General features: G+C 44.5%; 6 protein-coding genes across 14 annotated transcripts; 2 read left to right on the top strand and 4 right to left on the bottom strand.

Annotated features, from left to right (window-relative positions):
- Positions 1-3,970: 3,970 nt before the first annotated feature.
- On the bottom strand, positions 3,971-19,587 carry LOC310706967 (polyglutamylase complex subunit TTLL1-like). Of its 3 annotated transcripts, none has more exons than XM_083503435.1 (10): positions 19,286-19,587; positions 15,771-15,887; positions 14,758-14,966; positions 12,647-12,827; positions 11,826-11,960; positions 10,324-10,432; positions 9,635-9,778; positions 8,069-8,155; positions 6,354-6,517; positions 3,971-4,469 (listed from the first exon to the last, which is right to left on the bottom strand). In XM_083503435.1, exons 1-10 carry the CDS (start codon positions 19,573-19,575, stop codon positions 4,340-4,342), a joined length of 1,566 nt encoding a protein of 521 aa, XP_083359561.1. In that variant the 5' UTR covers positions 19,576-19,587; the 3' UTR covers positions 3,971-4,339. The 3 variants fall into 3 exon arrangements, with proteins under 3 accessions (XP_083359561.1, XP_083359562.1, XP_083359563.1); XM_083503436.1 differs by having other exon boundaries at positions 12,647-12,773; XM_083503437.1 differs by lacking the exon at positions 19,286-19,587 and adding an exon at positions 16,713-16,741.
- Positions 19,588-25,512: 5,925 nt separating this feature from the next.
- LOC310707012 (uncharacterized protein) lies at positions 25,513-49,297 on the top strand. 3 transcript variants are annotated; one of them, XM_083503569.1, is made up of 6 exons: positions 25,513-25,755; positions 25,856-25,903; positions 38,633-38,766; positions 43,614-43,715; positions 46,546-46,660; positions 48,781-49,297. In XM_083503569.1, the coding sequence occupies exons 1-6, from the start codon at positions 25,528-25,530 to the stop codon at positions 48,880-48,882; spliced, it is 729 nt and encodes a 242-aa protein (XP_083359695.1). In that variant the 5' UTR covers positions 25,513-25,527; the 3' UTR covers positions 48,883-49,297. The 3 variants fall into 3 exon arrangements, with proteins under 3 accessions (XP_083359695.1, XP_083359694.1, XP_083359693.1); XM_083503568.1 differs by having other exon boundaries at positions 38,624-38,766; XM_083503567.1 differs by having other exon boundaries at positions 25,856-25,999; positions 38,624-38,766.
- Positions 49,298-52,368: 3,071 nt separating this feature from the next.
- Positions 52,369-60,054, bottom strand: LOC310707768 (malonyl-CoA-acyl carrier protein transacylase, mitochondrial-like). Of its 2 annotated transcripts, none has more exons than XM_083505128.1 (4): positions 59,581-60,054; positions 58,638-58,725; positions 54,509-54,726; positions 52,369-53,158 (listed from the first exon to the last, which is right to left on the bottom strand). In XM_083505128.1, the coding sequence occupies exons 1-4, from the start codon at positions 60,037-60,039 to the stop codon at positions 52,745-52,747; spliced, it is 1,179 nt and encodes a 392-aa protein (XP_083361254.1). In that variant the 5' UTR covers positions 60,040-60,054; the 3' UTR covers positions 52,369-52,744. The 2 variants fall into 2 exon arrangements, with proteins under 2 accessions (XP_083361254.1, XP_083361255.1); XM_083505129.1 differs by having other exon boundaries at positions 59,746-60,054.
- Positions 60,055-62,284: 2,230 nt separating this feature from the next.
- Positions 62,285-71,530, top strand: LOC310707032 (translocator protein-like). The gene is made up of 4 exons (XM_083503625.1): positions 62,285-62,383; positions 67,838-68,027; positions 70,427-70,565; positions 71,222-71,530. Exons 2-4 carry the CDS (start codon positions 67,840-67,842, stop codon positions 71,393-71,395), a joined length of 501 nt encoding a protein of 166 aa, XP_083359751.1. The 5' UTR covers positions 62,285-62,383; positions 67,838-67,839; the 3' UTR covers positions 71,396-71,530.
- Positions 71,531-72,975: 1,445 nt separating this feature from the next.
- LOC310706954 (tubulin--tyrosine ligase-like protein 12) lies at positions 72,976-94,148 on the bottom strand. 2 transcript variants are annotated; one of them, XM_083503379.1, is made up of 14 exons: positions 93,731-94,148; positions 88,064-88,239; positions 86,893-87,091; positions 86,336-86,495; positions 85,551-85,684; positions 82,897-82,973; positions 80,751-80,867; positions 80,451-80,645; positions 78,004-78,115; positions 76,169-76,320; positions 75,984-76,065; positions 74,877-74,945; positions 74,251-74,389; positions 72,976-73,680 (listed from the first exon to the last, which is right to left on the bottom strand). In XM_083503379.1, the coding sequence occupies exons 1-14, from the start codon at positions 93,848-93,850 to the stop codon at positions 73,529-73,531; spliced, it is 1,884 nt and encodes a 627-aa protein (XP_083359505.1). In that variant the 5' UTR covers positions 93,851-94,148; the 3' UTR covers positions 72,976-73,528. The 2 variants fall into 2 exon arrangements, with proteins under 2 accessions (XP_083359505.1, XP_083359506.1); XM_083503380.1 differs by lacking the exon at positions 93,731-94,148 and adding an exon at positions 93,037-93,171.
- Positions 94,149-98,760: 4,612 nt separating this feature from the next.
- Positions 98,761-131,617, bottom strand: LOC310706951 (signal peptide, CUB and EGF-like domain-containing protein 1). Of its 3 annotated transcripts, XM_083503375.1 has the most exons (16): positions 131,437-131,617; positions 128,344-128,466; positions 126,847-126,966; positions 126,440-126,532; positions 123,904-124,023; positions 122,867-123,025; positions 120,993-121,199; positions 120,429-120,590; positions 116,978-117,145; positions 115,705-115,866; positions 114,717-114,914; positions 112,898-113,050; positions 110,478-110,557; positions 100,736-110,230; positions 99,898-100,682; positions 98,761-99,577 (listed from the first exon to the last, which is right to left on the bottom strand). In XM_083503375.1, exons 1-14 carry the CDS (start codon positions 131,603-131,605, stop codon positions 110,078-110,080), a joined length of 2,067 nt encoding a protein of 688 aa, XP_083359501.1. In that variant the 5' UTR covers positions 131,606-131,617; the 3' UTR covers positions 98,761-99,577; positions 99,898-100,682; positions 100,736-110,077. The 3 variants fall into 3 exon arrangements, with proteins under 3 accessions (XP_083359501.1, XP_083359500.1, XP_083359502.1); XM_083503374.1 differs by having other exon boundaries at positions 99,898-110,230; XM_083503376.1 differs by having other exon boundaries at positions 99,898-110,230; positions 120,429-120,527.
- Between the last annotated feature and the right edge of the window lie 10,436 nt (positions 131,618-142,053).

The following is a 142,053-nucleotide window of genomic DNA, read 5'->3' as shown; positions in this document are numbered from 1 at the left end:
TGGAGAAATCTCTGTGTCGTCTGCTTTGTCAACCCACTACTTAATACTGGTGACGAGGATGGGATCGGATGGACGTCAGAGCACAGCCAGATTTGGACACTTACTGAGCTGAAACACTGAGCGAAATCACTGAACAGAACCAATTCAGAGCTGACCGTTCTGGCTAGAGCACTGTGTTCCATCCATCGCCTCCACATCGGCATTGGAAACATGGCTTCACTTGTGCCTCTACCGCCGTTTGCCCCAGCCTCTGAATCATGGGACTCCTACCTCGCTCGGTTCGATTGCTACCTCCAAGCCAACGAGCTGACGGAAGTGTCAGAGGAGCGTACGCGGGGCCTATTCCTCAGCCTCTGTGGGCCCGAGGTGTTCGAGACGGCCCGAGCATTGGTTGTGCCTCTAACAGTCCAGACAGTGCCATGGGACACGATTCAAGAGAAGCTCCGCAACCACTATGCACCAAAGCCATCCAAGATTGCTGCCCGCCATGCGTTGTACCATCGGACCAGGCAGAGGGGGAGTCAATTAACAACTACACTGCCGCCCTCTGACAGGCTGCAATGCACTGTGAGTTCCGAGACTTAGACGATGCCCCGATGGATCGAATCGTCTGTGGGATCCAGGACATCCGTCTGCATCGGTGTCTCCTCGCCAAGCCAGACCTCACGCTGCAGAAAGCCATTGAGGAGGCCATGGCCTCAGAAGCTGCTGAAGAGAGATCTGCCCAGGAGATCTGCAAGGCCAGCAGCCCACGTCTTGCTAGGAAGCCAGTTCCAGTGCATCGCAAAGAGGCCAGCAGTGATGAGGCATCCTCCAGTGAAGACGATGACGTGCACCAGACAAAGCGGGAGCGCAGGAAGTTCAAACAGAAGTCCAAGGGCCAATCGGAATCTGCCGGCTTTGTCAACCCACTACTTAATACTAGCCATCTGCTCTTTGCTCGCTGAATGATGTGTCCCAGCCGGTACCAGTCTTCACAATATGCCAGGGCTCAGCTATAGCCAATATAATATCACATAAGACACGCTGCATATTACAGCTCTGCTAGGTATAACAACACCTTCCCCACAAAGCAGTTAAACTTTGGAGGAATGGGAACCTTTTACAAAGTACTTAAAAAAACAACAGAATGAGTTGGACTCCTTGGCAGGTTTTGAATAAACATGCACAAATTTATTTGTTGACATAATAGATGGATAACTTAAAGATTTTTACATTCTCGTAACATGCAGAGAACAATATATGCAAATAAATCAGAAAGAAGAACTGAGGGAAGGGAGGAAAATACAATTGTTGAAATAATTTGTTATGTGAAAATAATAAAAACTTTTTTTATCTAAAAAAAGAATAATGCACTGTGCCGTGGGCGAGGGTGTGAACTGGGCAGCCCCCTGCTTTTCTGCCCAGTTGTACATATGGGGTAACTTTGCTAGTATTTACAGCATCCATCTTGCGATTCCTCAGGAGGTTAAGTATCTGCTACAATGATAAAATGCTTCCGTTTACAACGGCATAATTCTTTCCAATATCTGGGCACACGAACATTTCCTAACAATGTGTGTTTGGGGAGATGGAGGAGGAAACACCTGCCTTTATGCATGACATCACGACCATGACATTCACAATTGGACTGCAAATGTAGTTAACAGCAGCTTTCTCCCAGCCAAGAAGTGGCTCAGAGAAATCCAGGAGGGATTTCAAAGCAGACTGCACAAGATAAACATTCTTAACCTTAAAGCTATTAATAGGCCTTTTTAAAATTAAAGCCACAACACAAAGGCGTTCCTCATTAATCCCATCTTCCCCTTTCACACAAGTTATCTCCCATGCTGTTCAATGTCCCCAACATTACACAGCAGATTCTTAGGTTTTCTTTGGTGCTTTGAATTGATCTTAAAGCAAGCCACTTTGAGTTACCTTATAAGAAACGACTAACAAATACAATAAATAATAGTAAAAAAAACTGATGATAATATAAGCTCAATTGTCTGGAAGCTTGAAGTACCATTTGGCTTCTTAACTAGTTTGGTGCTCAAAAATCATGATTTGGTTCGATGTCTGTATTGAGCCAGTCTCACATCGGCTAACGCCGCAGGAGATGTCTTTATTGTGTGTACTTGGGGTGCAAAAATTCACTACTTTGCTGCATCTCTTCCCATACATGATGTCCTTTTTCCTGTCTCTCTCGGAGACCACCTTCGTAGGAAAATAGAAGAATCACTAAGGAGAGGTAACCAACTGGCCAAAGTCAAAAGGTAGCATCGAATAGTAGTGACAGCAGCATGTTTGTGACTTAAAAGAAGTGGCTACTATAGTTTCATACAGTTGTGGTTTAGTGCACTGAAGCAGAGACATGTTTAAGTAGCAAAAATGGAAAGACTATTAAGAGTAGAACACAGCACCTCAGAGTAAAAATAAATGTTGATGTAGCAGTTTGTGATGCTATCTGACAAACCCACTGCAATGCACCAGTTTCTTAGTGTGCTTGCCAGATTAACAATTGGCAAATGATACTTGAAACTCAACACTGACGTCGTTTCTACCAATAACAGCCGTTACATCAAATTGTGCAGAAACGCATTGCTGTATCAGCACACAGCTTATAGATCGGTCTTTGCTATATATAGTCATGACAGCAGGCCTGTCACAATATCCCCAGTACACAAAGGCTTTATTAGGTTCCCCCACTCATTCTACAAGCAGATTTTAGAAGTGGAAACATGTAGTTTGAAAACAGGCATTTCGAACATGAACCATACTGATTTGGTCTTTTGGTGTATTGTGCAAAAAAATTTAAAAAATAAAAGTACCTTATTTTTTGCCCTCTAGGACGCACTTTTTCCCCTCCAAAAATGAAGGGGAAACGTGTGTGCATCCTATGGGGCAAATGCAGGCTTTTGCTGAAGCCTGGAGAGCGAGGGGGGTCGGTGCGCACCAACCCCTCTAGCTCTCCAGGCTTCAGGAAGCTTAGCAGAGAGCTTGCCTGCACCCAGAAGCTTGGGGCGCGCTGAGCTCAGCACGCCCCAGGCTTCGGGCTTCGCGCAGCTCTCCGCTAGCCGTGGCTTGCGGATAGCAGCCTGTTCTGGGGGCTGGGGTCGGGGGAAGCTCAGGCTTCCCCTGACCCAGCCCCGCACCTGGGGGGGAAATAAATTTTTTTTCTTTATTTCCCCCCAAAAAACCTAGGTGCGCCCTATGGGCCGGTGCGCCCTATGGGGCGAAAAATACGGTACAGTGGTGCCTCGCAATACGAAAATAATCCGTTCTGTGATTCTCTTCATCTAGCGGTTTTTTCGTCTTGCGAAGCAACCCTATTAGCAGCTTAGCGGATTAGCGCTATTAGTGGTTTAGCGGCTATTAAAGGCTTAGCGGCTATTAAAGGCTTAGCGGATTAGCGGCTGAAAGGCTATTAGCGGCTTAGAAAAAGGTGGGGGAAGCGGGGGGAAATCGGAACACTTGCAAGATGTTTTCGTCTTGCAAAGCAAGCCCATAGGGAAAATTGTCTTGCGAAGCAGCTCAAAAACGGAAAACCCTTTCGTCTAGCGGGTTTTCCGTCTTGCGAGGCATTCGTCTTGCGGGGCACCACTGTATGTGTTTTCAGTAGTATACTCTTACAATTCTAGTAAAATATTAAGAAAAAAAGACAGCTTTTCTCCCTACAAAATACGAATTTCAAGATGCATATTTTGTCTAATGTGGCACCTGGGGGCCTGTTGGCCCCACTGAGGTTTCCAGCCCCTGCTGATTTATTGAAATGTCAGTTTGGGAGGGCTGGGGGGGGTTGTTGGGGGAGTGTTACCTGCCTTGATTTCTGTATTTATTTGTTGGCGTTTCCCTCATTTAGGAATTCTGAGCATCATCAGGCTTAGTTCTATAAAACGGGCATTTTGTAGTCCAAAACAAAACAAGTGCCTCTGAACTGAAAAGTACTGGGGACTCCTATGGAAGCAATGCGTGAGAAAGCAACCACTTCTTTGCAAGACACAATAATTTATTTACCGGTAAAAAGCTCATTTCCAATTATATTAACTCATAATATATATTAATACAACTATTTCATACAACATGCAACACAACAGTCCTGCAGTAAAACTGCAATGAACTGATTAATAACTGTTTATATACATGCTAATAAACCAATTTTGTCCAGTCCTTCAATGTACTTGTCACTGCCGGACAGAAAACTATTCTGTCCTCTTTGCGCAACATTACTTCCCCCATTAGAGCATTTTGCAAACAGGAAGGAGGTCATCCAAAATCTGAGCATCCATTTCAAGCAAACTTCCTACAAAAACCACAGCCCTGAATCTCAGGAAGCGTCAGTCTACACTTCATTCTGCAGCTACTTCCATGTAAGGGGCCCTGATTTTCCAGTGTCTCTGGCTCGAGGTCCCTTCAATCCAATGGACTGCCCAGAGCGACTTCTCAAATCACGATCTGACACTTCACTTTGTGCCATCTCTTCATCGTATCTAAGGGGAAAAGAGAAAGTCAGTATTGTCCCATGGGATTCACAGGTGGGCTAAGCAATGATCAGAACAAAGTGGTACCGCTCTTCCTAGACTTTGCTACTACAGGTTGTAGATGGAGGAATTGAATGCTTGCCAATTATCTGCCTATTATTATTATTATTTTATCCACAATATCAGGATGGTTCACAACACAAAAATACATGAAAAAATGAGAACAAAAAACCAACCAACCAATAACCCCCTTCCCCCAACCCCATGCATATTGGAAGCATGTGAAGGAGAATACTTCTGGTTCTTCTGCATGCAGAAAACCTGTGTGGGGAAGATATTTTATAGGTAAAGGTAAAGGTACTCCTGACAGTTGGGTCCAGTCACGGATGACTCTGGGGTTGCAGTGCTGATCTCGCTCTATAGGCCAAGGAAGCTGGCATTTGTCCACAGACAGCTTCCAGGTCATGTGGCCAGCATGACTAACACCGTTTACCTTCCCACTGGAGCGGTACCTATTTATCTACTTGCACTTTGACGTGCTTTCAAACTGCTAGGTTGGCAGGAGCAGGGACCGAGCAACGGAAGCTTGCCCTGTTGCGGGGATTCGAACTGCTGACCTGATCAGCAAGCCAAGAGGCTCAGTGGTTTAACCCACAGCGCCACCCGCATCCCTATTTCATATACACACACACACACACAATCTCCACTTCTTGTGTGTAGTCTACAGTGATACAAACCACTGAAGTTTAGGAAGAACTATACCACCATTATACTGCTGATTATGTACTTCGGCTCTATCACAGGACAGAAGATAAGAATAAGAACCTGTTATTTTAAACTGAAAGCTTCATGTTAATGTTTACTTCTGTGTATGTCCTGTCAATACAGACAACTGCACTATTTCTTCCAGGGATGTGCATCACTACCGTCTAAAGCCTCAGCTGCCATTTACTATGTAAGTACTTTCCATTTTGCTTCAAGATTAATGGCATAAATGACAGACGGTGACGTCACTCAAGTGAAACAAATGGCTCATCTAGAAGAACCTTAAAACTTTTAACAGCAACAAACCTCAGAGCTACTGCACATTTATAACTTGCCACAGCAATCTGCAACATTCTGAAATACAGTGGTACCTCGGGTTAAGTACTTAATTCGTTCCGGAGGTCCGTTCTTAACCTGAAACTGTTCTTGACCTGAAGCACCACTTTAGCTAATGGGGCCTCGTGCTGCCAGAACCCGATTTCTGTTCTCATCCTAAAGCACTATTTCTGGGTTAGCGGAGTCTGTAACCTGAAGCGTATGTAACCTGAAGCGTATGTAACCTGAGGTACCACTGTACTTAAGAATGTGATTATCTGGTGAATAATGGCTGTTATTTCAACAGCTATTCACAGAAGGATGCAACTGTAACAGACATATTTAACCAGATATAATGAAGAAAAATTGTGTGGTACAGTACAGAAGTCAAGGGCGCAAGGCTGGAATCAGGAATGGCTAAGTCACCTGGCGCCCTAAGTAAGACTCAATTCAGGCGATCTTAGTGTTTGAGGCATAAGTATTTCACGGGGCTATTTTTTCCACCATAAAATGGGTCTTTCTGCAGTGGAGATCCCTGTGGCTTGCTTTGGGAAGTATTTAATAAAAATACTAAGTCTACAGACCTTGTGAACCATTATGCTTTTATGCATTATGGATTTGTCATGGTCTGAAATTGCTCAGAAATGTTTTCTAAGAAGTCATTCATAAAAGAAATAAGTAATAATGTGCCATCTGAGTTTTTGCTGAGTTAACACCAAGACTAGGTTACACTCAGATACTAGTCAAAAGGCAGCCCTAAAGTATCTACTTGCAGAGGTTCAGACAATTGCTTTATCTATGATTAATACTTACAAAATCTCATAATGTCCAAGGGCTTCTTTGGGGGGAGATTTATTCCATTTACAGTCTGGAATTTCCCCGTTAGGGACAGCAATGTTAAGGGTGTCATTAATAAGATTGTATTTGAGGATACGATCATTGGCAGTACTGGAAGTTAGAGATGGAGAAGCGTTGACCTACAAAGTGTACACAGGAGGGAGAAAAATAGATAGTTCACATCCACCAATTCTTCCACAAACAGAAATACGATAAATCATCAACAGCTCCTCAGGGTCATTTCATAACAAGTTGCCCAATTTTTGATGACTTTTTTACCTCATATTGGCCCGTTTTCTTAAAATTTTGAACACTTGTTGAATGATCAGAACTAAGTTTAAATCTAAAAGTTTACTTTTTTATCTCATCCCGTTTTTGAGTTGTGGGGGTTTGAAATTTTAAAAAACTGACAACTGTGGCCTTGCCAGACTAAACAAAAATCTTAAAAGCTCAGCTCAGAATTGAGATATCTCCAACCTAAAAATATCAATCTCTTCAGAACTTCATGGGCTTTAATTTGATATGGCACATGATGGATTTACTTTAAATTTTAAAGTTACATAATTTAAAAAATGGTTGAAGTGACAAAAAATTATTAGGAATTAAAAATTCCAAAAATGTATTATTTCATATTTCTAAGAGCGTCCTGCAAAATTGGGATCTGACTAGGATCGCATTTAAAAATATATATTTTGTACATATTTGTTGGCCCTATTGGGTTCTATTTAGGATAAATGGGTTTTCCTGGAGTAAAATGTAACTGAATAAACAAGACTTCAAACGATAGGATCAGTTACTTCGGGCATTTCTTCCACAAGTTATTCAATTAAAGGGTATCTGAAAGGCTAGTCAGGCTTTTCTTTTTAAACAGTGCTCCAAGGCAGTTTCAAAATGAGAACACAAAATACGGAATAAAACAAGAACAAAACCAAAAGGCCACCAACCAGAAGGTCCAAATAGCCAAAGGCCTGGTTACAGAGCAAGGTTTTTGCCTGGTGCCTAAAGACAGGGAAAGAAATGCCAGGCAAGGGCCTTCCACAAACTCCCATTTCCATCAGACTCAGCGCCCGCATGGCCAATGGACAAAGAACGATGGGAGTTCTAGCTCAGCAACAACGGGAGGGCCAAAGGTTCCCTTCCCATCATCTAACAAGGTTTCTCTGCAGAGTTGTAGATCTTGAAATGTGCCCCTGATTTTCATGAATCAAGACTGCCAAGTTTGCGAAGTCCTACCAGGTGCTATGATGCCGTAGTTTGGTCACCATAGTTGCCCTGGCTTCATTTCCCACTTCCCCTATGGCAGGAGCTAGCAGAGCCCGAGTCCCAGCTCAGGGGCTCAGCATCCACTATGCCCCATACAAGGAGGCAGCAAGGCTTCTCTGTGAGGAGAGGCATAGCTGAGTGGCCGATTCCTGGGATCTCTGATGAGAAGTGATCTCCAGAAACAGCGCTGGGAAATATCGACGTTGAAGGCCTTGGAGAGCAACAGCTACGGCAGACAGTACTAGACTAGATGGACCAGTGGCCAGGATTCACTATAAGACACCTTTTTATGAGTAGTATTCCTCAAAAGCAAAGACTTTCCCATTCAGAGTTTCCAGAAGGGGAATCCTTTAGGAGCCAATGAGCAGGACCCTTTTTCCACACTGCTTTTCAAAAGAAACCTGCAGCGCCAAGATAACTCCGCTTACCTCAATAAGCCATGGCTTTAGCTTGTCATCAATGATGATGTCATATCCGTAACATTCAAAGCAGTGTTTATCATTGTTCATTACAGGCTGAAAGAGTTGAAAACGTACATGAGAGCAGAAATGAACATCGGTACAATTTTACTAGCTACGGAGTCTGACTAAGACTCCTGAAATAAATAGGCAAGGCATTTCAGTTACATGCTCCCTATTTTGCTAGGCTGCTGTCAGCTGTGGGACGCCCTCAATAAATGGTACAAACAATCATATTGTGGGCTAGAAAAGGGGGTCCAAAAAGTATGATGGGCTACTGCTTGTTATTGCCACCAACCCAGCTGCTCTCCACCCATAAAGGACTCAAGGGAAGGTGTTGGGCATCATCCTGCTTTTAAGAACCGCCAAAACTCAAGAGATCCTGTCCCAAGTCTTGCTTTGCATTGAAGCGGGTGGTTGCCAGGCTCAAGGATGCAGCTGCCACGTGATCGTATTCCTCAGCCTGGTGATGAGAACCAAGTAATACTTCTTTAAAAAGTATTTTTCAATCATACAAAAATTATGTAGTTCTGAGGGCATGCTATTGTCCCCTGATCAAATACTCATGCATTAACGGGTGACACAACTACCCTCACACACATACGCATGCCAGCCTTGGCAAAAAGGTAACATTTATAGAAACCCTAAATGACTGTGACCTTGTTCCGACCAGAGGGATGGCAACCCTGGACTTAATCTTAAGTGGCACCCAAGCCCAAGTATGAGATGTAAAGTGTTGCTGGACTGAAAGGAAGGAGTGACCATAGGACTATTACATTAAATAAACGTGTAAGTGGCCACTTGCCAAGAAAATCCAACATAGGAACATTTGAGTTCAAAAGAGGAAACTTCCCCCAAAAAGAGGGAATGGAGAAACTTCCCAAGAGGAAAAGTTTCCACATATAGAGCCTTTTAGTTTAGAAAAAAAGGCAAATAAGAGGTGACAGGATAGAAATGTCACTGCATGCAGAAAGGGGATAAATTAAAGTCTTTCTCCCTCGTAACACGAGGAACTCATGGAGATCCAGTGAAGCTGAATGTCGGAAGATTCATGAGAGAAAACAGAAAGGATTTCACACAGCACATGGGATTTGCTCCTACAATGGAAAATGATGGCCACCAACTTTGGTGGCATTAAAAGAGGTGTAGCCAAATTCACAGAAGACAAGGCTGTCGGTGTCCCCTAGCCAATGATCAGAGGCACCATGGTTCAGAAAACCAGTTTCTGGAAAGTGGAGAATATGGTTGCAATCAGGTCCTACCTGCAGGCTTGCCATGGGCATCTGGTCGGCTACTGTGAGAACAGGATACTGGACTAGACGGGCCACTGGCCTGGCCCAGCAGAGATACGTTTATGTTCTTATATAGTCCTTATTTGTACACAATGTGCGTACTGCCTGCTTAATAAACTCTGTGGCCTTTTTTTAAAAAGGACACCGAAAAGATAAGCACACATATTTACAGCCTCAATAGTCAAACCAGGAAGAGCAGAAGGAAGCATTATAAAACGTATTTTTCTTTTGTTTCTCTACTCACTGCAACGGCTTTCAGTGACTGCACAATTATCCAGTGAATTTCATCAAACAGCTTGTTGGTGACCTCTTTCCCACGAGTGCTTTCTAAATACAAGCGCAGATTGCTCACCGTCCATTTCCCACCATGGATGTGATTGTAATCATCCTGCAGAGGCAAGGCGTCAAATCAAAAAGTATAGATTTGATATCAGCTGTAAACACACTCGCAACATTTTCCAAACAGTTCTTTGTTGATTTAATAGAGCAGGAGGTTCACGAGCCAGACTCTGAAGTAAGGACAGCAATACTGTTGTGAAAGAATAAAGGGAGCTGTCACAATGGTCTTCAGTCAGGTTTTGTATGCAGGATAGCTAGTTGGAGAAGCAGAGACATTGGTCCCATCAGCACTGTGCAATTTAAACAGAATTGTACCACTTTAAACAGATCATTACCCTCCCCACCCCACCCCGCCAAAAAAAGCCTGGGAAATGTAGTTTGCTAAGGGTTTGAGAGTTGCTAGGAGAACCCTGTTCCCCTCAGAGGTAGAACTCCCAGGAATTAACAGCACTTACTGTAAGTCCACTAAAGCAACAATGGGAAAGAGGTTGTAATCAAGGGACTGAGGTACTGTATTTTTATTACATATGTTCCGTTTATAAATTTATTTAAAGTAATTTAAATATACATTATACAAAAATGTTCCAACTTTACCCCATGCTTCTGAATGGCAACATTGGTAAGATGCACAAACATGTTGTCTAATTCACTTGTACTTGGTGTGTATTTTACTGTGCAAAAGCGACAAAACCCAAGTTTATACCTGAAATGCAAAAAAGGGAGGGGGCAGGTTTTATTGTTCACCAATTTATTTATTTATTTTAACTTATAAACTGTCCTGGAAATATTGATATCAAAAGCTGGCATATGCATTCTCAAAAATAAATGAATAAACTTCTTTTAATCCAATAAATGGATGTATTACAGCAACAAATGGACACATTACAGTAATAGTTATTATGGAGACAACAACTAAAGGTAACTCAAATACATCATAATGTCCTGAATACATTCTGGAAACAGCAGCTGCAGTCCTCACTGCATACTGGACAATCCCCTTGATTAGGATTTTACTGCTCAATTTCATAATGATGAATATCAGTGTTATTAAGGAGGTATTAAATTTTTCTCAATGCTTTTTGCAATCCTGTTTATTTTTCTATTAGCGCATCAAAATATTATGGCCACTAAAGGGAAAGATTTAGAAGTTAACATGGTGCCAGGGCTGGATGATATTCATCCAAAAGTTCTTAAAGAATGCAGAATTCTGACTGCTGGCTTATTACAGGCTTCCTCAACCTTGGCCCTCCAGATGTTTTGAGACTACAATTCCCATCATCCTGCTAGCTAGGGATCATGGGAGTTATAGGCCAAAAACATCTGGAAGGCCGAGGTTGAGGAAGCCTGGTCTATTACTTCCTGGATTCTCTCCCCCCCCAACCCCCCCCCCCAACAACCTGGTGTTATGACTCAACTGATTAGGAGACTGATTTTTAAAATACATATTAAGCAATCTAACTCCTACCCTGTATACATATCCAAACCTGATAGAGAATAAGAATGGTTTCTTCAAACTATGATTTCAGAAGTCTTTGAGATTCTCAACAAAATACAGAGATAATATTAAAAGCTAGATATTAGAAGATTAATTCCAAAAGGTTTAGACTAAAGCACTTCAAAAGTTTCTAAAGACATCTTGGCCAATATGGAACAAAGAAACAGACTTCAGTGAAGGAAAGTGAAAAGTTTCAGGGCAATGCCAAATTGTACAAAAGTGAATTCCAGCAAAACCACCTTCAAGCTGGGAGAAGGAGACACAGAGGTTGCATCCAGACTTTCAAGGAGAAGATAACTGCAAATTCTCCATACCGAAGAAATAACAAACAAATGTTTGTTTTCTTTATGATTTGCCCTGCTGGGATACATAAGACAATTTCTAGATGGGGTTATTTTGGAGAATGTCATCTGACAAACTTAGCAGGGTTACTCAAAATCTCCCTTCCCCTCCAGCTTGCCAATATGCATAGGGAAATATAACAAGTTAAAATACAACTTCCTCACAACTCTGGATGAAAATTACCCTCCGTCACTTTTTATTTCCAGAATGCCACTTCTCACCCTGAAACAGGGACATCGTCAGAATATGGACAACTTACATGTAGCATCTCAGAGGACGGTAAGTAGACACTAAAACATACAGGCGAAGGTCAAATTTCTTCCCACCTATCAGTAGAGGATTGTTGATATACAGAGAAATCACATAGGCTTCTTTAGAGGACTGAGATATAAACCTAGGGAAATGTATATTTTATTATTTAAAATGTGCTAGTTGCATTCAACTGCTTGCTTTTATTTGTAAAACTAGCTCTAGAACAATAACAAAGGCAGTTTCATTTTAGTGCTATATGCAGAACTGTTGAACAAGAAGAGCTGACAGATAGGACTGATTCAATCTTTCCGAGAAAAGAAAGAACTTCCCTAGACCGCAAGAATTTAAAAGCAAGGACGACCAATGTGCTGCTCACAGAGTGCTTCTTGCAGCTAAGGGACACTTTATAGGAAGAAGTTCCAAGGACTCATTAATGTAAATAAAAGATTTTAAATATAATAGCTTTTGTCTTAATCTGACTGGCAAAAAGTTTTGAGAATATTCTTAAAACTCTATCCACCACAGTTAATAGTCATTTGGAGCTTCCCAAAACAACTTCCACTTCCTTTAAAAAGGGCACTAAAATCATTTCATGCAATTATACCAAAGCAATCAGTGCCACAACTTACAATTTTATAGGCCCCATCTTATTTCTAGAATAGATTCATTTTTATCTTACACACGTAAAGTGCCCTGTATTCTGTAATAACTGTTTGAAGCACTTATGAAGGACCTTCCAGCAAAATAAGAAAGTCACAAATTCAGATAAACGTGCTGGACTGCAACAAGGAGTTAAACAAGACCCCACCCCTTTTTGAAGAAACATACGTGGATGTTTTGCTGTCTCGAGACCATTTCTTAATTTGGGAAAGTTTGTTGATAAGGAATATTCCTTTCCCTTGAGCTTTTCCACAGGGTTTCATAATCCAAGTACTGGAAGGGTTTTTCCGGAATTCTTCAACAAATAAATTGTAATCAGCTGGGAGCATAAAGGTGACAGGCACAAAGTCTAAAACGCACCAAGGAAAACCAAGAATTAATATAGCATAGTTATACAGAGTGCCATTTAATTACACAGGGCTTTGCAAAGAACCGGTACCAAAGGAATTTATCATCTAAAAATATTTAATACAGTATATACATCAACACATAAAACTAAAGGGGAAAACGCAGCCCTGTTCACATTCTCTCCTAGTCTACATTGTTTGTTAGTTAAGGTGATGGCAGTGACAGGGCTCATCCTCTCTCCAACACCTGCACTCCATGTTTAATACTAGAGTAGAAAGAAGCTTGGATAGTTTCGACCAGGCTTCCTCAACCTTGGCCCTCCAGATGTTTGAGACTACAATTCCCATCATCCCTGACCACTGGTCCTGCTAGCTAGGGATCATGGAAGTTGTAGGCCAAAAACATCTGGAGGGCCAAGGTTGAGGAAGCCTGGTTTAGACCAATTAACAGGTGACAGAGAAATAACTTTTTTTGTTGTTCACCATCTTAAGAGGATTACCATGAGTCGAAGAGTATCTGCAGAACTTCACTATCAAGAGTTACTGAAAGTCTATTTAAACCTTAACTGATAGTAAGTATATTAAGAATGGAGTTGCATTCTCTCAACTCATAGTATAGTAATGCTAAAAGCATTATGGGAAAAGTCTGATTCTAAACAGCCAAATAAGGCTGTAAACCCAAACATACATAATGGGAAGTCAATCCTATTGAAATCAACTGGGCTTATACCCAAGTCAACTTGGTTAGGATCAGACTGCTAGCTCTACAACTGATGGCCTCAACAAGGTCATGTCTGTTTTTCATACTCTTGGAAAGACCAAACATGATTTTAAACACCTGCTCCATTACCAGCCTCTCATAATCTTGGACAAATTACATCTTTTCTCACACCATTGGAAAACTGTAGTAAGACTTGCAATAAGGCTGTGTTCAATATGTCTGCTCTTTTAAATCTGCAAAAATATGCTTCAGAAACCTTGTCCATGTGACGTTTTCAGAAATCTGTCTCAGCTGATTCACGACTGACATGTGGCCTATTGAGCTAAGTACCGGCCTCAAAGCAACGTTATCTGAGCCCTCATGTCTCAGTTGTATTTTAACTGAGATGTGGTTCAAAAAAACCACTGATGTTTTTATCTTAATGCTCTCTCATACACAGTCTGGACAGGCAAAAAACCACTCTCAACTTGCCTTTAGGGGATCTTTCATGAAATAAATTTGTTCCTCAGACCCTCACACTGAAGCTATCCTACTACCTACTACCTGAGAAGATGTGTTCTACACAATTAAGAGCTTTTGAAGTGCTTACATTTCCCCTGAACTGTTGTGTATGTGGTCACTGACCTTGAGCAGAGCAAGACACACGGAGAGATGAGTAAGCTGCAGAATTCCCTGGAAAACCACAGGCCTGGTTCAGACACCACTTTAAGTCACAGTATAAGATTCAGTATGGCTTAAAGGAAATGCACACTTTGTTCGTCCCTTCAGTCCACCAGCGAGAAATCAAACCAGAGGTTGGCTTGCCGTTATACAAACAGCATGTGCCGGTTCACACACGTTTCCCAACAAACTATTATGGTAAGCCAAGAGCAAACCTTGTCGCCTACCAAACCACAATGGTAAGCCAAGAACTAACCCCATCATGATTTGTTAGGAGACAAACAAACCACAAGGACTGCTTTCCACAAAACAGCTAGCCGGCCTCTGATTTGTTTCCTCACCATCAGAAAGGAGGGAAGGAGAAGGAACCATGGTCTTTTTGAGCAGCTGCACCAGACACCCTGCTCCACAGTAAGTTAAACAATGATTTAATGTGATGTGTGAACCGGATGGCAAAGATCCAAATTTCTGAATATCTATTATATGCTACTGAGGGAAGTCTTGTGTTTAAAATGCACATACAAATAGTAGAATTGGCCAAGACAACTCACCTAAGTAAAGGTATTTTCCATTTTCATCTTTCTCTGCGAGAGGGCTACCTTCTTTTTCTAATTCCTTCCTGTACCTCTTAATATTTTTGACCATTAAGTCCTTTCGGGTGAGCTCATAGTGATTTGGGAAATGGTTGACAATCTGGTCATCAGAGAGGCGGTAACCAGTCTCCACGCTGAAAACATTTCGAATAGTTTGCACACTCATCCTGTGAAGAGAAAATTGTCACTGGGCTTCCCCCAAAATATGCAACTCACAACCTGATAGGAATCAGGCTGACCTTTGCATTGAATATGATCAGAAGAAAAAATCATCAGACAACTTGAAGACATCTAATAAGAAATCTGCTTCACTCTTCTTACCACCTCTTCTCCAGAGAATTTCCAAAAGGCAGTCATTCTTGAAGGTGGAGCAGGCATTCTATAAATTGTTGTTGTACCCTACAAATTATCTTGTTATTCTGCATTCCAAGCTCTGCTTTTCCCCAGGAATCATTACAACAGGAGGGGCTTCGCACGTACCTGCTGCCTCTCCAAATTATGGTATAAGTGGAGTGAGCAGAGAAAACTGCATGAATATAAACCACTGATGAGCTGAACCATAACAAGATGCTCTTCTCATACACAGGAATTAGATGACCATATATTTTAAAACACAAAAATATATACCATGATAACAAACAAAAATATATTAAACCCCCCCCCCCAGGTTTGAAAGGCCAAAGATTGTTGAATTAGCCCAAGGCCTAGGAGAAGAGGAGTGTTTTGCCTAGTGCCTAAATATATGTAATGAAGGCACTAGGTGAGAGCATCCCACAAGGAGGGAGCCACCACAGAAAAGGCCCGCTCTCGTGTTGCTACCCTCCAGCCCTCTCATGGAGGGGGCACATGAAGAAGGGCCTCAGGGTCCAGGTTAATTTGTATTGGGAGGTACTGAGTTCAATGGGGCTTACTCCCAAATAAGTGCAATTATGTATGCTACATGTTCCACAACACACACACACACTGCTTACCAGTAAAAATTCCAGTCTTCATTTTCTGACACTTGGACCCATCCCCTCTTCTCAAAGTTGTTTATAAGCACAGATTTCTCTATGTCAGTAACCCATTTGACTTTTCCTGCCATTATCCTAAAAGTAAAAAAAAAATGCATCTTAATTTAAATGGGGAAAACTGATACAGGTGAATACAGGCAGTCCCTCATTTACGTGGGGGTTACGTTCCGAAGCACCACGTGCATCAATGAAATAATGTATAACTGAAACCCATTAGAAAAGCCTGCAACAACCGCCCCCCCCTTTTCAGTGACATTTCAGTAACATCTTTATGACATTTCCGGGTCACTTCCTGTTCAGAACGATGCACATATACATGGTCACATACATATTGAACACGCCTAAATGGGGGGCTGCCAGTATATGAAATAATTTCCACAAATAAATAGCATTTAATGGGAAGAAAAGGAATAAAATCTTAGAACATTTTAATCCTGCTATATTTAGCCCAGCAGGGATAGAACATGGCACTCTGGGCATAGAAGGTACAACTCACCAACACAGCCTTTTAAAAAAAGATATTTAATTTGCACTATAGCGCTTATTTATTAAAGTATGACTGCCCAATTTCTCTCATGGCTTTTAAGGCATGTTTTGAGATTGAAAGTTTATTTGGGGAGGGGGAATTAGTAAAATGCTAGCGGCTGGAAAAGAAGAGGTGTTTTAATAATTTATTTTAAGGAGTGCTATAATCCTTTTTCATTTTTTAAAGTTTCACTCTACCAGTGTTATAATAATAATAATAATAATAATAATAATAATAAATAGCCAACATGCATTTCTGCACTAACTGAAAAAAATTACAAAATTTAATGACAATGTGTGCCAAGTCAAAAAATATTCACCTACTCATGTCAAAACTATACCCCTTGGAAGGAAGGAAGAATAACAGTTCCATACCTTCAGGGATTGTACTCCTCCTCCATTTCCCCCCCTTCTAAATATGCCAGATTTCTGCAGCCTGAAAGAATAAGCTCCAGAAGTCATAAAAGAAGACTACTTCGATAATATGATGTGGATAGCCCCACAAAGTCAATGAGGCATGGCAATTCTATATAAAACCTATTGTGGGGAGCACCCTACATCAAATTGAATTTATCGAGGGACTTAATAATAATAATAATAATAATAATTTATTATTTGTACCCCGCCCATCTGGCTGGGTTTCCCCAGCCACTCTGGGCGGCTTCCACAGAAACCAAAAAACACTAAAATATCATACATTAAAAGCTTCCCTGAATAGGGCCGCCTTAAGATGTTTTCTGAATGTCAGGTAGTTGTCCATCACCTTGACATCCGATGGGAGGGCATTCCACAGGGCGGGCGCCACCACCGAAAAGGCCCTCTGCCTGGTTCCCTGTAGCTTCGCTTCTCGCAATGAGGGAACCGCCAGAAGGCCCTCGGCGCTGGACCTCAGTGTCCGGGCAGAACGATGGGGGTGGAGACGCTCCTTCAGGTATACTGGGCCGAAGCCGTTTAGGGCTTTAAAGGTCAACACCAACACTTTGAATTGTGCTCGGAAACGTACTGGGAGCCAATGTAGGTCTTTCAAGACCGGTGTTATGTGGTCTCGGCGGCCGCCCCCAGTCACCAGTCTAGCTGCCGCATTCTGGATTAGCTGTAGTTTCCGAGTCACCTTCAAAGGTAGCCCCACGTAGAGCACATTGCAGTAGTCCAAGCGGGAGATAACTAGAGCATGCAGGATAATGAAATATTCCAAGTTACCCATAATACAAATGTAAGAATCACAACATTAGTTTGGTGAGCGGGAAAGGATATTGAGAAATCTCTCAGCAGGTCCCTGAAGCTGGGTTTTCCCCACATGGCCCTATGGAATTTATTCCCTATGGAACAAATACTGGTAATGCAGATTTCATTATTTTTATTTTATTTTAAGTATTTATATCCCGCCTTGTACGCTGGTCCACCGTCCCTCAGACCATGTGGTGGGCCAGACTATATTTTGGGGGAAAATATTTTAATGAATTTCTATGCTCCACAAACAACCCAGAGATGCATTTTCAATAAACACACACATTCTACTCATGTAAAAACACGCTGAATCCCGGACCGTCCACGGGCCGGATTGAGAAGGCGATTGGGCTGCATCCGGCCCCCGTGCCTTAGGTTGCCTACCCCTGATCTTAGGAAATAGTTATGAAAAGGAGAAAAATAAGGATGGGACTAAAAGGAAAGCGGGAACTCTGAATACAAGGATGCAGCAGCCACATGCATTAAATGACAACTGTGCATCTGCAAACAAAAAAATTCCTTCCAGTAGCACCTTAAAGACCAACTAAGTTAGTTCTTGGTATGAGCTTTCGTGTGCATGCACACTTCTTCAGATACACAGTAGAAGGAAGGAATTTTTTTATTTTGACTATGGCAGACCAACACGGCTACCTATCTGCATCAGCAAACAGATACTAAGAGTCCTCTCACCAATATAATCCTTTTAATTAATAATAATAATAATTTTGCCACACACATTAAGCTGGCTGTGCAAAAGTTAGAAGCGTGTACCTTATGGGCTTAGTATAATAGTTTTTTAACAGTTCATGTTTAATTGACATTTTGACTGCCTACCCAGGGGGATTGGACTAGAGCAGGGGTCTGCAACCTTTAAGACAAAAAGAGCCACTTGGACCCATTTCCGAAGAAAAAACAACAACTGGGAGCCGCAAAACCATTGCGACATTTAAAACAAATATATCTCCGGAGCCACGATCTGACAGCGGGCGGGAAGGTGACGTCGGGACGGTGCGTGACTAACGCACACACCGCCCCCATGCGACGTCACAGCCAGTACAGCGCCCGCCACAGTGGGGAGTGTCGGGGTGCACAATGCGCCTCCTCCCCTCGCTAGTATCCGCCCCGGAGCCGCGGCAAAGGTGTAAAAGAGCCACATGCGGCTCCGGAGCCGCGGGTTGCAGACCCCTGGACTAGAGGACGCTTTGTGCCTCTTCCACCTTGGGCATTTCGGAAGGGGCAGCTTTTCTTCCCTTTGCACGGCCACCTGCTCCTGCCAAATCACCCCCTGAAGGCCCTGTCCCTCCTTTGGCATCTGGCTGGGGGGGGGGGGCTTTTCTTTAGAAATGGCGCACAGGAGCTGCAGGGGACACCTGGGAAAGAAGCTGAGCCGGCTCCCTGCCTGAGGGCTAAGAAGAACTTATTTGTGTATTGTCGCGATTAAAATGATCCATGATGCTGTTGCTTGAGGAGTATGAGGAGATCCATTAAAGAGCAACTGCACCCAAATGAATTGCTGTGCAAGGAAGACTGCTTCCATGCGGCGCCGGCGGGGGGGGTGTCCCTCGGGGAAGCCCTGCTGGGAGGGGGCCGCCTGGCTTCCTCGGGTCTTTCTTTCCGCCCCAGGCCCCTCTCGGGGTGGTGGGCTCGACTAGATGCCCCCCTGGAGCCCTGCTCCGCTCTGCGCTCGAGACGGGGAGGGGGCAGGGAGGGAAGCTCTTTACCTGCCCCAGAAGCGGAGGCGGCGGCGGCGCCGGAGGCCTTTCCCGCCGCCACGGGCCCGCCCAGGATCCTCCTCGCCCGGCGCCTCGGCCTTCTCTCCCCCCGAGAAGCCGGCAGAGGAGGAGGCCGGCGGGCCGCTCCCCTCAGAGCGCTTCGCCAGCCGCTGCCTGGTAACCGAGGGACGCCAGGGAAGGGAGGAGGAGGAGGAGGAGGCGGCGGCCGAGAGGCGTCTTTCTCTCCCCTCAGAGCGGAGGAGGAGGCGGAGGTCTGCCCCCCTCCCCATCCCCATCATTGGAGGATGGCTAGATAAAGGCGTAGCGACTGCGCCTCAGGGGCCTCTTAAGCGCCTTTCTCCTATATATACAGTATTATATCTTTCGTAGATTTTCACGGGTACAAAACCTGCAGTATTATATCTATATCTATATCTATATCTATATCTATATATATATGACGGTTCTAGATCTATTTATCCACCTCCCCCCCCCCCAGAGCAGCCCAATGTCTTCTGCATCTAACCAGTGGCGTAGCGTGGGTTGTCAGCACCCGGGGCAAGGCAAGTAATTTGCGCCCCCTAACCCATGGATTTGCGCCCCCTAACCCTAACCCCCAGATGTTGCGCCCGGTGCGGCCGGCCCCCCTGCACCCCCCCCCACGCTACGCCACTGCATCTAACGTTTGTCACCATCATCATCGTCTATTTATTTATTCCCTGCCTTCCCCCGCCCCCTAAACACGTCTTGAAGATATGCAAGGAACCTCCCGGCCCAAGTCCACTGCAGGGTCTCTCGTGTGCAATGTCTCTGCTCCACACTATTCTTGCATTCAGTTGTAGCACAACCCCAAAGTAGCACAGGTGTAAGGTAAAGGTAAAGGACTCCTGGACTGGTGGGAAGGGCCTACGATGCTGACACATGCTAAACTTTCAGATTTATGTAACTGATTAAAAAAAAATACACTTGCTTCAACATTGCAAAGTATACTACCCCCCCCCCCCGCAATACGGAAATTAATTTATGTAAGGAAAGTAAGGCATGGTGCTGTGTTAATTTAAATATAGGTAAGACACTTGGGACTTCATACTTTCCTCCACCGTATATGATTATGCGTTGGAAAAGCAAACATAATGACACAAGGTCATTACACATTTCATACTTCCATGTCAGAACAGAGTAAAATCAGCATGCAATTATGTCACACGTATGCACAATGTGGGACGTGGGTGGCGCTGTGGGTTAAACCACAGAGCCTAGGTCTTGCTGATCAGAAGGTCGGCGATTCGAATCCCCGCGACGTTGCTCGGTCCCTGCTCCTGCCAACCTAGCAGTTCAAAAGCACGTCAAAGTGCACGTAGATAAATAAGTACCACTCCGGCAGGAAGGTAAACGGCGTTTCTGTGCGCTGCTCTGGTTCGCCAGAAGCGGCTTAGTCCTGCTGGCCACATGACCCAGAAGCTGTACGCCGGCTCCCTCGGCCAATAAAGCGAGATGAGCGCCGCAACCCCAGAGTCAGTCACGACTAGACCTAATGGTCAGGGGTCCCTTTACCTTTCTATGCACAATGTAGTGTGTACATGTCAAAAATACAGCACTTTCAGTAAAGAGAGAGAGAAGTGCTTTCACAGCAAATTTGTGTTCAGCATATTTAAGATTTTATTATTTTTTAAAATAGTGTACTATACAGAAAAATACTCCAGACTTATTTTTCACCACTTGTGGCAAATCTATTGTTCATGAACAATTATGCTGGAATATTATGATGGCAGCAATCCAATACTCAACCTTATACAATTGAACTTCATATGTTAATAATAATAAAAAAACATTAATCTATTTTACAGTCTTTTGGGACACAGGTGGCTTCATGAGGAAGAGGATATCGGAAACTGTCCTTCCACAAACCTCTCTAAATTAGTTTACGTTAGGAGGAAAGCCTCTATCCAGAAAGTCCACCACCACACAATTATCATACCGCTTTTCACAAGATCTGAAATGGAAACAAGTATTAAGTACTCAGAACATAAATAAAAATATAAAGTGTCATGACCTAGGTTTTTACTGCCAGAGATAATTCCCACTATAAAATATAAGACTTAAATCTACTGATTACAGGAACACGCTAAACTAACGTAGGTTGTAACAGGTAACTTATTCAAGTATAACTTATTCAACTAAGGCTTCTCTTAAATGACAAGGGCCAGGATCTTGAGAATGCTGAGAAACTAGATTTCATTTTAATGAGAGCAAATTGGCTTCACAAAAGGGCCTCGAGGCTACACTAGGCCAGTTTGCAGCAAATAGCTCCAGGCTAGAAAATTTAAAGCACAAAGAGCTAGGAAATGTAGCATATTTAATGAACAACTCTGATCCCAAAAACCTTCAAAAGACATATAGCAAAGTTCATATATATATATATATAGAGAGAGAGAGAATATTGAGACTACACTCAACCTTGCATTTCTATATTGAAATAAAGCTTTTGGGATAGTGGCAGCCTTTATAGTATTCCTAAGAAATCTATGAGGGACGCAGGTGGCGCTGTGGGTAAAAGCCTCAGCGCCTAGGGCTTGCCGATCGAAAGGTCGGCGGTTCGAATCCCTGCGGCGGGGCCCGCTCCCGCTGCTCGGTCCCAGTGCCTGCCAACCTAGCAGTTTGAAAGCACCTCCGGGTGCAAGTAGATAAATAGGGACCGCTTACCAGCGGGAAGGTAAACGGCGTTTCCGTGTGCGGCTCTGGTTCGCCAGAGCAGCGATGTCACGCTGGCCACGTGACCCGGAAGTGTCTGCGGACAGCGCTGGGCCCGGCCTCTTAAGTGAGATGGGCGCACAACCCTAGAGTCTGGCAAGACTGGCCCGTACGGGCAAGGTCATTACACATTTCATACTTCCATGTCAGAACAGAGTAAAATCAGCATGTAGCTCCTCCCATGCAATTATGTCACACGTATGCACAATGTAGTGTGTACATATCAAAAGAACATGTATCGAATATCAAATGCTACAACATACACATTGGTTGCATGTTATTTTGTACATATACATATACAGGAGTAGTTTTTTATGTAAAAACAACAGCACATGAAGCATCGAATTTGCGGTTCAGGTGTATGACACAATTATCAGACTTGTTCCCTAAAAATAACATATAAAATGCTCAAATTTTTATACTCTATAACAACACTTACTGGCAGGTAGGGGGGTCATCGTCAGCTTCCTTATTTCTTCCCCCTCCTTCCCAAGTCTCAGTGTTAATGATGCTGTTGTGCAAACCCAGACCGTCTGCCAGAAGAAGGGTACTGGAACACTGGTAACAAAGGGTGCATTGCCTATATCCTGATTAAACAGGCAGTGGATGCAAATTCTAGGACATAGTTTCTAATGCATCCGTCAGGGATTTCTTATTCTGCAACTTTGTCCCTTGTCCCTTACGTGCCAACAAAGCACCGTGAAACAAGTCACGGTGTGTGAACTTGCAGTCTACTCTTCCTACTTCAGTGATGTCATTTAACATTCCTACTCCAATTTATTTATTTTTTACTAAAACCTCTGAAGCTGTATGGAGCTCATTTTATTCCTCACCTATGCCCAGTTTTTAAAATTAAGAAACAGGATTTTTCTCCAGAGTAGATGGCAGGCCTGAGATACACCATCTCTCTCTAGAAATGAAGCACTGCTTTAGGACAAAATTAGACACAAGAGTACTTTTTGGCACCTGAGGCAAATGACGTCCAAGAAAAAAGGGGTGAGTGAAGATCTACTGTATTTTTCGCCCCTTAGGACGACCTTTTTTCCCTCCAAAAATGAAGGGGAAATGTGTGTGCGTCCTATGGGGCGAATGCAGACTTTCGCTGAAGCCTGGAGAGCGAGAGGGGTCGGTGCGCACCGAGCCCTCTCGCTCTCCAGGCTTCGCGCAGCTCTCCACAAGGCACTGGGCTCCCGCGGCTTGCGGAGAGTTGCCTGTTCTGGCCTCCTCTCACCAGCCTCAGCCCCTGGGAGCCCCTCCCCGCCAGGACTGGCAGGAAGATGAAGAAGAAGAGTTTGGATTTGATATCCCAGAAGTACTGTTTTTGGGGGACAGGAGGCGGGCAGGTGTGGAGGATTCCCTGGTCCTGAATGGGGTAACTGTGCCCCTGAAGGACCAGGTGTGCAGCCTGGGAGTCATTTTGGACTCACAGCTGTCCATGGAGGCACAGGTCAAATCTGTGTCCAGGGCAGCTGTTTACCAGCTCCATCTGGTACGTAGGCTGAGACCCTACCTGCCTGCGGACTGTCTCGCCAGAGTGGTGCATGCTCTGGTTATCTCCCGCTTGGACTACTGCAATGCACTCTACGTGGGGCTACCTTTGAAGGTGACTCGGAAACTACAACTAATCCAGAATGCGGCAGCTAGACTGGTGACTGGGGGCGGCTGCCAAGACCATATAACACCGGTCTTGAAAGACCTACACTGGCTCCCAGTACGTTTCCGAGCACAATTCAAAGTGTTGGTGCTGACCTTTAAAGCCCTAAACGGCCTCGGTCCAGTATACCTGAAGGAGCGTCTCCACCCCCATCATTCTGCCCAGACGCTGAGGTCCAGCGCCGAGGGCCTTCTGGCGGTTCCCTCACTGTGAGAAGCAAAGCTACAGGGAACCAGGCAGAGGGCCTTCTCGGTGGTGGCACCCACCCTGTGGAACGCCCTTCCAGCAGATGTCAAAGCGATAAACAACTACCTGACATTCAGAAGACATCTTAAGGCAGCCCTGTTCAGGGAAGTTTTTAACGTGTGATATTTTACTGTATTTTTGGTTTCTATGGAAGCCGCCCAGAGTGGCTGGGGAGGCCCAGCCAGATGGGCGGGGTATAAATAATAAATTATTATTATTATTATCCCGCCTTTCACTCCCTTTAAGGAGTCTCAAAGCGGCTAACATTCTCCTTTCCCTTCCTCCCCCACAACAAACACTCTGTGAGGTGAGTGGGGCTGAGAGACTTCAGAGAAGTGTGACTGGCCCAAGGTCACCCAGCAGCTGCATGTGGAGGAGCGGAGACGCGAACCCGGTTCCCCAGATTACGAGACTACCGCTCTTAACCACTACACCACACTGGCCTTGGGCCCTTCCGCAGCCATCCTCCTCGCGGCTGCCGAACTGGGCGTCTCTGCCTGGGGCCTCCCCTCTGCCCTACACCACCACTCTCGCTAGGCCGTACTGCGGCTGTGCCGCCAAAGGACCCGAATGAGATGAGCAGCCTGGCATGGTGTATGAATTGATGAGGAGCCTTGAAAGGAGAGTGAGGGCAACCATAGAGAAAGCAGTTCAGAGAGAGGAGGAAGAGGCGGAGGCGCGGGCAGGTGTTCCAAGGGCTACAAGGGAAGGACCACAAGTGCTTCTCTCATAGATTTGTAGTGATAGACTAGCATAGATGGTCTGATCTGTGGGTTTACTTCGGGTGCTATTTCCCCCCCATTCCTCCCGCCCCGCCTGATGGAATTGAGAGCTGCAGATGGAGCACGAGAGAAAAGATACAGAACTGCAGCAGCATCTTCGTAGCCTGGACTTCGTTTTGCACGCAAAGTGGTTTTCTAAAAGTTATCTAATTGCAGTGTTTCATCGGCTGGTGTCTTGAGCAGCAACCTCTGGAAACGAAGGGCTAAAAACTGGCGCTGCTCTCCAAAATTATCTGGTCCCTTTTAACTGGTTGACTAAAATCCCTTATTTTGGCTGCTGGTCCCTTATTTGCAAGGCTGCTCGTCCCTTATTTTCAAATCTGTAAGTTGACAGCTATGTAAGAGAGCTTAAAACAATCCTGGGAACTGCAGTTAACAATAATTCTAATTCTGGGAATGGTAGTTCGTTAAGGCTACTTAACAAAAAAAACCAAGCTACTGGAATGAAGGGGTTGGAGAGAACCCTCCCCCCAACCCCAACGCCCCTATTTTCAACCATCTGACTCTGAATACTTCTTCTGCACTGTACACACGTCCCCCTTCTGTTCCTTTTCATTTTTCCAGCCTCACAAACTATGAACCCCGAGATTTGGGATCTACTCCCAGTGTTGGATTTCGGGGTGTTAACCGGGTTTGATGCATCAGCTACTCAGTTTGGGAGCGGCTGCTGCAAAACGTGGGGTTCACGCCGCAAGCGCCGGCAAAACTTTGGCACCCGTTTGGAGGCCCCCCCCATATTTCGGGGTTTGTAGTTAATGAGGGTCGTTTCCCGCTCCGTCCCTCCTTTGTGCGGCGTCCTCCGTTTTGGAGGGCAAGGCATGGCGCGTGGCAAGTTTCTTGCTCCGCTCCCGGGAGACCCAACTTCGGGGCACTTGGCGGCGGCGCCTCCTCCTCGCGTCCCACGAGCCTCCGCAGCCGAGGCTGGGCGGGACGGGAGAGCTTCCCTCCGCCCCCGGGAGGCCGGGCAGGGCGGCTCTCCGGGGCCGAGGAGGTGGGGAAGCGCCTGGGCTGGAGCGGAGGATCCAGTAAGCGCAAGTGACGCTGCGGTAAGTGAGCCCTTTGGGCGCTTTCTTCCTTTCCCCGCCGCTCCCGCCCGCCCGCCATGGCCTCGATCCTTTGCTCACGCCTCTTCTCGTCCGTCTGCAGGGCAGCTGTCGCTTCGGCTGGAGGAAAGGTGCGCGAGGGGAAAGCGAGGTAGGCTTTCGGGGGCGCCCATCGGGGCAGATCCCTCTTCTGCTTCGATCCCGGGGTCTTCTGCAGGAAATGGTCTGCAAAGGGGATCAGCGAGTGGTAATAGTTCAGATGGATTAACTGAACACCTAAACTGGATTAACCTGCTCAGTTTGGGCTCCAACTCAGAGCTTCCTCGGAGCGTAACTTTATTTAATGTTACACAGAAAGGTCACCACTGAATTAAACAAAAAGCAAATTCAGACTTCATCCCTAATATGAATTATTTCCTCTTTTTCAACTAAGAGGGCACCCTGATTAATTGGCCGGCAGAGTTTGTAAAAGATGGTGATTCTTTCCAAAACAACAACAACATTTCTGGCAGGTGCCATTTTAGAAGAGGAATTCTTCTTTCTGCCTCAGGAAAGGAGGGAATGCCTCTTGCACGCTCAGGTCTGCTGTGCCAGGTGCCATTAAAGCAAAATGCCTTTTCTTGGTTAATATTCAAATTGACGTACAGATAGATCAAAATGTATACAATTAACAATACAATTCAACCCCTAAGGCTTGTTTGTTAGTGTGATAGTTCTACAAATGTTACATGCTTCAGTGGCAAACAGTCTCTCCCTGGCTGTGGAGGAGCTTTGCTCCGCTCCAGTCTGACGCCATTTGGCCTAGAGAGAATAGCCAAACACGATAGTCTGCCCTGGAGGTAAATTGTGGCGTGCAGGCCCTGTTCTTATTTCCTGGATTGCACTTGCACTTGTTGGATGAAAAACAGGAAGAAGAACACTCTTGTGAGAAGGCTGTATGTCGACTCCCTCTAATAGTGAAACCTCCTGCAATTTCACCTGCTCTTCTTCTTATTTTGGTCTGCTTTTGTCTTAGAGTCTGACAACAACGTATTTGTTCATATTTCAGCTAGCAGTTTGTGTTTTGCTGTTGTGAAAAGAAAACCAGGGTAGCAGGTTTTCCAAAAGCGAACCCTTCTCTTTTAATGTAAAGAAGATTTGGAACTAAGCAAATCAGCATATTAAGATGAACGTTCAGTTTGCAGCATCTCTAAATTTTGAAAGCTTAAAAAACGCAGGCAAACTCTTCCATGGCCAGTGCAGCATTATCCTTATGCAGAATCAGAATAATATCAGATAGCATATTATTGCTATTAAAGGGTGGCAATTGCCAATTATAATAGTACTGTAATATTTTTACCATCATTGGGGCACTACTTGGATTTTATTCCTCAGGCACCAGAAAGTCTTGGGTCATCTGTATTTTCCTTGTCTCCAAAGATCAGTTGTAATTGCTTTATCAAGCCTCACCACTAGTCTAGTCCTCTCCCATCCTCCCACTTCTTTTCCTTATTTGTAGAATTAGAAAATGTAGATACAGGCTGTGTACACACTTGACCTTTAAAGTACATTCAAAGCACATTCTTTCCCCCAAATAATTTTGGGCACTGTAGTTTGTGAAACTGGTAACTCTGTGAGGGATAATTTACTGTGCCGAGAATTATTTGAGGGAAATGACGAGTGTGTTTTGAGGGTAGAGTGTGTACATCTTCAGGCCCTTTTCAGAATGCAAAAGGCAGATTGCAAACTCTCCTTCTCAAGATGAATTCTTAAAGCGGCAGTTCTTAAAGCACTTCCCTTCAGAATGCTCTCATCTTGGGACAGGGCAGTTAGCAAAATTGAGAGGCGGTCTCAAGCTTCTGCACTTCTGCCATCTTCTAGTCCATGTACAACACATGTACAAAACAATACCTAAAGTGGGAGATACTTCTACAGATGTGATTATGGCCACTAGCTTAAATGACATTTTAGAAGGATTAGACCAGGTATCTTCAACCTTTTCAGGCCCAGGACCCACTTTTAACCCAAACATGCATTTGGGGACCCATTTCTTAAATCTTCTTTGCATGATGGTCTTTTCCCTGTTGCAACCCATCTTGGATCAGGCCACAATGCACTAATGGGTCTTGATCCACCAATTGAAGACCAGTGGATTAGACAATACTAATGAAGGATGGATTTCTTAGCAGTGATTGGCAGGCCATGAATGAAACCTCCATAGGCTACCACCGGATACTGGAGACAATGACAAGGTTGCATGTTGTCTTCATGATTGGCTGCAAACATCCAACCTTCTCTCTGGTTACTTTCAGGATAAGCAAGGCTGGGCTACAGGGAACGTGATTTAGGGAGGCATTTCTTCTGTACGTTCTGTGTGCAGTGGAGGGAGGAGGTGCACAAGACTCCCCAGCAGGTTCCTAAGAGTTAAATTGCGACTGAAATGTGTGGCTCAATTCCAATTTTTCAGAACACTCCTAAGTAATTCCCCATTGCTGAATACTCCAGAGGAAGCCCCAGACCCAAAGTTCTATGTCACCTGAATCACCATGGTTGGTATTCTGGGGACAATCAATGCGGAAGGGATGTTGCCTTCATGTATAGTTTGAGGGAAGACTGTATTTGAAGATCACAGGTCTGAAATCCTGGAAAGCCCCTGTCACAGACCCTTTGGTGCCCATCAAGTTTCCCTGCCCTTCCTGATTTTTCAAAATTGAGAAGTTTTTGGAGGGGGGGGGCGAGGAGTAGTGAGCATTGCCAGTTTTTCTTGCGTGGAATGGGTATTTTGCTATGCCCCCAGACCCCAAAGGTTCAGAGGTTCCTGGTGTCAACAATACTGATCTCAATGGACCAATGACATAACCTGGTACATAGGAGCTAGCTAACCTGTGTTCCTGTGCCTATGAGTTTCTGCAGGGAGGGCATCTAGGTTGCCACTGTTAGCAATGCTATGCTTGCCTTAGATGGACTTTGGGGCTGAACCGACCGGGGCTTCTGTTTTCATTATAGCATGAGGCTTCATGCACAACCACCTGTTCCGTCTGATTAGGAACTGGAGTGAAACAGTGAAGCACATGTGCAGTTGGAATGAGAAAGAACGGAAGACGAGACACATTGAACAAGTTGAGATCGGAGATAACAGAAATAAAAAGAACAAACCCAACCTGTTAATTAGGGCATGGCATTTGATTATAAAGTATAATCAGTATTTGCGCCAGCATCAAAGCAGAAACATCAAGCTACTGAAAGAACAAATAGGAGTCAGACTTAAGCGTTTGTAAGGGAAATTATGCCTCCTTGAAATGGGGGGGGGGGGTGCTTAAAGGAGGCAGTGCTAAAACTACTCCTCAAGAAACCATCCCTGGATTCGGAAAATCTAACTCCCGGCCAGTTGCCAGGCTCCCCTTCTTGGACAATGTACTTGAGTGGGTGGTTGTGGACCAGATCCAGGGGCGTAAGAAGGGGGGGTGCAGTCTGCCCCGGGTGCCACCCTGACGGGGTGTGTGTGTGTGACAAAATGGTGGGTGGCACACTGCAGGGCCTGCAGCGTGCACGAGCCACGCGTCTCAGCACCCACAGGCTCTGTGCTGTCCGCCCGCTGCCCCCCCCAGCTGTAGGGCGGCTGAGGCCCCGCGCGTCCCATCCCTCCCTAAGGGCGCCCCATGCTCCATGCCGTCCCTGTGGGCACCCTGCCCCTGCCCCCCAGGTGCCTAAGAGGCTTCCTCCACTGCTGACCAGATCTATGCGCTCTTGGAGGAAACTGATTTTCTAGATCCATTTCAATCAGGGTTTAGGCTTCGTTCTGGCATAGAAACTGTTTTGTATGATTCCTCTGTGAGGAGAGAGACAGGGGAAATGGGTCCTTATTAATTCTCTTTAGTGGCTTTTGATACCATCAACCATGGTATCGTTCTGGAGTGGCTCTCTAAATTAGGGATCAGTAGCTCCACTTTGCAGTGGGATGGTCGTTCCCAGAAGGTGATGCTTAAGGGAGTGTTTTTCAGCCCCGTGGAGCCTTCAATGTGGAGGTCCTCAGGGTTCAGTTTTATCCCTCGTGCTGTTTAACATCTACATGAAATTACTGAGCGGGGTCATCTACAGTTTTGAAGTACATTTCCAGGAATATTGTGATGGCACTCAGCTCTATTTCTCCTCTACATCTGCAGGTGAGGCAGTGGAAGTGCTGGACCAGACTCTTGCCTCAGTAATGGAATGGATGAGAGCCAACAGACTGAAGCTCAATCCAGATAAGACCAAGGCGCTGTTAGTAGTGCTCTTTTAGTGAGACTAGGGTGGCGCTGTGGGTAAAACCTCAGTGCCTAGGACTTGCCAATCGCATGGTCGGCGGTTCGAATCCCCACGGCGGGGTGAGCTCCCGTCTTTCGGTCCCAGCTCCTGCCGACCTAGGAGTTCGAAAGCACCCCCAAGTGCAAGTAGATAAATAGGTACCGCTTTATAGCGGGAAGGTAAACGGCGTTTCCATGTGCTGCGCTGGCTCGCCAGAGCAGCTTCGTCACGCTGGCCACATGACCCGGACGTGTCTCCGGACAGCGCTGGCCCCCGGCCTCTTTAGTGAGATGGGCGCACAACCCTAGAGTCGGACACGACTGGCCCGAAAGGGCAGGGGTACCTTTACCTTTAGTGAGACTTAGTCATTGCATTTATGAATTAGGGGGGAGATCATGGAAATGAAAGTTATTGTCAAAAACTCTCTGTATAAGAGACCGCTTGCTCTGAAGTATTAGGTCTGTCTTAAGTGTTGTAGCACATCTTCTCAGAAGTCTGAAACTTCTAAGAAGAAGTAGAAGTTTATAAAGAGTTGTCTCACGCTGAGTTGGTCCATCTAGGCTGTGTACACACGGTACCTCTAAAGCACATTTAAAGGCCCTCAGAGAATTCTGATTGCTGTAGTTAACCCTTCCTAGATACAATTCCCAGCAGCTCTTGACAAACTACAGTGTCCAGCATTCTTTGAAGGGGGAAATGGGCTTCAAAGGTATAATTTGTAAGTTCTCAGGAAGAGATCCTTATCTGCTGCCAGAGATCTCGCCAGTTGGAATCTGGGACCTTCAGTAAGCAACACACTCTATCGCTGAGCTTGTCTTTGCCCCCCCCCCCCCTATAGAATAGAATAGTTCCAGAAAATACAGAAGTTAGTTGGTCCCAATCTGAAAATGTTTTCTGCTGAGGGAAATATGTTATATGTTTACTTGCTTCCAGTGTTAGTCAACCAGGAAATAAAAATGAATATATTCACGTGACTTAAGAGTAAATAGCACTTCACCATAGTTAGGTGGAAGTCACTCTTAGTGAAGCTCAGTAAATAGATTAGACCAGCCTTGCAAATAACAGGTGGTTTCATACTCCTTGTTTCACTGGCCTCCGTTTCTCCTCCCATGTCAGGTCATGCAACTTTCTTTCTGAATGCAAGAATTTGTGCATTTCAGCATGCGTGCCTGTTACACAGGCCAGTGTAACTGTTTATAAGAATATGCTTTACACTGTGTGTAAAACCAATGAGATATCTGGAAATACGGATGCTGCGTAGCATTCAGGATGGGAAATATTGGGGCAGGGTCCTCTCTCCCCTCTAAATAGTGCCTTGAGGCAGTGTAAGAACCCCCCTTGGGGTGTATGGGGTGTTAGACGAGGGGTAGTACCTCTGGTGGGGGGACACGCTCTGCTCCTTCGGGGGTAGTTTGTTCACCTTTGGTCCCTACCCTGCACTCAGCTCTCTCCCGCGGCTCCTAGAAGATGCCAGCAGGCGACAGCGGCCACAATCCCGGGAAACGGCTTGGAGTGGCCAGCTAAACCAAGTAAGGGGTAGCCATGCACAGCCGCATCCTATGCCCTTTTCAAATGGGTGTATGTGATGTGGGTTGTTTTTTTATTTTGATTCTGCATTTTGTGGTTTTATATTCTGATTTTATTCTGTGAACCACCCAGAGACCTGCGGGTATCAATTCAACAAATGCATAAGAGTAGTGGGTCTCAGACCCTCGGGGAGTCAGGGACTGCATCTGTATGCCAAGTCAGGCTCCGGTGGACCAAGCAGGTAAGACCGACAGTGGGGTCCAGAGGTCAAGAAGGCGGTTTCTGCCCAAGCTGTAGACCAGGGGTCGGCAAAGTTTTTGTGGCTTGGGCCGATTCCCGGTCCCGCAGACGGCGCGGTGGGCCAGAGTGCACGTGCATGCATGCACAAACGCTATTTTCGGCACCCCTTCCGGCGCAGGGGAGGCGTGTGCAGCTTCCCATTGGGCCGGTAAAACGACCCCCATGGGCCGCTTGTGGCCCGTTTGCCTTAAGTTGCTGGCCCCTGCTGTAGACAGAAGTGAGGGGCACTTCACATGTCCATTGCAACCCTCTGTTAGTGCAGTCTTGTGTCATCTATTCAGAGGTATGTCCTGCTGAGTTCAGTGGTGCTTATTTACTGGCAAGTGTTCACAGGATTGCAGCCTAAAGCTGCAGTCCCATGGAACTTCAAAATAGCACAGTGAAACGTCTGAATGAAATATGCATTGGAATGGACTACACGTAATAAGCAGGCAGGAACCAATTTCCGATGTCAGCCAGAGTAGTATTGCAGAGCAAGGATGAGATAAAAAAAATGAGGGAATGCATGAATGTTCATTGCAGAAGAAAATCTGCCTGAGAGTTATTCAAGCTGTGTTAGGAATTGTTTTAAATATAAACAGTGTTTCAAGGTCATTGAGGCTGATTTGTCACAGGAAATGGCACACGGAAGGGATGAGACGATTACTGTTTGTGACCCTTTAGGGAGCTAACTGGGGGTGGGGGAGACAATCATGTCCCCCCCCCATCTGAGATTTTATGGTTTTGCTGTTGTACAGAAAGTACCTAGAGAGTAATAATATTTGGAATGTTTAATTATGTTTAATCTCACAAGATTTATATAATGCTTCATTGTAATAAAGTCTCACAAAGTGGCATGCAAACAGAATAGAATAGAGTAGCATTAACAGTGAAAAACAATTAAAAGCAACTATTTAAAGCATTTAAAAATAATTAAAATCAATGACAAGCTGAAAACTAGGTTAAAGCCCATGTCAGCCTTCTATATGTCTGGGTAGACTTGCCTGGACAAACATGTTTTCAGCAGCCATGGAGTTTCAAGAGTGGTTGGCACTAACACAGCGATTGCTTAGAAATGTGGAGCAAGTGTTATGAGCTTTTAACATGAAGCTCCATACATTTCCCACCGCATTTATTCAAAAAAGGCATCCTTCTGAAATGAAATGGGGTTGTATTTGCTAAACTGGTGATGGTATCACGTTTTTGGAACTGCAGCATATGCCCTGGACCACATATGCAAACAGCCACTCAGTTTGTTCCCCATTAAAATTTGTGGTTTGTGAAGACACATGACCAAATAATACTCACTCGGTCAAAAGGGCAAAATGGAAATACCTTTCTGTCATTACTTAAAACTTGCTAAATGTCAGTTAATAGCTCAGGTATGTGTGGTTTTGCGGGGGGGGGGGGGAGCCAGTGAACTTAAGCACTGTTTGTATTTTTATTTGTTCTGGACAAACCTGGATGAGAGGTTGGATTATTAATTAACAATATAAAAAAACAGTTTAACACAACTGAAAACCACAAAAATAAGGTGGGTCCTAAAAATATACACCTGAAGTGTCAAAAGCCAGGGTGGGCAGGTGCACCTGCAGCTTTCTCCAAAAACTGACGCACCTTTGTGGGAAGGGTGGCAACATGAGAACAAACAGGCCTTTTCTGTGCTGGCTTCCTGCTTGTGTGTGTGTGAATGTTTCATTTGTTCTTGTGTATTTTTGTGATTTTAATACAGTCGTACCTCGGAAGTTGAACAGAATCCGTTCCGGAAGTCCATTCGACTTCCGAAACGCTCGACTTCCAAAGTGCGGCTTCTGATTGGCTGCAGGAAGCTCCTGCATCCAATCGGAAGCCCCCTCAGACTTTCAGCTTTGAAAAGAACATTCGAAAACCGGAACACTCGTCTCCGGTTTGGGAGCCAGAACGTTCGACTCCCAAGGCATTTGAGAGCCGAGGTACGACTGTACTGTAAACTGCCCTTGAATGAAGGGCGTCATCTAAATTTAATAAACAAATAAAATTTGGAGGAATTGAAATTGCTGAGTCGTCTTGCAGGGCAGCCCCATGTAAAGCGCATTGCAGTCCATCCCTTCTGGAAGTTAGCAGAGCATGGGGTGCAGTGGCCAAGCCATCGCTGCCCAACGGGGCCATAGCTGGCAAACCATCCAGAGCAGGGATTAGGCATTCCTAGCCTCTGAGGCTAAGTGAGCCTCCAGCAACAGTGATGAATCCAGGAGCAGTTGCAGACTGTGGACCTGCTCCTTCCAGGGGAGAGCAATCCCATCCAAAGCAGGCCATCTTCCCACCTCCAGGACATGAGGACACAAAGCACCCCAATCTCTGCAGGATTCAGAATCTGTTTTGGGATTCAGATGTACCTAGTTTTGGAGGAGTGAGTTGCCTTCTGCAATGACTCGCAAGCTATGCCTTTTTGGAAAAAAGAAATGACTCTGGGATGCTAGGAATCTTAAGTTGGTCTCTGACTGCCATCAAGTCACCTGTCTGGAGTGAAGGAATGTCCTTTGGATTGTATGTTGTCACCAGCTCTGCTCCTGGATCTGATGGATGTGGGTAGGGCTGGGGAGTGCTTCTAGGGAGGGGCTGCGCTTTATCAAGCACAAGGCAACCGGAACCTAACTAACTGTGCAATAAGAACTGTAAGTTGAGCTTGCTCTTTCCCTCCTCTTCCCTCCTCTTCCTCTTTCCTCTTATGTCATGCATTTCTACGTTGCAAATCTGGGAGCAGGGACCATTTTAGTACAAAAAGCATGCCCCATAAATAAGTCAGTCAATATCCAATGCAGCAGTCCTTCGATGATGTTTACACAAGGGGAATTTTCTCCTCCTCCTCTCCGCTGCAGAGGACTTTCAGGAAGAGGTCTGCCATGTGGCATGGGCAAGCTGCAGAAGGAGAGGTAATTGCATGGGGAAGGTTGGATGGAGACTGCATTGTGAGAGCAAAGCTACCTTCATCAGGTTCTCCCAACCCTCAGGAGAAGATTTTCGGTGTGTGTCTGGGTGTGTGTGGTGTAGGATCTGCAATGGGGAATCCCCTTCTGGGAGTTCCCTTTTTTGGGCAAGAGCATTGGAGGAAAGTTCTTAAATATAAACAGTTCAGGCTTCCAAGCTTGTATATGGAATATGCCTGTGGAATACAGTGGTGCCTCGCAAGACGAAAAGAATCCGTTCCGTGATTCTCTTCGTCTAGCGGTTTTTTCGTCTTGCGAAGCAAGCCCATCGACGGATTAGCGGATTAGTGCTATTAGCGCTATTAGCGGCTTTTAGCGGCTTATCAGCTTATCGGATCAGCTGATAAGCGGCTTAGTGGCTTAGAAAAAGGGGGGGAAAGGAAAAAAAACCCGCAGGAACTTGCAAGACATTTTCGTCTTGCAAAGCAAGCCCATAGGAGATTTGTTTTGCGAAGCACCTCCAAAACTGAAAACTCTTTCGTCTAGCAAGTTTTCCGTCTTGCGAGGCATTCGTCTTGCGGGGCACCACTGTATGCCTGTTAATTGATGCTTCTGAACCCATAGCTCCCTCCTCCAGAGCAGCTCTGAAGCCCCTTTGAAAACAATGCTAGTGATGACAATGTAAGTGGGTACACTTATCTGTGGCACTCCAAACAAAAAGAAAGGGAAAGTGCCCTGTCTTTGATTTTCTGGTGTATACATCCATCATGTTGTGCTGAATATTTTGATAGCATCCGCCAGATACAGAAGTGATCTCACCAGACAGTTATCTGAAAAGTAATGTAGACAAGTGGAATTCAGTTGTGCTCGATGAGCCTGGACTTAGGGCGCTCTCACTCTGAAGGGTGTTGTCAGGGAACTGCCATCAGAGGTAAGAGGAGAGGTAAGACGCTCCAATGATGCAGGGGAGGGAACTAGCAAGGAGAGAGAGAGAGCTTCCGCTGGGGAAGGAAATCCAGGGGACACCAGGGAGAAAGGGGAGGCTGAGAGTACTGCGGAGGGGAGGCTCCGAGACTCTTCCAGTGAAATCAGCGGAGAGAGCACAGGACCTCTGCTTGGCATGCCCACGCTGCGCAGAAGGCTTCCGCGCAGAGAATCTAGGAGGAGACTGGGCGTCAAAGAATTTCTATGTTGGAGGAAGTTTAGGAGACGCCCACTCACGGATTCTGCCAGTGACTAAGACAGTCGCGTTGTAAGGGCTGTCAAACCAGGGAAAGGTTTAGCTATACGACTAGCTTGGAGCAGTTGGCAGTTTACGCACAAGCAACCCCAATTCCCATTACAGGTGTCTTTAGTAAGAGAAGAATTAATCCATTTTCAAGCATGCGTCGTTTTTCCGACATGCCTGGCTTGGTTCCACGAGAGGCTGGGCCTGCAACATGGCCAATATTAGTTCTTGTTCTATAGCTTTACTGTTACCAAACCTAAGAATCATATACTTACTGATATGATATATGCATTTAAAGTGCTTGAAGCCCGTCACGTATATTATCTCCGTAGTTCTTACAGCCACCCAATATATTTGAGCAGCTTTATTAGCTGCTTCTTGCAGCTGAGAGAATAGTGGTGTTTCTAAGGTCCTCTTTTTCAGTCGCCAGCTGAGGTGAGATCAGAACTGGGGGCTGTCTCGATTACACCGAGCTGCGTCACTTCTCTGCATGCTAAACTGTTCCACCCTCATTGATCATGGGGCACCAGTTTAGGCCTCCTTCCAAAAATGCGGGGGGGACAGGACACAGTTTGACTTAATTCCAGAAGCAAATAAAGCATTTATCTTCCATGCTATCAGCATTCATTTAAACCAGGCCACCTGGCCACCTTGGAATCATAAATCTGCATCTTTGATCCTTGCTTTATCATTTTAAACAAGTTGGCTGGAAAAACAGCATGCTAACTTGCAGCTGAATTCTGGACTGCATAAGCAAATATCTGTGTTGGTTTATTAGCCAAAGGGAGGGTTATATTACCATAACAGGTGTGAGCTGGCATATGTTGCGCTTTGCAGTTTTGCCCTGATGTTGTATGACTTGTTTGCATGTCTAATTTCTTAGGCACGTGAGCTTATTCTCAGTCCTTTTCAGAAAACAGTTTTGGCTTTGTACAAATACAGGCATTTCTGCTCTTGTTTTAAACACGTTTTTAAAATGTTCCCACAAGAGTTTCAGAATATTCTCACCCGCACATCATAAATAAATAAATAACACACTTAAGGGAATTATAAAAAAATCACTATGAAAAAGAACGGCATGGGAGAATGGGTGAGTGAATTTGAACCCTGGTCTCTCAGATGCTAGGCCAACACTCTAACTGGCCCGTTTTGCAGAACATGTTAAACCATAGTTTGAAGTGATTTAATGTGAATGAGCAACGTAGAGCTGCCTGCTGCTTCCCCTTTCCTTTCTTTAGCGTGTCTGGGAGAAAACAAACCAAAAGTTGGTTTGCTGCTATAAGCAAACTAGTGTCTAACAAAGCTGGAGTGGAGTGGAGTGGAGTGGAGCTCATTGTTTTGAGCTGAGCTTTTTGACCACATTGCAAAGTAGGAGCCAATGTGCCATGGGAACAAGGCTGCAAAAATGGCTCTTTGCCTTGTAGAAAATTAGAGGCCTAAGTTAAAGTCTAACTTGATATCAGAAACGATAAAATATGCCACCGCTCTGTGACCCAGTGTCCCAGAGATTCGATGCGGGTGGCTTGTGAGGAGGCCTTAATGGTGATGGCAAGCATCTAGCTTCCATAGGTTGCTGATGATGCACCTTTTTACCCTGGCCTTCGAAAATAGAAGAATTTGATCACTGAGGCTGATCCCAAGAAGATTCGGACCTCCTCTCCCTTGGTCTGCTGCAACAGACAAGAAGCAATGGAGCCAAAGGACACAATTGTCATCAAGTCAAGCAGAGGTGAAGATCCCAGCTGGGCAGCGTCTTCAAACTAGAGCAGATTGCTCAGACTGAGGAACTAGCTAGACACAGATAAGCAGATGCTGTAGCACGGATGCACTCTTGAAGTCCAGAGCTCAGTTTACCAGTTTATTCTGGGTTGCCACTGGAATTTGGGTGGTTCTTTGGATATATTTAAGAGCAAGCTTGTTGCAGCAGATGTCTTCAAGCTGATTTCAGCTGCGTGATATGAACGACCTGTTGGTTTTGTGTTGCCAACAGCACAGATGCCTCTCAAATGGTTCCTCATATAGGGTGTTATTCAGGTCAGCCATTCTGTCAACAAAAAGCTTTAGCAACGAAAAGACAAAAGTGTCGAGAAGGGGGCTGAATTTAGCCTCTGGAAAAGAAGAGGTGTACGCCTGGCAAAACAGTTAAAGCGACAAGCAAACTGTCTTACCAGAGACCCACAGAACACTCACTCTGTCAATGGTAACTGCCAAGCAACAGCTAAGGATGCCTGAAAAGATTATTCATTAAGCAAAACTGAAATATGCAGTTAATGGGTGGAATTAACAATAGCGCTAAGGAGATCGCTCTGCAAGTGCAGGCATTTCTGCTTGGTCTGATGGAGCGACCGCCCCTATCCACTGTTTGTGGGGTTCTTCCAAGCCCCCCAGCCAACTTGGGGAAGGTGCAGGGGTAGGAAAGGGTAGGGGAGCACCATTCAGTAGTAGGACTCACTCTGGCTCCCATGAGCACAAGTAGTTAGTTGAATCCAGCCCAAAGAAACTAACCACTATCATTAACACATTCTTTGGGTTCTGCTGCAGAGTCTAACCTTAAATGCTAGATACCTGCCTTGTATTCAGTAAAAAAATGTTTGTTCGTTTTAGCTGTAGCTGTGTGCCGAAGGCATTGTTAACCAATATGAAAAGATTATGTTTCATTTTATTACAGCTTCTACAGCTAGAAGAAGCCATGGCCCGAATGGGACAAAACTCCAGACACTTCCTTCTCTCCAGCCACAACAATGTCAATGCAGAAGAGAACAGTCACAACAGATCTGTAGACATCGCAGAGCAAATGGAGATGAATATCAGGTATCACATGGTATTAACACTCTGCTTTTCCTTCTGGGTAACTGTTTGGTTTTTAAGCTTGTATGAGGTCAGTTCTTACAATACATGTTAGATGAGTAGAGTGAAAATCCAGTGTTATCATTTCTGATGATCTGCGTTATCTAGACCTCATCTAGCAGTCTTTCCCGTCTCCAGGTCACAAATAACAGTCATTCTTAAGAAGCTCAGCTGTTGCAAAGAGCAGCTGACAAAGTCATCTTCGCTGCGTTCTCTAGATACCTTGTCTTTTAAAGCTACTTAACCTACTGATCAGTGCATAAAAGTCTCTCTCTCTCATTAAAACCGTATTTTTGTTTGGAAGCTTGGAATAACTCAACAGCAAAACACACTTATTTCAAAGATGTGCCCCTTATTTTTCTAGTGACTGCCTGTTAAATTTTACCATACCTTGGCATAAGAATATAAAGACTACAAAACCCTGTGACACACCAAAGATGTAGCCTTGCAATTGAGTTCCCCAAAATGTTTTTAGTCCATCTGCCCACATGAAACAGAACAAAGAGGAAAGCAACACTGTTCTCCAATTTACAAAAAACTTGCATACTTCACATACTCATAGGCAATTCTTGCCATGGGCAAGTGGTCATTTACTAGCCTGTCTTAAAGACTAACGGTGGAATCCAGTGCATGTTACTTTGGGAGAATTTTGGCCCATTCTTCTTTACAGCATTGCACCTTCAGTTCATTGAAGTTTGCTGGCATTTGTTTATACATCGCTCTCTTAAGGTCCCGCGCAGCATTTCAATTGGGTTGAGGTCTGGACTTTGACTGGGCCATTGCAACCCCTTGATTCTTTTCTTTGTCAGCCATTCTGTTCTAGATTTGCTGGTGTGCTTGGGATCATTGTCCTGTTGCATGACCCAATTCCAGCCAAGCTTCAGCTGTTGAGCAGATAGTCACACATTTGGCTGTAGGATACTTTGGTATAAAGTGGTGCCCCGCAAGACGAACGCCTCGGAAGACGAAAAACTCGCTAGACGAAGGAGTTTTTCGTTTTCTTAGCCGCTTCGCAAGACGCATTTCCCTATGGGCTTGCTTCGCAAAACGAAGCTTGCCCCGCAAGCTCCGGGGATAGCGGGGAAGCGCAGCGCGTCTTCCCCGCTGTCCCCGGACCTCTTTTGAAGCAAGGGGCGGCGGGGAGAAGATCGCTTCTCCCCATTGCCAGTCCCGCAATCTCCAGGGACTTCTCTGGGCGATCTTCTCCCCTCCGCCCCTTGCTTCAAAAGAGGGGACAGAGGGGAAGGCGCTCTGAACCAAGGGGCGGCAACGGGGAGAAGTGATTCTCCCCGCTGCCCCTTCCCTTGCTTTAAAACAGGTCCGGGGACAGAGGACCTGTCCCCGGAGATTGCGGGGCAGGCAACGGGGAGAAGCAATCTTCTCCCCGCCGCCCCTTGCTTTAAACAGGTCCAGGGACAGAGGGGAAGGCGCGTGGCGCTTCCCCTCTGTCCCCGGACGGTCTGCATAGGAACGCATTGATTGATTTTCATTGCATTCCTATGGGAAACCGTGCTTCGCAAGACGAAAAACTCGCAAGAAGAAAAAACTTGCGGAACGAATTAATTTCGTCTTGCGAGGCACCACTGTACAGAGGAGTTCATGGTCGACTCAATGACTGCAAGGTTCCCAGGTCCTGTGGCTGCAAAACAAGGCCAAATCATCACCCTTCCGCCACCGTGCTTGACAGTTGGTATGAGGGGTTTGTGCTGATATGCTGTCTTTGGTTTTCACCAAACATGGCACTGTGCATTATGGCCAAACATCTCCACTTTGGTCTCATCTGTCCAAAGGACATTGCTGCAGAAGTCTCATGGTTTGTTCAGATACAACTTTGCAAACCAAAGCCATGCTGCCATGTTCTTTTTCGAGAGACGAGGCTTTCTCCTGGAAACCCTTCCAAACAAACCATACAGTGGTACCTTGGGTTAAGAACTTACGGTAATTCGTTCCACAGGTCTGTTCTTAACCTGAAACTGTTCTTAACATGAGGTACCACTTTAGATAATGGGGCCTCCTGCTGCCGCTGCACCACCAGAGCACAATTTCTGTTCTCATCCTGAAGCAAAATTCTTAACCCGAGATACTATTTCTGGGTTAGCGGAGTCTGTAACCTGAAGCATCTGTAACCTGAAGCGTCTGTAACCCGAGGTACCACTGTACTTGTTCAATCTTTTTCTAATTGTACTGTCATGAACTTTAACATTTAACTTGCTGTTAAATAAATGATGACACAGCGTAATATGTCATGTGTTGTTGTTCATCTGAGGTTGTATTGACTTAATTTTAAGACCTGCTAAGCGACAAATGATTGCCGTTATGCCCCAATATGTAAAACCACAGAATTCAAAGAGGGTGCACTTTCTTTTCCCCGTGACTGTAAATAGGGCTTATATTCAGTTTCGGATTGCAGTCTGACAAATGTTTTGTGGCATAAGCTTTGCTGGGCTCCTGTCCCCATTATCAGACAAATTCTGTGCAAATCCAAATGCTTATTGGGCACCTATCAAATACTTTGCTCTAATACAACAAAATACTGCAATAAATTCATTTAGTCTTTATGGTGAGGAAGACCCACCTCCAGTCCCAGATTCAACTCTTAGACTTCACAGTTGAAATGTTTTTTCTTGAGACCTTGGCGAATTGTTATCAGTCAGAGGAAGCAATTGTGAGCAAGATGTGCTGGTGATCTGACACAGGGTCAGGCCACATCATATGCCCGTCTGCCGTAGGACATGCATTAGCGGCAACAGACAGTCACATTGACTGCTCTGCAATAAGGACACAAAGGCACTGCTTCTATTAAGCTTTCCCTTTAGAAATAACAGCAAACCCTTAATAATTCACATTGTTATCTTCAGCAAGCATCAAAGAATCTTTTTAGGTTACATGATTGATAAGACCTAATTAAATTAGCACATTGCTTTCCCTCCCGCAAGAGAATTCTGATCTACAGCAGAATTGGATTTGTATGGGGGGGGGGTTGGGGTGGGGGGGGGATCAAATCCTGACCTGACAATCCAAACTCTGTATCCCTTAATTATCCCTTAGTTATGCAAATTAAGGCCGTATGCAGAATTTGTCATAAGGTCCTGCAGCCCTACCTCAGCCCTTGTCCCTCAGCCATCCCGGTGGCTATTTAGATTTTAGTGGCTGTTGCCTGCACATTTTCAAACCTAGCTTCACAGAGTAGAAAGTTTTTTTAAAACAAAAAATTCTCAGGAGGCTGGTTTCCACATTATGTGCCAGTTTTTCCACCACAGAATCAAAGCATAGACACATCCCTGCTGAAACCACCATGGTTTGGCCCTGCCAGCGTTTTGTGAAAGCCTTACATGGGGGCAATGTTGTAATGATGTTTCAAGGGGTCGGACAGTTAGAGGCGGTTGTTCTGTATTTAATTGTGATGTTGCTATATTTTATTGTATATGTTTTTATTTATCTTGGGGACCATGTAGCTGAAAGGGAGGATATGTAAACCTAAATAAATACAGGCACCCATCCACCCGTCCCGATAAATAAATCTATTCAAATCTGGAAATGGCAGCAGAGAGCTGGAGAGTCCTCGTGGCTTGTTCCCCAGAAGCCAAAGAAGATTTTTCCTGTAGTTTAGGACTCTGGCGTTGGCTTGCACACTGCCACCCCCCCACTGTGCGGCTTCTCCAGCCTCTCTGGGGTCACAGGGCTCTGAGGGGTAGCAGCTCCCCTGGGAAGGAGAATGTTCAAGGTAAAGAGAAGATTTAGAATGCATTAAAAGAGCTGTCGCTTCCAAAATGGCACGCGGGAGCTCTCTGCTCAACAGCGGATGGGTGGTAAGCCGCTCCTGGCTCTGCTGTGTGGCTCCCCTGCTCTCCCTGGCGAGATTGCGGGCAAGGAGGGAAGGAAGGGGGCCTCTCTTGCCCCTTAGATCACCCAAACAAAAGTGGGGAGGGGGACAGAAAACAGCACTCCCCAGTTACACACATTTCACGTCCCTGTGGAACGCCCTCCCACCAGATGTCAAAGAGAAAAACAACTACCAGACTTTTAGAAGACATCTGAAGGCAGCCCTGTTTAGGGAAGCTTTTAAAGTTTAATAGACTATTGTATTTTAATATTCTGTTGGAAGCCGTCCAGAGTGGCTGGGGATACCCAGCCAGATGGGCGGGGTAAAAATAATAAATTATTATTATTATAAATTATTATTATTATGCATGGGGGGGGGCCTGGAACATAACCCCTGCCTAAGTGGGGAGTTGCCTGTACGTAGAATAGCCTAATGGTGGCTTATTGGACTTCAGGGGGTGGAAGAATCACAGCCACCTAGAGATTTAAAAAACACATTTATTTATTTACTATTATTATTTTGAAAGATTGCTCCTTTGTAGATACTTAAGAATCTCAAGAACTGCCTTGCTTGATCAGGTCAAAAGTCCATTTGATCTAGCATTCAATTCCAAGCAGTAACCAGAGCATGTGAACATTTCATATAGTGAGTATAGCCACTTAAAGCCATCTAAGCTAGCGGGCATCACCCCATCAGATGGTAATGAGTTCCATCAGGTATATGTCTCCCATCGCTGTTCCTTTTTAAAAAAAACTATAAAGTCCCAACATTTAGCTGTTCCTCACAGGGAAGCTGCTCCAACCTCTCGACCATTTTAATTCTTTTTCAACTCCCTTATATCATTTTTGAGAGGGCAACCACAAGCTGCTTATGCATTATCTATGTTCAGTCATTTATCAGTTAAGTTGTCTGTTTGCCTGTTAATTTGTTCAGCATTGGGACAGATCTGTAATGAAGGATCATCTTCATGTGTGTTCAACATTTCCAGGGCTGCAACTCAAGTTGGACTCCAGCTTGCAATGATAGGGGACGAGTGTAACCGGATGTACACTGGGAAACGGGAGGATTCACTGCTTCATCTTGCAAAGGGGTAAGGTCTGCCTAGGGGGGGTTTCTGTATTCTATTTCTGAAAGGCCTCTTTCAATAGCAAGTGCTTTTAAAATGCTCACCAGTTCGTACAAACAAACAAAACCTCTCTGCAAGTAGAAAATGTGCATGGCAAGGTGTGGACAAGGCAATAAACTTTCTTTGTAAGTGTTGCTACTTTTTATTTGCATTGTGTGCTTCATCTTTAAATGTAGAGGAACATAAAAAATAAGCTACCCAGCCTGAAATTGCAAGTGTTATGTTCCATCCTACCACCTTTATTCCCTCAGAAGGGAATAAATTGCCTCTTTGCCTCAGTGCCTAGGAGAGTCCTCATGGTGCCCAGGTGCCCACTTGTTTGCAGGATTGCAGTTGGCCACTTGGCCAGGGTGCAGAACAAATCATTATTGTGCGAGTTCCTGTCATCCCCATTATGTAATGTGCTTTTAACTTGTTCATAAATGATCTGCAGTTTGCTTATAATACCCAGTTGTTTAGGGCTGTAAAAACTAAATGAATTGAGAGAAACTTCAGAGGGATCTCTGCAAACTAGGTATTAAAATGGCAAGTGTGATTCCGTGTAAGCAAGTGTAAATTAGTGCACATTGAGGCAAAAAATACTAACGGGGTTTGATGCTGGAGGTGACTGAGCAGGAAAGTGATCTTTGGATTCTGGTGGATCACAGTGAAAATGTTGATCCAGTGCAGGCATAGGCAAATTCAGCCCTCCAGATGTTTTGGGACTACAGTTCCCATCATCCCTGACCACTGGTCCTGTTAGCTAGGGATAATGGGGGTTATAGTCCCAAAACATCCGGAGGGCCGAGTTTGCCCATTCCTGATCCAGTGTGCATCTGCTGTGAAAAATGTGGATGCCATGTAAGGGATAATTAGAAAAGAGTTTGAAAATAAAACTGCCAATATCACAATGTTTTTATATAACCGTATGTGGCTTGAAAGCAGTTCTGGTTGCTGCACCTCAAAAAGGATGTTGTAGAACTGGAAAAGGTTCATAAAAGGGTTACCAAGCAGATGAAGGTACTGGAGCAATTCCCCTAGGAGCAGATGCTACAGTGGTGGGGCTTTTAAGCTTAAAAAAGGGCAAGGAGTAAAGGGAGGACATCAAAGAACATTATGCATCCCTGGTGTGGAGAAAGTGAGCATAGTTTTTATCCCTCCCTCATAATACTAGACCTGGGTTTGTCCAATAAAGCTGAAGGTTGAAAAATTAAGGGTACACAAAAAGGGAGTACTTCTTTGTGCAGAGCATTGTTAATCTATGGAATTTGTTACCAGAAGCTAGGTAAAGGGACCCCTGACCGTTAAGTCCAGTCGCGAACGACTCTGGGGTTACGTGTTCATCTCGCTTTATTGGCCGAAGGAGCCGGCGTTTGTCCACAGACAATGTGGCCAGCATGACTAAGCCGCTTCTGGTGAACCAGAGCAGCGCACAGAAACACCGTTTACCTTCCCACCGGAGCGGTACCTATTTATCTACTTGCACTTTGATGTGCTTTCAAACTGCTAGGTGGGCAGGAGCTGATCGGCAAGCCCTAGGCTCTGTGGTTTTAGACCACAGCGCCACCCTACCAGAAGCTAGGATGGCTTTAAAAAGTAGCTGTTACATTCACATTGAAGCCACCAGGTGGCTTATAGACATTGTAGACAACTATGCTGCCGATTTTTGTTTGATTGTCTGCAAAGCTGAATCATCCATGTGCTCACATTTGGCACAGGTTTGACTTGTAAGAAACTGTGAATTTAAATGTAGATATTTGTATTGTCTATGCTGCATATCTATGGCCAAACTATATGTGACATTAAATGTAACTTTGCATTTAATGTGCAATTCTGTTTTCAATGGCTAATTGTACCAACCTGGAAAAGATCATTATAAGGGATCATTATGGAGTCACAGAAGACAGGTTAAGCCTTTCTGCCCCTGCAGAAGTCCTGAGGAATATCCCTTCTCTTTGCACCGAGGGATATGTGTGTGTGTGTGTGTGTGTGTGTGTGTTCCTCACAATGCCAGTAGCACCTCCAGAGGAGGGATTTTGATTTTGCTCAAGATTGCAGAAGGGAAAAAGGATTAAATTCTTATTTGTACCTGCTGAGACCACCAAGGATGTATTTAATGTTATGTGACTTCTAGTCTGGCCAGCTCCCATCATTCCTTTGTAGTCTAGTTTACAATCAAGAAACAGAATCCAAGATTCACTCTGCAAAGTGAACTGAGAATGTCAATGGCAGCCTTCACAAATAAAACAGCTTCAAAAAGTCATTTGCTTCAGAGAGGGAAGAAATGGGAAGTCACACTTTCCAAAGTCAGTTTCCGATTTGCTTGTTTGATTAGGTAAAGGTAAAGGGACCCCTGACCGTTAAGTCCAGTTGTGGCCGACTCTGGGGTTACAGCGCTCATCTCGCTTTATTGGCCGAGGGAGCCAGTGTAAAGCTGGTCATGTGGCCAGCATGACTAAGCCACTTCTGGAGAACCAGAGCAGCGCACGGAAATGCCGTTTACCTTCCCGCCGGAACGGTACCTATTTATCTACTTGCACTTGATGTGCTTTCGAACTGCTAGGTTGGCAGGAGCAGGGACTGAGCAACGGGAGCTCACCCTGTCGTGGGGATTCGAACCGCCGACCTTCTGATTGGCAAGTCCTAGGCTCTGTGGTTTAACCCACAGCGCCACCCGCGTCCCTGCTTGTTGATTAGAAGCATTGTTTGATTAGAAGAATTTAATACTTGATTTGGAGCTCAGTATTCATTTCCATAATACCTGTTTAATTTTAAACTAAATTCTAATTCTCCCAACTATTTTGTTTCTCAATAGGATAGCAGCCAACGTTTTTCACACTTGTATCTGGAGTAATTTTAGAAGTATTATGAAAGCCTTTGGGAGTTTCTTGAACAGTGGCTGGAGAAAGAAGATTCTCGACTGTAACTGGGTAAATTGCATATTATTTTGCATTTGCAATTTTTCGACTGAGGGGCTGGAAAGAAGAAAAAAAGGTAGTAAAAGGGAATTTGGAATCTTGCAGTGCAGTCCTATGCTTGTCTCCAGGGACGCGGACTTATAAAAAATATTGGGGGGGGCCCGGGAAAGCTCATGAATAATAAATAAGCTCATGAATATGCAAATAAAGTGGCACCGCCTCCTCGTGAGCGAATAGGGGAGAGCGTGCTGCACCTATTAATCAGCTCCGAAGGGTGGAGCTTTTGCTCGGGAGGGAGGGCAGGAGGCATGCAGCCCGACCCTGTGCATTTTGGGCTGGGGGAGGGGCGGCGATGGCGTTCTGCTGGAGGGGCGCCGGAGATTATTGGGGGGGCGGAGCCCCCCCAAACGAATTTTTGAGGGGGCTCGGGCCCCCTCAAGCCCCATGGAGTCGGCGCCTATGCTTGTCTCCTTGTAAGCTGAACTCCATTTAGTTCAATGGAGCTCACTCCCAAGTTAAATAGAATTGCATTGTCAGCCTGCAGTTCCGCCCCCTTTTGTGCTTTGGCCTGATGGTTTTCATATAACTGAACTGTAAAGGTTTGTGGCTTATGCTGCTATTAGGTTCCTGCCCAATTTTGCTTGTGTTTCCTTGAAAACTATTACAGTAATAGCAAATCAGGATGACCTCTATATAAATGCATAGACCGTTGCCAGTGAATGCCAGAAAAAAGTGTGCTTCCCTGTAACCCCCAAATTAGTGCAAAACAGGATTTATGGGTTGGATCCAGAGAGGCAGTCTGTTCTGATATGCTTACTGAGAAGTAAGCCCCACTGAGTTCAATGAGATCTCCTGCCAGATAGGGGTACAATCTTGCGCTCAAATTCTCATTAAAATCAACAGGACTTAAGTCATGGCTGTCTTTTCACATCAGCTTCGATGGGTACAAAATCCAACCTAATGTGTTATGCTTTGTGCTGGCAGATTCTGCATTAACTAATTACTCTTTTCCTCCTCCGCTTTCCCTAAATTTCCAAGGCAGCAAAAAATAATGATGATTGTAGGCTTTCTATATTCACCTTTTTAGAAAATTTAAACTCTTATTTGTGAAGCTAGGAGTGGTTCTTGAAGGGGTTATGGGTGATGTCCATCGCAGCACTGCCTAAGACCATCATCATCATCATCATACCTTTCTTGTCAATGTACAACCTGTGTACAATGAAATTAACCGAGCCTCCCTCCCCCCCAACACTGAATCTCATTGCACTGTGTGTGCTTGTCGCACAACACACCAACCCCCGAAAGTCAGTTGCACTATATTATTTTCCATTCAGCAGCCTAACAGCCCACGGATAGAAACTGTTTTTTAGCCTGATTATACTTCTATATCTCCTGCCTGAGGGTAGAAGATTAAAGAGGTGCTGGCCGGGGTGTGAATTGTCCCTGAGAATTTCCTCACTCTTCACTTTGTGCCCTTGCCCCCAGCAGTGAAGAAGAGCAAAGGCTTTACCTTTCAGTTAAGCTTGGGAACGCTTCCATCAAAACTACACTTGGTAGATTGGTTGGTCCTAACAAAGGCATTTCCTATTATTATTATTATTATTATTATTATTATTATTATTATTTTAAGCAGCACTAGCATTGCGCAAACAGGGAGCTTTTCATGTGGGAGAGAATCCCAAGATGTGAAGAACAAACATTTTGCTGCTCCTGAATTCTGGACTGGTGCAGCTGACGAAGTACATGATGCCCACGTTGCTGGACTCCCAACTCCCATCATTTATTTTACAAATTGATAAACTACTCCACAGCCTGAGGGAATCAAAGCCGTGCACAGTGTTGAGAAGATAACGTGCAAAACAAGCAGATTCAAAAAAGCATTCAAAGCATTCCTGCAAGCCATAAAAGCATTCCTATAGTTGTGCAATTAATATTTTGTAAATGACTGGGACACACTTCTGGGGAAGCCTTCTTAAACAAAAATGCCTTTGTTATGAGGCTGAGGGGAATTGGAGTACAAAACCAGGGCTGCAGGTCAGCCCCCCTGGAACTACCGCAGGTGATTTTTTCCCTGCTCTCATTCTCTAATTCTTGTGGTATTTAATCAGTGTGCTTATTCTTTTCCTAAACAGATTCTTTGGGTCCCTCTGAACTGCGTGCGCCAGAAATGGTGGCCAGCCGCGCTGCTTGCTATTTTGATGTGGGGTCTGGTCACTTACGGACTGCAGGACTAGTCACAAGAGTTGCCAATTGAAGGTCACTGCTGGACTCTGACCAATCTTCAACTCACCCAGGAGGTGGCATTTGCTTTGGTTGTTTTTTAAGAAGTTGGCTGTGGATAACTTTTTTCTATTTAAAATGTAGGCTAGTGCTGGGTCACTACTGTTTTCATACTTTTAAAATAAATATTGATATGGGGTTGTTGCTGGATAACTACCTGAATTGCTTGTTTTGAAATATGTACGTTCAAGTGATCCAAGTCTGACTTTTATACTAAAAGAGAGGGTTTTTTTGTTTTGTAAAAGGGAATATGGAAAGTTGACAGAAGGGTATGCTGGCCATCCTTTTTAACACTTGCACTGTAAAATATCTAATGAAAATTGGAGATCTTAAAAGACTTGAAAAATAAAACTGATGTTCCAAATCTAATTACATTATTTCCTTTGACGTATGTTTGAGCGCGATCCATTCTGCACACATCCCATTTATGGATCCAGCCATCTCTCTCCTCTCATCCACGTACATCGGAGACTGCTTTGCCACAGACTGCTGATATTAGGATTACGCCCATTTACAGTGGGTTCTTTTCTCCCTAGTGTCATTCTTTCAAGCTTTATATGGCTATATGGTAGAATTGGCATCTGAAGTTGATAACACTCTTGAGCTCTTTTGGCTGGTAGCTTTTGACAATGTCTTAATGGCATACATACTGATTTCTTACCATTTCGTACCATTGCCTTTGGTTGCATGAAGCCTCTGAAGGTCCTCGTGAGGTTTGGTCCTCTGCTTGAAGAAGTACAGGCATAAATTAGTGGGGGTGGAGTGGGGTTTACTTTCTGATGCTGGTCATAAGATATAGTGGACTCTGAGAATGGAATGGGGGCAGGGTGGGCTTACGTGTGCTCGGCCAATGTGCGCAGGGGCTCTGGTCTCCACCTGTATTCAATAAAGTTTATCAGGACAAAACTTGAAAATGCTGGTGTTAACACAATAGTATGTTCCAGTGACCTATATTTACCAGTTTAGACTGCAGAGGGGGCTTGCATGTTTGACAAGAAAATCCCTAAAAATAAAATACCTAAAAACCTGTATGTTTTCCCTTAAGCTCCTTGGAGGAAGATAGGAAACACATAAATTAACATGGGTAGACAGAAAGCTTGTAGTTCGGAAAGATTATGTACTTAAGGAATTTGTGGATTATAAAGTGGCTTACTATGCTTTTTTAAAATATAAATTTGACTGATAAAAAACTTTAATATGTAATTAACTACAAGAAAATTAAGAAACATTAAGAAAACTTGGTCATAACTCAACAGCCTCTATTTATGACTTCACATTGAAAGCTATGGAAAAGAAACGAATCTCCAAGCCCCACTTAAAAGATGCAGGAGCTGGGGCTGGCATCCTTAGGCCATCTTAGGCTGCAGGGATCATCAGTCTTCCCTGAGCCTTTCCCCCCTAAAAGGGTTTTTTTTAATTTTGTGTTTTATATTTCTGCCACCTCACGGCTTCCCCAGCTCTGCAAATACCAATCTCTTATAAGTGGGTTTTGGCTACCTATGCACCAGCACTTGGATGATGGGAATTGAATGACAATAATGACAACACTGACAAAAGTTTGCCAGGAAAACGTTCAAAAAGACCAGTTTGCTGCTGCTGGGGCTCTTGCAAGGCCCTTTTTAGCAATCAGATTCTAAAAGCAAAGAATCAGTGTTTCTTTGTAGGACACACTCTTGCTTCAAAAACAAGAATTAGCTTCAAAACAGGAATTTGAACATTGAGCTGACATCATGCCACACCCTTATGCTAAAGTATACAGAGGCCTCCTCTGAGCTTTATTGTAGTTAATGTTTACACACATCAAGAGTGGAATTTGTCCTGACAGGCTAGAAGGAAATCAGTTTCATATTTACGATGAACAATTTCTTCATAGAAACTTTTTCTTCACAGAAACTGAACCTCTATTCCTTTCAGAAAGGTGCTGCTATTGTAGATAACACTGAACTCTGCAGTCCAATGCTGGTTATAGTCGTGTGCCAGCTTACCTAAGCCTTCTACTGCTGGCTCATATCCAGCAATAAGATCCTGCCCGAAATATACCATGTCTGCAAATCATGGCAGCAGAGCTCAGCTCTAAGAGTGGATTTTCATATCTAGAAGTGGTTTGTAGTTGTTGAATAACCAAGAATCAAGAAACTACATTGACATAATGCACTGGTTTTATTAGAACTGAAATCCGGATGTTTCAAAAAATATGTTACTCTGAAAGATGTAGTTTATCTTTCAGTTTGTAACACGCTGACTTGTGACTCGAGGAAGATCCAGGAACTATTTTTTTATTGCAGTTCAATGCTTTTGGACACCGAGATTTATTTCAACCCACAGGTGTCGCACAAACAAAAAGCATGCTTACATTTTGTATTTGCTACCAAAAAAAAGCCAGCATTTTTTTTACCTATCTCAGCTGTAAGAAATGATTTATACACTGCTGCCATCCTCTGGCAGAAGACTACCTGAGATGATTCTAGAAAGAATATCTAAAAGCCATCCACTGTTAGGAGTGCTTCCACAGCAAGTGTTCAGTGTGGGATGGTAACATTTTCTTCACTCGCTCTTTATGCAACATCCTCATGATATAACCATGGGACCAATATGCTGTGTTTTCCCTGAAGTCCTGTCTTTTCTCAGACTGGCAGAAGAGTGCACTGTAAGCTACTTAACACAACACAGTGCTGCACTACCCTTATGCTTTTGACTGAAAAGCAAACATATATTGGAAGGCTGTTAGCAAGAATAAAGGTAACTTGCAATTTTCACAAACTTAACTTTGCACAATCAGCTTTATGCGCTGGGGGGGGGGGGATTACAAATGGTGATGGGCATCGAGGGGGAAAACTTTGGCAATCCACCTGCTGTTGAACCTAATGTGCTTTGACTATATGTAATTTTGGCTATAGGTGTTCTCCGTGGAACACAATCCCTGTGTAAGTTGAGAGTGGCCTGGGATGCCATGTAACGTTTCCCAGCTTTTCTTTCTGGACATCTTCTGAACAGATGGAAGCGTCTCAAGAAAAACTCCTGACGCTTAAACACCAATGCTGTTACCAGCTACATAGAAGGAGCTCATGTTCCGACAAGATCCACTGATATTAAAAGGCACGGCTAACTTCAGCCCATTAATTTCAATGGGTCTATTCTGAGTACCACTCAGTTGTCTACAGCACATGGTCTTTAGCAGAGCCTTTTCTGCATCCAGTCAGTAAGACCCAACTCTCCAAAAACCTGTGGTGCCCGATTTATAATTTTACTCATGTCCAGAAGGAAAACTGATGAGGTGCTTTGCAAAATGGGGACCTTAATAGTGTGAGTATTCTAAAAAACTAATGGGACATTATGCATAGATAGCATACAATGGGTCACACAATCACTGCATCCAATATATTATCTCAGTGGGGCAAATGCAGATCTCTCACCCACAATAAATGATATGTAAAACAAAGAAAACATTTTAACTTTATTATTATTTCACTGATTCTTAAAAGTTAAAGCAAGACACTGAGCATAAGTCACCACGATTCTTTGGCCAGTGCAGGTACTATTGATCAGGCTTATATAAAACAATTCTTTAAAAAGTTTGTAGCAAAGTAATTGATGACTCATGGTCAAATCTGTTTGTCTGAAGAAGTGAGACCCAGAGTGGCCTCTGAGGTAACAAGCAATTCTTCTGTGCTAGTTGTGTAGGGAGATAGCAATGGCACAACGGTATACAGCTCCCTCTCCAAAAGACTATGTTGTGTCTTCCTCCAGGGCTTGCATGATTTCATTTTTACCTAACAATAAATCCATTTAAAATGAAAACTTTTCCTACAGATATCTCTATGCTTTTTCATCTTCTGAAACATCAATATGTTCATAGAACTTCCAGGCCTTCAAATTGCAGCCTTTTAGGATTGTTCCTAGCTGTTTCCCAGGCCCCACTTCATAAGTATAAGGAAATCCTACTCCTTTTTTCCTTTCGTAGATGGCATGCATCGTCTGCTCCCATTTCACTGGTGAAACCAACTGCTTCACTAACAAGCGCTGGATCTGTTTCGGTTCAGTGTATCTCCGGTTTTCCACATTTGAATAGACAGGGATGAGAGGCTTCTGAATATTAATTGAGTTGAGGGCTTCAGACAAAGGTCCCACTGCTGGTTCCATAAGTTGTGTATGAAAAGCACCACTGACTGGCAGCATTTTCACTCTCACAAATGAGTATTTTTTTGAATTTTGCTGCAAAAACTCCAAAGCCTGAAATAAAAACGAAACAGAACACTGAACCGCAAAAACAGAGTTACTGCCTTCAGTCTAGAACTGCTGTTAATGTCATTTGGCTCTTAGGAAAACCCTATAAATTCATTGTGGCCTACAAGTCAGAGGACGCATGCCTCCAAGAGGAAGAAAATAAAGGACATAATAATAATAATAATAATAATAATAATAATAATAATAATAATAATTTATTATTTGTACCCCGCCCATCTGGCTGGGCTTCCCCAGCCACTCTGGGTGGCTTCCAAAAAAAATATTAAAATACTCTAATACATCAAACAGTAAAAGCTTCCCTGAACAGGGCTGCCTTCAGATGTCTTCTAAAAGTCTGGTAGTTGTTGTTCAACAGAGACTTAAAACTTTATAGGGAAACGTAAAGTGCTGGCTTAGTCTTTGCTACCCAAATGTTGGCAGGTGGCTTTTATACCTGAATTGCATTTGTTGTGTTTCCATTTTTGTTTTATACCAAGGGTAGCCTATGTGGTGCTCTCCATATGTTGTTGGAATACATCTCTGATCATCCCTGACTATTGGCCATGCTGCCTGGGGCTGAGGAGAGCTTTGTTCAAAACATTTGGAGAGCACTAGGTTGCTACATGTGCTTTACATCATCACTGCATGTCAGTTAGATCCTGTTGCCAGGCTTCAATTCTAATCCCAATTACAAGCGGCTGCCTTTGAATATTGTTCAGAAACTTCAGAATGTAGCTGCACAGCTGTTGGCCAGGGTTAGCAGAACAGCATGCGTTGGGAATATTAAGGAGCTCCACTAGTCAGTGCCTATGTTCAATCCGAGGTACTGATGCTTAACTTTAAAGCTAGAAAAACTTACAGTCGGGGAAACCAGGGAGCCCCTTTCACTATGAGGTCATCTGGCCCTGATATCGCCTCTGTCTGAGGAGGGCAGCCCTTTTCCCACTGCAAATGTGCTTGTCTGTAAGACCTGTTTGGCTAAATCTATTGTACTCCCCCCCCCCTTTTAGAAATCAGCGAAAATCTTTTCATTGCTCCTTTGATTTCAAACATTAACTTATTTTTAATGCTGTTCTTCTGCTATTCTCATTACTATTGTTCTTATTATTATGAAATGGTTTTAAATGTGTTTATTATTATTTTTTAAAATTAAATATATCAATTGATGGCTATTAGTATAGGTACTTTGAATGTAAAAAAAGCAGGATAAAAATACAATTCATATAACAAGCAAGCAAACTTCTCCCCTCAAAATACAGAATATGTCTAAGTACTACTGTTCTCTTGGCTGTCAGCAGTGCTACTGAAAACCCCACAAATTTCAAGATATTCAGAACCATTATTTTGAAATAATACCTGCAAATGTCCTGCAATGACTCTGCTGCCTGGAAACAAGTAGTTTGAAACTTCACATACAGGATTTTCAATTCCCAATGACTTGCAATATTCACGAGCTTCCAAGCAAGCAGTGACATAATTTGAATTATGCCGGCCAATAACAGATAACATTCCACTTGGGACAGCTTCCGATGCCTCCTGCATGGCTTCAGCACGCACCTTCACCGCATATAAGGCTAAAGAAAAGAAAGAAACTCTAAGAGGACTTAACTTCAGCATAAGATAAATGGAAGCTACAAAGAAAAATAGCTGTGACTTTACAAACTCAAATGCATGTTTCCATGTAACTATTACACAGATAGAGAGGTAAAAACTCTGAAATGTTCAGTCACACAATATTGTATTCTGTGATGTAGAGTAGCAGCTTTCAAACTTTTTTTACTTCTGGGGAACCCTTTCCAAATCAAACTGACCACCACAGTACTTGCATGTGGTGCAGAAGATTCTGGGACCTGTTCCAGAGTGCACAGTCAGTTATAAAGAACACTGGCTAGGCTGCAGTCCGCCATGAACAGAAAGCACACTGCGGAACACACCCATGCAGCTGTGTGGTCCTTGTCCCCAACTGAAGAACATCTGATACACATCCACAGAGTTCAGGGGTTCCCTAAAACACCACTAATGTAGATTCAAGATGACCAGAACCTAAGTATCCAGGAAAATTAAGCATGAAAGGCTGGCAATCTGGATTCTTGCAACGGGGACCCAAATGTACTGGTATATTTTTTCATGCTTTCACTCTGGTTAACATAGATAGGCTGCATTCACGTAACATGCCAAGCCATGCCTAAGGAAAGTTAGTCATTTAGACATCACACCAAACTCTCATTTAGCATGGCATAAACAAGTCTAGCCTCCTAGGCTTGTACAGTCCCACAGCTGAGGAGAGTACTGAAGTGTTCACTTCTGCTTTTATTTACAGGTGAAACTCGAAAAATTAGAATATTGTGGAAAGGTTCATTTATTTCAGTAATTCAACTTAAAAGGTGAAACTAATATATGAGATAGACTCATGACATGCAAAGCGAGATATGTCAAACCTTTATTTGTTATAATTGTGATGATTATGGTCAGTCCCAGGGACTGACCTTGAAGCTTTTAAGTGTTATGGTTAATGGAAGAGGAAAAACAGACCAGTCAACGGCTGACAAAACATTAAGGTCTGGGAGGACTTGGCAACAATCCAGGAGAGGTCCACCATCAGGCCCCCCTGCTTTTTCTGAGCCTTTGTACCAGTATATGTAAAACCAAGAGAAATGTTGACAGAAGAGGCTCTAGTGGCGGCATTATTTAAGATAAATGATTCATTGGATCAGCTTCACAGGAAAATGGACACGACAAATGCCAAAGTGGATGTTTCAATCATTAAAACTAACTTAAATATAGAAAGTATAAATAATACTAATATAGAAACTACCCAGAAATTGACATAGGAACCTATTTCGATACAGCAAACTGTGGAGGAGGCCAGGGAAAGAGCTGTTGTTGCTGAATGTAAAGAAACACAACTGGAGAGAAAGAGCAAGAGAGCCCCAGCCCTACAGAAGCAACTTGATGAATATAAGTTGACGCTTGCTATGACTGAACTCAAAGAAAAACAGACGAATTTGAGGATTAGAGTTCACCTTTGGTGGACATGCGCAAGGATTAAGACACTTTGGGAGATGATTCATAATGAAATGAAAAAGGTATTTAAATATACCTTTTTGAAGAAACCAGAGGCCTTTCTCCTGGGCATGGTCGGCCAATTGGTGTTAAAGAAGGATAGAACTCTTTTCATGTATGCAACAATAGCAGCAAGAATACTCATTGTGAAGTACTGGAAGACACAAGATTTATCTAGCCGGGAAGAATGGCAGATGAAGTTGATGGACTATATGGAATTGGCGGAAACGACTGGCAGAAATCCGAGACCAGGGAGAAGAGACGGTGGAAGAAGACTGGAAAAAGTTTAAGACTATTTATAGAAATATTGTAAAAATAATGAATGTTAGAAAAATGTTGGAATGAAGTTATATGGCTTTAGTAGAAATGCTATAAGGAATTAAGTATAAATGGACTAATAGAGTATTAAAGGGAAAAATAAGATTAGAATATGTTAAGATAATTATAGGATAGAAAACAGAGGAAGATGGAAAGGAATTGCTGAAACAATTAATAGAAGTGGAATACAAAAAGGGAGGTGTGAGGAGGTCGTGGAAATAAGGGAATGAAAGTTAAGATATTGAAATTGTTTTGTGTTTTAAATTGTTTGCGTCTTGTTTTGTTAATCTTATGTTTTTTCTTTTTTTTCTTTGCTTTTCCTTTTCCTTTTTTGTTTTTTTCTGTTCTATTGTGTTTAAATGGTTGGAAAAGCAATAAATATTATTTTTAAAAAAAGAAAGAAAGAAAGAAAAAGAAATAATAATAATTGTGATGATTATGATGTACAGCTGATGAAAACCCCAAATTAACAATCTCAGAAAATTAGAATATTAAATAAAATCAGCAAAACAAGGATTGCAAATAGAGCAATATTGGACCTCTGAGAAGTAGAATCATGCATATGTGCTCAGTACTTGGTTTGGCGCCCTTTTGCATCAATTACTGCCTCAATGTGGCGTGGCATGGATGCTATCAGCCTGTGGCACTGCTGAGTTGTTATGGAAGACTAGGATGCTTCAATAGCAGCCTTCAGCTCTTCTGCATTGCTCGGTCTCATGTCTCTCATCTTTCTCTTGGCATGAGTCTATCTCATATATTAGTTTCACCTTTTAAGTTGAATTACTGAAATAAATGAACTTTCCACGATATTCTAATTTTTCGAGTTTCACCTGTAAATGTTGCTTCCCACGTCACCAGAGCTGGGAAAGGGGAGGCACACAAGCCAGAGAAGCAGGTCTCATGCACGCTATGCTAAAACATAGTTCAGTATGATGTCCAATGTAGTCTATGCTTTTCCACATCTGAATTAACAAACCAGCAAACAGAAACCACAGTTTGAAGTGAATTTGTCATCCATGGCTTAGCATGCCTTTTGGGTGTTTGGAAGCTCAAACCATGGTTTCAGTTAATAAAGTTCATACAAGTCATGATTTGGCATAATGCTCAACTAAGCTACTGTCTGCCCCAAACTGTATTTATGTCATTAGAAGCTAGACTTCAGACTAGTTGAAGCAACTTTCCTGCAAGCAATGATATTTAAATTCAGAATCTTACAACTTATTCCCAATATGTCTATGAAGATATTAATACAAGAAATCCTCACATTTTTATCTACTGCAAAGTTGGTTATACTTTTGTACACATTATATAGACTTGTTCTGGATTTTAATTTTACTTACTTATTACTTAAATAACACAAAGATGTAACACATAAAGTTGAGGAGGAAATAAAATAGCTGGACACTAAGATACCCTTCACTCAGTGGCGGAGGAAGAGGAGTGTGAGGAGAGCGCACCGCCCCCAGCAGCACAATCCCAGTGGGGTTCCATCGCGACTGCCTCCCCGCCCGCACTGGGCACCACGCCCCTGCAGGCGGCATGCCCCCCCCCACCGTCTGCTCTTCGTATCCTCGGTGCCAGAGCATGAAGCTCTGCCAGTGCCTTCACTAGCAGAGGACCACACAGAATTGTGTGCCAAGACTAATGCGCCAGAGTCAGCAACACTGAGTTGTCTGCTAGCACCTGGGGCGCATGTGCACATGGGCAGGGGTGGGGTGCAGAGGGTGAAGAAAATCCATTGCACCAGCCCAGCCATCACCACTGGAACCAAGCAGGGCTATGCTGCTCTGCCTCCCCACTTGCAAAAGGAGGAGCCCAGCCAAAGAGCCTTGGCATGTGAATCCCACTCCCCCAACGCTGGCCAGGCAGCCATTCAGCAAGGGGGCTGGAGATGCAGCAGTGAGGCTGGGCTCAGGGCCCAGAGACCCCCAGCAGCAGACAGGGCAGGATGGGGATCCCAGGGGGTGCCTGGTTTGTGCCCCACCCCCCAAATTGTGCACCTGGGGCTATGCCCCCTGCCTCCCTTGCTATGCCCCCGGCCAGAGCTACATGCTATCCGTGCATTGCAAATATTTTAGATAAACATTTAATACTTTCTTGATACCTTCTGCATAGTCTATGGCTCCTGCAAAAACAAGGGCTGCATATTCTCCAATGCTGAATCCAGCAGCTGCCACACAGCTCTCCACTACCTGTAGAAATTTAAAAAGTCTCCAGTAAGTAACAATTGGAAGTGATCCAGAAACACCCTACGCAGTTCACATAGTGTGAGAAACGCAGGAACGGCACCCCACCCCCTGGGCACTGTCCATTGTGGCGCAGCCTGCTTCTTTCTCCTTGGCACAGAGAAAGTGGGCAGAGGAAAGTCTCCCTCCCTCTCTCCTAACATAGAACTCTAGCGAAGCATCCCAGGAAGCTGAACGTTGGGAGACTTTGGGGCAGACAAAGCCCAAGTGCTTCACATAGTCAAACTACGGCACTCCCTCCTACAGGAGGTAGCGGCCTTTAAAAGAGGATTGGCATGTCCAAAGTCTGGCCCTGGGGCCTAATCCGGCCCACCGGTTGGTTTAATCCGGCCTCTGGCAGTTTATTTCCTGGCGGGAGGGAAATCCAAGAAAAAGCACAACTTCAATCCTTATAAAAGGTCAATAACTTTGGTCGGCCCATATTTTTGTTTTTTTCTTTTTGTTTGTAAAAAAATTGGAAACTTTAATAAATATCTTATTAAAAAAATAATAACTTTGGTCGGCCCTCAGGCATATTCACTTCATCAAATCTGGCCCTCTTGAAAAAAGTTTGGACACCCCTGGAATAGACAAATGGAGGTGAGGATGGGGCAACCCACGGCCACCCCAGTCAGAGGCAGGCAGTGCTTCTGAATGCCAGTTGCTGGAAGCCCTGGGGGTGGGAGATGCTCCTGCTCTGCGGGCGCCTGCCTGGCCCTCTCTCGGGGAGGCGGCTGCTCTGGCTGAGCCTCCTGCCTGGCCGGGGGCTGGACTAGATGCTCCCGGGGTGCACCCCTGTCTAAGGCCTTGCCAGCCCCTCACCCTGGGCTGCTCCTGGTGCAGCTTCTCCACGGCGGCCAGGGAGCTGACGAAGACGGCGGGCTGGCTGTGCACGGTGCGCTCCAGCTGGGCGCCGGGCCCTTGGCAGCAGAGGCCGAGCAGGTCGTAGCCCAGGACGCCCTCGGCCACGCGGTACAGCTCCCGCACGTTCGGGTAGCGCAGGAGCCCGCGGCCCATCCCCACGAACTGGCTGCCCTGGCCGGGGAAGAGCAGCACCGAAGCCTCCTCGGGAGCCCGGCGCGCCTTCCCGCCAGGCCCCGACCGCGGCGCCTCCTCCTCCGCCGCCGCCGCGTCCCGCAACAGCCCCGCCGCCTCCCCCGCGCCGGGGGGCCTCGGGGCTCCTCCGCCTCGGCTGAGCCATCGCCGCAGGGCCGGGAAGGCGAGAGCGCGGCCTGCGGAGAGGCCCGGCGGCAGCAGGCGCGGCGCGGCGGAGGTCGCCATGGCAACGGGAGCCTCCTTCCGCGTGCGGGGCTGGGAAGCGAGAAATGCAAGGCCCGGTCCGTTAGCGAAAAGCTTCCCCCGCCGCGGCCTGGAAACCCGAGCCGTAGAAAAGAGGGTTCCACCCCACCCAAGGTTCCCTCCTCTCTCTACACGTGCTCGTGGATGTTAGCAGCAAATACAGAGGCACAAATCCACAGACACGTATCTACCACAAAAACACAGAGGCACAAATCCACTGGCACGTATGGCTCTGAGGAGTAGATATGTGCCAGGTTGTTGCGTGTGTGTGCTGTGAGTCACAGAATTAAAGAGACACAGACTTTGCTAGATTCGTGTATGTTTAAAGTGTGAAGATGTTAGGGGAGATAGATCCACCTTAATCTAATCTTTGGTAGCTGAAGAAGTGTGCATGCACACAGAAGCTTATACCAAGAACAAACTCTAAGGTGCTAGTGGACATTTTTAATATTTTTATATATATATTTCGACCATGTCAGACCAACATGGCTACCTGAATCTTAATCCAATCTGATAGTCTTTAAAGTTCCACAAGTTTTTTTCTTTGTTGCAACATAGACATTTTTAATCCCCATAGACATTCTGGTGGTTAACTTTTGATGTGTGCATTTATTTACCTCTTAAGTTCTCTTAAATTTTGCATCTAAAAATGCAATTAGATATACATCTCTGCTTACAAGTTAAGGCCTGATGTGCTTAGTCTGTGTGTTGAAAATAAAAAAAATAAAGGGCAACCATAAAACAGGAAAGTTTGCGTTTTTCTTTCATGACCATAGTGTTCAAAATTAGTTTTAGCTTAAATGGTGGGATGAAGAGGGAGGAGTTATGGGTCCAGATAAACGATTTCCTCCAAACATGCCTGCAGCTGAATTGCCACCATCTTCTCGAGCACCTTGCCCCCCCCCCCCAGCTGTCACCCGAAGGTCTCCAAGCGACTTACAGCAAAGGAAAATATGCATTGCTTAAAGCCATAGGCTCTCACCTGGGAGCCTCTCTCTTTTCTGCTACCTCTGTCTCCCGCATTTGCCTTAAACCTTCAGAATTTCTTGGAGGGCTTTCTTGCAGTTCCTAAAATAAAATAAAAAGCACGCATTGGCTCAGCTGTGATGTGGCAGAGAGAGAAGGGAAAAGGCTGTTTCCGCCAAAGGACCAGGTTTTGAAGCAGCGGTTCTCCAAGGGTGTTGCAGGAGAGAATGGCAAGTGTGGCAGGACAAAGAAACATCTAGACATTTTAGCCTAGTCTTGTATAGGTAAAGGGACCCTGACCATTAGGTCCAGTCATGGCTGACTGGAGTTGCAGCACTCATCTCGCTTTATTGGCCGAGGGAGCCAGCGTACACTTTCCGGGTCATGTGGCCAGCATGACTAAGCCGCTTCTGGTGAACCAGAATAGCGCACAGAAATGCCGTTTACCTTCCTGCCGGAGCGGTACCTATTTATCTACTTGCACTTGATGTGCTTCCGAACTGCTAGGTTGGCAGGAGCAGCGACTGAGCAATGGGAGCTCACCCCGTCGTGGGTATTTGAACCGCCAACCTTCTGATGGGCAAGCCCTAGGCTCTGTGGTTTAACCCACAGCGCCACCCTTAGTCTTGTATACTATGCCATCAAAATAATTTTTTGGGACACACAACCAGAAACTGTATCCACGCCTCTTTTTAAGAGCATTGGCTATTGTACAGTTCACGACACATTGTTGCGAAAAGGGATTTTCAAATATGGAAGATCTGAAGAGAAAAAGGAAATGAGACTCTCTTTGTCTCAAAGTAGACCTAATGTCAATGAGATGACCCGGCAAAAGCAAGCTCAGGCCTCTCACTGAAGTTTTCAGCCCTACTGAAGGCACCTGTATCTGAAGAAGTATCTGAAGAAGTGTGCATGCACACGAAAGCTCATACCAATAACAAACTTAGCTGATCTCTAAGGTGCTACTGGAAAGAATTTTATTTTATTTTATGTCGATTATGGCACCTGTGTAAGAGGCTCGTGCATACAGTAACTGCATTCTGCTGCGGTTGATTCCTGTTCTCTTGCAGATGCATTGTGTTATACTTTCTGATGCCCCGTGATCCTAGGATGAAACGGTTGCGTTCTGTGTTATAAATCAGGCGCTGCTAGGAGTGGCTTTTTTCTGTTTCCCAAAGCATTTCCAAAGCGCCTCTTCCTTGCTCTCCGCGGCCTCGAGATGGGCGCGCCCCCTGCTCCCTTCTCCGCCTCCCGCCCGCCCCGTGGGCCGCTCCCTCGCTTCCTTTCCCACAACCCTTTCGCTTTCTCCAAGCAGCGAGGTCAGCGGAGGAAGCAGCAGCAGCAGCAGCAGCAGACGCAGGTACGGGATCGGACGCCTTTGAGAGCGCTTGCTCCAGCAGGTGCGCACTGAGGACTAGGAGCGTGGGCAGCTTCCTAGGACCTGTTGAGCTGGAAGGGATCCCCCGGTCATCTAGTCCAACCCCCCCTGCAATGCACGAGCCTGCCACGTGGGGTTCGAACCCGCGACCTTGAGATTTAAGAGTTTCAAGGTCTCCCGACTGAGCCGTCCTGAACCTCTGCTTTAAAACCTCCAGGAGCATAGGAAAGGAAAGGAAAGGAAAGGAAAGGAAAGGAAAGGGGGGGGGAGTCCATATAAAGGCAAAGGCACGAGGAGTTGTGCCTAACTTGGGAAGGGCGTTCCCCACAGCTTGCGAGGAAGGCAGGGGCTCCGCCGAGTCGGGCGCGTATCCCCGATGGTCCTCCTGTTGCCAGAGATATTGTTACCTGGCTGCCCTGAGCAGGTAACATAGTAACCGCTGAAAGGGCGGCGTGAAATCCTGGCAGCGCATCTCCCGCGGCCCATCTGGGCGATCCCCACCTCCGCGAGCGAGCAAGTTTGTAGAAGTCAGCGACTGAAAACGGAAGGCTGGAGAGATGCCGCCTGTTCTCCTCAGCTGCCAACATAGAAACTAAACAGGAGAAAGCAAACCCCACAACTTGCTGCAGAGGATGGGTTGGGGTGCTACTCCAGCTTCCCCCCCCTTCCAGGCTTCTCCTAAAGAGTAAGGGGTCCTCTAGCACCTCTGTATTGTCTAGATAAATCTCTTCCATCCCCTCCTGGAGACTTGGAACAATTTGCCCAATGCCTTGATAAACCACAGCAATTGAATAAAGAGCCGTATTTATAACTTGTTCAGAGTTTTTTTAGGTGGTGGGGGCAGTTACAGCAAAACAGCCCCCCATCACCCAAAACTAACTGCCTAGCACCCACGATTTAAATGGGCTATGGTCATTGGGGTTGAATCAATTGCGTATTAGGGCTGTTTGGTGAGGTGTGCCTTTTCTTGAAAAGTTAACCTTGCTTTGGGTTCTTCTGCAATTCCACACTGGCTCAGAGCATTCAGCAGGAGAGAAGCAACTTTATAAATCTGCCTCTGTTGCTGCCTTTTAAAGGCCAGGGCTCTAGAGGCCTTCATAGCTGTGTGTTAATTCACTGGATGATTTCTTTCAACACTTTGTTTCAGCAGCTGAATTTCTGCATGCCGTTCAGCTTTAAAGACACACGCTAGACAGCAGCTACCTTCACAACTGGGAGTCGGTACTTGGCTATAACAAAGCAAGTTTGCAAGCAGGAGTTGTAGGGGTTAAGTGTCTAAAGAAAGCAGAAACCTGACTGGTAGAGCAGGTCCTGATTCTGACATGCTTAACTCCCACACTAGCCTGAAGCAGTTTTAAAAAATTTGAATGGAGTAGCATGGATTTCAATGATGATTTGCACTGGAGACTGAAAGTTATGACTGCCTGAATTTAACTTACAGGAGATTAAATGTTTTGTGATTATCGTTCTGTAGCAACATGTTTTACAGTCCTTTGGCAAATCTCCATGAAGATTTTTAGGGATGTCACCCTCTTCGGCCGCCACGCCTGGCCCTGCTCTTCTCCCTTGGCCAGCACGGAATTCAGCAGATGAAGCTTTTCTTGGCCTGCAAGAAAGTGCTGAGAAAAATTCACATGTAAAATGTGGAGCTGCTATTAAAGGCCAGAAATAAAAGGAGGCAATCGGTTCACTTGCCACCTTTTGTTTCTGGTCTTGCCTTTGAGCCCTTAACAGTAGCCTAACTTTCTACTAGTTCAGTTTTTGGCATAGCCGTCAACTTTTCCCTTTTTTAAAGGGAAATTCCCTTATTCCGAATAGGATTCCTCGCAAGAAAAGTGAAAAGTTGAGAGCTATGGTTTTTGGTTGTTGAAGAAGTACTGGGGCTAAGGGATTAATAGGGCAAAGACCAAAATATCCGATGAACAGTTAGAACATAGAAATGAATAAAAACAAATGTGAGGACACAAGGGACCAGAAAATGAAGTAATTTATCCTAACTCAGCAGAGTAGAGCTAAGGGGAGAGCGTGCAGTTTTCACTTCCTCAGGTCAGTTGTTGTTGTTGTTAGAATTTATATACCGCCCTATACCTGGAGGTCTCAGGGCAGTTCACAGAATCTCAGTGACCTTCTTATCGCAGCATGCTGGCCGGGGTGGGGTGGGGTGGGGGTGGGGGCACTTCACTTGCTAATTTCTAGCCTGCCAAGCGGCTGTTAAAGGCACATTCTTTTTGGGTGGATTCTTAGTCCAGAATGAATTTCCCAACCTGCATAGACTTTATTTGCTCCTGGATTGGTTAAAGCGTAGCAATTAACCCCTACTATGTCCAGTGAGTGATTCTTATCCAAGCTAAGCAGATTCACTTAAATAAATGGATTTGGGTTGCTTGTCAATTGATTTCAGCCAGTCCACTTTGCAAATGAGCAACTTTGGGTGGTACCGTTACTTGGAGTGGGGGCAGCAGAAGCGGCTTTTTATTATACCCATTTTCTTCCCTTGTCCCACTTGAACTAGCTACTACAAAACAGAGTGAATGTGTAAAATGGCTGCAGTTCAGCCACAACCATTACATGGAGAGATTACATAAAAAGGGTGATAAGTTTTGCAAACATTATGAAACAAGTCCGATTTCACAGGACAACTTGATATGAGTAGAAAGGTCTCTACTTGTTTAACTGATCACGTCTCTTACTTTTGAAGCCACTTTTTTCCTGTTAGGCTTGTTGTAGAAGCATTGTAATAACTTACACAACCTCTGCCCTATTTTACCAAATGTATTATGTAGAGAGTTCAAATTACACTGAAGAGAGGAGGATGGGCGTTTTCCTTTAGCACATTTGCCTCCAGTAGGGAATTAATTCTCATTCCCGTGGTCGGCAGAGTCAATATCTTAAAAACCCCTGGCCCTGATGTTCCTGTGCCTTTTATAGTGAACCTGGATATAGAGAAATGAAACAATCAACATTTTTAACTGGCATGGAGATAACATGATGGGAAGCATTTACTTTTTGCATGTTGGTCCGCTGCTGGTGTTGTAATAAATAAAAAAAATCCTAATTATTTGCACAAACAATTTATTGACTATGGCAGGAAGGATAACCTAGTGAGGTACAGTGGAATCCTTACCATGTCAACTCAGAAGTATGTCCCATTGAATTCAGTGGGGCTTCCTTCCAGGCAAGTGAGGTTAGGATTGCTGCCATAGAGCATGTCCAGAAATTCACGTTCATAAAACAGGCAGGTGGAGTATATGTGAACTCTGAGCTTTTTTTACCTTGCTGCACCCAAAAAGAGCCTTTTCTAAGTATGCTAAGCCAGTGTTTCCCAACCTTTTTTGGGCAAAGGGACACTTGTTTCATGAAAAAAATCTCGAGGCACACCACCATTACAGCCCCGTGACGTCAGCGCGCAGCGTCACGCCGGGAGGGACATGAATTGCTAGCAAATTACATAATCACCTCCTTGAGGGCTGGCTCATCTTCTCCGAAGGCAGAACCCCATTAATTAACAGCACAGACTCACACCATAGCCAAGACGAGGGGGGAAAACCTCAGTCATGCACAGTCATGCACATGTGGGGGCTAAATGAGGACGAAGACCGGGCAGAGAGCAGGGTTCAAATCACCCCACCTGGCCAGGACAATCCCTGGGTGCTCCCTTGGGCCACTCGCCTGACCCACCTCGCAGGACTGTTGTTGCGAGGATAACATGGGGGGAACCACGCGTGCCCCCGGGAGCTCCTTGGAGGAGAAAGCGGGCGATGAATGCAATGCACGAAATATATGAGAGGCGACCAGGTTTTGCAGGTGAGGGGCCCCCGCCAGCCTCCGCTTCCAACACCCGGCGCAACGACGCCGAAGTTTCCCCCCGGGCTTGGCTCGGGGAGCAGCGCTGCTCCCCCCCGGCTCCCCTTCGCCCTCCCGGCTCTCTCTGCCGCCCACTGGGGACCCCCCTCACCTGCCAAGTCCGGAGCGCTGGTGGAAGTTGCATGCATGCATGCAGGGCTCCGCGTTGCCATTGCATTGCACTGCACTCCATGCAACGCCTGCACGCATGCATTGCCTTGCACGCCCGCCAAGGGGTCTCCCCGCGGTCCGATGTGTCCCCTCCGGCGCGGATGCAGCATTGCAAAAATAAAAACCCCGACGCAGCCCTACCTGGGGGCAGCCTCCGCCTCCGCTGCTCCGCCTCCGCGGGGATCCCCGGCCCGCCAGGCCTGCTGCCCGATCTCCGCGGGGGCGCAGGCAGGCTGCGCGGGGTCTGCGCGGAAGAGCCCCTGCCCGCCCGGCCGCCGCCGCTGCGCTCATTCCATGGCCGGGAGAAGAGCGCTTCAAACAAAACGCCCGGCCCGCCAGGCCACGCTGGGAAACGTAGTTCGCGCACCCCGCGCGGGCGCGGAGCCCAAGGGCGAGGGGACTACGGATCCCGGCAGCCCCCGCGCCGGGGACGGAGGGGGAGAGGCCAGGTGCAGGGATGGAGGGACGGGTGGGCGAGTGAGTCAGTGAGTGGCAGCCGCCAAGCCTTGGCCGAGAGCCAGGAAGTGCCTCCCCGGAGGAGGAGGAGGAGGAGGAGGGAGGCGGAGAGCGGGAGGGAGGGAGGGAACCCCAGGGGTCATCTAGTGACGGCGCCCCAATCGAAATTTGACTTAAAAAAATCTTTCGGATTTTTTAATTTTTCCCGCGGCACACCAGGCAACATCTCGCGGCACACTAGTGTGCCGCGGAACAGTGGTTGGGAAACACTGTGCTAAGCAACAGTTAGAACAATTAATTGGAACAAGTTATACGGGTTTCTGTAACACCTTCCTGTGTCTGATGCTGTTTATAAGGCTTGGCCTCCTCGCAGGTAATGCTTCCATTACCATATTTGCTGGAATACCTTTCTCCTGGGAAAGTTGCAACCTTCATCCTCTTCTTTCCACCTAAATCTAATTGAATCCCATTTGCACTTTTAAAAATGCTGAATTGCACACGCACACACACGGATTGGGTAACCACAGACAGCTCAAGGGGAGAGTAATAGTCCTGCTCTATTCTGCCACACCTGGAATTCTGTGTCCGGTTCATGGATGCTTTAGTTGAGATCCCTGCATTGCAGGGGGTTGGACTAGATGACCCTAGAGGTCCCGTCTAACTCTACGATTCTATGATTCTACATGTTTGGGACTCACCAATCAAACACTACAGAGTTTTTTGTATGAACTGAACACTGTTCAATAGAATCAGTTCCCCACCTTCAGTCTTTGGAAACCAGTTCAGGCGCCCAGTTTGTTGCTGCAGCAGGGCACAACCCTTCCTTGCTTTCGAACCCTCAGCCACCGGCACACAAAGGCATATAGGCCCAACTATCACCTTTTCTGCACTGCTCATATTTTGTTGGTATTTGTGAAACTGCACTTTGCAAAGTCAACTCTCACCCAATTTGCATATTTGTTTCAGAAATGGAAGCGCTTCCCTCATGGGCTCCTGCTGTCGCTTTCACACTCTTGCCAAACGCCGGGAGCATTTGGGGAGCTAGAATTGTCAAGAAAGAACTGCCCACGTGGTATGAATCACTGGAGAAGCCATCTTGGCGCCCCCCCAACTGGGTTTTCCCACCTGTCTGGGGAGCATTATATTCGTCAATGGGGTATGTAGTCTTATATTTACAATATAGTTGTTTACAGCCTTTAAAAATATGTACACTAAGAAATCTGAACTTGCCTAAGTAAATCCTATCAAGCTCTCTTCTGGTTTTGGATATCTGAAGGGATTATGCCCATATTTTACCCCATGGGCTAAAAAACTTGCTTATTAAAAAGAAAATGAAAGTAGAGATTCATAGGAAAATGAAGTTTGAGAATTTTCATGCTCCTGAAGATTGTGGCAAAAGCTCATTTCCAGGTTTTTTTTAGCACTTGCACAGAGATGTAAAGTTTTGATGTCTGCAATCTAGAACTTAAGGGCACAGGCTGAGGTATGTATCACTTGGTATTAGGCCTATAAATATATGTACCTATAAATAATGGTGGAGCATGGACATTTGCTAGTACCAGTGCTGGGGTAGGTGCAGTAGCCCTGTATGACGCTGCCTTATGCCGAGTGAGGCCATTGCTCCAGGTGCATCAGTATTTGTGTTCACTGACTGCTTTCAAACAGGTCTTTTCCAGCAATACTTGGAAATGCCGGGGATCAAACCTGGGTCCTTTTGCATACAAAACATGTGCTCTCCTGCTGACAGATGGGCCCTTCCTCCAATGCCACATGACAGCCATAAGATATCTTAGTGTGGCATCACTGTTTCACCTTCTGACAGCACCACTGACATTTGCTTGCAAGAAACAGCTTCCTTCACAGCTGCAGCTATAGTGTGGTTTGCAGCTGAGAACTTGCTTAGGGAATGGCTGTACAGGAAGTTAGGTAGCCTTGCCCCTCAGTATTTGCATACCTAAGCAATCAATGATAACAATGTTATTTTTTGTACCCTGCCCATCTGACTGGGTTGCCTATTAAAAGCAGGGATTTGAAACCCTGCCACTGGGACCTAGCTAGCAGGACAGGGAGGGGATCCCGTCTGTTTTGAACAGGTTGCTTCCGCAAAGTGTTTTCCACATTGTTCAGTGCCACCTGGTGGAATAGAATGCAAAAGCTAGTTTTCACAAGCTAAGATTACACATCTTCTTCTTTGGCAATCACTCATAGCCGAGTAAGATTGTCTTCCATAAACACGGTTTTAACAATGAGTCCATAAGTGACTGTGGAGGCCAGTTCTGGATCCATGTGTCCTTCCAGAGTGGGGACATTGGTTTCCGGGCAGGAGTTGATCACGGTGTGGATTTGCCAAGCGTGCCTTCCTCCTAGCATGTTTCTCCCTTGTGGCCTGAGTTTGAGTGTCTTCAAAGTCCATGACACCTTTGGTAAAGGCTGTTCTCCAACTGGAGCTCTCACAGACAAGTGTTTCCAAATTGTTGGTGTTTATACTACATTTTTTTAAGATTTGCCTTGAGAGAGTCTTTAAAGCTCTTTTCTTGACCACCAGCATTACACTTTCCATTTTTAAGTTCAGAATAGAGTAGTTGCTTTGCAAGACGATCATCAGGCATCAGAACAACATGACCAGTCCAACGAAGTTGATGTTAAAGAATCATGTGCCAAATGTCGCATGTAATTGCACATTACAGTTAAATGTAAAGGAACAGCCTTGCTGCTTGAACCACCTCATCTTTTAATGTATTCACATTTATTTCTTACTTCTCACATATGCAATGTATTTGACCCTTCCTCTAAGAAACTCGTTTTTATCCTTATCAGAGGAGCCGGGCTGCAAATGTCACTGAGCAAGTTTAAGGGCAAGTAGGAATTTGAGCTTTGGTCTCCTGATTTATGCCAACTGTCTTCACACTCTAATAAGCCAGACCTCCTTGGTTGCGACACTCCCAGTAACGGAATTTCTATTCTCAAAGAGACAGCCAGATGCCTGATGGTTCCTGTCTTTTAGGAGGCAGGTTTGGGTGACAGGACATTTTGTTTAGAAAGGCCTTTGGGCAAAGGGCCGAAAGTTTAATAGTTGCATTTCATTTTAGTTAGTTTTAATCTACCTTTTAAGATTATAAACTGTTTTATTTCAGTTCTAATTCTTGTATTTATCAATTTGTTGAAATGTTTTGGAAAGGTAGCAAGTTATGGTTAATAACGGAAGTTTGGGAAACATACATAGTTATGAAAAACATGGTGACATTAACAATTGTGAGGAGTATTCAACTGATTTTGGGGTGGGGTGGGTTATTTAGGATTATTGTGAACAGGTTTGTAAAATTTTATACACTTAATAGTTACAGTAACACTGTGCAATATATAGGCTTTGGTGGCTTTGTAGAGAAGAATAAGGAGACTTCAGTGTTCTCTCATGGGTCAGGAACCCTGGCAAGGTATGCAAGTATTAGCGTCTCATGACTTTTGCATTATTCTCAGTATGGAGTTTAGGATTTCTGTTAAAGTCCTCACGCACCCAGTCCACTTTCTGACAAATGACATTTTCCATTCTTTCAGATATGGTTCTTACCTCGTGTGGAGGGAATTAGGAGGCTTCAATGAAAAATCCCTGGTTCCCCTTGGGCTGTACGCAGGAAACCTGGCATTAAATTGGTCATGGGTCCCCATATTCTTCGGAAAGCACCAAACAGGCTGGGTAAGTGGGGGAATGCTCTGTCAGTCCATGCCCTTGTGGCTTAGAGCAGTGGTTTGCCAGCTTTCAGCCTTAAGGGAATTCTTTCAGCAATAAATTACCCGCTGGGAAACTTGTATGTGTTGGAGAGTTGTGAGAGGAAAGCTTATTTGTTTTTAATGAATTTTAAAGCATTTTAACTGCTTAATATTTATAAACCGCTAACCAGTATACAAAATACAATCCAAAAGCAACATTCAACAATAATGGGGTCCAGTTTTATGAGTCACGTGAAGTCTGGCCAGAAATCTGACTTTCAGAGACATCTGAAGTTGCTGACGGATGACCCTTCATGTATGGCAGAGGGAAGGAGATTCCGCTGAGCAGAGTTCCCACAATAAGGACTTGGGAATGTGAGCAATAATGAGCACAGATCATTGTTGGCATGGTCAACCAAAATCCCTGGAGCTTTGGCCACTTGACTTTTTGCTTTACAAAAGCCCATGGATATTTGGGTATGTTGCTGTTAAAGGGGTCAAGTACTACATTGGGTAAATGCCGTGTAATCAGCACAAAAACAAGGCAAAGGGGTGTGTGGCCGAAGTTGCAGTTCTTTGTAGCCCTCTCTGCTCTGGGATCCCATGAAGCACTCATTTTAACGTCATTCATTTCTTTTCCAGGGGCTGGTGACTCTCTTGCTCACCACAGGAGCAGCAACAGCTACAACTACTGTCTGGTACCATGTCAACAAAACAGCAGCATATTTGATGTACCCTTATTTAGCCTGGCTAACTTTTGCCTCTGTGCTGAACTATCGTATCTGGAAAGACAATCGCAATAAGAAACACCCGTAACACACATTTTTCCAGGGCTTTTTTTTTTTAAAGAAACATTTTCTAAGTTGGATTCCAATTCCACCACCCCGGTGCTTAAACCATATGCTGTCTCAGATTTATTGCTTAATAAATCTAATAAACTTCAGAAATGGACGCAGAAATCGTGATTATTAATGTATTTGTAGCCAGGCTGTCCTTAATTTGGGATCTGCACTTGGCAAGGTTTGATTTAAAACTGACACACATACGTATGCCTAATTGCTTGCTCATCACAAGAGAGTCTGCAGTCGGATTATGAGCTGTCTTCATTCGGAAAGCACTGACCTGCAGATGCAGCCACACACACTGGTGAACCAGCCCAAAGAATAGCGCTGTAGAAAAACTCATGGAATTCTTGAGCTTCAAAGGGTCTGGAAGTTCTTCCTGCTGAGATTTTTATAGCGAAACTATAGACCTTTTCTTTAACTTACCTTTAATAGAAAAATATATTGTGTATTTGAGTCTCTCAGCCTACTTAGGAAACCCTTTGGGCTTCCTAAGAGCTGGGTAGAAACTCTTGATGAGACTTGTTGATGCTATAAACAAAGCAGATACCGGCCAGCCAGACTTGGGTGGAAGGAGCCCAACCAAACATTAGAAATGGGAGTATGAATGTAAGAACAGACCGGCTGCTGGATCCGTCCAATGGCTCATCTGGTCCAGCATCCTGTTCTCACGGTGGCCAACCAGATGCCTGTGGGAAACCTGCAAGCAGGATCTGACCACGATAGCACTCTTCCCCTCCTGCAGTTTCTAGCAACTGGTATTCAGTAGTGGAGAAAGAAGCTATCCATTGGGGATATGAAGCGATGTTATGGCACCTTATCTGGCAAAAAGAGTGCTGGTAGAATTCAGTATTTTAAAACCTGTAGCTCAGTAACAACCAATCCCTTATATTCCCATCTAATGCTGCTTCACAGTAAGTGCTCATGCCAGATGTGGCACTTTTAGAGATGGACAAACAAGACTAGAGCATAGCAATTTGTCAAGGGGCTGAGCTAACAGGCAACCTGATTCTAGCCCTACATAAAACCAGCGAGACAAGATTGTTTCAAGGCAAAACTTTTTTTACTTTGCTGCCATACTGGAGACCCCACTGCAGGGAAGAAACCCTGTATTATGGGGGGACATTTTATCTGGCTGGAGTTGTCCAGCTGGCAGAAGATGGGCTGTGTTAAGTAAGAGATGGAAGTCTGTTTGCTGCTTTAAAAAAACATGTACTCCTGTCACAAGGCGAACTGAACCACCATCCCTGTTGGCCTGGGATATCGGGAACTTATCTTCCCAAAGCAGTGCTGCAACTCAAATACATTAAGAGCTCATTAAAAGGGAGGGCAGCAGTCAGGCAAAGAATGAACATGTAAAGATGATGCTTGCTTCTTTTTTTAAGGTGTGGGGGGAGGCAGGAGGGGAAGGCCAGTGGCTGAACCATTTTATTTGCTAGAATAAAGAATGGAAATATTGGAAGCAAGCAAGGTTTATGTTGCAAAACAAGGAAGCTGAAGTGACTTCTCAACGTGAAGACCTGATACACCAAGAAACAAAAATTACAGATGCTCTTGTGTTATTTCAAAGGCAGTTTCTGGTATTTGTGGGGACATAGTTTATTGAAATTCTGCAGGCATAGGAGCCAGCTATGGCTTTCAAATAATTTGCTTCATATTCATTTGTAAAACAAAGCCTTTTAAGATGCGGGAGCACAATGGTCTTAAGAAAAACAATGGCCTCAGTAAATCTGCAGCAAGTTATAAAAACACAAAGGACATAGGGAAAAGCGTACAGATACTTCTTTGTAACCAACAAAATATACCAACTACTGAGAAAAAAATAATAAATTGATACTGCACTTCTGGGAGCATCAGAATGCAATAAAAACATACACTTTGTGAAAGTGAACTAGCGATAAAGTAACTGAGATAGGAAAGAAAGTAAAAAAGTTTTTTTTTTAAGGCAACCCAGACAACTGCTTACAAGCACATTATATGCATGTTCCACCTGATTGAGTAGATTTCTGTCTTGATTGCTAGTACAGGAAAGATTCTTGCATAAGCAGCTCATAGAACTGAAATTATAAGCATCTCACTGTGAAGCGCAAAATAGCCAAGACAAGCCCTAGACAATGGCAGTCACATGGCAATCCTTGGCTTCGTCCAGGAAGAGGGCGCTGAAGACATCGTTGAAGAAAGTCGGGTGATACCTGCAGGCTCTCTCGCAGTCAGGGTTAAAATTCACCTCCAGAATCTGAGGCTGCATAAACCGTTTGCCTGGAAGACAGACAGAGATAACGTAGTTTTACTGAGATACGCATGTTAAACACAAAGAGGCTTCCCCAACATGGAACACACCTTCTCCTCTTACCCTTAGCACTTAAGTAGCACCTTGGACACCTCTCAGAGGACCCTAATGAGGAGCCCTCCTGCTGGAGGAAGAGGAGGAGGCCCACCGAGAGATGGGAACTTCTCCAGGGGGCAGGGATGGTGGGTGGTTGCCCAGAGAGGAGGGCCAGGCAGAAAAGGAAAGCTTCCCACCTGCTGCACATCCCAGTTTATTCACTTGCACTCCAGGAGACCCTTTCAGCTGGCAGTGAAGAACTTTTTCAGTATGAACCCCTTTACACACAACGTTTGAAGACTCGCTGCTCTGAAACGCAGCAGTATCTTTCCATTTATAAGTGAAAAGGCCTTTGTCCAAAAAGCGACCCCTTTAAAGGCAATCCCACCAAAGCTATAATGGCCACTAATAAAAGCAATTAAATCTCTTTTCTGGTTTCCCAAATTTCAGAAGAGCCCTAAAAATATGCAGGACAAAAAGGACAAGACAGAAGGAGAAATTACCGTTGCTGGATGTATCCCACTTAAGCATCAGGTCAATGGCATAAACGGCTCGTGAGGATGGATAATCACAGATGCCAAGTGGTGCAGGCTTTGCACAAGCAGCTTGGAACAGTTCAGCAAATGCCTTGAAAATATCCTCCTGGCAACAACAAAAAGTCACATTTACAATAAATGCAGGTGTAAGAGCAACAAACTTTAACATTATTTCCCGAGGGAATTTGACTGGAGATGGCGGGGAATGAAACCCAGACCCGTTTCACACAAAGCATTCGGCTCTCGGACTAAGTTGAGACTCCTTCCTTTTGCTCAACTCAAACATTTGTCAAATAATAACAGAAGCATTTGAAAGGGAGGCAGTGATGGAGTCTAAGCGACCTTACTGATGACTATTCCTGCCAAATTAGCACTAGACACAGGATGCAACCATGTGAAATCTTGAACCACTACTGAAGCCACAGGGGGGAAATAAACTCAGTACATATAATTAGAACTACCTGTGGCCCATGACCTTTGTGTGAGAGACATAATCATTATAATAAAGTAATCTATGGCAGAAAAATGAAGCTCTGGTAATTTTTTACCACTGGGAGAAAAAAAATTAAATTACTGAATCACAGGTGCCTTACTTGCACAGATTTCCAAGAATGCTCAGGATACTGTTTCTCAAAGAGAGGGATAAATTCATCATAGTGGATCTGAAAAAGAAGGTATTCTTTTAAGCATGATCACGAAACTTTACCAGTTTTCACCTCTGTCCTCCTTACAACACCTCTACAAGTTAGGATCCAGTTCTTGCAATTTTACGTCCCATATTTGAAGGCTGCTTTCTCTCCCACACCCCATTCTGAATACTCTTGTCGTAAGAGCCCATAAAACTTAAGTCCCCAAGGGAAACTGTCAGCCTCAGAAGGCGGAGGGTGAACTCCAGGGATGGGGAACCTGCACTCCAACAATATAGGCTCTTGTCAAGCTGATGGGATTTGGAAATCCCTTCCCTGGAAATATGGAGGCTCACATATGGCTCCGTTAAATAGGTGAAAAGCAAGGCTGGTGCTTGCATGAAGCAGGGCGAAGTGATTTGCCTCAGGTGCCAGATCCGCCCTGTCATTGTGCCACTACCGGCCTCGCCACGGCTTCACCTGAGCCCTCGCCGCTGCCTCATGGGTGCAGTTGCAGTGGCCGGGTATTGCATTTATAATCCTGCGTTTGCTCCAGGCAGCATATGGGAGTTTCCAGGTGCCCCCCCCCACCAAAAATTCATATGTGTTTAGTTAGCTTTGGTAGGGTTGTTGCAGAAGGTGGCTTCAAATTTATCATTACAGTCATACTTTGGTTGTTGACCGGAATCCGTTCCGGAAGTCCATTCGACTTTCGAAAACGTTTGACAACCAAGGTGCAGCTTCCGATTGGCTGCAGGCGCTTCCTGCACAGAATCGAAAGCTGCATCGGATGTTCAGCTTCCAAAGAACATTCGCAAACTGGAACACTCACATCTGGGGTTACAGCATTCAGGAGCCAAAACGGACGAGTACCAAGGCGTTCTGGATCCAAGGTACGACTGTAATTTGTCGTTTATTACAATTCTATCCCACCCTTAATTCCCCAAGAAGCCCAGGGTGTCAAACAACCATGTAGCCACTGGGCTAAAGGGAGTCAGGGGCTGGTGGGCCACATTTCAACCCATCACACCATCTGGTCCACCAAGCTCTCCTTTTCCTGTATAATTTACTCACCTGTTTTAACGAGACTCCAGAAGCATAGTTCATGACTGTAAAATGCTTCTCATAATCATCCAAGTCATCAAGTGAAAACGCTCTGAAAAGGAAAAATGGATGAAATACAACATTCATTCTTCAAAAAATTCAGCAATGCCACAAGTCCAACCCTTCTCAATGCGTGGTAGAAGCTGCCTTCTTACCTATTTGAGAACCGTAGCCAAAACACATCATAAACATACAGTCGCAGTGGCTTAACTGATCGCAACAACACAATGTAACGGATGTCAAATTTAACTAATCCCACATCTTCAAGAAAGAACAACACTGGGTTCTCAATGTACTTGGATACCACCTGAAGACAGAAGAATAAGAAACCCCAGGTCAGACAATTTCAACTTTGTGCTTCAAGTATTTGTACCTCTCCTTCTGGCCAATGTTGGGCCCTCAAAGCAGCTTACAATTACAAGCCGTGTAAAAAGCTGCAACACGATTAAGAAGAATTGTGAGATCAACCACTAAAAGCAAAGTGAAGGTGCTGCACACACAACAGTGAGAGTATCCAATCTCCCCACCCCACAATGAACCTGCCAAATGTAGACCTGTCTCTTTTCAGGCATAGATGGCTTATAAATAAAAAAAGAATGTGCTCTCCTTTTTTCAGTTTTGTTTTCCTTTAAGTTGTTGTTCTGCTTTTATCAAAGCAAGCAAAGCATCTGGAAACCGAGCCTTATGAGGAACAGTTGAGGGAAATGGGTATGTTTAGCCTAGAAGAGAGGAGACTGAGATGAGATATCATCGCCATCTTCAAATATCCAAAGGGCTGTCAAATGGAAGATGGAGAAAACTTGTATTCTCCTGCTCCGGAAGGTAGGACTCGAACCCATGGCTTCAAGTTACAAGAAAGGAGATTCTGACTGAAGATCAGGAAGAACTTTCTGACAGCAAGAGCTGCTCAACAGTGGAAGAGTCTCCCTCAGGAGGTGGGAGACTCTCCTTCCTTGGAGTTTTTCAAGCAGAGGTTGGATGACCATCTGCCATGGATTCTTGCGATTCCTGACTTGCAGGAGGTGGGATTGTATGGTCGGGGGGGGGGGGGGCTTCCAACTCTACAATTCTATGATTCTATGCTAGAATTTCATGTAGTTTTGACTCAAAAGTGATTTTTTGCACTGCACTTAAAAAGAACTTATGATTCTAAGGAACAAACCGAATATATCACCAAGTATCACCAGAAATTATGAAAACAATTTGATATAAGATTACCTGGTTGCCTTGGGCTGCAAAAGGGTACAGTGGTGCCTCGCAAGACGAAAAGAATCCGTTCTGTGATTCTCTTCGTCTATTAGTTTTTTCGTCTTGTGAAGCAAGCCCACTGAAGGATTAGCGGATTAGCGCTATTAGCGGCTTTTAGAGGCTTATCTGCTGATCGGATCAGCTGATAAGCGGCTTAGCGGCTTAGAAAAAGGGGGGGGGAGGAAAAAACCCCCGCAGGAACTCGCAAGACATTGTCGTCTTGCGAAGCAAGCCCATAGGAAATTCATTTTGCGAAGCACCTCCAAAACGGAAAACTCTTTCGTCTAGCGAGTTTTCCGTCTTGCGAGGCATTCGTCTTGTGGGGCACCACTGTACGTAGATACTTGAGTTGAAAAAGGTGTGCATTAAAAATTTAATGCTGTAAACTGAATAACCAGTCTAGGAAGAAGGAGCAAAACACTTCTTGATGCTTATACCTAAGTGGTATCTTACTTCTCAGCAAACAGTGTGGCAGCTAAGGCATAAAGTGGCAATTATCCAATGTTTATTACCGTCAAAAATGTACAGACATATGGGCTGAAAGAAGCCACTGGAAAAAACACTTCAAATGTTGTAATGCAATGACCACTGCTAAACAAACATTGTATGCAAGTTTAACATGAACAACGAAGATCGCGTGACAGCAAAGACATCGAGAACCTTTTTAAATGTAAAAGGAAAACGACAGTGAGATGCTCCAGGGAATAAGAAGCTATGCTACAAAGACCCATTTTGCTCTGACCTTAGGGATGCTCTCTCTCTGCCTGATGATGTTGTTAAGACTCTTTGTGATGTGGGTGTCCAGGCTCCTGGCCAAATTCCACGGTTTGCATATCCAGTGGTTGTCCTCTTCCCTACAGTGGGCCCAAGGAAGGAAGGAAAGAGCAGGCGTTTGTCCACTGCATGTCTGAATGCAAACATTCCCAGGCAAGAATACTCTACCCTGGGCTGCACAACTTGTGATTCACCAAGACAAACGCATGTTCTGCTTAGTCCTCCCCATTTCCTCTTTGATGAAGAGATGCCCAACGGAAGAGGCACAAAGCACAAATGGATGAAAGATGCCCAACAGAAATGGGTTCATCAAGCTATGCATAGCAGGTGGGCTGTGGGGACCACAAGTTAGGCAGACCTCTTTACACCCAATGATTATATTATATTGGTTTAAACTGAGACTCTCATCTGATTTAATTCTCCCTGTGTTAGGTGAATTTGAGCACAGAAATAAATAAAATAACAGTGCTGTTCAACTTCTTACTGTTGGTCCACAGACAGCTTTCCGGGTCATGTGGTCAGCATGACTAAACCACTTCTGGTGCACGGAGGACCATGACGAGTGCCAGAGCACACAGAAACGCCGTTGACCTTCCCACCACAGCACTACCTACTCACACTGGTTTGCTTTTGAACGGCTAGGTCGGCAGAAGCTGGGACTGAGCAACGGGAGCTCACCCTGTTGCGTGGATTCAAACTGCCAACCTTCTGATCGGTAAGCCAAGAGGCTCAGTGATTTAGACCACAGCGCCACCTACTCCTCTTGCTTTTTACTATACATCATACAGAGAATGTGAGGCCATTAAAGTAAGTAACTATAAAAACAAAACTGATCAAATCAATTAGAAGTTTTCAGCCACCACCCTTTTAACAAACAAGCTGAACTGAGATACATCTACACATTGCCAAAATTTATGTGTTTCTCAGCTTAGGGTTTTTTGTTTTGTTTTCAGAGATACCGAAGAAGTATTAATCACAATGCAAACATAAAGGCTGCCACTCATGGTTAGGAAAAGGCAGCCACCTTTCCATTACAGGACACTCCTCTACTCTTAGAGCCAGCAAGTAAAAGTTGTTCTCCCTAATTAAAACTGGCCCTCTCAAGTCACTAAGTACTAAAAGCTTTCGTTCAGGAGTACGAAGGGAAGGTCACTTTCCCCTTTCTGGTGCCACATTTCTTTGAGGGTGGATCTGCATGCCAGCAACAGATGAGGCCAGAGCAAAGCAATGGGTGGAGGGGGGTTCATTCCACCTCTTACTTCTCCCTCACCCCCAGTTTCCCACAGGGGTGATTCCCACAGGGGTGACCCAGAGAGCCAGAGCAGACAAAGAGGGTGGGATTCCACTATAAAGGTAAAGGTTCCACTATAAAGGTAAAGGTAAAGGGACCCCTGACCATTAGGTCCAGTCGTGACCAACTCTGGGGTTGCGGCGCTCATCTCACTTTATTGGCCGAGGGAGCCAGCTGGTACTGGTCATGTGGCCAGCATGACTAAGCTGCTTCTGGCGAACCAGAGCAGCGCACAGAAACACTGGTTTCTACTACTACTACTAATAATAAATTTTATTTATACCCCGCCCTCCCCAGCCAGAGCTCAGGGCAGCTAACACCAATAAAATCACAGTAAAAACATAATAGGAATTTATTTATTTTTAAATACAGGTTAAAATGCAATTTAAAGTGCAACCTCATTTTAAAATAGTTGATAAATCAAGACCCTAAGGGGAGGGAAACATAAGGGTCAGACTGAGTCCAAACCAAAGACCAGGCGGAATAGCTCTGTCTTGCAGGCCCTGCGGAAAGATGTCAAGTCCCACAGGGCCCTAGTCTCTTGTGACAGAGCGTTCCACCAGATCGGGGCCAGTGCTGAAAAGGCCCTGGCCCTAGTTGAAACCAATCTAACCTCCTTGAGGCTCGGGACCTCCAAAGTGTTGTTATTTGTGGACCTTAAGGCCCTCCGTGGGGCATACCAAGAGAGGCGGTCCCGTAGGTACGTGGGTCCTAGGCCACATAGGGCTTTAAAGGTCAAAATCAGCACCTTAAACCTGATCCTGTACTCCACCAGGAGCCAGTGCAGATGGTAAAGCACTGGATAGATGTGATCTATCCACCTGCCAGGACACCTGCCAGAGCAGTACCTATTTATCTACTTGCACTTCGTACTTTTGAACTGCTAGGTTGGCAGGAGCTGGGACCAAACAACGGGAGCTCACCCCGTCTCAGGGATCTGAACCGCCGACCATCTGATTGGCAAGCCCTAGGCTCTGTGGTTTAACCCACAGCACCACCCTTGGGATTCCACTATAGTTTCCACTATTTCAGCCACTATTGCACTTTATCTTGGCACATAAAATTAGGGATACTGACTACAGATGCAAATTGTTATTTCTGTGCAAGAAGCGAGCTGGACTCACCTCCTTTCACGCTGCTTAAAGTAACTGATGAACTGTGGTAATTCTGTATGAAGATTAAATGTGCGGGGGAGCCATTTTGGCCCCTCTGAGCCCCCAATGCGCCTTGAGATGGATGCCAGACAATCCTTCACGGTCAAGAGGTTCTCGCAAGGAAACTGATTCAGCATCACATGAGGCCTTTCCTCACTCAGTTTCCTGCAAGACAAGGGATGCATTTAAAAACAGAGAGCTGCGCAGCCGAATATACGCATATTGAACAGGTAAGAAAAATTGTTACTTGCAGGGAAATAGCTGTGTAACCTGAAATCTTTGAAGTGAGAGAAGTTGTAGAGAATGTCAGCTTCTTGCTCAGAGTCCGTAAATTCAAAACGGGGGTGAGTCAGATTCTGAAGGACCTGTTGGAGGTCTGTGTAAACTCTGGTTTTTAAAAAAAAAGGGGGGGGGAGGAAGAAAATATATGAAAGAAGCTCTCAGGAGGGAGGCATATGGAGACTCTAATAAATAGCGTTGTTGAAGTTCCTGAGAAGTATTGCATTGGCACTAGGGAAAGGGCCACACTTGTGAGACTTTTCGGCCCCCACACATCCTGCAACCCAAGCCACACATTCCTGTCTTTTCTAGACAATTATAGAAACGTATTTATTGACACAGCTATATGCCAACCTTTATCATTATGAGAATCAAATATACAACACTATCAATTTAAAACAGCAATAACAGTATCCATACATATACATACATACATACATACATACACACACACACATACACAAACACGATTTCAAAATTCACCATTACTCTACCTGGATGCAAAACCCACAGTAAGGGGTAGAGACTAACCAAAATGTCACAAAAGAGCGAGCGAGCTTTTGTGTTCCCCGGAACTCTTTATTAGGCAAGATGTTAAACCAATTTTAAAAAGTAGGGGCAAAATATGTGCTGGGATAATATGAAAGCAACAACACCTGCCAGTTGTACCTAGATAATACCGTTCAAAAAAATTCTTATCCAAAAGGTAGCTGCTTATTTAAATAAACCTAAAAGTCACTTTTGGAATCGCTGAGTTTGGAATCGCTGAGGACCCAGTAAGATATAAGTACCACCTTCATCGAGTAGCAGAAATATGTTACTGGAAATTTAACATGAGATCACATTGCTCACAATATCACATCATCAAAACAAGGAAAGTTCACTAGATTTAGTTTGTTTTAAACATGACTTCATCATGAATGTGTTGTCCCCCAAGTGTTCCTTATAGCACGATAAGAAACCATGGCATATTTCTGTTTCCCCTCTTGGGGTTTGTTACAAACAAACAAACAAACAAACAAACAAACTTAACTTTGGACAATATGACAAACCATGGGGGCGGGGGAAGCTGCCCAAGGGCCTGGGAAGCATGTACACAAATGTACCTGTGGGAGGGGGGGTTGTTTTTGTTGTTTTGGTTTAATTATTTACTTGTGTTTTATCTTGCATTTTATTCTGTGAAGCGCCAGGGATCCTTTGATGAAGGGCAGTATATAAATAAAATAATATAACATAAAATAAAATAAAATAAAATGCCATTGTTCAAAATAAATTATGACTTAGTGCAATGTGCAAATAGGTCTCTAGTCTATTTAGAAGAATACAGTCATGCCTCTATAAAAATCTTTCCATTAAAACCTAAAAACCTGTACTCAGTCTTTTAAAAACACACATGCATATAGGCAAACACACTTTTTTCCTCAAAATGTACAAGAATGCCTGTGTGATGGAGAAAAGAGAGATGGATTTGCATTAACTCAATCTAGCACATACCACTTAACAGCTGTGAATAGGGAATACAGATTTCCAAACAGAGTGAAGGAAAAAGACCTTCTGGCATGCTACAACAGCGGCTTGCTAGGCCACTATCCAAACATACTATATTTCTACTTAGAAGCAAACGCCCATAGTTGTGTATTCAAAAAACCTGCTCTCTCACTGTTGCTGTTTTTTCAGTTAACTAGGAAGCAAAACATTGGCAAGCCTCCTGCAGAACAAACACACTGAACTTTGCAGGCTTAGTAATGTTTTCCTTTCTCTGCAATGACTCATCTTCTCCCTTGTTTTTACTGCAAGAATTAAAATGGTTCTCTTGCTAGTACAGTATTCCTTACTGATATAGCCTCTCTTTAAAATGCATTAGCTTCTTGTTATTATTCTCCCCAGGGTTGGACATGAAGATTCACATTAACAACCTATAATCTCTACAATTTCACACAAACTCATCCACTACAATTATTTGAAAGCAACATTATTCCTCTCTTTTCTGCATCACATTGAACTTCTCCTATATAAGCAGCAGAATCCAGGGCTAAATGTCACAGTATACAATAAATGGAGCTAACTCTCCACTGCTGAAAAACCACTCACAGAAGTCATATGTTTGTTGCAAAACACACCATTTGGAAATACGTACTTGAAGATTTTATTCTTGTCATGAACAGGAAGCTTTATTGGAATAGGAAGTGTCTCCTTGTTCTCACTTAAGATGGCCTGAAACAGAAAACACCATGAGTGTTATGAAGATAATTTATACTGTAGAACACACAACAGTTTCAATCGTGGTGAGGACAACTTGCAGGCTGATTCTCACATATATGTGTTGACTCAGAAGGTAAGTCCTGCTGAAATGCAGCAAAGCGCAGAAGTCAGAAAACTCAATTAAAGATCAATTTTGACATAACACCTCAGTTAAATTCCTTCTTCATCTAGTTCTGCTCTCACTCAATTCACCCGCTTCCAACTCTATCAAGCTGTATAAAAACCCGTCAGACAAATTTTGCTTGGATTATTTAGCAGTTTGGTGCTGGAGGAGACACTTGAGAGTCCCATGGACTGCAAGAAGATCAAACCTATCCATTCTGAAGGAAATCAGTCCTGAGTGCTCACTGGAAGGACAGATCCTGAAGCTGAGGCTCCAATGCTTTGGCCACCTCATGAGAAGAGAAGACTCCCTGGAAAAGACCCTGATGTTGGAAAAGATGGAGGGCACGAGGAGAAGGGGATGACAGAGGACGAGATGGTGGGACAGTGTTCTCGAAGCTACAAACATGAGTTTGACCAAACTGCGGGAGGCAGTGGAAGACAGGAGTGCCTGGCGTGCTCTGGTCCATGGGATCACGAAGAGTCAGACATGACTAAACAACAATAATAAGTGCAGTAATTTGCACTTCATGAAGCCCTTCAAGAAAGTTATTTTCATCACTATTTTAAAAAAATGTTTTGGAACTCTGAGGAGTTTCTTATTTGACACATATAGCTAGCTAAATCACAGAAAGATGAAATAGGCCACAAATGGACAATGAATTTCTTTGAACAACCTGCTGTCAACATTCACACCAGAAGCAAGTTCCTTGTCGTTACTGCTTTAATTTTTGTACTGAAATACTTACCTGGGAATCACTTTTGTAACCTGAGTTTTACTGTCCCCCCTCCCCACGTTCTTCCTAGTATTGTATTTTTTTATAATAAGTTTAGGTACCCTCTATGGCAGGAATACTGGGGTGGTGAACCTGCAGCCCTCCAGATGTTGCTGAACATCTGTCATCCCCGACTCTTAATTGTGTTTGCGGCTGATGGAAGTTGGAGCTCAACTACTCTGGGGGGCCACAGGTGCCTCACCCCAGTCCTAGGGAGAAAGGACGTCAGCATTTTGTGATTTAAATGCTGAGTATTAAATAACAATTAGTCAATAACAACTTCAGAACCCTTCTGGGATTGGTCCAAGTAGGGAAACCACACATTTGAATGCTTTCTCATGTAAATGTCTCCCTGCACATGGATAACTAGCAGAATAAAGAATGAATACTAAACCAGACATTATCTCAGACCTGCGCTAGTTTTCAATGAGCACCGAGGACGTTGTGTGTGGAGTCAACACACAAATGCAATCCTACACCAGCTGTCTGAAGTATATCATCCCAGCAGCTATTTCCCCCCCAAGTGTTTTTCTGAACCTATAAAGCTGTTACAGCTATAATGCTAGCGGTCTCCGAACAATGGTTGGGAGAGTGAGTGTTCTGCAAACCCTCTCCCTTCTGTAGTTTGCACTGAGTATGGCGCAACAACGTACACAACTGGATTAGCACCAGTGGAGATGCAATTTATTTATTATTCCTTTATTAAATTTACCACCCACCTTCTTTCTTTTAAAAGAGTCAAGAAGGCAAACACCTCTGTACTTAAAAACACACACACTAAAAATAAAATAAAAACACATTCGAAGAATTAAAAGGGATCTAAAAACAACACAGGGCAATAAAATATCTAAAACAAATTTAAGAACAGATGCAAACAAACCGCACATCTGCATAATGCTACGTCATATAAGTCCGTGCAGAAGGGGACGTGTGAGCCCCCCACCTCTTAACTTGTCAGTTTGCATTTCTTAGTACAGAAAGTATTGATCTGATGTGTAGAGACCTTTCCTGTTCTGATTAGTTCAAGAGGGTTATATAGAAGGTTTCTTCTCTTTGTGAAAGAAAGTTTTCTTTCTATGTGAAAGAAACAGGAAGGAGGTTTCTGTTTGGGTTATTTCTGCTGGGAAGCTGAGTACAGCTGGTTTAAGCTGGCTTTGTTATCCTTTCTGTCAAGGTCGTGCTGCCTATAATAGTCAGGCCAGGAGGAGCCTGGGTCTCTCTCTCTCTCTATCTCTCTTTGTTCTTGTGTTCTGTTTTTTGCATGCTATAGTGTTAAGGTTTAGTCTTGTTATAAGTTTGTAAGTTTTATTGTAAGTGCTGCAACTGGATTTCTTATATTCTGGATTTGTGACCATTATGCTCATTTGGCTTCAGTAGCAATTAAAAGCTCTGATGGATGAAGTGCAATTGCCTCTGGTCTATTTTTCTGAATCTCTGCTACGTGTTTAAGTTTTTTCCTGCTCCCCCCTTCATGGCCGATATAACTATGGTTAGGAGACTGGCCTTAGTCCCCAGTATTTTAATTTTACTTCTGGTGAGTAGTAATGGAGCCTATGTGTATAACAGATAAGTGCAGAAACAGTTGATACCGATAGCAAGTTACAGTAGTTATCTGTAACAAACCAATCCGGTTAAAGATAAAAAATTGTACCTGGTAGTGATCATCTGATGGCTCTGCAGTAAAAGAGTTGATCTCCAAAACATCATTGGGTAGCCATGGCAACAGCCGACACCTCCTGATTAAGCGATCAGTTTCCCCATAGGCAAAGTCACGGGTCACTTCCTCTGTAAGAAAATGAAAAGTTGTAGGTATTTTTTGTACACTTTGTTATCAACTCAGTGTCGTCAATATGAATATGCAATAGCTATGCGTAAACGGAGATTAATAAAAATTGCAGAAAATTTCCATACATTTAAAACAAACAAAAAATCACAACACAGCCTCGACTACTAATTCACCCGTCCTCTGAAACAGTCACTGGGCCAATGTAGGCTTGATTTGGCTTGCAAGACTGCTTTCCCCAAGTCATGGCCACCTGCTGAAATCATCAACTGATCAATACTGATAGGAAACTCTGCTGGTATCAACTACACTAGGGAATTCCCAATCAGCAGCTCCCCAAGAACAGCAGATCCCTTCCAAAAGGGAGCCTACGAGTCCCATTTTTGGCAGGGATCTTCTTCCGTAACCCAGCCTGAAGTTCCTTTGAAGTTGGGTCACCTGAAGTCATGGTAATGTTACGAAACTGAGAGTTGGGTAGCTGCACCGATAAGTGGTCCATGGGGAAGCTCAGGATTTGGCACAGTCGCCGGATCCTTTTCATCACCCTCTGCTCTTAAAAAACAACAGCGCAGAAGCGTCTTGCACGGAAGCCTTATAGGCAAAGAGAACACTGACTTACCCAGATCGCACACCTAGTGCACAGATACACTTACCTCCGGTCTCAAGGTCCCTTAAGGGCCAGAGAACCGTATAAGCAATTTGTTGCCGCATGTAAAATAAGGGGGCTGTTGCAAAAGTAGGCTCATCTGAATGCTGGATTCGGGATCCAAATTCATCCATAATGTACCACACAGGGACCTTCTCCTCTGCAGTCTGCACAAGAAGAACAAACTCAGTCATGTGTTATAAAAATGACTGTAACATCTGACTTTGGGGGGGGTTTCTGCAGGACTGCTGCTCGACTCCTTGGCAGTTATGCTATGGAGTCTCACAGGCTCTGGTGTTGCCCCATGTTATTTATATCTACATGAAAGGCTGAGTCAGGTTGTTCAGAGGTTTGGGGTGGGGTGTCTTTAATAAGCAGATGATACCCAACTAGTTCTCCATTTCAACAAATTAAGAAGAAGCAGAAAGTGCTAAATCTGTGCCTGTGATGTCAAGCATCATTCATTTGCACCCGGGAAATGCTTTTAAAAGCTTGTTCTTCACAATCTCTTAATTTTATAGCTAGACCCCAGTGTGAGTTTCGGCTTTCCTACTACGGCCATACCCCATGTGACAGCTGATAGGTCTGGTTGTATTTCCACATTTCCTCCAAGACCTGAGCGACAGCTCTCTCATCCGGCACTTCTCCATGGAAGTCTATTCCCATCAGGTTGGCCATTCTGTGAAGCAGACCAGGGACCTGCAGAAGCTGCTGGCGGGCATGTTCAACGCGGTATGTCCAGGCATGGTCAATGAGAAAAATGCTTTGAAGGCAAGACAGGCCAGGTTAAGAGCAAAACACAGAACACAGGTACACATGATGACGCGGGCAGTTCATGATGATGACTATAGACAAGACATTCTAAAACTCTGCCCTAATAACAGTCCAAATTAAAACTGCTGACGCCATGGTCACCTCTTACTGCAACTACTGCCACCTCCCCCCTCTCCCATTCCACCTTGCCATCTTTGATGGCATCAGCACTCTCCTGCCAAAACCATTCATCTCTCTTGCTGCTTTGGCCATAAAGCATTCATCCATAACTCTCCTGTCTGCTGCCGGATCCTGACAGGCGTCTTATATTTACCTTCAAAACCCTCCATGGCCTTGCCATTCCTCTTGTAGGAGCAGGTTAACAAGGAAAACCACTGATTCTATATGTATATATATATATATGTTTGTAGCCAACTGCTGCCTTTTTATATATACTTCAAGGCTTTTACATGTTATTTTCCTTTTTACGGTTTTTATTTGTATAATGCCTAATAAAGGTTTGATTTCAATAAACCTCTTTTTCTTCCATCAAATCTCTCCTCAAAACCGACCTTCTCCGTAGATCCTTCAGAACCATCCCAGGAGCCCCCATATTGTAACTAACTCCAAGCACACCTAACAAAAATAACTGCATGATCTACCTGTGCACCTTCTGTTGCCTCTTCTTGCTCTGCTGTTTTGCTTGTGTTGCTCCAATGATTGCATATATCAGGCATAGGCAAACTCGGCCCTCCAGATGTTTTTGGCCTACAACTCTCACGTTCCCTAGCTAGCAGGACCAGTGGTCAGGGATGATGGGAGTTGTAGTCCCAAAACATCTGGAGGGTCGAGTTTGCCTATGCCTGACATATATTGCAAGCCCTTCAGGGCAGGGACCTATCTTCTCATACTTTGTAAAGCTCATGAGCATAAGGGCACCCTGCAACACAACATTCAGGTCGGCTTCAGAATAATGACTCACCTGTTAGAATTTGCCGCCTGAAGTCCCATTTCGTTAGTCACTATCACTTTGTAGCAGAGTTCATTTCCAGGATTTGAATTCTTTTTCAGTTCTCCCTCAAGTTCTTCATCGCCGTCTTCTTCCTCTTCCACCTCCTCCACTTGCATTATCCCAAAATACTCCCCAGCATCAAACACCTGAAATTGTAAACAAGGATGACGGGGCAAAGCCTTAAACTAGACCCAACGGACTGAGCATGGCATTTAAAAAACGCTTTGAAAGTTAAGCATCAAGTAGGAGTTCACCACTATATAAGTCCAGTGAACTACATAGTACAGTGAGTTTAAGTCTGTAAGCGGAGAGACACCTGTATTTGGGAATGTATTTCACTACCCCATAGTAAGGATGGTCAGTATCCTTATCTGTACATTGCAGGTGGTGCTGAGAAAATAATGGCTCCAGAGTTCAGAGATTTATTCATTCTTGTTCTTTGGGGCTAAATACTTGTTCCTTTCAAGCATATTTAACTTAGGCCTCTCTTTTTTTTTTAAGAGCTGCTTTGGGAGGTGAGGATTTAGAGTAGAGAATCAGGGGAAGCAAGAGGGACTTAAGCCTGCTCTTACTTGTCCTTTCTCTGCTCCAAATCATCCCAAGTCTCCTCCCTTCACAACATTCAAAAAGTTCTGTTGGAGCCTTGGTAAAGGTGGAGAACCAACTGCCAGGTAAATGGCAAGAACCCTTTCCCTCCCACTTCCTTCGTCCAAAAGTGGCTTTGGGGGCTTAGAGAACGGTTTCGGCCATTTACATGCAACTTGCATGCTCCTTATTTAATATACCACACCAACACTGAATACACAAGCGCTTGTCTTAGATATTAGTGAGGCAGCACAGGGATCGTGGTTAGCACCTAGAACTTGTCACAAATCTCTGAAAACACTGTTTTTTAAAATAATACTAATTTTGTTCACACCTCAACAGCAGGAAGTTTCAGCCGTGTTATTCAATATTTATTATCTCAGCCATTTAGTTCACTCTCCAATGGCTGAGAAGCGATCTCATCCACAATGGCAGGAGAATATCACTTTTAACTCCAATAGGAGATGAAAAACATACATGCAGGAGACACGAAAACACATTCATTTGTGCCAGCTTCCCATCAGCCTTGAATTCACTTACAGCTCTCAGGTTGCAAATCAAGTGTCAACCTGCAGACCGACTTAGTAATCCATAATAAAAGAGGAAGCCAAGCAATAAAACCAAAGTGCTGGCATATAACAGAAAACTAAGAAAATAACCTGATTACTCAGAAGGGCTGCAGCGATCTGTGGATTGGTCAATTAACAGGGCAGCATTTTTTAAAAAAAGTTAAAACATGTTTTATTACAAAAAATTATGGCCAGGAGTCACGTGAGACTGGCCTTTCTCAGGGATTCACCGATTAAAGCTGGCCTTAGCAGAAAACCTGGTCACTTGGTTCCTGGTGCTAGCTCAAGAAGTGGGATTGTGTCCCTGACATTGCACCGTGCTTCCAATATGGCAAAGTACTCTTCTTGCTTTTCAGAACTACCATTTTAATCATATGAAACTAACCCTCATGCAAACAGTCCTACTGTTCAGATATATACACTTAATGGGAAGGTCAAAAATGATTCTCAGCAGTTTAAAGGGGATGCGCTATTCTCAAACCAGCTGCCACCCCAGAAACAACTTACTATTGTTGAATTGTTTAGAAAGAGTTGGCATTGGATTGCAAAAGCATTTTTTTTTAAAAAAATGCAATGGTAAAAACATTCCAAAGAATAGAAAATAAGAATACATGTGCAGTGACATCCACATTTCTTGTTTTGCATCTTTATTTGAAAAGTTTCCCTTGGCTGACTGCAAGTGTGTGCCCCCTCCTGAATTTTTAAAAGGAAGTTAAATCCACCACAGAGCAGTGGTTTTCAAACCGTGTCCCGTGTTCCCTAGAAGCTATTGGGTATTTTTCAGTGAAAAGATCAGGAAAACCTTGGCTGCCCCTATCTGAAAATCATCTTGTCCTTTATTTCCAATTCCCAGATACAGTGTAAAGCTGCAGAGAGTATCAGAAACATTCTGGAGCAATGTCTAATTGGCATGCCCCATGTAAACTGAGCGCTCAACTCCAACATTCCCACCAAAAACCATCTGCAATACTGAGCAGTTCCTTAAACTCGTCAAGGTAGAAATGTTGAAAACAAAACACTATTGTCTTGAGTCTTGCACTCTGGAGGAAGTTTTCCTTTCACTGTACAGTGGTGCCCCGCAAGACGAATGCCTCGCAAGATGGAAAACTCACTAGACGATAGAGTTTTCCGTTTTGGAGGTGCTTCGCAAAATGAATCTCCTATGGGCTTGCTTCGCAAGACGAAAATGTCTTGCGAGTTCCTGCGGGTTTCCCCCCCTTTTTCTAAGCCGCTAAGCTGCTTATCAGCTGATCCGATAAGCCGCTAAAAGCCGCTAATCCGTCAATGGGCTTGCTTCGCAAGACGAAAAAACCGCTAGACGAAGAGAATCACAGAACGGATTCTTTTCGTCTTGCGAGGCACCACTGTATTTGGAGAGGCAGAAGGTAAATTCTGTTGGACACGGAGCAATTTAAAAAGCAAGCTAGGCCACTACAGAACTATGAAAGTGTCAAACTGCTCTTCTGAAGTCATCGCAGCAAGATGGAAAGGTCCACAGGTATATAAACGAAGTGAAAAACATTAACTCATGGAGCAGAAAAAAATCACTGCTCAGATTTGCTTTTACAAGTACAGACAAAAAGGTATTTATATAAGCTATGCATGGCAATGACACACACTGGGATAAAGCAGGAAATAACTGAATGGGGAATAAGGGAAAGCAAGAAAAGCAAATTAAGAACCTAAGCCTACAACAAACATGTTTTTCATTCTTGTTTCACTGGGGGCGGTACAGGAACTGGGTGGGGCAGGTTATCCAAAGTAACTCACATTTCATGTATTATTATTCATTCATGGGTGAATTGCCTTCCACATATATATCCCAAGGTGATTAACAAACATGCCCTTAAAAACAACTAAAATACAGTACTTGTTTAAAACAGGACAAGAACAACCAAGTACAGTATAGGTTAAAAACAAAAGGAGAATCCATGGCTTGTACCCAGAACAGAATTTCCTATGCCCTCTCAGATCTGTTATGAGGCTTCAACCACCCCAAACATTTTGGGTGGGGGGCAGTCCTGTTGCACTGGCAGAAGTCCTTGCACAAACTGGGACAACTAGTAGATATAACTTCATACTTTCTTCTTCTGCTGCCAAGGGGGCAACACAGCCTACATGGACTATACAGTATTGGCCACCCCTATACAAACTTCATGATCTCTTTATATAAAATGGATCTTAAAAGAACTCAAACTAATAAATTCATTCCAGTCTCAGTGACAAGAGCAGCAATAGCCCACAGTCAATTCAGACGTCACGTCAAACCACAATCAACATAAGCCACAGCTTTCTAAATTGCTTCATTCCGATTCATGCTTTAGCCATGTAGCTCTAGGGCGGAAAGCCATTGTTGACACTCAGGCAAGTTTGTACGCAATGGCAGCCTAATCTACCTTAACCATGGTTGATGGCAGGGATTGTCAAATTAACAGCCATGGTCACCTACTCACTCACAGTGGCCTTTCCTGGTGCCCTGCCTGCTGAAATTTGGCAAGAAAGATGCGTTCATTCTACTGTAGCCAATAGCACAGGACGCAGTGTGTGCTTTGTGGAGGGGGCTGTGACAGTTTCTCCAGCTTGCAAATGTGCCCACAGGTCCCCAAAGGCTGGCAATCCCTGGCTGGTTGCACGTCTTAACTGAGACAATGCCAAAATGCTGGATGTTCAGTATTACACTTACCGCTTGATTTCAAAACACGGTAGTGTTTGAAAGAATTATTAACTGTGAAAGTAGAGAGTCGAACAAGTTTTCTGTAGATGGGATTTAAAATTCTTTGTCACGTCTGCTCTTGGACTAGTTTCTTGCTCATTCTCCCTCCGATTTCACATGTTTTGCACAAAAACAATTGCTTTGTACTTCCAAACAGATCTGCTGAACACCACTATATTTTTATCATAATTACCTAAAGCCTTTACACTGCAGTTAAAAAACATGGACATCACTTGTCCATAAACAAAGGTATCAAGTTTCTATTCCACTACCAACATGATTCCTAACTGGAATTAATGCCTCCTCTTTGTTCCTTTCATCAGTTCCGTCAAAGAGACATACATCTAAACGCAGCATTTAGAACCAGGGAACAAAATTAAGCCACCTCCAAAAAGAAAAACACAAGCCACTTTCAAAACAGTCCCCCCCCCCCCGCCCAAGTTAATTACCAATAACCGCTCAAAAAACTTGGTAGGGAATCTCACCCCTTCATCAAACTCCCTTTCAACTCTCAGTCTTCTTTTGAAAGCCAGAAAGGGCAAGATCAAACAAGCCTTCGATTCTAAAACCAATCACCAAGGAAGCAACACAACAACACTCACCTAAGACCCTATTGAATGCAATGGGTCTTACAACTAGGGGGCCACGGTTAGCATTTCAGCCCAAAGCATCCTCCCTTAAAGGTAAAGGGACCCCTGACCATTAGGTCCAGTCGTGGCCAACTCTGGGGCATCTCTCTTTATTGGCCAAGGGAGCTGATGTTTGTCCGCAGACAGTTTTTCCGGGTCATGTGGCCAGCATGACTAAGCCGCTTCTGGCAAACGAGAGCAGTGCATGGAAACGCCGTTTACCTTCCCGCCGGAGCGATATCTATTTATCTACTTGAACTTTGACGTGCTTTTGAACAGCTAGGTTGGCAGGAGTTGGGACCAAGCAACGGGAGCTCACCCCGTCGCGGGGATTCGAACCGCCGACCTTCTGATTGGCAAGTCCTAGGCTCTGTGGTTTAACCCACAGCGCCACCTACATCCCCATCCTCCCTTAGAAGTAACCAATTTCAAATCAATTATGCTTACTCCCAAAATCTGGCTTAGTCGTTCACCATGATCCTTTAGGCTGAAGCAGTCGCAAGTGAGAGAAACAGGTCCTCCTCAAATTACTCCCAGCTAAGCAACTCCCCTATGAAGAAAGGTTGCAGGATTCAGTGCCAGATTCAGGGTGGTGCAGTTTCCCTCTGTATTTATGCAGAGGTTTCCCTCTGTATTTATGCAGGTACAGTACCTACTGAGAAAACCCATAAAAGGAAACTGTACCAAGAGGAATTATTGTGAAAATAAAATTTAAAAATTGGGGGGGGGGGGAGAGTGGCCAGATTTTGTCCTTGCTGAGGGTGCCATATTCCCAAAATCTGGCTGTGCAGCGTTTCGGACTTTTTAGTTACAGAAAACGTGAGCCAGAGGCTCCATGCTAGAAGTTCACAAAACCATGCAGGGCGTGGGGAGAGAGGATGGGAACATCGTTTTCCTCCCTGTCTCGGGGTCATGCAATGAAGCAGCTCGGCCGGACTATGGAAGGCGCTTCCCCAGGACACGGCGAGGCCCTGGAAGGACTGCCGGGGGCGCGGAGCCCGGCCTGCCGCCTTGGATGCGGGCTCAGCTCCTGCGCGGAAAGGGCGCCGGGGGCCGGATCCAGCCTCCGCCCCAGGAGGACCCCCCAGGCTGCGCCAAAGCCTTCCCGGCGCGCGTTTCCCCCGCCCGCGGCGGCGCCCACCTCGCTCTCCAGTTTGCGCCACAGGCTCTGCCAGTAGCGGGGCGGCACCGCCGAGGCGCGCAGCGCCGGCCCGTGCAGGGACACGAACGCCTTGTAGTCGTCGGCGCAGTCGCCCTCCATGCTGCTAAGGCGGCGGCGTCTCCGTCTCCTCCTCCTCCTCCTCCGGGCGCAGCCCTTCCTTCCGCCAGGCCGGCTGGGCGGGCGCGCGGCTCTTAAAGGGCCCCGGCGGAGGCGGCTTCCTTGGGCTGCGCGCCAGCCAAGGGCGCGGGCGAAAGCCGGAGCGCAGCAACAGGGCGCGCTTCTTCCGCGGGTGGTGGCTCGGCCCTGGTCCCCCCCCCCCGGCGAGCCCGAAAGGCAGTCCTGTCCGGGCGCCGCCAAGAGAAGGGCAGCGTCGGAAGAGACCCTCCTCCCGTCGCCTGACTCACCTGCAGCCGAGTCCGGGCGTCGCTCCCCAGACCCCGCGAAGTGATGCCTGGCCCGAGTGGGGCTTTAAAGCAGAAGCGCGTTCTCCTCCAACAGGCGGCAGCGGGCAACTGTCTTTGCCCCTTCTGACAAACCCTGACTGGGAGAAAAGAGATGTTCATTTCAGGGTTTTATTGCGGCCATTGAGCCCTGCGAGCAGGGAAGTCCGAATGCAACATAAAAAATTCCTTCCAGTAGCACCTTAAAGACCAACTAAGTTAGTTCTTGGTATGAGCTTTCGTGTGCATGCACACTTCTTCAGATACACTGAAACAGAAGTTGCTGGACCCTTCTATATAGTGAGAAGGTGGGGAGGGGTATTACTCAGAAGGGTGGTGGGAATGGGAGATTGGCAGATAGCTGAGATGAGCCTGTTGACGACTCTTAACGACTGCAATAGGTCTTACAGGAAAAGGCAAGGGGTGAGAAGGTGAGAAATGGCTTAGTCATGTATAATGAGATAAGAATCCAATGTCTCTGTTCAGACCAGGTCTCTCCATGGTTTTAAGTTTGGTAATGAGTTGCAATTCAGCAGCTTCTCTTTCCAGTCTATTTCTGAAATTCCTTTGTAGTAAAACAGCTACTTTGAGATCTTGTATAGAATGTCCTGGGAGATTGAAGTGTTCTCCTACTGGTTTCTCTGTTTTGTGATTCTTGATGTCAGATTTATGTCCGTTTATTCTTTGGCATAAGGTTTGGCCTGTTTGTCCAATATAGAGAGCTGAAGGACACTGTTGGCATTTGATGGCATACACAATGTTAGACGATGAGCAATGGGTTCATCTCAGCTACCTGCCAATCTCCCATTCCCACCACACTTCTGAGTAATACCCCTCCCCACCTTCTCACTATATAGAAGGATCTGGCAACTTCTGTTTCAGTGTATCTGAAGAAGTGTGCATGCACACGAAAGCTCATACCAAGAACTAACTTAGTTGGTCTTTAAGGTGCTACTGGAAGGAATTTTTTTATTTTGACTATGGCAGACCAACACGGCTACCTATCTGTAACCGAATGCAACATGTCAGTCAGAGAGTAAGAGAACTCTGAAGGATGTTGGTTTTGCTCACAAGGAAAGGGGCTTTCTGTTGCCAGTGATTACTTCTAGCAGTGAAATTATAAATCCCAGATCATATAGAATCAGAGAACAGCTCTTACCATCAGAATGTTGTTCTTGATGTTCAGTCAGAATTTATTTGCTTGCAACTTGAAGCCACGGGTTTGAGTCCTACCCTCTGGAGCAGGAGAAGACAAGCTTGCTCCCTCTTCCGTGGGGCAGCCCTGGAGATATTTGAAGACGGCTATCATATCTCCTCTTTTCCAGGCTAAGCATCCCAAAGTCCCTCAAAAAGCTTGGTTTCCATATGACTACAATTATGAGGAAAGATTGACGGGTTTATATTTAGCCTGTCGGATATATTAATATGGTTACCCCTCATTTTTTTTTTGCCCCACTTGTAAAGGAGGGTAGAAATTTGCATGTCACATAAAATATATGCAAATGTTATGCAAAATTGTGTCTTCTTTGGCAGCAGATGGCTCAATCTACATACAGGCCCAGGAAATCCCCTTTTCTGCGTAAGGAAAATTGTTTTTAAAAATCACCACTACCCCCCCAATTTTGCGGAATCCTCCTCTGGATCCAAGATTGTCTATCCAATTTCTTTTCATGGATTATGTGTATTTTCTGGTGCAATCTCAAATCTAATCAATAGCCAATTATTGTTGCTTATCTTGTCCTTTATGTAATATCACAGCCTTCAAAACACGCCGATTGTCAGCTTGACATTGAAGCTGCTGAAAGCTACCCAATACAGACAGGTTGTCATCCTTTAGGTCTAAGCCCACTCTGCTGAAATTCATGGGAACCACACAAAACATTATTGCACTGTTTCCCACTTAGCCAGGCACAATCCATCTTTCTTTTAACCCATGTTTCTATTGCACAGAGTGATCTTAAGTAGATGGTGTATCCAAAATGTTTTTAATATACTGTACATCCTACATGGTCTTGCTGTTTACCAAAATGTGGACCCCCCCCCAATAAGAAGCAAATGTTAGGATAGATTTTATATAGCTTGGTATAAATATGGTTTGTTACCAATCATGGTGCCTTTTTTTGACCACCTGTCAATGCCTTTGATGTCAAAGTCATGTTTGCCAAGCCCATAGCAGTGACTGCTGCCATACAAAAGGGGTGTAAGCCATAATCACGAGAGTTGCTACCCACAGCCACCAAGAACACCAGAAAAAATGGAATTGTGTAAGAGGGAAGTGGTCTTTATGCACACTATATGGTGTTAGTGTTTCAGGGTTTGTGGGCTCATGAGTGAAGGGCATACTTAACGGGCTTTTTGAAAAGTGGCAAGGTAACTACTCTCCCCTCCCACATTCCTGTCTGAAAACATCCCTGTGCAGCAGGGCTGGCCCGGCCATAAGGCAGACTGAAGTAACTGCCTCAGGCAGCAGAATCCCACAGGGCCGGCCTCGGGTGGCAAAACAGGACAGGCGCTCCTGCTGTCGCATCAGACACAAAGCTTGGCTCGTGCTTGTCGTGGTGAGCAAGGAGCTCCAAAATGTATCTCTAGCAGCGGCAGTTTTCCTTGCCCTTGGATGTCTTCTTGCTCATCCCTTCAGAGTGCTAGGTTCTTATGACAATTTGCTGTTATAGTAGCTCTCTCTCTGTTTAGAAAAATGTCACAGGGCAGACCTCCTCTCCTCCCTCCCTTTTAGTCTTTGACTTCAAGGATTAACCAATGCCACTCAGCCATTTTAATACAATTTTCTTCAGAGCTGATTTACCTAGAGAAGAATAATGCAGTTTAAAGATGACTCTCCTTCAGGAATGTTCATTAGAAAATCTTTATTCCATTTTTTATGTATCGGATCTCTGAAATGTGATCATTTTTTCCCTGTTATTATCTTATAAAGTTTAGAAAATGTTTTTTTCTCCCCTTTCCCCATTAAATGTTCAGATGTTGCCAGTTCTCTGCTAAAATTATAGTTTTGCCTTTTACACACACACACACACACACACATTTAAATTCCACAACAAAACTCTGTGCAAGTTGCTCCTTTAGCCAGGCGACTCGGTGGAGTCAGAGCAGATTCAGAGCCAGATGGGCAGTTGTGTTTAGCGTGCTCTGCGCTTGGCAGGACGGTCTGCTCAGTTCCCTGTGCCAGAATATTTTGTATTGTCTGCAGAATCAAATGGCAACCCATGAAGGTTTTCCAGAGGGCTTCTCAATAGTCTAGCTCAGACTCAGTCCAGGCCTATGACTGCTCTGGTTAATCGGAAAGACCAGACTATGAGATGGAGGAGTTTTGTGACCCAAACCAACAGGGATTATTACATGTGTAGTACGGTATTTTTCGCCCTATAGGACGCACTTTTTCCCCTCCAAAAATGAAGGGGAAATCTGGGTGCGTCCTATGGGGCGAATGCAGGCTTTTGCTGAAGCTTGGAGAGCGAGAGGGGTTCCCCGCAAGGCTCCCCACGCTGCGGATAGCAGCCTGCTGCCCAGCGTGAGGGGCGCCCTGAAGCAGAGTGCCCCCCGCGCCAAGCAGACATCCACAGCGTGGGGAGCCTTGCAGGAGTTCCCTGCAGGGCTCCCCACGCTGCGGATAGCAGCCTGCCGCCCCGCAGGGGGGGCGCCCTGATGCAGAGCGCCCCTCGCGCGGGGCAGACATCGGCCAGCCCCACAAGCTCGGGGGACAGCAGGGAGGCGCAGCGCCGCCATCCCGCTGTTCCTCGACCTGGTTCTGTTTCCCCGACCTGCTTTGGGGGGGAAATAAAGGGAATTTTTTCCCCCTTTATTCCCCCCCCCCAAAAAACTAGTGCGTACTATGGGACAGAGCGTCCTATGGGACGAAAAATACGGTAGTTCTCTGAACTGGCTCCTCTTCCTCATTCCGAGCTGAAATTCTCTCTGTGTCTCTTCTGAATGTGCAGGGCAGGGACAGATGACAAGAGGAGCACTTCTCCAAGAAAGCAAAAAACACAGACAACCAACTTTTCTCATTGATGAAATACTGGGCATTGAGCATGTTGAGAGTGTGCAGTGCATGGCATGGGGGAGTGAACCCAATAGCAAAGAGAGGGCTTGAGGAAGTCTGTTGCTCTTTTGCAAGCCCCAATTAGAGCTTTAAGGAGAAAGAATGAAAAGGTCGGTGCAAAGAGAAAGAAAAGATTAATAGAGGGAGAAAAATATGTAAGAAAAGACTGAGGGGTAGGGCAGCTCAGGAGCAAAGGAAACACCCTCACTTTCACTGTTTGGTGGATTTGTAGCTGGCTGAGCGAACCCAAAGAGTACTCATTAATGGTTCCTCATCACCTTGGAAAAAAGTGACTGTGGTGTGCCGCAGGGTTCTGTCCTGGGCCCAATGTTGTTCAAGCTCTCTCTAAACGACTTAGATGAAGGAATTGAGCTCGGTTTTATTAAATGCCCACTGTTCAAAATTTAGTCCGCTTTCCCACGGCCTCTTGGTGGTGCTCATCTGACAATGACAGTTATTAATAGGTGATTATCCAGACCACCTGCATAGCAGAATGAAGAATGCCAAAGACCTTTTATCTAATTTTAGATTTATTATGAAAGCGATTTAACAACAAAAATCATTACATGCTTCCTTTTGAGCTCTGACGTAGAAACCAAGAAACTTATTAACTATACAGACATGAAGAGAGATGTTGAGTTAATAAGGTACATGTACAACAACCATTTCAATGACAGTTTTGGGCGGTGTAGTTAAAATGTTGGTAAAGCTCAGACCATTAAAAAAAATAATATTCTAAGTACCAAACTTTATACATTTATTCACTATCGTTGTTCTAACCTACCATGATACAGTACCTGTGGAAAACAGCAATGTGTACATAATTTACACTGAAAATAAAGCTTAGAAGTACCAGCAGCATCTACAAAGGTTTTAATTCTGATTTTTATTCATGCCCAGTAATTGATAGAAACCCAGAGAAATGCATGTCCTGGTGGGACGCCTTTTGTAAGGAGTAATGGACTTGTTCTTAATGTAAAGGTAAGGTAAAGGACCCCTGGGCGGTTAAGTTCTTAATGCACCTTATTGAGACAAGGCATCAGTAAATTTAGCTTTGCCAGTGTAGCATCTCTGGGTTGAGCTTCCTTGCATCTTTAGTGGATGAAGGCACGAGTAGCTTTACAGGAAATAGGCTGGTACCCTCTTCAGTTTTGCATACCTGCCAATCATGAACAGTTTGGAACTGAAACTCAGAATAATGTTAACCTATTTTCTGCAACGAATCATTAACTGAAAGCCAACCGTGGAGACAGAGGAGGGAAGCGGTGTTGCAGGCCATGCCAGAGTGGGGCCCCATTAATCCTATACAGTGGTACCTCAGGTTAAGAACTTACAGTGGTGCCCCGCAAGACGGATGCCTCGCAAGACGGAAAACTCGCTAGACGAAAGAGTTTTCCGTTTTGGAGGTGCTTTGCAAAATAAATTTCCTATGGGCTTGCTTCGCAAGATGACAATGTCTTGCGAGTTCCTGCGGGGTTCCCCCCCCCCTTTTCTAAGCCGCTAAGCCGCTTATCAGCTGATCCGATAAGCTGATAAGCCGCTAATAGCACTAATCCGCTAATCCGTCAATGGGCTTGCTTCGCAAGACGAAAAAACCGCTAGACGAAGAGAATCACAGAACGGATTCTTTTCGTCTTGCGAGGCACCACTGTAATTCGTTCCAGAGGTCCAATCTTAACCTGAAATGGTTCTTAACGAGAGGCGTGCTTTTGCTAATGGGGCCTCTTGCTGCTGTGCCACCAGCGGCACACGATTTCCGTTCTCATCCTGGGGCAAAGTTCTCAACTCAAGGTAACTCTTCCAGGTTAGCGGAGTTTGTAACCTGAGGCGTTTGTAACTCAAGGTATCTGTACCAGACAAACTAATCTACCTTTCCAGTAGGTACAACAGTACTTTGGTCATGAGTGAAGATTTGGGAACCTGCCGGATAGTTCTATTCCCACTGCAATTGTTCTGCGCAGATCTTTCCTGATGTTTCATTCTTTTTCTTCCTTCCTTACTTCCTCACCCAATCTTAATAGCTGAAATTAGCCTTAACCTTCTGTTCTTCCAATGCATTTAGCCGAGTTCCCATTATCAGCCTTCTCTACAACATCCCACACGTCTACTCACAATTGATGTGATGGCAACAAAGAACAGCTGCCAAGAGGGCACTGGACTGCCCTGAGGAAAACCCCCTCCAGCCCATGGGCCCAACACTGTTTCAGAGACATTTCATTTGCCACTCCTTTGGCAGCTTTAAATACATGTTAAACCCACTATCTTTAAGGCAAATTTATTATGCTTCATAGTATCCTGAGGTAGCAACCTTACCTTGCCTCATGAAAGGAGGATCACCTAGAGTCAACAGCATGGGAAAATGTAATGTTAACATTTAGCTACATTTTATGTGACATGAACTAGGCTAAAGCTCCTGAATGGTGTCCCCACTTAGCTGGTTCTCCTGCTACCCACCCCGTGTTTTTCCCTCTTGCTCCCTTTCAGTACAACGCAATGGGCAATTTTTTTACAGATGTCTTAACAGATACAGTTGCCTGGGGTCTTTCTCCCTCAAGAGAGTGTCGTGGGGGAGCAAATTCTAATTCCAAAGAATTGATTGTGTTGATTTCCATGTCAGACTAGTCGATTCCATTTCACAGAATTTGCATAATTAAATGAAATATTTACAAAGCACAGAAATGGGTAACTTAACTGGCCTTTGGCCTTTACAAGTCACATTTCAAAGAGATGCTCTCAGAAGTTTTGTCGGGTAAGAACTGTTACTATTGTACACAAATCAGAGTTATTGTGTTTTCTCAGGGTATTTCAGATAGAGGAACTAATTTCTGGAATGGTGCAGGTGAAATTTATGTTATTGCACGACCTATTTTGCATTCCCCCATGTAGCCACAGATGATGGTATTTACTCCAGATCGCTTCATCCCTTTGGGCACTCACTCCTGGTACTTAAAGAGGGACCAAAAACGGATTTGTGTAATTTTCATTATACTGATTTTACTTAAGTACTGAATCAGGAAACAATATTATGATCATTTATTATATTTGTTTACTCTAGGTTGATTTCAACAAAAGTTGTGTACCGGTAGTTACATATGCACACACATTCAAACAGGTGCAACCCATTCAGTTTTAAGCCTACCTGACCACATCCTTCCCAACCCCTCAAAAAACCCCACCCCAAACTACCTAATCATTTCATCTTTAAAGTTAGGAAAGGAACCATTTTATTTCTGCCTTTCACATATATGCACAATCCTATCGCACTTCCTCAATGTGCCCAAGGTGGCTGTCACTGTGACCTGGGAGTAAAAATACACATGGTGGTAGCAGCCCTGCAAGGAGGAAAGCGGAAAGCGCCCCAGTGGCTTCCCCAAGTGCTTTTATCTTAGCTGAGCTCAATTCTGGTACAGTTGCTCAACCAAGGAGGAAAGTGCTCAAGAGCAAGAGATGGGAAGCAGTATATATATATGAGAGAAATCCATGTGGTTGCCACCCAAAGCTACTCTGGCCCACTCTGCTCCAGGGATACAGGCATTCAAAGTAATGTTAAAAAATACTTTCCTGCCTTTTCCTGCCTTTTCATCCACAGGAAGCCGTCCCACACATATAGAACTTTTCTCCCACCAGTATAGAGAGGAGTAATATTCAATGTCTATCACAATGAAGCATATATAGCCAATGTCCTAAAATTTATTCTCAGTGTAAAGTACAATATATGGAACACTATTTACATCGCTAAAGTAGAAAAAAAGTTAAAATATTTTCAGTCTTCTTTTATATATATAAAAAAAGCACGTTTCATGGATAATGGTTTCCTAATATGCAAATCAAGCCACCTTCCTCGTAGTACCAACATCTCCAGATATGTTCCAAAGAGTACTAAGTTAGTAAATGAATGAGAAATACAAGTCTTAAATAATGTTGTTTCTTGACTGTAGCCCTGACACTTGAATTACAATGCGGTAAAATATCTTATGAAGGTATTTGGAATAATTCTGGCATTTGTGTTGACAATTGTAAATATCTAAACTAATTAGAATACCTAAAAGGTATCTCTGTATGTACACGATATAACTGTTTATATATTACATGGCATCAAGGATTTAAAAGCAGAATGGTACAAGCAGAATAAATAAAGGAAAGAGCAATTGTGAAGTGTAGGTACTCAGATAAACATGCTTTTGCTGAATAGTTTTGTCTTCCTGTGCATCTATCTACTTAAAGGACAACTACAACCCAAACAATATTCTTTTCAGACTAATTTTGAAGATGGTTTTATTGCAATAAGAATTAGGGTTCCACTTCTGGTGTAGGCTGAAAATCTTATTTTTCTTTTCAAGTGCTTAGAATGTTCTTCTTTTATCCTGGATTACTTTTTAAAACATGCTTAAGGTTTTAAGTTCTGAGGTTTGATTTGCACAAGACTCTTGTTTATATGGTGGGGCCACAGATCCACCCTCTGCACATACCTGGGACCCCAGAACAGGCCCTGCTGTGAGAAAAGGCACATTTCTGTGTTTTTTGTACACAGCACCCAGTTCACTTTAAGGGGTTTAACATGGGTGGGTGGGTGTGTGCAAGCCTAGAAACCGTGAGAAATACAGCTGTAACTAGGAAATGGCAAGTCTGGAGGGAGGGAGAACAGAACATCAGTGAGCTGCCTATCTATGCTTTCCTGAGTCACAAAACTGGGCTAATCTCAGATTGGCATGAATAAAGACAGATACGGTGATAGGTACGTCAAGAGTTAGGTGGCGCAGAGAAAAGAAATTGCGCCTTGTGTTGTTGCAGTCTACTCCTGGGACTGACTCTGGTTTTGCCCCACATACAGCTGAGGGACAAATGAACCCATCTGAGGCAAAAGACCCATCTGAGGGAATGTGGCTTGTGGAGATGAATTGTTAAGCAAAGGTTAACTGAAATACACTCAATGCATTATGTGTTTTCAGAAAGCAATTCCTCATGAAATAAAAGTTTTTAAAGCTAGCTTTCACCATTCTTTTCAGGAAAAAACTGAATTCAGATTATAGCGAGATCATAAAATGAATTAATCACTTATTTTTAAAATGATATATAATCAGTGAGCGTTTGGGTGTGTGCTTTTGGGTTATTGATGTGTTACCATGATGGTGTGTGTCTATCGTGTATGCACTGTGTCCGTTCTGAAATGGGAACATGAGGGACACAAACCCATGTTGTCAGTGTGTATAGAATATCTGTGCGCAACCACACTCCCCCCCTCAAGGTGGCACTTAATTTTTAAGGTGTAGGTGCTGAATAGACTGCTTATGGGGGTGTTTGAAAATCCTTTTGTCAATCTGATTCGGAACTATATTTTCCTGAAACAACGTCCATCCGTAACATGAACACACAAAACAGATTCCTGCCCCAAAGAACAGACAATCTGCACTGCACAATATCCTTACTTCATCCTTCAATTCCCCTCCCTACTTTTTGCGGTCGAACATAACATGGGATGCATGAGACCATTCCTTAAAATATTCATCTAGATGTCAACTGAATTCACATGCAGTGTGACTTCCAATCACAAGGTAACATGGCTTTAGATCCACGACAGAAAAACTTTTAAAACTGGGCGTTGACTATACAATATTTCAGAAGAGAATGGGTCAAAAACGTCTGAATTTAGTGGTGTAGGAATGTCAGCGAGGGAAAAATTTGATGCACAATTGTTGCAGAAATTAGGGTGAAACTCCATTATATAGATTAAGAAAAAAAACTATCCTGAAAGTTCTCATTTAGAATTGTATCTACCACCAGTATTTATGGCAACGATTTCCTGGCTGCATTAAAAGAGTGTTGGCAGGTGTTAGCTTCTGAAATAACAGCTGGATTTGTTCTGAAAAACCAACAGAAGCAATAATAATCAGGATGAATGTGTAGGATGAAAGCATATTTAAAAATGACTTAAATTGTTATTTCATATAGCGTTCTATGCACAAACCCACAATTTTTAGTGTGCAGAAAAATCTGTGAGTATGGATATCAACTGTCCTCCAGCTTCCAAGTCTGCTAATCAATTAACTGTTTCCCGCTAGCAGGACTTGATAATTAACAAAACAAGGAGTAGTTGACTTCACCCTTCTTTGTTTGCCTCCTCCATGAGAGCTCCAGAGGGTGGCGACACAAGAATGGGCCTTCTCTGCAGTGGCTCCCGGTCTGTGAGATGCTTTCCCCAGGGAGGCTTGCCTGGTGCCTTCGCTACATAATTTTAGGAGCCAGATGAAAACATTTCTCTATAACGTGGCCTTGGGCTCATTAACAATCTATGGTCTTTGAAATGTGTTTGTGGGAAGGGGGTTATTGGTTTGCTTCTGCTTTTGGTTTATTATCAATTTTGTGTTCTTGTTTTGTATTTTTGTGTTGTGAACTGCCCTGTTATCATTGGCTGAAGGGGGGTATACAAATTTAATAAATAATCACAACAATATTTTTAAAAGATAGCAATAAGTGCAGAGTGGAAGGAAGGCGAAGCTGAAAAATTAAGCGCTACAGGTTTCATTTTTAAAAAACGGGCACGATTCAAGCAAAAATAAATGCTTTGTCCTATTGTTTTAAATGTGAGAGCCTCATATGTGCCTAATCCACAATAAACAATGGGACTTTCAAGTGCTTAGCATAGCTGCATTGTAATCCAATATTTGCAAATTTAGCAACCAACTTGTTAGGGCTTTTTATGAGGTCTCCACAAATTAATTTCTAATTGTTCTCTACAAATCAGTGAAACCATAGACACAGCAAGAGCCTGCTCTTTAAATAAGATCCAGGTATATTTTCTATTTAGATATAAGCTACGATTTTTATCTGCAAGTTGTAATTTCTAAAAATGCATTGTGTGTGTGCGCGCGCACCCACCCGCTATTTCATTTATCCAATATAACTATTTCCAGGGTTGCAAGTATTTGTGATAACAACAAAGTTATATCAATCAAGAATTTTTGCGAAAATAACATAAGAGGGTGAAGGTGTGAACCAGAAACTTCTTTCGGCATCCTAACATCAGAGAGGGTCTTCTAGCTGGGTGGGGAGGGCACAGCTGTCTATGTTGTAGTGTTTTCTTAAAAATACACCTCCATTGTTATTATTTTAGTATTTTTTATTGTTCGCTGCCTTGAGAAGCTTGTGCAGATAGCTAACAAATGAATTATTAATTATTATTATTTTTACTATTATTAACAGCGGTGTGAACAGGACCATTTTCCCCCCATACCATGATTTCTGAATTATATGCCCAGGCAATGTCCTGGTTCACACACTGTTACTGGCATGGATTCTCATTCATGAGGGCAAATTTTAATCAGTGAGCCTGAGAATTATAAAAAAGTCAGATGGCTTTCCCTTGTAACGAGGAACTGCTGGTTTCCGTGGTGTATTTAATGGTAATCTCTCACATGTATATCAGTATCTCCAAAAGGCACCTGTATTAAAGCTTTATAATGTACCCATGTAATTAAATTTTATGAATTCATTATTAAAGAACAGGTGGTGAATCAATGGAACGTTTAAAAAAATCAAATCAAAACTCTGTTAAACTGTTTTGTTATGATGGACCCCTGAGCTGGCATGCTACCTCACTGTTTGGGTTTGTTGTTGTTTTCGAAAACGCAAATGGCAACAGGCTGTCTAAATTGGTAAATTTGTGATAGCATTTAAAAAAAAAAATTTATTGCACATTTCCTTCCCAAAACTATTGAGCTGTCTTGGTAACCAGAGGGATGGGATAGAGATTAGGGAATTGTGGCACTCAAGTTTCCCCCACAAAATGGCAGGTGGCAGGTCGGTGGAAGTGAAGCAAAGGTAGGGAGCTACGTTCCTCATGTAAAAAGGAGTCAGGCTCTAGCAGATGAGGATGCTGAGGCTATCCTGGAGGAGAGGCAGAGGAAGGTGGAGGAAGGGTGGTTCCAGACATGCTGTCAGCTTAGGTGCAAAAGGTGCTCCCATCCAGCTCACATAAGAAGTCATTTGCACCCAGCAGCCTGCTCCCTCCAGTGTGCCGTGGGAATGGATGGATTGGGCCAAAGACTTGGCCATTTCATTCGCATCCGAAAAGGAAAAAAGAAAGATGCAAAAACATTGTGAGACATCAGGTCAACAGAGCTGAGGACTAAGGCTATGTATATAAAAGAAAACTGGAAGCCAACTGGAAACACATGTAAGCAACAAGGACTGCAACAATTAAATTAAACTCCAAAGGTATTTTCATAGCCCCCAAACTGACAAGTAATCTATGGTCTTCTCATTACTATTTGAAACTTGATGTTCTTATTCAGACAAGAAACAACTATTCATCTGATTCCTTTGACGTTATTCAAGACATGAGAGAAGTATACATTGAAAACTGGTAGAAGTAAAGGTTTATTTCTTTGTGTTGATTCTATATACTTTTGATGCCCTGATTACAAATGTTTTAAGTGCTGCCTTAGAGCCTTTGGGCAATAATCTTTCTGTTGTTATATATTGTTCCTTGACTGTATTTGCTTCCAGGCACAAGCCTGAGACACAATGATGTTTGCCCATCTCTTTTCTTTTCAAGCAATCTTTCAAAAGCAATATATTACAGACTCCGGTACAATGTTGAACATAAAGGAGAAGAAATCGTATTATTCACAACAGGCTAGCAGCTATATCATATAACGGGAGAGGTAGTTTACCCAGATAACTTTCCAATATTTATGTGTATCTGGGAGGCATGCACATGCTTGCCGCCTGTTTCAGACTGCCGAGTGCACGGATGGAGACTTCAGATACAGAATAAGTGTTGAAAGAAGGATTACTTGTTTGTTTCTGTTTATTTAGGAAATGTATAAGCCGCCTTCAGCAGAAGTCTGGGGGGGGGGGTGTCAATCAAGAAAATAAATCTATACAACAAAAAGTTCAATAGTAAAACAAGATAAACACATGAACAGCAGCAACCAGCAATAAAAGTGGGCAGAACCAGAAAATAGGAGTTAAAACAGCATGATGAAATACTCTGGCAAATTAAAAAAAACCCACAAACTTTCTCCAACACCAAAAAATAAAATGAAAAATCAGACTGGGAGCATGCAAGCATTCCAATGTGGAGATGGCATAACCAAAACAAACCCTGCCTCTGGTCGTCTTTGTCATGCACCCTGAACAGAAATGCTCATTAAGCCATTCAAAACCTTTGCTGTGGGAGGTGGAGAATCAGAAATATGGAAAATTAGACAACAACATTTGAACAAGGGAAGTAACCTCTGGAGGTCTGCAACCTTTCCTAATCCAGCCCATAGAAGAGGGAAGTAGATTTGAGCACTAAGTAAGTAGCTGTGGCTCTAAGGAGAAGAAAAGGTAAAGGTAAAGCGACCCCTGACCATTAGGTCCAGTCGTGACCGACTCTGGGGTTGCGGCGCTCATCTCGCTTTATTGGCTGAGGGAGCCGGCGTACAGCTTCCGGGTCATGTGGCCAGCAGGACTAAGCCACTTCTGGTGAACCAGAGCACTGCACGGAAACGCCGTTTACCTTCCTGCCGGAACGGTACCTATTTATCTACTTGCACTTTCACGTGCTTTCGAACTGCTAGGTTGGCAGGAGCAGGGACCGAGCAACAGGAGCTCACCCCATCGCGGGGATTCGAACCGCCAACCTTCTGATTAGCAAGTCCTAGGCTCTGTGGTTTAACCCACAGTGCCACCCGCATCCCTGATCGGGAAAACTCAGGACACAGACATAGATACACACAAACTGCACAGCAACCAGGACAGAGGAAGAAAAACACATGAAAAACCACACTCTCAAACCTGAGGCAATATATTGAATCAAAAGAAAAGGAAATAACCCCCAAAGACAATCCTCTTAAGACAGTAAGTTGGACCCAGTCACATGGCAGGCGCACTGTGGAAGCCTCCGAGGCCATCAGAGCGGGTATGCAACTCGCGGGACTCATGTGTTGGTAAAGCCAGGCCTACTCAATGCCATTTCTGCACAAGTTGTGGCAAACAGCTGTGTGTAACGCCTAGCAAGCACAGGCTGCCTACTGGGAGAAAGGCAAAAACCTCTCAACCAAAGGGGGCTGGTGGGAAGAGTTAAGAGTCAGTGCTGCGCTTGTGCACCAACGGAGCCAACGGAATGGTCCTGCACAGCACCAATCGCCCACTGCTTTGCCACTCCACTGCCATGATGCCGTTGCAGGGAGACTATGGCACCGTCCTTCCCCACTGACCACAACTCTTTCAATAATCTGACAGGTGGTAGGCACAACACGGCAAGAATCGGGGACGGGGGACAAAGTGATGCAAGAGGATTGTTTCTATCCATTAAACACTGCAATTTGGGTGATGAAAAATGAGGTTGCAATACATGTATGTAGATAAATCATTTTTTTTTAAAAATGCAGTGCAGTCTGTAATATTTCCTTTGAAACACTTGCCAATACAAACATTGGTAAGAGGTGTACTGCTGGGGGCCTGCTCTCTAAAGCGGTCATAATCAAGTAATGCATACATAGGAAAACAGCAGGCTGGCCACACAGAATTAAGATAAAACGGACCAAGGTTTATGAGCCAGCAATTGATGGATTCAGCATATCGGAAACAACAAAGTAACAACTTCTACCTATTTTATAGGTTCCCCCCCAAACCAGCCTTTTCCGCTCTGACTACATCAAAGTCTCTTATCATAAGATGTCAAGATTACTCCAAATTTGGGAAACTTACTGTGGATCAACAGCAAAGCCACAATCTGGTAACCTGGCCCCAATCCTGCAACTGAATCACTGCTGACCGTGGAAGGTGAAAGTGCCACTAGCAGAGATCCCTTTCCCACAGCCTTCCTCACCGTCAGGGCTGCCACCATGTACAAGAAGATCTCTGGATTGTGACCCATGGTGTGTGTGAGGGGGGCGGGGAGAGGCTGGGTTGTATCGAACTAAGTCAAGCTCAGACTATATCCACTGAAAGGAATGGTTTTGAGTTAGTCAGAGTCATTATTTTCAATGGGTTAATTCAGAGTATGACTTAGCTGGATACAATTCTATGATGTGAACGGTATTCACATGACCTTCAGATAGCAATCCTAAAGTACCCTCAGACAGAAGTAGTGTACCTATTTAGATTAAGGGCAAGAAAACTGGCTATCCCTCCCCCCCCCCCCCCGAGTCTCTTCCATCCTATTGTAAAAAATATTGGTGAAACCAAATTATCTACAATTCCATAATTGTATCTGCAGGATTAGACACTAGTAGACTTTTGAAATCTTGTGACAGGGCCAACAAAATATTAGAATAATAAACTCACCAATTTTACCCCTACCCTTCTTTGTATTTTTTGGTTTATACCTAGAACAAAGTCTCCACAACCACCAATGGGAAACAATGAAATTTAGATTTCCCCCATAAAATCTCACATATAAAGTTCAAGTGCAATTCAAAATCCAAGTATTAGTTTATACTACACACTCCTTTATATCGTAACTCTTCTTTGCAGGTAGTTTCTTTGACCAGGTTCCTTCCTTGCTTAGAAGAAATCATTTTTCTCTTCTAGAAAAGGTGTAGAGATACGTTCTCTAAAACAAATGCTTTTCAAGAATAAACTAGTGCAGGAATAAATTTGGATCTTCAACTGGGTGTATTCTGCAATCCAAAATGATTTCTTCTTTGAAGTAAAAAAAAAATCCCATTCAAAATATTGGAGATTATAAAACATTATAGTTATTCTTCAATATACAATTTAAGATAAAGACTGCCAATGAGTCTTCAAAATAGCAAAAATGTTCCTACTGTTGAAGACAATACAATATTTGACAGGAACGCAACAGAACAATTTTTTCTTTTGAAAAGCACTAGGAATCTATTTGTATGGTCGTAGAAATCTGGAAACTTTTGATCTCAGTAGCTTTATAAATGATCTTGGAAACATCTCCTTTGATTCTTGCGCTGTGTACTTGAAATAGTTTTGTGGATGTGCCAATACATCAAAAAGCGCTTTGATCAGTTTCTTGTCCTGTGGGAGACAAGAGACAGAGATAGCAAGCAGGGACAGAGAAAAAGAAAGAGAAAGCAAATGTATGTTTTGCATGGCGCCCTCTGCTGAGCACATTGCCATTTTGTACTTCCCCTTTAGAAATTGCTTCTGGCTTCAAGATTCTGCTTTTTAGAAGTACTGCAATCACTTATGCACAGCGTTAGAGCTAAACAATGAAAGAAAAATAGCAGCTTGGACATTGCAATTTAAAGAAAAGGTTACTAACTTTTAAAATTTCTTGATGATTTTCTGATGCATATAGACGTCCATCTCTAACAATGTCTTCAATTAACTGTTGATAATCCTCTGAAAAGCAAGCAGCAAGAAGAAGAAGTTAGCAACTTTTTACTACCAGATAACCTGACAGAAAGTCTCTAGGGTCCAGGGACTAGTGAGCCGCGCTCAGCTCAAGTTCACAGAAGGTTTTATATACCAGTCAGACTATCTTATTATCCTGAACTAAATTGTGTCTCCTGATCAAGCCTCCTTATTTGGTTCAGCTCAACCTAAACACGTTGGACACGAGGCAAAGCATATTAGCTGGTGGGTAAGGGAAATAACAAGCCAACCTTTTTATATACTCACATAACTGTCCAGTTCAACGAGAACGTAAAGAGGTTGGGGGAAGAGAGAAAACGCGTATGCAAGGTTGTGGGTCAACTCAGAAAATCAAAGTTCTAGGTCAAAATCTCCTCTTTTGTGCAAGCTGCTCTGTTTTCCTTTTTGGGGATTATATGTGGTTAGTGCTATGTTTAAATGAAGTTTATATTGAAGCATATTTTGCAAACCAGTTTTGTCACAGTCACAAGGAGGAGGTCGAATGCTTTCAATTTCCTCATCATGTCCAAATCAGGGAAACCAGGTAAAGTTGGGCTTAGTTCAACAAAGCCAGGATCAAACCATTGTTTATGGTTTGCTAACAAACCATAGTTTAATCAGAATTCTCCTACTTCAAACATAATGGTTTGATAATAAACATAATGGTCTGATTAGCTTTCGGTCTCATCTTTGTAGCTGTGCCAAAGGAGAAAGAGGAGTACATGAACCTGAAACTCAATCCCATAATAATAAACAGTGGTTTGGTGTTATATGAAAAAAAGGACCAATGAGATTTATCCAGATCATTTATTTATTATTTGTTAATTTTATATTCTGCCTTTCCACCAAATGCTGTTCAAGGTGGCTAACTACAATTTAAGTGGCCGGGATAGTTCAGTCGGCATGAGACTCTTCATTTCAGGATTGTGGGTTTGAGCCCCATGTTGAGAAAAAGATTCCTACACTGCAGGGGGTTGGACTAGATGACCCTTGTGATCCCTTCCAGCACTACAATTCTATGATTCTAAAGTACAATACAACACAAAGTTTAAAAAACCAAGACAGGTAAAACATCAATAAAAAACAACAATCATTACATATTTACAAATCAGCTTATGGGCCAAAGGCATGTCTAACTGAAAATGTATTTGTGTGCTATAAAAAATAATCAGAGATGAGTCTAGTTGGGTCTTCTTTGGCAAGGAGTTCTTAACCCTGGGAGAAACCACCAGAAAGATATTCTCAAGTTTCCACCCAACGTTTTGTATATATATAAAGGGGGGGGGGCATGTTTCTATGTAAATTGAGCCAATGTGTTGAATTTCATTTGCTTACTATTAGAATTTATGACTTCACTATTAAAAGGTATGATATCATTCCAATGCAGACCTAAAACCATTGAATCCAATCAATTCATACAATAACAACTTAACCAAAGCAAAAGTAGCTGAAAGGTTTTCAGTTGTTAGAAGAAGATATACTTATACCTTTATTAAATAATTACCGTATTTTTCGCCCTATAGGACGCACTTTTTCCCCTCCAAAAATGAAGGGGAAATGTGTGTGCGTCCTATGGGGCGAATGCAGGCTTTCGCTGAAGCCTGGAGAGCGAGAGGCGTCGGTGCACACTGACCCCTCTCGCTCTCCAGGCTTCAGGAAGCTATCCGCAAGCCTTGCGTGCCCGGCGGGAGGTCCCGCCAGGCGCGCGAGGCTTGCGGGCAGCAGCCTGCAGCCCGAAGCACGGGGCGTGTTACGTAGCACGCCCTATGCTTCGGACAGATGTTGGCAAACCTTGCGCGCCTGGTGGGACCTCCCGCCGGGCGTGCAAGGCTTGGGGCGGCAGCCTGCAGCCCGAAGCACGGGGCGAGCTGTGGAGCCCGCCCCCTGCTTCGGGCAGATGTCCATAAGCCTCGCGTGCCCTGCAGGAGGTCCTGCCGGGCGCGCAAGGCTTGGGGCGGCAGCCTGTTCTGGGGGCTGGGGTCGGGGGAAGCTCAGCCCCCGTGCCTGGGGGGAAAAAATAATTCCCCCCCTTTATTCCCCCCCCAAAAAAACTAGGTGCGTCCTATAGGGTGGTGCGTCCTATGGGGCGAAAAATACGGTATGTATATAGCAGCATGGAAAATAATTAACTGTAATAAAAACAAATGAATAAAGAAAAATAAATACAATTCCTGAAAAATACTGGAACAAATCAGAAAGGAAAAAAATGTTTGGCCAGCAATATGTTTAAACAGCAGAGGAAAGCCCCCGAAAATATGAGGTTAATTTTTATCCTCTGTACTACTTTCCTGCATGTACTGCAGAGATGAGAAAGGGCAGAATCCTCACCATCATATGTTACATAGGGGACTTGGAATCCTTTGCCACTGTTTCCTTCATTTGATTTGAACTGAATCCACAACTTTCGTGACCTGGAGGTGAATGCTATCGGTCTTTCATAGGTCTGGCAAGTTTCATATGTAGTAATAGATGTGGGTGAAGCTGCAAAAGAAAAACAAACATATAGCAGATTTTTTGGGAAAGGGTTAAACACCAGGCATTCCAAACGGTACAATTTTCAGTAGAGGAACACGTGAATCTGCCTTGTACCATTTGAGACCTTTGGGTCTTTCCACCAGTACCATTAGCTGGAACTGGTAGCAGCTCTGAGGTCTCTCCCAGCTCTCCTCCTTGAGATCATTTTGGCTGGATGTGTTGGAGACTGAACCGTGGACTTTCTTCATATAGACACGTTCACTGTCACTGAGCTAAGACCCTTCCCCAATTAGAGATTAGCTCTCTAACCCACAGCCTGCCACCCTGAAGCTGATAAAGGTTGTAGAACTGATGGTAGGCCAAAGGCACTGGTACACATAAGACCAGATGACACCAATAATGAATATGCTCAACCAATAATAATAATAATAATAATAATAATAATAATAATTTTTATTTATATCCCGCCCTCCCCAGCCGAAGCCGGGCTTAGGGCGGCTAACAACAATAAAACAGTACAAAAGTACAACACTCTAAAATCATTCATTATAAAATTAATTAATTCAAGCCACTGGCAACCATTGGGCCAGAGCTCTGCGAAGATTGCCGAGGGAGGGAGTCAGGCTGTGCCCTGGCCAAAGGCCTGGTGGAACAGCTCTGTCTTGCAGGCCCTGCGGAAAGATGTCAAGTCCCGCAGGGCCCTGGTCTCTTGTGACAGAGTGTTCCACCAGATCGGAGCCACAGCTGAAAAAGCCCTGGCTCTAGTTGAGGCCAGCCTAACTTCTCTGTGGCCTGGGACCTTCAAGATGTTTTTATTTGAAGACCGTAAGTTTCTCTGTGGGGCATACCAGGAGAGGCGGTCCCGTAGGTACAGAACAGTCTCCTGTTGCAGTAGATGGTCATCCCCCAAGCACACACCCCCCGCACCCAATCCGCATGCCAATTGCTCAACTGACAGACAATTTTACATGCCCCTCTTTGGGGATCCATTTGGAGCTGGGGTTGGGCAATGGTAATGCTATGCTTAGTGCACGGCTGAAATGCTATGAATTAGCAGGGAAATTTGTAACCGATAGTTCAATCTGAAAAGTTCTCATGGAGGTAATGTGGCAAGAAACAGTTCCAGGGAACACTCCATTGGAATAGAAATCAGGAGCAGCTGCCATTTTAAAATATAACTGTGTAAGAGTATGTAGTTTAAATAACATTCTCGACTGCATACTCCAATTTCCTGTCTGTAGAATTTACTGAGTTTAAATAGCAAATATTAGTGCCAGCTCTCCATCTAGTCAGTGCAACCAAGTTGCAAGAAGCCACCATATAGCACTGAAATAGGTTCAGTTCACTTCTGGCTTAGTTATGAATGTACATTCTCACTAGAGTTGTACCTTGGAAGTTGAACGGAATCCGTTCTGGAAGTCCGTTTGACTTCCAAAACGTTTGGAAACCAAAGCGCGGCTTCTGATTGGCTGCAGGAAGCTCCTGCAGCCAATTGGAAGCCGCGGAAGCCCCCGTTGGACGTTTGGCTTCCAAAAATAGTTCACAAACTGGAACACTCACTTCTGAGTTTGAGGTGTTCAGGAGCCAAAACGTTTGAGAACTAAGCTATTCAAAAACCAAGGTATGACTGTACGTGTTTTCATGCCTTTTCTAGGACAGCAGAACAACTTACCACTTTTCCTCATTACTAAAACATCACCACACTCGTCTTCAATAGGAAGAAATATCTCAGGGACCACTATGAGAATCCGCCTCTTTGGGGGTGGGCTTATATTCCAAATACATTCAACATTTGCTGGGTAATCTCCCGGGTAGTTGGGAGACTCAATGTAGCCAGTGTAGTCTCCGAGTTCTCCACCACACTGTCGATCTACAGGGGAAGGAATGGTAAGAAACTGAGCTATGGACTCTGTGAGCTGCCTAATTAATTTTTCAATGTCCTATTTTTAAAATGGGAATTTTTATAACCTACCTCATAAGCCTGCTCTGAGAATGAAAAAGACGAAGATTGTAACTCACTTTGCATATCAAGAAGTGCCTCATAAATGATTATGAACAATAACAACAACTACAGCAACTTATCTGAGTGACTTTGTGATCTGGATCTCAAAAGTACAAATCTGCCTATGCTCTCTTCTGAAAGCCTTTATCTTTCTGTGTCCAGATATAGATATATAGACAGGCAATCCACACGTATGCACAAAGAGGACTGCAATGTTTCAGTTTTAAACACTCCAGGCTCCAGACTAGGGGTCCACAAGTGCCATCCATCAGGCTAAATTGGGTCCTTCAGACTGCCATCAAAGGGCAGCAAGGGGGATTTATGGGGCGAAGCCGCCTTGAGATGTGCCAGCAGTCTACTCTGAAGGGGTTGGAGGCCATTCCTCAGTGCCTTCCAATAAAGCTAATTTCTGACCAGATATGTAGATTGGTTGAAACTAGGGATCTGTTTAAATTCTGTGTTTTGTCCCTGTCATGTAGGGGCAGTTCCAAAAAAGCAGACTTTCGGGTTTCCTAAATTATGTGTGATTAGTTTGTCACCAGACTGTAAAAAAATCAAAATCAAAATCAAAATCTTCCAGACAGACTATGACTATATGACCAGGCTTAAGCACTGGCAGTTTAGAGACTGCAGCAGCTCACAAGGAAATATGACTTACTTTTGCAGTGTGTGATATTCGTAGAGCCATCAAAATCAGTGCTAGTATTTCCAGGGCATGTGATGCAATAGTTCTGACCAAATTCAGGCTGATAAGTTCCAACAGGACATCTGATACATCTGTGGGTTGTAGAGTTGTAGTAGTGGCCAGGAGAACAATGAACTGTGTAGTATAAAGGCATGTTATATTTTTTCAGTATATTACAGGTGAAGACACAAAGAAGGGATGATGCACTAGACATGTTAGGGTAGGACTACATGCTGCATATAAGGAGCAGAGGGGTCTTGTCAAAAACAGCAGCACCATTTGAGTTCCCCCTGCATCACCTTGAGTCACAGCATCATTTGCAAGAAGAGTTTCCTGGTTAGCTGCTGGCAGTGAGCGCAGGGAGGAACAAACCAAAATGACACCTGGACACAAGGCAAGTGGAACTGCAGGTGCCATTTTGACAAACTCCTTGCATTTCTTATGAATCCATCTGAACTAAAAGTTTTAGTCTTCTTACTTCTGTTGACCCATTTTTTTGGCTGCTGCTTTTATAGAGTTGCTGTGGAGGAGTTAAGATAAGGGCAACCTGATAACAGTATTGCTTAGGGAAGTAAACTAGCTCAGGAGGGAAGATACTGCCTCAAAGATATAATAACTTGTAAGCAAGCACTGAACAATGCCTGTTTACTATCCAGCACACTGAGTTTTAATATCCAGTCTGCTAATTTATTGTTGTAAATAAGTTTCCTTCAACTTGAAAATAAAATCTTGTCTTATGCCTACAGGTTAACCTGGCTGTTACAGAGAAAACAGAGATTTTACTAGGAATGATTGGTGGCTGAGGATGGTAAGCGATAAAGGCAGCAGTTTCATTCACCACAAAAGGTTACACAGAGGATTTTTAAAAATAATAAATATTATATATATATATATACATATATATATATATATATATATATATATATATATACATATATATATAGTGACAGGAGTAATATTTTACATGTACTTTAATATGTTAGATTCTGAAAGGGATTAGTTGGAGGAAAATAAATAAAAAATGGTAGTGTGAAAGAAAAATGCCAGGTGGCACTAGGGCAAAGCCCTCAAATAACATCTGTTTGTGTATACAATGGGAAAGAGGGTCTAAAAAGCATTTTGACCAAATCCTGGGCATGAATGGAAGATAAAGTCCGGGGGAATGGCTATATTTAGGATGAGAAGCTCAAGAGGGGCAGACTGAGCTCCCAGAAACCCAGCTGCCTATCTCAACTTTAAAACATACCTTTTGTTTCACAGTCCTGAAACGACATTGCGCCTTCGTATTTTGTCACCAGTCCCCCGCCACACGGAAAACAGAGGGTCCTTCCTGGTTCAGACTGATATGTGCCCAGGGGACATAGTCTACAAGGTTTAAAGCCATCAGAAGAAAAATATCCAGGAGAACACTGCCCTAGAAATTGAGAAGTTCTACTGTGTTATTACCTCTCTACGGAAATGCAAAAGTATTTTTTTATCAGAAACATTTAGAAACGAAAGTTTTGCCTGCTCTTTCTTTGGTGTAAACTGGAAGTGGTCCTTTAGGATTAAGGGACTAGTCAAAGCTCTCGGGTGAGAGATCAGCAACGTCAGTCACTCTCTGCTTACTTAAATCTATTAAGTGAGCAGTGCAGAGTCTGTGAATGTGTGGACTCTGCAGCTATTGAAACAGGAATGATCTAAACAAAGTTAAGCTCTTTTCAGCCTGACTGTGCACATATCCTTTAAAGCAGGGCTGAGGAACGTTTGGCCCTCCAGATGTTGTGGGACTCTAGTTCCATCAGCCTTGGCCAGCACAGCCAGTGGTCAAAGATGATGGAAGCTGTGCTCCAACGGCACCTGGAAAGTCAAAGATTCCCCAGACATGCTCAAAAGTGAGTCCCATTGATTCCAGTGGGACTCATTCCTAGGTAAATGTGCATATCATTGCAGCTGCAGGATGCCATTGATTTCATTACGACAGTTTTGCACATGCTTCATTGTTTCTCACCATGGGAGCCAACTCCTAGGGGCCAAGGTCCTTTTGCCCCCTATAAAATATTTGATGGAGCCAGGACTCCCCAAAGTTGATGGGCATTGCCATTCAAATTGAGTGTGTGTCTTGTGATTGATTATGCGGGGTGGGGCTTATTCCCCCCCCCAATATTTTATTCAAGTTGGCACTCCTGTTTCTCACTTACATTAATAGAATTTAAACATGCCCAATATGGGTTTATTTTAATTATATTTATATGTCACTTCACACATTCAGAAGTGTCCTAAAGCAATTTATAATTTAAAAAATACAAAATACATTAACAAAATCAATAAAACACTACAAATATGAAATAGTAAAAGTGTTCATCCAAAGAAATAGTAATCTAAAACCAGTAGCTACCAAAAGCTCAACCAGCAATGGTGCCCAGATTCCAGGAGAATAAAAACTTATTCACCTAGTGCCGGAAAGATGACAAAACTGGCACCAGGCAGGCTTCCCTGAGGAGAGCACAGCACAATCAGGAGGCCAGCACGGAAAAGGCCTTTTCTCGCGTTGCCACCCTCCAAACATCTATTGGAGATGCAGATGAACTGATCTCATGAATGGGAATTTAGGATACAAAGTCCAAGGTGCAGAATGAATAGGACAAAAAAGTCAAACCTTAGTGGGTTCTCTCAACATTTTATATATGTATAACAATAGATGCTGCCACTAAAATAGGTCTGTAGTAACTCCCTCAATAAATAAATGCCTCATAAACAGAGAGACAGGAAGACCCACCTTCTTAGCCCAGTTCGTATCAGTTCAGACTGAAAGCGGGCTTACAATGAATCTTTTCCAGATTAATGACAAAATATCCTGATTCCCAAGCTTTTTTGTGCACACAACATTGTAATTGCTCCCCATGCTTAGAGGGAAGTGGCAGTTTCACAGGCCTTTTGATGTCATCATATTCTTGATTATGAGAGACGTTTCTGGGAAGTCCCAGACTTTTCCCACACCGATTCTGAACATCAGGTTATTTTCTACATGGAAAGAGTCTGTTTGTATGTATGGAGTAGCCTAAAGCAGTGTTTCCCAACCTTTTTTGGGCAAAGGCACACTTGTTTCATGAAAAAAATCTCGAGGCACACCACCATTACAGCCCCGTGACGTCAGCGCGCAGCGTCACGCCGGGAGGGACATGAATTGCTAGCAAATTACATAATCACCTCCTTGAGGGCTGGCTCATCTTCTCCGAAGGCAGAACCCCATTAATTAACAGCACAGACTCACACCATAGCCAAGACGAGGGGGGAAACCTCAGTCATGCACAGTCATGCACATGTGGGGGCTAAATGAGGACGAAGACCGGGCAGAGAGCAGGGTTCAAATCACCCCACCTGGCCAGGACAATCCCTGGGTGCTCCCTTGGGCCACTCGCCTGACCCACCTCGCAGGGCTGTTGTTGCGAGGATAACACGGGGAGAACCACGCGCGCCCCCGGGAGCTCCTTGGAGGAGAAAGCGGGCGATGAATGCAATGCACGAAATATATGAGAGGCGACCAGGTTTTGCAGGTGAGGGGCCCCCGCCAGCCTCCGCTTCCAACACCCGGCGCAACGACGCCGGTTCCCCCCCGGGCTCGGCTCGGGGGGCAGCGCTGCTCCCCCCGGCTGCCCTTCGCCCTCCCGGCTCTCTCTGCCGCCCACTGGGGACCCCCCTCACCTGCCAAGTCCGGAGCGCCGGTGGAAGTTGCATGCATGCATGCAGGGCGCCGCGTTGCCATTGCATTGCACTGCACTCCATGCAACGCCTGCACACATGCATTGCCTTGCACGCCCGCCAAGGGGTCTCCCCGCGGTCCGATGCGTCCCCTCCAGCGCGGATGCAGCATTGCAAAAATAAAAAAACCCCGACGCAGCCCTACCTGGGGGGCAGCCTCCGCCGCTCCGCCTCCGCGGGGATCCCCGGGCTCCATCCTGCCGCCCGATCTCCGCGGGGGCGCAGGCAGGCTACGCGGGGTCTGCGCGGAAGAGCCCCTGCTCGCCCGGCCCCCGCCGCTGCGCTCATTCCATGGCCGGGAGAAGAGCGCTTCAAACAAAACGCCCGGCCCGCTAGGCCACGCTGGGAAACGTAGTTTGCGCACCCCGCGCGGGCGCGGAACCCAAGGGCGAGGGGACTACGGATCCCGGCAGCCCCCGCGCCGGGGACGGAGGGGGAGAGGCCGGGTGCAGGGATGGAGGGACGGGTGGGCGAGCGAGTGAGTGAGTGGCAGCCGCCAAGCCTTGTCTGAGAGCCAGGAAGGGCCTCCCCGGAGGAGGAGGAGGAGGAGGGAGGCGCAGAGTGGGAGGGAGGGAGGGAACCCCAGGGATCATCTAGTGACGGCGCCCCAATCGAAAATTTGACTTTTTTTTTTAAAAAAAAATCTTTCGAATTTTTTAATTTTTCCCGCGGCACACCAGGCAACACTAGTGTGCCGCGGAACAGTGGTTGGGAAACACTGGCCTAAAGTGATGCAGCTCAGACACTGCTTTGCCACACCAGTGAAATGAGAACTAGGTTGGTAAGGCTACCCAAGAACACATCCCATAATCTTCTGACCTGCTACTGTCTACCTGAAGCAGACAAGCTGAAATGGAACGCTGACAATGGGGCGCACCACAGATTTCCTTCTCTCCCTGTTCTCAGCCTTGATACCCAACTCCTGCATGCAACATGTAGAATCAAAGTAAACTTGCCTCCACATTCTGACACATTCCGTGCACCTGCTACTCCCTGTCCATCATTGCTTGGGCAAGGTTCACAGGAAAGTTGACCTTCTGTGTCTTGGTATGTTCCTGGTGAGCAAGGAATGCACTGATTATGTTCTCCACTATAATAGGTGCCTGTGCTGCAGGTAACTGGGAAAATAAAAATGGAATCTATATTAAGTACCTTTATTCTAGTATTATGATTTGTCTTCACAGCACTACTAGGGAGGCCAACAAGACACTGCAATCTCTAGGCCAAACTCCTAGATGTTATCACAAAGCATCACTACTAACATTACAAGTAAGCTCTGAACCTTCTTTCTTAAATTACAATATGGTAGGTGAAGCATTTCAGTACTGAGTTTGCGATGTGCTCCTTTCTGGTAAAACACAAAGCTTCTCCAGCCCTCTATACTGTTCTGCCTGATAGTCCAGAGCTCAGACTCCTACACCAGGCTTTCTTTTCTCCTAGCTTCCAGCCTCCATACCTTTGAAGGTTGTAACAGAGTACGTTTCTGCGCTTGGGCTTGTAGCATTTTACTTGGGTCTTACCGCATTTTCCGTCCTGCTGAACTTGTCCTGTACTGCAGGCGTCATGTCCTTCAGCGACAACTTTCACTGCTCTCTGAGCCACTTCATACTCTGTCCCCGAAAACTGAATGTAAAATTGCTGTTTGTTAATAGATTTCCTCAAGGTTTTGATTGCCGACTGTAGCTTCTGCTCCATCCTTTTCCTCAAACAGTCGACATTGCAGGTGTCTAAGTGGAGAAACGGTAAGGAAACGAAATCCAGATTTAGAACAGACACCCTAGTATGACTTGGGAGAAATAAACACACACAATAATTAAAGTATGTTAGATGTCTCTGCAGCAGCAATGGTTGGATTATCCTGATAAGGAAATACAGAAACACCATAAGGGGAACCACTCCCAGAAATGTCTGACAAGGCTGAGTTTTGTCCATCCTGTTATATTATTAAGTTCTGTGGGAGGCTCCATGTGTGAATCAGGCTCAACTGTCAGATGATGAGACAAAATGATTTCTTATACCTTTTCCTTCAATGACATCACAGGCCCTGCTAACTATGCTGACCTGAAATAAGAGGGGTGTGTGTGACAAGAGATGGGGCCTTTTCAACTCTGACGCCTGGTTTGTGGAACTTCCTTCTTAAAGAGGCTAGCCTAGCATTGTCTTTTAGCCTCCCTTTAATTAAAAAAACGCCTAGGATTTAAAGCTGGTGCTTTGCCCATTTATACTTATACTATTAATCTTCCTGGATAATTTGTAGCTGTGTTATTGCATTCATTTTTCTAATATCTTATGCTGAATGTTGCTCTGAGAGGTAAGATTTAAGAGTGGCTAATAGTTTAAATAAAGAAAGAATCTGTCACTGCAGCATCAGCAAGTTACAACCGCAGCAGCAATCATAAAGGAGCACAAGAGTGGCATTTCTATTTAGAGCAGGGGCCTGCAAACTTTTTCAGCAGGGGGCCAGTCCACTGTCCCTCAGACCTTGGGGGGGGGGGCTGGACTATATTTTTTTGGAGGGGAAATTATGCAATAGCCCCACGAGCCCCTGTGGCTGCTTACCTGTGTCTTGTGAGTGGCAGGGGCTGGCGGCAGGACGATGAGCAGCATGTGAAAGGGCTCTGGAGAGGGGCTGCTTAAAATGGCGGCCGCTCGAGTGCTGCTGCTGCTGCTGGCACCAACAAAGCCCAGCCCCCTTCCTCCTCTAGGCAGGGCGTGGAGAAGCCAGGAGGAGGGAGGGAGGCGGTGGTGCTGCAGTGAGGGAGAGGGAGGGAGAGGGAAAGAACGTGTGCGCTGGTGATCCACTCAGTGATTTCCAGACCGTCCGCAGGCTGGATCCAGAAGGCAGTTGGGCCTGATCCAGCCCGTGGACCTTAGTTTGCGTACCCATGATTTAGAGTATGTAAATCTTGCCACAGAAAAGCACCGTCTAGTGTGACCAAGGAGCAAGGATGGAACTATTATAGATTTAGGAGGAGGCTTTATTTCCGGGGGGGGGGGGGTGTTACCAGGGGGCAAGGACCAGGTTTAGTCCTGCTCTCTCACCCATGTCCAACAGCAGACCCCTTTATTCCATAGAAGTCAAAGGTTGCCATCCAAGATTAAGGGAAAATGAAAAGGGGAATAACGTTGCAGCTTGGGGCAAATCTCCACCCTAGAACCAGGATAGTTCATCCTTTGCTAGTAAGAGCTCCCACAGAGGGGGCAAAATGTTTGTAAAAAAAAGCATGCCACACAGTTTATTATAAATAATAGTCATAATCATCATAATAACATTTCATGTTTAGAGTGAATCTGCCACAGAAGTAATTCTTTTTTGTTGTTGCTAATGCACGAAGCAGGCAGGCAATTTTTTAAAAGTGCAACATATGCTAAACGGAGATGGTCTTTCACAAACCTGAGACTTCTTCTGACTTCATCTCCATTTCAAACTCAGCTGTGATGTGGGACACTTCCTTGGACGGCGATTTCCGGCCTCGGCGTTTCTTCTTGGAGGAGTCGCACTTGAGGTTCACAAAGGTTACCTGGCAGTTGTCTGTACAAGGGAATTGACCTCCTTTGCAAAACAGAAGCAACATGGAAAAGAAATCAAGGGGCAAAGTAGCATGGCTGCAATTGCAGCAGTAACACCTGCGCAGCAGAATCTTCATTGGTTTCACTTGTGATATCCTGCCAGGTGAAGCTGCCATTGCAATACTGGTCCTGGACGATGTATCAATACATTGCCCCAGCAGTGTAACTAGCTGCTTGGGTGCCTGGTGCGGTGCGCGCGTCCTGCAGCCGGGGGCAGGGTGAGCCGCCCATGGGGGCGAGGCGAACCACCCCTGGGGGTGTGGTGTGCTGCGTGGAGTCTCTCCGCTGCCTCCCCCTCAGCTGTAGGGTGGCTGAGGGAGAGGCGCTGGGCAGCCGTAAGCCCCACGCTGCCGTTTCATGCAGCACCCAGCCTGCAGGCGCCAAAGCCACCACGTCACCCCCAGGAGAGACATGTGGCTTGGGCACACTGCAGGCCCCGTGTTAAGTGCCGGCCCCCGCAGTGTGGCGCCCAGCGCCAGCCGCGGTTCGTTACGTTTGTTGACTGAACTAAAAAATTTCGTGAGCCCAATTTTTAATTTTTAAAAACTCACATTTTTGTCATTTTGTCACCCCCCTCAGTGATGACACCTGGGGCGTCCCGCACTCCCCGCACCCCCTTTCTCCACCACTGCATTGCTCAGGGCCAATTACAGCCCCCTCCCCCAGCAATGACATATATTTACAAAGGCCCTCCAACAAAACAAGCACTTGACATAGTAAATCATGGCAAATCACCAATCACATCCAAAAGGTGAAAAGCTGAGCTGCAAATGTAGCTCAAACGTTACTGCCCATCCTCTTATTTATTTGCCGAATAGAGAAAAACCAGCACGGAATTTTCTGCTCACGGACCCCACATACCTATAACAGCCTGCTGATTTCCAACATCTTTAATTTTTTCTTTGCTGCGAGGTCTTAAGTGACATTTTGCATCCTTGATTTTAAAACGAGCTTTCTGCTTGATGGGTGGTACTAATATGTCTAGAGAAATAAAATTAAAAGTTTTCAGTCGTGCTGTATTTTTAAGATAACCTGAAGACAGGCCTGGATATTTAGTTTTTTGCAGATTAAACGAGATATAAGCTGTCTTGAATTACTTCACAGGTTTCCTACCACAGATAATGGAGTTAGAGAGACTACTTTGCTGCATGAAGAATAATTCCTAGCTGGAGTACAATTAGATGCAGGGGATGGAAAATGGAAGAGGGTTCTAAAAGAAGCTGAAAAATGCTCCACCTCTTCTGAAATATCAGAATAAATCAGAATATGGAAGACTGCAAAGACACCCGGGGAAGAGGGATTATTGGTTGTTGTTCTTATTTTTACTATGTATTTTGTGGTTTTTTTATATTGTAAATTGATGTTGTGAACTGCCTGAGATCTGCGAATGAAGGATGATAGATACCTACATAAATAATAATACAATAATAATAACCTTGGCTATGAGTCCTGGAAGACCAGTTTCCTGCCTTGCAGGCCTTTTATGTCCTTTTAAAATGTGGGGTTTTTTGGGGGGGGGTTATTGGGTTGCTGTTTTTATTTTGACTATGTATTTTGTGGTTTTATATTTTGATTTTATTCTGTGAACTGCCCTGAGACCTCCTGGTATAGGGCGGTATATTAATTCAATACAGTGGTACCTCGCAAGACGAACGCCTTGCAAAACGAAAAACTCGCAAGACGAAAGAGTTTTCCGTCTTTGAGTCGTTCCGCAAGACGAATTTCCCTATGGGCTTGCTTCGCAAGAAGAAAGCCCATAGGGAAATCTCCGGGGACCTCTTTTAAAATGCTGGCGGTCGGGAGCAAAGACTTTCGCCCACCGCCGGCCTTCAGAAGAGGTCCTGGACCTCTTCTGAAGGCCGGCGGGGGGCAAAAGTCTTTGCTCCCCCCGCCTGCCTTCCCGGGGCAGCGGAGACTTCTCTGCTGTCCCGGGCGATCTTAAAATACTGGCGGGCGGCAGCGAAGCGTTCGCTGCCACCCACCAGCATTTTAAAATCGCCCCGGGACAGTGGGGGCTTTTAAAATGCTGGCGGTCGGCAGCAAAGCCCTCCTGTCCCCGGAGCTTGCGGGGCGGGAGGTGGGGAGAAGGGCTTTTCTTCCCACCGCCAGCCTTCAGAAGAGGTCGGGGGACAGACTGTCCCCGGACCTGGTCTGAAGGCGGTTTCCATAGGAACGCATTAATTGATTTTCAATGCATTCCTATGGGAAACCGTGCTTCGCAAGACGAAAAACTCGCAAGAAGAAAAAACTTGTGGAACGAATTAATTTCGTCTTGCGATGCACCACTGTAAATAATAACAATAATTGTCCCACCTGGCTTGGGTGGGCCGTGACTCCAGCTACAAAATATCAGGCTGCTGAACAGACTCTTGGGCTGGGGCGTTGCTTAGTGGAGTTTGTTGCTGTTATTTATGTTATGTGGGAATTGTCCAATTTGCTTGTGTACCTTTTGATGTTCTATTTATAGCTTATGACTACCGTTGTAATTATGTGAACCTTTCCATGTTGTAAGCTGCCTTGAGGATCGTTTCAACTAATAAAATGGTGATGGTGAAGATGGTGATAAAGAGCCCTTTTCCTCTGTCTCAGGTCACATGGGGAAATGCAGCCAAAGTTGATAGCAAGGGTGAAGAGGGCTGGAGTCAAAGGTTGTGCTGGGAGCCAGAAGGGGAATCCTGGAGGCTAAGCAACTTTTCAAGCCAGGGGTTCCCATCCTTTCTGTATAATTACAGTGGTACCTCAGGTTAACCATATATAAGATAAGATAAAACTTTGTTCGCATTAGCCAATGGCTACATGAACAGTAAAACATTACAGTATACGCAGAAAAGGAAATTTGATATAAGAGCACAATTTAAAGTCCTGAATCAGCCGTCAGTTAGTGGCCCTTATTCTGATTGCCCCTGCTGTGAACCTAGCAACCTTTGCTGTTATCTGCTCATTTTGATCTGATAGAAGAAAGGACATTGTGGCAGTGGCTGAGCGCCCTGGGATGGTTAGTACGACTGGGATGATGATGATGATGAGATACAAGAAAGCAGCTACAGTGGTACCTCAGGTTAAGAACTTAATTCATTCCGGAGGTCCGTTCTTAACCTGAAACTGTTCTTAACCTGAGGTACCACTTTAGATAATGGGGCCTCCTGCTGCCGCTGCACCACCAGAGCACAATTTCTGTTCTCATCCTGAAGCAAAATTCTTAACCTGAGGTAATATTTCTGGGTTAGCGAAGTCTGTAGCCTGAAGCGTATGTAACCTGAAGCGTATGTAACCTGAAGCATCTGTAACCCAAGGTGCCACTGTACACATAATGGAAGAAGATATAAATAAGATCATATCAGGACAATGGGTGTTTGGGAGTTACATCTATCACCAGATTCTATGGAGTAATACTTGCCTGCACAGCTAGGAAGAGTGCTATTGCGTTTCTGAAGTGACTTGCCTTGCTGCCCTGGCACTCCACAGCTTACTGAATAACTATTCTCTGTGTCTGAGGAAAAGAAAAGAAGAACACACCACGAAATATACTGAGATGGTGGAAGGCCTTTCTTTCATTTACTCATCTGAGTTAAGACCAACCTTTGTCCATTGCTCAGAACTTTTATTGATTGATTGATGGGCATTACCATCCAAACAGCACCTTGATCAATTATGTGGGTGGGACTTATCTGTTGTTTTCCCATGCAAATAAAGACTAATCTAAAAAGACCTTCCTTCAGCATATTTTTATTTTTTTACCTTCTTTGGACTTCAATAAAGCCAGGAATGGAATTTAAGAAAAACAATATGCTCTTTAATACCAACCTGGGACAAAAAGCGTATTGGATGGACATGATAAGAAACAGCTTTCCATCCCTCCCAATTTGCTGCAGACCAACTGGGCCTTTGGAGCTGGCTTGGCATTCGGAAGGCATTTCACCATCTCTGAGGAAGAAGAAACAGGAAATCACTGGTTCAGATAACGTCTGCGGGATCCTCCAGTTAAGCTCATTCATTTTTCAGACTGGAGTGGGGAGCAGAGGAAGGGATAAGCGGTGGGTGCGTGTAAGCCTGAGGCCTTCGCTTGAGGGCTGGGATGATCTCCTCCTTCATAAAGCCACCTCATAAATACAAAAATTAACGTTGAAGCCAATCAACCCTGGATACAAGATGGTATAACACATTGCCATTTCAAATCTTAACACATGTGTGCATTAAAAAGTGATATGCATTTTTGAGAACCAACCAGAAGCTGTCACCTGTATCCTCAGGCAATGGAATTTAATAGACACAAACTGATACAGGCTATTAAAGCTACTTAAAATTGTGAATGTTTTCATTATCCTTTTCAACTCTGCAATTGGTTTCAAGTTTGACACAAACTCTTAACCAAGTCTTACCCAACAATGTATTAAGGACCTTAAAACATCTTTTGTGGGATGATATAAGCATCTTTTGCATCTGCTCCATGAGCTTTCTAGCAATACTTCTGCTAAAATCAGAGTAGGACTCTCAGGCTCTTTTGACAAATACAATTCCAACAAAAGAAGGAGTTAAACAAAAATGCATTCTGATTCCCATGCGCTTCAACCTTTTTCTCAGAGCTATAATTCTAAGGCTGAATCTCTACAACTGGACCTCCTAAGACTTCTGTTCTTTTATATACAGACAACATGGTTCTTGTTTTACACAGTTAGGTCTAGAAAGACAACTGTCTAGGCTTGGAGATTATTGTACAGACAGAGAACTAAAATTACCATATATTTCCACGTATAAAACAACTCCTATTTTTTTGAAACCAAAATTAAGAAAATAGAACCCTAAAACAGAAGTGAAAATCTGGACAATCGGGGGGGGGGGGGGTGAGGCAGACCAGAAAGTTGTTGAGCTTCTTTTTGAGCGAGATCGCCCTCAAACTAGGCTGGGCCATGCCGTCAAGCCAACCAAGCCAAGGAAAAAAAAGGAGAGAAGTTCAAGCAGAGGAGGTAGCTCTTGCCGGGGGCTGTGGGAGGCGATCCGGTCTCCACTGGACTCTTGACTCAATCCGCCACAGCCTGTCTTCACACGCAGGGGAAGTCCCTAACTCACTGAGGGTTAATTAACTATTTAAACTAGTAGACTCCTCAGAAATATCTTTCTCAAATTGTGTTATGTAAAATTACAGAATTGCAAGGACTGGGTTTCCTAATCAGGGTAACATTACATCTGTTGCCCTTGGAGTTTTCTGACATGCGATTTTATATATTTAATATATCAATAAGCTGCTTATCAGTGAAAGAAGTGAAAAAAGAGGAAGGTGCCCTGTTCCAAAATGTTACCTACCAATACAATCCTTTTTATTCCAGTGTAGCTTCTTCCCCAATGGACATACACATTCGTAACTTCCCATTGTATTGAGGCATCCATAGTCACAGCTCCCATTGCTGATACTGCATTCATCAATATCTGAAAGTACATTTAAACGAATTAGTGTTGCACTGTAAGTAAATACTATCAGGTGTGACTATTCCTTCCTGTTGTCTGTCCACCAGAACTGCTTTAAGTTAGATTATTATTTTCCTGATTCCATGTTCATTCTTTTTGTGGACTCCAGAGTTGGTGCAATAGTAATTGTGGGCCATGGCTATTTTTCTGTCTCCCTCCAATCCTTGCAAAATCTAAGACCTGACACCTGGACACTTCTCTGCTGAATGACCCACATTTCCCCTCACAAATGGCAAGGACGCTTGTAGAACTGAATGAGGGGTCTGTGGCTTTTCTGCTGACAGAATGAGAGACTGGTAAGGCCTTAATGGGGGGCTGTGACATTGCGTAGAAAGAAAATGAAGACTAGTCAAGAAACTGACCTGCAACAGCTTACGCCTCAAGGAATCACAGTATCATAGAACTGTACAGTTGGAAGGAGCCCCCAGGGTCATCTAGTCCAACCCCCCTGCAATGTAGGAATCTCAACTAAAGCATCCCTGACAGATGGCCACTCAACCTCTGCTTAAAAACCTCCAGGGAAGGAGAGGCCACCACCTCCTGAGGGGATCCGTCCTACTGTCAAACAGCTTTTACTGTCAGAAAGGTATTCTAAACCCTGACTGCTAGTAGAAGACAGCTTTCATTAAAGGTTTAAACTGTAGTTTAATATTGTCCAAAGAGCTGTCAGGGCAGGTGCTGGAAGCAGGGTGTCAGGTGGGGAAGTGGTTGCTCATGACTCTGGCCTGTCGTTTGCAGGTTTTTATTGGTGCAAACTATTTACAGTGCAGAACCCCAAAGTTCATGTCTGTCTTAGTCACTTGCAGATTCCGGCAGTGCCCCCTTCTGGTTTCTCCCCCAGCATAAGAACTTAAGACACCCCAAATCTCCACCTCCCCTCCTTACGGGCGACAGAAACGGCGTGTGTGCCTCCTGGCCGGCCGGGCTAGGGGAGGTGCTTGGGCTCTCAGTAGCATCTTTGAGCCTTCCCTTCACTTGACTACTCCCTTCCCCCTCTGCTCCACTGGAGGTGTGGCTTTTTCTCCACCACCGGATGAGGAGCTGAGAAGCGCTGGAGGTTCTCTGTACCCCCCTGCCTGCTTCCCCGTTCAGATGGCAGTCCCCTGACGCAGGGCAACAATAACTCACAAGGTACCAGTGAAGTTAACTCTCTGTTCAAAGAAACAAAACAGCTCAGGCCTAGTGAGCACAGCAACTCTTCCCAGTAGGTCTTGCCCCAATGAGGCTCCTTCCCAAGCCACCTGAGGACTCAGCTATGTTAGTAAAGAAAAAGCGTTTTACAATGGTACCTCGGGTTACGTTACCTTTGGGTAACATAACTTTCGGGTTGCGAACGCGGCAAACCCAGAAGTGTATACAGGGCAGAAGCGCCCTATTGCGCCACATGCGTGCGAAGAAGCAGCGCCTCTGGTTGCAGACTTTTCAGGTTGCGCAAGGACCCCCAGAACGAATTAAGTTCGTGTCTGGAGGTTCCACTGCATAGGTGTTATTACACTGTGACACCAGATGGCGCTGTGGAGTTCCATCTTTCGCCAACGTGATTTCCCACTCTGAGGTTTACAACACGTTTTCCTGAAACGCTTTTTTGATGTGTCTAGATCCAGCCTGAGTCTCTGACACCTTGTCTATCTCTGCTCTGCCCGCTTCATACCTCAGACCAGGAAAGAAGGTAGATGGTCACAGCAGGACAAGGAGATTCCCCGGATTCTTCAGCAGCCTGCTTCATCTCTGCCTATTGGCCCCACTCCTCTCCGGCCTCTGATTCTGCACTACTCTCTGCCATAGACTCTTCCTGCCCACTAAACCCTGTTGCCTCTTCTGCTTCTGACACCTCTTCCTCCCAGTCTGCTCCCTCTGACCACTCATCACTGTCCCACCACCAGTCCCTGGGCCCTTCTTCCCCTGGGGGTCCCCAGCTGATGCCTCCCACCACTCCTCTGCGTCCAGCCAGCCCATGACAGCTGCATGCAGAGCTCAGTTGTGTGTGATTTGAATTTGCCCTTTGCCTCAAAGGCCGATTTCCCCCTGGCCTACTTAAAGCAGTGCTAAGGGAAAGAGGACAGAAGCCCAGCCTGCTGTTGGCCTACCCTCTAAGTCAACAGACTAGGAGCTGTGTCCCTATAATTAAGGGTGATCAAGACAAGAATTACACCATGCCCACAGATATGAATCTCTAGTTCCGGAACTTATATTCTGCTTTGCATCAACGCTGGAGGCCCTGTTGGGCACCAGAGGTGATGGGTTTTCTTCCTAGTTTGGCCTGCTCTCCTTAGATCAGGCAGATTACCTTGCTGAGACACTGAAGGTGGAAGAAATGAGAAGCATTGTTAAGCGAATAAAGAATGGGCAGGTGCCAGGTCCAGATGGTTTCCCGGTCACAAAATCCCAGAATTGTAGAGTTGGAAGGGGTCATCTAGTCCAACTCCCTGCAAATCAGGAATATCAACTAAAAGCATCCATAGCAGATGGCCATCCAACTTGTAGGAGAAAGCTCCTGCAGCCAATCAGAAGCCGTGGAAGCCCCATCGGACGTTCGGGTTCCAAAAGAACCAGAACAATCACTTGCGGGTTTGCAGCGTTCAGGAGCCAAAACGTATGAGTTCCAGGGCGTTCGGAATCCAAGGTAGGACTGTATTGCATTGCAGGGATTTGCACTAGATCAGGCACAGCCAAACTTGGCCCTCCAGATGTTTTGGGACTACAACTCCCATCATCCCTAGCTAACAGGACCAGCGGTCAGGGATGATGGGAATGGTAGTCCTCAAACATCTGGAGGGCCAAGTTTGGCCATGCCTGGGCTAGATGACCCTCAGGGTCCCTTCCAACTCTGCAAATTTATGATTCTGTAATCCCTCTTAACTCTGCAATTCTAAAGCCTTATGGAGAGATGTCACTAAGCAAAGAATGAAAAATGAATCAAACTCTCCAAACCTCCGCAGTGTGTCATTCCATATAACGTGTAGCCTTTATGACATAGGCATTCAAAACTCCCAGGGTAGTTGATACAGGTATGGTCGCAGGTCCTTTCGAAGGAGCATTCATCTATATCTTGATTTGGAACAGAAGGGGGAGATGATGAGAGAAACTGTGCATTTGACATCTAAGTTCAAAATAATCAACGTACCTCAATAACCTATCCATAAGGATCAATACAAGTCGAGGACAAGACATGCAACACAGTTTTTTGCTGCCTACAGGGAAAGCTTGCACATGCCTCCCGCAGGTCAACCAACAGTGCACGTTTTGCCTTTGCATTCCCAGGTATGAAAAAGCTCACATGAAACAGTCCTTAGTTACCGTATTTTTTGCTCTATAAGACTCACTTTTTCCCTCCTAAAAATTAAGGGGACATGTGTGTGCATCTTATGGAGCGAATGCAGGCTGCGCAGCGATCCCTCTTGCTGTTCTGGCTTCTGAGATTCAGAATTTTTTTTTTTTCATGTTTTCCTCCTCCAAAAATTAGGTGCGTCTTGTGGTCTGGTGCGTCTTATAGAGTGAAAAATACGGTAATTACAAAGCTGAAACAATGTCTTCCTGCTGCAATCCCCATTTTGCCCACAGGGTGTCACCACTGAATTTCAGTGTATCAGGCAGCAGTTTGCATTTGTGGGTTTCAGAAGAAGAACTGAATTTCTCTCTCCTTTGCAATAGTCCTCCCTAAGGCAATCCCATGGCCCACAGATGCATTCAGGGCACTGATATTATAAATTGTGCTGTTCAATGTGCTGTTCAGAAATTCACCCACATTCTGAATTTCTGGTTTACTCAATTTTATATGCTTTTGTGTGCATATGATTTTGTGTATTTTATTGGTTTTAGATTTCGTTTGAATGATATGTGGTTTTTCAAATTGTACACTGCTTAGAGATTTATGCTAATAACTAAATAAATAAGTCCCAAACACTTTTGAGTATTAATATGCCCTTTATAAGCTAGGATCTTCTGACAGACATTCCACACCTACAAAAATATCAATAGCATCACTGCTATATTTATTACGTGAGCAAAATAATAACATTAACTGCCTGTCACACACACTAAAATGAAAATTTTAATTAGTGTATATAGCTTTAAATAAAATTGGTCTTTTCAGCATTATTATTGATTAGTCATTAGTATTTATTCCACTTATTAGTCACTCTTCTTATTTTTTACAAAAAAGTCTCAATGTGACTTACAAAAAAAGGAGCTGTAAGAATTTACATAAATTACTGTGGACTCATGCTACATAATGATGACTCTGATGCACAGAAGTCTCATGAATCTCAAAAATTAGATTTATAGCTTCCATTGATACTGATGTATATAATGTCTGCACAGGAGATTTTAGAGTTGACATTGTGCAAAGTGTCACGCAGGCATTGGTGCACAAGGTTTAACCATCACGGAGAACATCTTTTGCAAGCACAAAGCACCTGTTGGATTCAGCTATTATGCTATGCCAAGAAGGAAGGTCCTGCTAGCAGAATGGTTGTTGCACAGGAGGGCGGCTGCAGCTGGGTTCCGGGGTGACTGTGGGTTGCTGCCACAACAAGTCTTGAAGTATTAGGATTATTCTAGTCCATGCAAAGTATTGGAAGACACAAGATCTACCCACTCTGGAAGAATGGCAGATGAAGGTGATGGACTACATGGAACTGGCGGAAATGACAGGCAGAATCCGAGACCAGGGGGAAGAGTCGGTGGAAGAAGATTGGAAGAAATTTAAAGACTGTTTACAGAAATACTGCAAAATTAATGAATGTTAGAATGATGTCAGAATGAAGTTAAGTGGTTTAAGCAGCAATGTTATAAAGGTGTATGTAAAAATGGATTGTTAACAGGTGAGAATCCAAAGCTATAATATATTATGTTAAAGGACTAAGATAAAAACAAAGAGGGAAAGAAATTGCTGAATTAACTAACTGAATTGGAATACAAAAAAGGGAGGCGTGAGGAGGCCAGGGAAACAAGGAAATGAATGTAAGGTATGGAAAGACTGATGTATTTTTTAAGTGTTTTTTTATCTTTTTTGTATTTTGTATTTTTTCTTTTATTTTTTCTTTTGTCTTTCATTTTCTTCTTTTTTTTAATTCATGTAATTCTTTTCTTTGAAACCTCAATAAATATCATTAAAAATAAATAAAATATTCTAGTTCTGTCCAAACTCTTGTTGTTTAGACTGCCCAGAGCAAGTTAGGATGATGGGACTTCTCAGAGAACAGCACAAATTCAGCAGTTCCTGAATAATACAATTGTCTAGCTAGATCTATACATCCTTAATATACGTATCTAAAGATCACTGAGTTTTAGAGAATGGAAATCCTTTCTAAAGTAACTGGTCTAGTCAGTAGCTCTGAACTTTTTGGTCCTGGGCATATGAGTGTGAAGGAAATGAGAGAGACAAGTAAAAGGACCCATCAAATGTACTTCTGTGCTCCAGCGATGTGTCTCTTTGTAAGCCAGTGTGTTTTTAGTACCTAGATTACATCCATGTATATGTACTTGTCTAATACATTTGTCTAATACTAGTTTACATCCGATGATATGCACTGACAATTATTAAGACAACGGGGGCATTAAAAGAAGCATGAAAACAACAAAGAGGCATTCTATTAGCTTTACACGAAAATGCTTTGGATCATATTATGTCTCCTGGGGCCTCTCCTTTTTATGATGCATTCATACTCACACAGCTGCATTACCAGTCAGTGAATATCCTGTAATGTCCTGCTAAAATCCCATAATTTTAAATGCACAAGAAGTTCTGGGGGTTTTCTGTTCTGCTTTTATTGTGCAATAGCTCCTCCAGGGAGCACAACATGTAGCAGCATGACGGAAGAATCGCAGGGCAACCAATAAAGCTGATGAAATCTACCACTAGTGCACATATACTGCGTCAAAAGCATCTTGCAGAATACTCTCGCGACAGAACAGCAGCCTGGAGGGCCCCAGGTACGGCTATGCAGAAAATGCAGAACACCAGGTAATCTCCCCTCTACAGAATCACCAGCCCGTTGTGAAATTCAGCACTGGCCGTAGAAAAGAGAAAACTATTTCAGCCACTTGTTCTGCAGAAAAGGAAGCTTCTTGTGTGGGAATGGCAGGACACAGGACTCTCTCTTCCAGCCCTCTTCAGATACACGCTCTCAGTCAACTGCTGATTTCAAGCAGCTCTTTGATTTAGTCGGGAATTTGATTGTCACTTTATAACGCTGCTAGGCTCCCCTCTCTCCTCGTTTACCCTGCTTAAGTTCTGCAAACAACAGGGCTCAAGTTATCATGCTCCTGGTATGCGAGGACTGCTGGTGTATTTGACTTCACCAAAGTTACTAGAATAGATGTTCGGCTGTTGCTGAACATTTATTTGTGCAATCTGCTAATCCTGGGCAAAAAGAATTTGGACAAGCATGTTGTATGGCATAAGAGGCGGACAGTCTATGGTGGTAAATGACAAGTGTGGCTTTAAGACAACATTTGTGGCCTATGTCCAGGATCTTTGACTAAGTGATCCTGTTAGATCTTACTGGAGCCTTTGCCTCCAGTTTGGCAAGCAGCAACCACGCACCACCAGGGGCATGGCTGGAGACCCTAAAGGTAAAGGTACTCCTGACTCTGGGGTTGCATGCTCATCTCGCTCTATAGGCCGAGGGAGCCGGTGTTTGTCCGTAGACAGCTTCCGGGTCATGTGGCCAGCATGACTAAGCCGCTTCTGGTGAACCGGAGCAACGCACGGAAACACCGTTTACCTTCCCGCTGGAGCGGTACTTGTTTATCTACTTACACTTTGACGTGCTTTCAAACTGCTAGGTTGGGAGGAGCAGGGGCCGAGCAATGGGAGCTCTCCCCGTCGCAGGGATTTGAACCATCAGCCTTCCAATGGGGAAGCCCTAGGCTCTGTAGTTTAGACCACAGTGCCACACACGTCCCTGCTGGAGACCCTAACTGTTACTAAATGGTATTATCCAGTCTATGACAAAAGCACATCTAGGAGAGGTATTACTTCTGACGGGGTGTGTGCAGGTTCTGAAAGGAGTCAGTTCAGAGCTTAGAATGAGCCTTTGGGGTTGGGGGGAAAGTGCTGCCCATCATATCCCATGCTAGCTTTCACAAAGCACTCTGGAGCATCTGTGGCTACAAGCAAATGCTCTAAGCGCTGTGTTTCCCAACATGCCCCTCCTCTGCCCTGAGATGATGATGATGATGATGATGATGATGATGATGATAAGATAATGATAATAATAATAACAATAATTTCTTATTTATACCCCGCCCATCTGGCTGGGCCTCACCTGCCACTCCGGGAGGCTTCCAACAAAACAGCACAATACAATAGTCCTTCAGCTATTAAAAGCTTCCCTAAACAGGGCTGCCTTCACATGTCCCCTAAAAGTCTGGTAGTTGTTTTTTTCCTTTGACATCTGATGGGAGGGCGTTCCACAGGGTGGGTGCCACTACTGAGAAGGCTCTCTGACTGGTTCCCTGTAACTTCACTTCTCGCAGTGAGGGAACCATCAGAAGGCTCTCGGCGCTGGACCTCAGTGTCCGGGTAGAATGATGGGGGTGGAGACGCTCCTTCAGATATACTGGACCAAGGCCGTTTAGGGCTTTAAAGGTCAGCACCAACACTTTGAATTGCGATTGGAAACGTACTGGGAGTCAATGTAGGTCTTTCAAGACCGGTGTTATGTCAACACCAACACTTTGAATTGTGCTCGGAAACGTACTGGGAGCCAATGTAGGTCTTTCAAGACCGGTGTTATATGGTCTCGGCGGCCGCTCCCAGTCACCAGTCTAGCTGTCGCATTCTGGATTAGTTGTCGTTTCCGCGTCACCTTCAAAGGTAGCCCCACATAGAGCGCATTGCAGTAGTCCAAGCAAGAGATAACTAGAGCATGCACCACTCTGGTGAGACAGTCCGTGGGCAGGGAGGATCTCATCCTGCGTACCAGGTGGAGTTGGTAGACAGCTGCACTGTTACCCCATTCAGGACCAGGGAGTCCTCCACACTTGCCCACCTCCTGTCCCCCCCAAAACAGTACTTCTGTCTTATCAGGATTCATCCTCACTCTGTTAGCCGCCATCCATCCTCCAACCGCCTCCAGACACTGACACAGGAACTTCACTGCCTTCACTGGTTCTGATTTGAAAGAGAGATAGAGCGGGGTATCATCCGCATACTGATGAACACCCAGCCCAAATCCCCTGATGATCTCTCCCAGCGGCTGCATGTAGATGTTGAAAAGCATGGGGGAGAGGACAGAACCCTGAGGCACCCCACAAGTGAGAGCCCAGGGGTCTGAACACTCATCCCCCACCACCACTTTCTGGATATGGCCCAGGAGAAAGGAGCGGAACCACTGTATGACAGTGCCCCCAGCTCTCAGCCCCTCTAGACAGTCCAGAAGGATGTTATGGTCGATGGTGTCAAAGGCCGCTGAGAGACCCAGCAGAACTAGGAAACAGCTCTCACCTTTGTCCCTAGCCTGCCGGAGATCATCAACCAGCATGACCAAGGCAGTTTCAGTCCCATGATGAGGCCTGAATCCAGACTGGAAGGGATCCAAATGGTCCGCATCTTCCAGGCGTGCTTGGAGTTGTTCAGCAACTAGCTGCTCAATCACCTTGCCCAAGAATGGAAGATTTGAGACTGGGTGATGCCTCCCCTCTTCCAGTGTCTAATGGAGATGACACAGGTGACGAGCCTCCCAGCCTGTTCCTATGGGGTTGGATCATGTCCTCAATTCCTACTACACTTAAGACTACAGAAAACTAGTGGTGGGTTATGACCATACCAAATTCTGAGATGCAATTCTGAACCTTTTGTCAAAGAGGAGGATATTATGTCAGATGGGTGGTTGGCAGAGGTTCTCTACACAACAGAAAGGAAAGTATATTGCAAGGACAGAGGCAGATTTCTCTATGTGGCTGGGCTGCAGCCATGAACTAGAGGGCAGAATTCATTTTTCATGCCCATCCAAGTACATGACCTCGAACCTCTTTTACTGAAGCTTTCAAAATTTCCAATTGCAGCAACACTAATTATGCTGGTGGTTTTGGTGATGTGGACACTTTCCTGGTTGTGGACTGAGAGCTCAGGCCACAAAGCAGCCATCAGACAGTAACGATTTTTGGCCAGTCCCAAAACTTGTCTGGAGTCCCACCACTGTCTCAAAAGTCAAAGGCCCTCTGTTCCTGCTATTAGCCTCTCCGTTTAGCACCTTGCACACCATTTGTGATTCACAGCTTACTCTGTTAAGCAAATACCACTGTGTGGATTGAGACAAACACAGTGTGAGCAAATGTAAATCTAGACTTTTGGGTTGCCTTATCAGTTATCACAAATTGTCTTGGCTGCAGATACATCAATAAGTACTCAGCAGGGCCAAAGTAGACATTTCTGTGCCCAGTGCTATACCCTCCACCCCCTGCTTTTTGGCAAACTGCTAATCTCAGACACCTTTGGAAATCAGTAACATGGAAACAACTATGGCTACTTGTGGTGAACACATCCCTCTGACCTTGGTTGGTCTGCCTACTCGGGCTCTCTTTAGCCTGTGATGCCCCCCACACCCTCGGACAACTACAGCTGTCGCTGTACCTTAATTAAACCCACAAAACAACAAAAAGTTGGAAACTTTCTCCTTATTCCCAGACTTGATGCCATCTTTTCACATCCCTCCTCCTTTTCTTCATTTAACACAGCATTAAAAAAAAAGTTCAATGGAGATTAAAGGTAAAGGGACCCCTGACCATTAGGTCCAGTCGCAAATGACTCTGGGGTTGCCAGCGCTCATCTCACTTTATTGGCCGAGGGAGCTGGCATACAGTTTCCGGGTCATGTGACCAGCATGACTAAGCCGCTTCTGGCGAACCAGAGCAGTGCACGGAAACGCCGTTTACCTTCCCGCTGGAGTGGTACCTATTTATCTACTTGCACTTTGACATGCTTTCTAACTGCTAGGTTAGCAGGAGCAGGGACTGAGCAACGGAAGCTCATCCCGTCGCGGGGATTCGAACCACCGACCTTCTGATCGGCAAGCCCTAGGCTCTGTGGTTTAACCCACAGCACCACCTGTGTCCCGCTCAATGGAGATTACCGTCAAGCAAATAGATCTAAGGCTTGCCCAGCAATTGTTAAATTTCTATACTGCCCTTCACCTGAGGATCACAGGGAGGTTTATGATATAAAAACGCAAAAGTACATAATACAAAAATACTCACTTTACATACAATTGAGGCAAGTCGGTGCCTAAAGTCACCTGTTATGCACTATTTTGGCTCAGTGCCAGATTTACACAGCCAGAAGCTAACTAACTACAGTGGTACCTCGGGTTACAGATGCTTCAGGTTACAGACGCTTCAAGTTACACACTCCGCTAACCCAGAAATAGTACCTTGGGTTAAGAACTTTGCTTCAGGATGAGAACAGAAATCATGCAGTGGCAGCAGGAGGCCCCATTAGCTAATGTGGTACCTCAGGTTAAGAACAGTTTCAGGTTAAGAACGGACCTCCAGAACGAATTAAGTTCTTAATCCGAGGTACCACTGTAGCTGCTTTCTTGTATCTCTAATCCCTGCTGGATCAATTGCTGCAATAACACCCTCTACCCATTTGCAGTGCAGTGCAGTGCAGTGCAACAGAAAATGCACTGGCAGTTTCCTCAGTGTATAATCCGCCATAGCAGCAGAAGGAGTTAGGCACTCGCCCCCATAACCAATGGAAGTTCTAGGCCTAATAGACAAAATAAAAACCAACAAATTGCTGGGTCTGGTGGATTATAAAAAAAGAGAAATAACACATGTACCTTTTTATTGGCAGGCAAGTTAATTTCTGCATCTATTAATTGTACTTCCATTGTTTAAAAAAACTTTTTAAAATAAAAGTTCCTTACATAATCAAGCTTTTTTTATTAAAAAAAACATAAAATATATTATTTTCTCACAATAAATGAAATTCTAATGGACAGCCGTGAAGAGATGAGGCATTCATCCCTTTGACAGGATGTGTCTTTTAATTCAGTTCAATCTACAGCGAAAGAGCTATTAGTGCAGAGGTGGGAAGCCTCAGATCTGTGGGCCAAATCTGGCCCTGCAGACTTCTCTATTTAGTCCTTGGGACTCCCCTAGGGCCACAAACTCTCACCAGGTCACAACTCTCACTAGCTTGCTCCACACCCCTTTTGTGGTTCTTCTTGGCTACCATATGCCCTCGACCGCTGTCGCCCATCCAAGCAGGCAAGAGCCTTTATCCAAGAAGGATACGCAAGTGTGTGTATAACACAGCCAACAGTGGGAATGTAAAATTCACATTCATTGCTTTGCTCACTTTTGCCTTTTCCTCAGCCCCACTCTGCATTGGAATGTGGCCCCCTGAAGACTGCCTGGAAGAGAAAGTGGCCCTCAGGCCAAAAATGCTTTCCCTAAACATGTGAAGGGAGAAAAGGGGGAATTTTTTAATGTATGTGCATAATGCAGGGAAACACTTGGTGCTCTGCGCTGTCAAAGAAGGAAGCATTGCAAGCCCTTGAAGAGCTCCTTGCCTTGCCCTATTCTGAATAGGATAGGACTGGACAATCCATACTTTGCCAAGTTAAAATGTGGTCTCAACACCCTTCTCATCCTATTCATTTTCAAGAACAGAAAACCTTTAAGACTTTGTGTATTTGTGTAAGACAAATGAATTGCTACATACTGATTTCTTTGTCATACATCTCCATAGCCTTGATTTCTAGGAGGGCTGAACTAGTGTGAAGCTTGGCAGCTGCAGTGGCCAAAACCAAATTCAATAAGCAAGTTGCATACCAGAACATTTTGATTTAGGGTCATATTGTTGTTGCTTACAGAAGCCTCTGAATACGATTACCAATTAGGTGAAACCAAGAGCATACTCATCTAGACCCCATTTAAAGAAAGGAAATGGCGTAGGAGAACCATTTGACACTCTTGAACATCATTTACAAAGACTCCAATTACAAGCCTACAACACCTGTAGGGCCAGCCCACCATTTTCCTTTCAGCTGCTTGATTTGGCAGCTGGTTCTCAGTTTCACGCAGAAAACATCCAGACGTTTCCTGCCTCTCTCCTCCTTTGGTTGGCACAAGTTGCAGGGCCCAGATTTGGTGTCCCCTGCTGCTGCACCAAACCCCACAGAGGCCTTCCAGAGGTCACAATTGTGGTCTTAGTCTAACACTTTGCCCAGTGTACTATACTGGCTTGTCTATATGGCCAAAACAACAGACTGACAAAACTATCTGAAATTACAAAAACACATCTTAATTTTTTTATAATCAGAGTGTAGGTCCAGCATCAACTAGAATGCTCTTCAACGATGTGACCAGAATTGCTTAATTTTCTGCTTTAGCAAAATAATGATCATGACTGCTATTTATTCTGCTAATTATTCATTTCCTACTGACTGCTAACATTATTTAGCCAAGGGCTGCATCAAGAATACCGTATTTTTTGCTCTATAAGACTCACTTTTTCCCTCCTAAAAAGTAAGGGGAAATGTGTGTGCGTCTTATGGAGTGAATGCAGGCTGCGCAGCTATCCCAGAAGCCAGAACAGCAAGAGGGATTGCTGCTTTCACTGTGCAGCGATCCCTCTTGCTGTTCTGGCTTCTGAGATTCAGAATAATTTTTTTCTTGTTTTCCTCCTCCAAAAACTAGGTGCGTCTTGTGGTCTGGTGCGTCTTATAGAGCGAAAAATACGGTAACTAATGAGAACAATAACAAGGTTCTGGTAAGGATCAGTAATTAAGGATCAGTAAAACCAGCTTGCCATCTGAGTTTATTTAGTCCAGTTATTACTGGGGCTGAAGGAAGTAGACTTATTCACTGGGAAAGAGAGGAAATGAACCCTTGTGCTTTAGAAAGCACAGAGCGAGAAAGCATGAGGAGTCTGCTGACAGAATCCCAGCCCAGGAGCCAGAGTTTGTCTGAGGAATTAAACTCAGAGCAAGTCCACGTACTGTGAACCTGAAGCCTACAAGAACATCCAACCGTCTTTGCAGAACAATATTGAGGGAACACCAGGCAGAGGATGGTAAGCCCCAGGACAGGTAGACAGGGGAGTCCAACCAAGGGGATTAGAGGGGGCCGACAGCGATGGAGAGCCGAAGAGTAGCCTCTAGTCTAAAGATCTGAATCAGAAGTCTCACTGCCAGAGATGCATGGACTTCCAGGCAGCTGGATTCTTCGGGAAGGTTACCAAATTGGCCCTGCAACCTGCAACCAGGCTGTAATCGTTCAAAAGAAAATGAGGTCTTTTTTTGCTTCAAGAATCTTTGGGCACACCTTCCCATGAATCAGTCGGTGAGGAGAGAGCTGCAACTTCATTTGGAACATGATTTGTGGGGTTTGGGGAGGGAACTTCTGTAGCATCAGGTGTGTTAGGTGGGCCCTCTCTTTTTGTCAGTTTGACAGCTTCCCTGCCTCCTAAAGGAAGGAGGACTCTTCTGATCCAGCCAAGCATGAAGACTGAGGTTTGGGCAAGTTGCTCCTTGGAGATCAGCTTGGACCAGCGTAGCTGACTTAAAGTCCACTTTGGCTTTGCATTGGTTTGGG

Source organism: Podarcis liolepis (assembly GCF_965112155.1).
Source record: "Podarcis liolepis genome assembly, chromosome: 5".
Classification (NCBI taxonomy): Eukaryota; Metazoa; Chordata; class Lepidosauria; order Squamata; family Lacertidae; genus Podarcis; species Podarcis liolepis.
This window is presented reverse-complemented; position numbering and strand designations above follow the sequence as displayed.

Bases quoted from the DNA above. Each gene is read 5' to 3' on its own strand.
- LOC310706967 (XM_083503435.1), bottom strand. From the start codon at position 19,575: ATGATGGGGATGGGGAGGGGGGCAGACCTCCGCCTCCTCCTCCGCTCT. The intron at 10,433-11,825 runs GTAAGTTGTCCA...TTTGCATTTCAG, and splicing joins CGTCCTCTGAGATGCTACAT to GTATAAACTTGGGTTTTGTC. The intron at 8,156-9,634 runs GTGAGTAGAGAA...CAACTCTTTCAG, and splicing joins AGTCACTGAAAGCCGTTGCA to CCTGTAATGAACAATGATAA.
- LOC310707012 (XM_083503567.1), top strand. From the start codon at position 25,528: ATGGCGCGTGGCAAGTTTCTTGCTCCGCTCCCGGGAGACCCAACTTCG. The intron at 26,000-38,623 runs GTAATAGTTCAG...ATTTTATTACAG, and splicing joins GCAAAGGGGATCAGCGAGTG to CTTCTACAGCTAGAAGAAGC. The intron at 46,661-48,780 runs GTAAATTGCATA...TTTCCTAAACAG, and splicing joins AGATTCTCGACTGTAACTGG to ATTCTTTGGGTCCCTCTGAA.
- LOC310707768 (XM_083505128.1), bottom strand. From the start codon at position 60,039: ATGGCGACCTCCGCCGCGCCGCGCCTGCTGCCGCCGGGCCTCTCCGCA. The intron at 58,726-59,580 runs GTGAGGGGCTGG...AAATTTCTACAG, and splicing joins TGCACCAGGAGCAGCCCAGG to GTAGTGGAGAGCTGTGTGGC. The intron at 54,727-58,637 runs GTATCAAGAAAG...TCTTTTCTTTAG, and splicing joins AGCCATAGACTATGCAGAAG to CCTTATATGCGGTGAAGGTG.
- LOC310707032 (XM_083503625.1), top strand. From the start codon at position 67,840: ATGGAAGCGCTTCCCTCATGGGCTCCTGCTGTCGCTTTCACACTCTTG. The intron at 68,028-70,426 runs GTATGTAGTCTT...CCATTCTTTCAG, and splicing joins GCATTATATTCGTCAATGGG to ATATGGTTCTTACCTCGTGT. The intron at 70,566-71,221 runs GTAAGTGGGGGA...TTTCTTTTCCAG, and splicing joins GAAAGCACCAAACAGGCTGG to GGGCTGGTGACTCTCTTGCT.
- LOC310706954 (XM_083503379.1), bottom strand. From the start codon at position 93,850: ATGGAGGGCGACTGCGCCGACGACTACAAGGCGTTCGTGTCCCTGCAC. The intron at 78,116-80,450 runs GTGAGTCCAGCT...GGCCCACTGTAG, and splicing joins TTTAAGCAGCGTGAAAGGAG to GGAAGAGGACAACCACTGGA. The intron at 74,390-74,876 runs GTAAGGCACCTG...TGTTGTTGCCAG, and splicing joins ATTCTTGGAAATCTGTGCAA to GAGGATATTTTCAAGGCATT.
- LOC310706951 (XM_083503374.1), bottom strand. From the start codon at position 131,605: ATGTCAAATGCACAGTTTCTCTCATCATCTCCCCCTTCTGTTCCAAAT. The intron at 115,867-116,977 runs GTATGTTTTAAA...TATACTACACAG, and splicing joins TCAGGACTGTGAAACAAAAG to TTCATTGTTCTCCTGGCCAC. The intron at 110,558-112,897 runs GTGAGGATTCTG...CTTGCTTTTCAG, and splicing joins CCCCTATGTAACATATGATG to AGGATTATCAACAGTTAATT.